At 30.3% G+C, this 144,179-nt stretch overlaps 3 protein-coding genes and 1 long non-coding RNA gene across 6 annotated transcripts; 3 read left to right on the plus strand and 1 right to left on the minus strand.

Moving 5' to 3' along the window:
* Nucleotides 1-1,014: 1,014 nt before the first annotated feature.
* Nucleotides 1,015-12,074, plus strand: LOC136976538 (protein kinase 4-like). Its single transcript, XM_067271847.1, has 2 exons — nt 1,015-1,103; nt 9,895-12,074. Exon 2 carries the CDS (start codon nt 9,902-9,904, stop codon nt 11,918-11,920), a length of 2,019 nt encoding a protein of 672 aa, XP_067127948.1. The 5' UTR covers nt 1,015-1,103; nt 9,895-9,901; the 3' UTR covers nt 11,921-12,074.
* A 10,520-nt stretch (nt 12,075-22,594) lies between these two features.
* Nucleotides 22,595-28,990, plus strand: LOC136976579 (uncharacterized). Of its 2 annotated transcripts, none has more exons than XM_067271910.1 (3): nt 22,595-22,628; nt 26,014-26,693; nt 28,726-28,990. In XM_067271910.1, the coding sequence occupies exons 2-3, from the start codon at nt 26,015-26,017 to the stop codon at nt 28,956-28,958; spliced, it is 912 nt and encodes a 303-aa protein (XP_067128011.1). In that variant the 5' UTR covers nt 22,595-22,628; nt 26,014; the 3' UTR covers nt 28,959-28,990. The 2 variants fall into 2 exon arrangements, with proteins under 2 accessions (XP_067128011.1, XP_067128012.1); XM_067271911.1 differs by lacking the exon at nt 22,595-22,628 and adding an exon at nt 24,652-24,686.
* A 4,642-nt stretch (nt 28,991-33,632) lies between these two features.
* Nucleotides 33,633-83,841, minus strand: udt (protein undicht). The gene is made up of 15 exons (XM_067271876.1): nt 83,783-83,841; nt 83,068-83,223; nt 76,495-76,681; nt 70,476-70,537; nt 62,659-62,751; nt 61,752-61,964; nt 61,419-61,522; nt 52,077-52,182; nt 46,254-46,470; nt 45,002-45,066; nt 44,848-44,937; nt 44,533-44,772; nt 44,359-44,465; nt 34,056-34,197; nt 33,633-33,982 (listed from the first exon to the last, which is right to left on the minus strand). Exons 2-15 carry the CDS (start codon nt 83,150-83,152, stop codon nt 33,816-33,818), a joined length of 1,878 nt encoding a protein of 625 aa, XP_067127977.1. The 5' UTR covers nt 83,153-83,223; nt 83,783-83,841; the 3' UTR covers nt 33,633-33,815.
* Nucleotides 83,842-130,614: 46,773 nt separating this feature from the next.
* On the plus strand, nt 130,615-134,075 carry LOC136976580 (uncharacterized). 2 transcript variants are annotated; one of them, XR_010880955.1, is made up of 5 exons: nt 130,615-130,822; nt 130,958-131,049; nt 133,009-133,139; nt 133,221-133,390; nt 133,632-134,075. It is a non-coding gene; the product is annotated as an uncharacterized lncRNA (long non-coding RNA). The 2 variants fall into 2 exon arrangements; XR_010880954.1 differs by having other exon boundaries at nt 130,615-131,049.
* The last annotated feature ends 10,104 nt before the right edge of the window (nt 134,076-144,179 follow it).

The following is a 144,179-nucleotide window of genomic DNA, read 5'->3' on the forward strand; positions in this document are numbered from 1 at the left end:
TATTTTAAGAAGTTTTTTTAATATGTGATTTTTAATACTTTTATAAAAATAAAGTAATTTCGTTATCTGATTGCTTTTTTTATTTACAATTATCAAAAATTTGTTGTATCTTCTCTGTCGGAAAATTAATTTCATAAAGCGGTAAACTGTCACCTTAATCGCTCGGGGGTAGATAATTCAATGTGTCTGATAGCATTACCTGGCATGCAATTGGACCACAATTGTGAGGTTGTCAAATGTCGCGTAACAGCAGGATATCCGAGCAATGCCGAATCGTATGTCGGAACGTTAAGCACAGCGACAACTCTCCAGTTACAAACAATTATAGATGACGAGTCCGAGATAGGGTCGGTGACGCCGAGTATCCTTTTTCCAAAGAGGGGTGCGCATAATAGAAATGGCAGATTGAGAAGTTCTTCATGTCATTTTTATAACTTTTTCGAGTCCCAGATCGACCATTCCGATTGGTCGATCCTACTCATCTCCGCTTTCTAATTGATCTCCACTCGTTACCAAATGTAACGAGATCGGAACCCAGATTGCGGGATGAGTCAACACCGTCTGTCAATTCGATCCCAATCGAAGATGACTGATCTTAGGACTTACATCATTCTATTGTTAAAATATGAGAAGCACTCTCTTTTCTTATTATTCCATCAAACATGTCCTTATATGGACATCAAATTTATGCTTTTTTTTATTTGACCAGTTGAAAAAAAACAAATTCTATTCTTTTTATACGAGAAAACAAAAAAAATTTGTTTTGTGTGTGGTTCCGATCTACTTCCGGAGCCCCACACAACTATTCATTTACATAGCTATATGCCGAGTTTGTAGTACTCGGCAAATTCAAATAAATTTTTCAATCAATATTAATATTTAAATTTTTTCTCGAAAAAATTATAAATTATTATTGTGATCGCTATTATTGTTAAGATTTTCAAATAAAAAATTATATATATCTAATATAAATTCTATTTCCGTTATAAAGATGGCGTTGTTCTTTTTAAAGATGGCGGAAGATGCTATTTAGTTCGTTAGATTTCAAATGACTTAGGAAAAGCGAATATTTCGATTTATATCAAGTGAAATAAAAAACAAAGGTGTAATTTTAATTTATTACTTTTTTGTATATAGTATAAGACGATTTTATTTTTCTAATTTTCAATTAGTTTTATATTTTGCATTGGGAAAATATGAGAAATGTATCCATCTATAATTACCCATAATTATGTTTCTGATATGTTCATATCCCAAACTTTTATTAGTTTCTATTGTAGATAAATCACAACAAGGTGGTGTCAAAATGAACCAAGCTTACTGGAATTATTTCTATCCGATAAAATAACAACCTTTTTTTACGTTCCAGCACTATTTTAATTACGTAAAAACGTTTTCAACTGCTTTAAGCAGCCATCTTCAGTTAACCAATAAAAAGAACATAGAATTATAAAATTATGGAAAAAAGGCACGTAGAGTTCTAAATTTACGAAAAATTAAACGAAATTCTATTGCGCTCGCGCAAATTGTCGATAACGCGCTTGCATGTTAATCCAAACGTAGTGACGTATCAACGTAGGCATCGTAAAATATTACATTAAATAATTTACATTAAATATAACGATAAAAAATGGCGTTTTTTAATGATGTTCCGTCTCTTTAACAAATTCTCCGTTAGTTTAGGTTATCAAAGAAAGACTTCCAAGCTGATGCCAATGTGTCCGCATCTCTATGGTTGATGCAGTTTGTGGTTAAATGACAATACTGGTAGCATTTGCAAAAGAGCAAGGGATAACGGTATTTTGGGATAAAGCCTCGATCGTGAGGGCCGCAAGATCAAGACAAGCTGTTAAACACATTGAGAAAATGGAAATACACAGAGCTCATTTAACCACAAACTGCATCAACCATACAGTTGTTACCAAAACCAAGTTATTTCGTTTTACAAATATATTCCTGATTCCTATTCTAGATCTGTTACTGTGAGGAATGATGAGATAATCAGAAGAGTAAGGTAAAGAATACAAATTTTTAGACAAAATTATTATTGATCTAGCACAGTGGTTCTTAACCTGGGGTGCGTGCACCCTCAGGTGCAAGAGACCATTTCCAGGGGTGCGAGAGAAATTCAAAAATTTTTTTAAAATCTAGGTAATGCGCGTATGGAAATGGAATTTTAAAAACTAGACTTTGAACAGTTCTGGTGTAAATGGTTAGAAGCTTATCCACAATTGGCAAAAGCTGCACTAGAAACACTTTTACCATTTGCCACCACCTACCATTGTGAAATGGGATTTTCAGCATTTTTGCACATCAAAACAAAAGCCAGAAATTGCTTAAATGCATCTGATGACTTATGCATGGTTCTTTCAAAAAAAGAGACTCATTTTAATAGAATTATTATGAATAAACAACAACAATCTAGCCATTGAAATTTAAATATTGCTTTTTATGTTATATAGTAATATATATTGTAAATAAACATGGCATTTGTTTATGTAATAAATGTTTTTTCTTAAATAAAAAATATACACATTTTTTAAGGGTGTGCAAGAGCTTATTTTCATATTCAAGGGGGTGCCGACCCTTTAAAAGGTTAAGAACCACTGATCTAGCACAATGGTTCCCAACTTCTGTTCCATGAAATTCAAATTTTATTAGCAGAATTCTAGGGTTCTGATAAAATTGGGGATTCAATAATACAATCATTATTTCAGTTCTAACTAATGGCTTAAATAAACTTTTCATACATAAATAAAATTTCAAAAATTATTAATACAGTGGGTGATCAGTTAACGAACATAATCTGCTCCAAGACTTTGTTCACTATCGAATTGTTTGTTAACCAATTACCAATTTACCATAGGTTTTTATGGGAATTTGATTAATTCATTCTGCATACCCCAAAAAATAAAAAATATATACTTTCTTACTACGTTTATTTATACGTAATAATAAAACTACATATTTACACAGTTTTGCACTTTTATTAATCGTGTTTCTTCCGTTTGTGGGGGTTAAAGAATCTGTCCAGTGTCAATTGGTTTTCTCTTCAGGATTTTTTAGAATTAATTAATAGCATTGTAATTGTAGAGATCCCTGAGCCTATTAATCTCAACCTGGTTCGGATGCCATTCTAAGACTGTTGTTCTGATATCCTCCCACTTCTTTAAAACATGTATAATAGCAGATATCGGCATTAATCCTTTTTTTCGGAAGAAAACATATCTTGCCGAGTTTCTTGGTGTTGTTCATTCAAGAATTCTAGGTGTTCTTCTGTTGTCAGATCAGTTTCAGGTTTCATTGAGCTCTTCAATGTTTATTTCTCAGATGTGAGTTTTGTTACTCCTTTAGCTGCTCGAATCATCTTGATTATAATGTATCTTTCTTAGATAAGATTGAACTGCAGTCTACTGTAAACCTGTTCAAGCCATACTGCCCAGCAACATCAGACACCTTCTGCCCACTCTCTACCTTTGCTATTATACTCTCAACTTTTGAAAATACAGATGCAAAACTTAATGAGTGCCCGCCCGACAGTCTCACGAATACTATAAAAGAATTGTTTCTGTCAGAAAAATAAAAGGCTGGGATTACAAGGTAGAGTTTCAAAGTTTGGAAGAATACTATCCGATCACTATTTACCGGGTTGAGTGTCAACGTCTCCCGCGCTCGAAAAGTTTTGAATTGGTGCCTGAAGACGAGGGAAGACCAATCAGTATTCATTATTTTACGTTGCTGCTGCTTGTGTTTGTTCTGTGAGGTGTTCTTTATCTGAATGTGTGTTCATTGTCCGGACATAAAAATCTTTTGCGAAAGTGTTCGTTATCCAATTTGTTCATTAATGGATCACTCACTGTATTCATAGAGAAAGTGAACCTATGCATAGTCTACCCAGCTTGCATTTGTGGAAAATAAAATCTGTTGAATCTAGTGGTTAGAGAATCAAATTGTGTGATTTTTTTTTTTCTATTAAAGTCAAAAGGATTCTACAACTAAAATAAGTTGAAAACTGCTGAAGACTTGTTTTTTGTAGTGTATTTTGTGACAGAATAGTCCAGTTTTCAATGGATTTTTCTCTTTAAAGCTTTTTCACAAATTCTCAAATCAGGATATATCAGATTTTTTGAAAAATTCAGGTAGTATTGAAGGTTAGTCTTAATAATTTTATCCATTAAAAATTTTTTAAAGTAATAAAACTCCTCCACAAAAGTAAGTATATTTATTAGAATTGTGGCTTCTTGGTACCTTCTTGGTAGTTAAAAATGAATGTAATTCTTGGGACTAAAAAACAAATCAGAACTTTTGGTTAATGAGAAAATAACAAAAAAGAAATCTTTTGTAAAATTCCTCTTTATTCAATATTTTTGCAACCTAAATCATTATGTATCCATTGTCATCATCATCTGGATCATCATCAAGAGATTAGTATGAGTATCACAATTATTTCAAATAATATCTGAATAAAACTTATAAATAGGAGATATGTATTTTAGAAGTGACTTTAAATCTTTGGTTTTGGCAGTTTTTAAAGGTGTTTGGTATTTTGTCTCCAATTGGGAAAGTGCATTAGATGAAAAAGGAGAATTTGGTTTCTTTTTTTTTTAACATTTCCTTTTTTGAAATATTCATTGAGGTTTAATCAACATTCTATTTGGAAAATCTTCTATTAGATTGAAAATATCTGATTTAATGAAATTTTACCAAATCATGATCTGTTACATTCTTTTTAGTAAAAATGATTTTGTTAAATATTAAAAAAATATCATGTTGTGTCATTACTACTACTTTACACAAGTTAAATCTTTTTTACTTTCTCACTGCATCAAACCACTGGTCAGAAAAGTAAACTTCCCTTAAATATTTTTTGTATTTTTCAATAATAGCAGTCACAATCAGGAGATAGGCATGTGTAACCAGCTATAAGAAATCTATGGTTCTGTGGTTTTAAATTTTTGTTCACTTACTAGTTAAAGATATAGCAACATTATTAACCAGTTTGTTTTGCCCTGCCCAGCCCACTACAGTTATCTGTAGTGGGCTGGGCAGGGCTGTAAATATAGTAATATATTCAGATCCTGTGGTAAGCAAAGTATTAAGATGTTTTATTATCACGCTTGCAATTTATTTGCTGCCACATTTAGCTGTAGTTCCAATCTTATCCAAATATACATAGTTCTCTTATCAGTAACACAGTCATAAATTCCTAGGTTGTAAATCCATAATTTTCTAACATAAGTTGGTTAGAATCAAAGTTAGGGTAAGCATTGCTTACCCTAATTAAGGAGGTGTATGTCCCAGTTACTGACCTTGGGGCTCTAAAATGAATGTGTAGAACTTTTTGTAATCAACATTGAATCTGAGGCACCAGATATGAGTTTAATTATTATGTCTTTGTGTCTTCTGTCGTAATTTAAAATTTATCTTGTATACTGGTACTTTTTAATCAATTAACAGGACTTATTATACTGGAATTATGGATGCAGATATTTAGTCTTACAGATCAGAAATAATATTCATAAATACAGCCAGTAAGATTAAAGAAAATATTAAATTTGAATTAGAAAAAGAAAAACAGAATAGCATAAATTATTTAGATATAACCATTGAAAGAAAAAATAATAGATTAATTTATAAGAAACCCATACAAATACCCAAAATAATTAATTATAAATCTGTTATCCCGGTTAGTATGAAATATAATATATTTAAAATGTATATGAATAAAATAAGACAAAGAACAAGTGAAATAGAAACACAAAAAGAAGAAGAAAGAATTAAAATGTTTATTTTAAATGATTATCCAAAATGTTTATTAAATAAATGGATTGAAAAACTAGATAATGACAATCAATCAAAATCAATGGATAAACAGAAAAAAATTTGTTAAATTAAGGTATGTTTCAAAATTATTTGAAAGAATTTAAAAAGTTGTAAGTAGTAGAATTAATTTAATACCTGAAAAATAAATTCAACAAAAAAATATTTGTTATAGAAAAGAAGAAAAATATGGTATAACAAAGGAAAAAGGTGTAGTGTATTCATTTAATTGTAATTGTAACCAAAAGAAAACATATATTGGAGAAACAAAAGAAAATCAAAAATAAGAATAAGTGAACATATCCAAGCAATTAAAGGAAAATATGCAAATTCAGCAGTGGCTGAACATTGTAATACAGGAGGTTGTGAAATTGATTTAAATACAGAGAAAATAAGGAAAAAAGAAGAAAATAATTATAAAAGACAATTATATGAACACACAAATATAATTAAACAAACTGATAATGAAGTTCTAGTGATGTTTCTCAAACTCTGTCTCATTGAGTTGGGTTCCGTGTGTATCACGATCCGATAGTTGATTCAGGTTCGACGAAAAGTACACGTCCACACTCAATTCAGAGAATATTTACAGTTTATTTACAAAACAAAATACGTAGAATGTACAAGTTTGACAACATAACATATACAGGACAACAAAGTGTGGTGTCTCACGTATCAGCTTGGCCTTCAGAAACTATTAGACTCTGGGGAGGCCTCAGTCAGCTTGTGGAGTTGGCTCAACTGCACAGCCAGTCCAGTTGCCGCACTAACCCGTCCCTGAGATGTTTACCAGAGGAGAACACTCTCTCTACGCTCAGCAAGCTTCCCAAGTGCCTGAGACTACTGTATACCAGTCTCTTGCCTTTTTCCGTTTTTCTCTCACTCATCTTACTATTTAAGAGTTTTTGGACGACAACAATCACGATTCTTCCTTTCATCTGTAGCTTTCCAAAACGTCGGCTGTTCTCCTGACGAAAGAAGCTCATCATAACGTCTGTCTTTACATTTTTTTTCTAGCAAGCTAAAATGTGGCAAGCACATTGCCCCACCTGACGCAAGTCCAATAAACAAAGACAGTGCTCCTTTTGTTTCCCCACCTGTTTACAAATACAACACCAGGTGGGACCAATTCACAAGGTCATGTCACTTTTGTCCCTACTCTGTTAAAAGCAATCCTTTACACTGATAGAATAAATAACAACACTGGAAGGGTGATCCACCAATCATGGAGAAGCATTATAGAAGGGGGAGGGAGGGAGAGGTATAAAAGGAGAGATCAGAATGAATGGGAATATAGATTAAGTGAAAAAGAATAATCAAAAATGTAAGTTGTTGTAAAAGTACCACTATACAAGATAAATTTTAAATCACCAGGTATGAGATTTTGCTCAGGTGCCAAAACTGTTCAATATGGCCCTGTAAGCAATATCTGCTGAAGATCAAGCGAAATTATGAATTTATTTTTGTTTTTTTTAACTGATTGTATTTTTTTGAATTGGTTTGTATAGCCTCCACTTTGTTTTTAATGTACAGTGGTACCTCATACTTTGAACTTAATTCTTTCCAGAAAGTTGTTTGAAGTCAGAATCAATTTTTCCCAAAGGAATAATGGAAAATGAATTAAAAACAAAAATAAAACAAAATCAAAGGGGACAAATAATTATATTTGCTATTTTATTTTTGTTTTTTATTTATATTTTTCTATTGTTATTTTACTTTATTTTTATTGTTTTATTTGTATTATTTATTCTGTATAATTTTACATGTTCTATTGCAATGAATTCAGAACTTTGAAAGGTTGCAGACTCCTATTTCCAGCTGTTAACTTTTAGTCATTAATTAATTAATAAACTACATTACAAACAGGAATCTCAGGCATCTTATATTATTTTTTGTATGTTTTCAACTACATCATTAATTTGTTATTTTAACAGAACTTTTATAAATTATAAAATTCAATAAAAAGAACCATCTTTTTTATAACAAACTACTTCAAACAACGTTTACTCTGCAGTAAAATTAATTCTTTACTCTAACGTTTTCGGTTAGCTTTACTAACCCTCTTCAGGATTGACAAAAAAACCGTTATTTCGAAAAATACGTTCGAAAAACTTTCCAGCTGCGCAATCTCAGATCATTCTTTCACAGCTGCATACCGGCCGCTCTCCAAGCGGAAGGGATTCGATACGATTCTTTAAAATTAATGCTTTGCCCTTTTTCATTGTACTTGCCAAATACACCACGCTTCTGTATATTTAAGTTGCCTTATATTTGCCACTTTCTGTACAATTTTCGCATCGTCCCAGTTGATAGACACCTTGTCCGGATCCGCTATCGCATAGTTGGCTAATGCCGTAACTGGTTGCCTGCATCTTACATTTCTTTTATGTTCCTCTATCCTTACCGCCAGCAATCTCTTCATGGCCCCTATATAATACAGCTCTGTATCCTGCCTTTTATCCTGCACTGGTATTCTGTAAACCCCTGGAATTTTCATTCTGTCTATGGGCGCTTTGTCGTTCCGTAGCAACTGAAATACAGTAGGGTTCCTCCTGTATGCTATTTTTTATTCTTCTCTATATGTTGCTTAATTGAGTTCTATACTCCATTATGGTAAATTCTCCCTTTTCTTTACGCTCATTATTACCTTTCTCTATGTGGAGGAAGAAGGAAAAATAGCTACTAAGATGTATTGTAAACCATCGTACATTCCAGAGATGTTACCATGGCCTTCCCATGACCCGATGAACTACAAATTGGCAGCCTTCAGAGCACTGCTTAGAAGAGCATACATGCATTGTAGCAGGATGCAAGACACAAGAAGGGAGGTAGAGTACATCAAGAAAATAGCAGAAAGTATAGGAATAAAGAGTAGCAAAATAAAACGGTTGGTGCAAGAAATAGAGAAATGTATTAATGAGCGTAAAGAAAATGGAAAATTTACCATAACAGCATACAGGAGGAACCCTACTGTATTTCAGTTGCTACGGAACGACAAAGCGCCCATAGACAGAATGAAAATTCCAGGGGTTTACAGAATACCAGTGCAGGATAAAAGGCAGGATACAGAGCTGTATTATATAGGGGCCATGAAGAGATTGCTGGCGGTAAGGATAGAGGAACATAAAAGAAATGTAAGATGCAGGCAACCAGTTACGGCATTAGCCAACTATGCGATAGCGGATCTGGACAAGGTGTCTATCAACTGGGACGATGCGAAAATTGTACAGAAAGTGGCAAATATAAGGCAACTTAAATATACAGAAGCGTGGTGTATTTGGCAAGTACAATGAAAAAGGGCAAAGCATTAATTTTAAAGAATCGTATCGAATCCCTTCCGCTTGGAGAGCGGCCGGTATGCAGCTGTGAAAGAATGATCTGAGATTGCGCAGCTGGAAAGTTTTTCGAACGTATTTTTCGAAATAATGGTTTTTTTGTCAATCCTGAAGAGGGTTAGTAAAGCTAACCAAAAACGTTAGAGTAAAGAATTAATTTTACTGCAGAGTAAAGATTGTTTGAAGTAGTTTGTTTGTAGTAATGCAGTGTACATAGTAATCAATATTTTTTATTTTTAAAAAGTTGTTAAAATGTAATATTTTAATATATAATATATAAATTTATCAAAATTTATTTAAATATTTTAAAATATTTGCTTAGTAATAAGTGTTTTTAGAAAATGGGATGTGGACATCTGACAAGTATCTGATGGACCACAGTTTTGGAATTATTTGGTTTCTGTAATCACTGTTCCATTGTATTAGTTTCAGATTCAAAAATTCTAACTGTTCTTTTGAAAGAGTTCCATTTATTCTATTCGAAACGTTAAATGTTAATTTTGAAGAAATGTTTTCAGCTACTTTTCATGTCATCTTCAGGTTAAATTCTAAATTCTGCAATTTTATTCCATTTTGGTTAATGTTTTTTGATTTACTGTATAGTGCCATGATAAAGACATAGTATTTCATAACTAACTTATTGAACTATGAAAGTCCTTTTATGTTATTTCTATTAAATTTTTAATATATACACACATAATGTTCATGAAATTAATTTTATATATTTATTTGTTTGCAGAGAAAAAATGTTTTCTTGTAAGAAATGTAACAAAATCTTCTCAGATGTGGAAGACTACATTAATCATAAGGACCATGATGAAGAGGAACATACAGAAAATTCAAATATTAATGTTTCAGCAAGTAATCCCTTCAGTTTTTCTTGCCCTCCTTGCAATAAGAAATTTACTGGAAATGCTTCATATCAAGATCATATGAAAAGCATAAAACACAAGAAAAAATTAACTGAAATTGAACAGATCAAAAAAATGCAAAATGGCAATGGAATAAATGATACATGTGTTTCTGAGAAAGAAGATTCAGTAACGAATAATGATGGAAGTTTTGTAGGAATTCATTCAAACACATCTACTGATTTTCCTTTTAAATGTGATCTCTGTGATTCCTGCTGTAGTGGATATGAGACATTTCAACAACATTTAAAAGGGAAAAAACATATGAAGAAATTAAGAGAGTTAGAAATAATGAGTAAGATAGATTCAAATGAAAAAATAAAAGAATCAAAACCTTTTGAAATTTTTCAACAAAATCAGAATAATACATCTAACTTTAATAACAGCATTATGGATACATCATTAACAAGAAATATATGGGATGCATGTAATGATGGTGATAATATGGATGTAACTAGTTCTACTTGCGAAAGTAATAATTCTTCATGGTGCAATATTTGTGAACAGAATCCGTTATTGTCAAATATGTCTTTAGAAACTATGGAACAGAATCTTTCTACGCAGAAGGCAAAGATACCAAATGAATTTGTTATTAGAGATGAAAAAATGCAAATTGACAAAAGTAATAGCACTAATGAAGTTGATGCAAATTTTACAGAAAATGGAATAGGTGATTTAAATAAATCTTCACAATTTTTTACTTGTGAAATATGCAAAGTAGACATAAGTGGAATAATACCTTTCCATCAACATATAAATGGATCTAAACATAAAAAAGAAGTAAAGAAGGCCGAGTTACTAAAATTCCATTCCATGTCTAACATTGAAGAAACCAATTCGTACCAACAGGACAAAATTATACAGGAATCAAAAGGCATTTCTTTAAATACTGAAGTTTGTTCTATGATAACACCACCAGTTTCTAATTCTTATCCAACTCTGTCACTGTCAAATTCATGTGCAGAAAAATCTTTGTTTTGTGAAATTTGCAATGTAGTTTGTAGTGGAATTATTCCTTTTCAAACACACATTGATAGTGTCAAACATAAAAAAAAAAAATTAATGCTACAAAAGTTTAATCCTCAAGCTACTCAATCTCAAGATTCAAAAGCACAAGATTTGAGTAATATTTCATCCAGTATAGAAAATAATATGAGTCCTTTGAATCAGACCAAAACCATCGAGCAAGCATGTAGCAAAAATAATCAGCAAAATGAACCCAAAAATTTGCCATATAATCCGAATTGTTTTCAAAATAGTGTACCTGTAGCTACATCCTCCTGCCAAGAACACAACAAAAATAAACATTTTAATGAAAGAGATTTTGAGGTACTTGACGAAGATAAAAATATAAAAGTTGAAAATGTAAATCATTTATCAGAAATAAAAGATCCAGAAGAAATTTCAAATAATTCAGAGTGCAACAAATATTCTAATACTAGAAATGTACTTTTCTCTGAAAATATTGGTCAAGATCAGTTAACCACTTCATTACAGTTTTTTGCATGTGACAAATGTCATATGCATTTTACTGGCGAAGTTCCCTATCAGCAACATCTGGAAGGTCTGAAACATAGTAAGAAACTACAACAATTACACTACCTTGAAAAAAGAAATGGTCAAAATCCATCTGCTTGTAGTAGTAATCTTGAAAATGTCAAAATTCCATTGCCATCTACTAGATTGCCACAAAACAATATTGAACAGAATTTAGATCAACTGTGTGATAAATTAATAAATTCTAAACGCATTGATATTACATCTCCAATAAGTGATGATGCTGAAAATATACTAGAAAATGACCTTATTAGTTCTACGGGATCTTCAATAGTTGTGATTGATAGTCAAAACTGAACTTTATTTCCGTAATTTATCAGAAGTTTAATCATCCGAAAAGGCACTGAAAACATTTCAGCAGTTTCAAACATATTTAAAATGTAATTATTAGCAGATGTTTAAAAATTCATAGTTATTTGTTGCAATAATAAATATTTAATAAACGATTAAATATTTTTGATTATTCTTGAATGATGTCTAGTTTTAAATTACACAATTAACATTCATAACTGGAATAATAACTATTGGAGTTGAACGATTGATGATTTTTTTAGTATTCCTAGCTTCAATCAATTATTTTAAGATCGCACACGCAATAAAACCTCGATTTAACGGACTAATTCGGGCGAGGGGTGTCCGTTAAAGCCGGAAGTCGGTCACGCGAACGAGTTAAAAAATTGACAAATTAGTTTTTAATATAGTTGAGTAGTAATTTGATATAAATCAAATTTGAAAGTATTAAACGTGGAGACATTTTTTAGATAATATATAATCGTTTAAGCTAAATATAAAAATTTGCATAAAATGTTTGGTGTACATTTTGCGTTCTATAATTGATTAACTACTTTTATTACAGTTAATAACTAATTAAATGATTTTAATAATAATAAAAATAACGTACAAATTTTAAGGCGAATTGTTTTCGTAATAATAATTAAATTTTAATGTTACTATGATAACAAAAACAGTAATATAAAACGACGCGATGACTAAAATAGAAATGGTTTTTATTATATTAATTTTTAATTGATGAAAATATTCTTCTCTTTTTGGATTTCGGTTATAAATGACTTCATAATATCGACGAAGTGAAAATTATTTTTCGTTTCGAATATCCGTTTCATTTATATACACCGGTATCTAAACATTTCTGCAGGTCAACAATAACGCTTGGTTAATAACAGACAAATAATTGGTAAGTCATTTCTGTTACTTTGACTATATAAAAGAAATTTAATTTTTATTTATTATTGTCTCGACGTAATTTTTAATAAGATTTAATATGGCAAATAGATAAGCACGACATCCGTATATCGCGGCCGTTTGATACAGGACCAATACTTAATACCGCACTACTGTAAATGGATTCGTGATATACAGTACACACAACTTGCCAAAATAGTTGACTGCTCGATAACATTTACGTTCTAAATTTTATTGATTTGACCGGAAGATGAACAGTAATTATACATCAGCGATACTCAATCATCGAGCCACATGTTTGCAACATTACGCGGGTCGCGACTTTACAAGTTAGTAGGGGAAAGTAGGGTAATGGGGCCCACCTGTTTTTTGGCTAAACGGTTTAGAATTTTCAATTCCAACAGATGCTTGCAGAGCCAACTTCGAATTCTGAATATGGTGGCTGTTCTGTGCACATGATTGTGTGAGGAAAAAACATTTTGTGCATCTTTCTTCTGATTGGAACACTATCATTTGTTCGACTGTATTTACCCTCGTATATAACTTATTGTTTCAATAATACATATTAATGCTAATTATTCCCTCAACTATTAAAGTACGTATGAAGAAAAGATTTCACTTTATCCCTTTGTGTCTAGTCAAGGTTAGAAACATAAAATGGCATGAAGGAATAATGGGGCTCAACGAAAATCAAATGATAATTAAGACAATGACATAGATGCAAGCAATGCTAATAATACCTGCATCATCTGTGGAGAATTTGGTAGAAAGAATTGTGGTACAGATTCTCCAGATGATTACGTTTGTGATTATTGTGTTGAGTGATTTAATTTAAACATATGAAAAAACTTAACTTAATATTTCATATATAAAAAATTTTTTTTCTAGATTTTGAACAAACATTTCTAACGTTTCGGTCTTTTTTTCAATGTTTTTATATGATGGTTCCAGTGGTGATATTCAGCGGGTTCGCACAGGTTCGGCCGAACCCGTTGTTAAAATTTTCAGTTTTCCGAACCTTGTTAAACACACGGAACATTTCTCAATGGTTTTGTTTTTTTTTTTTTTTTAAATATATTAAAATATACGTATTATACTCTGTAATACTACTAAACTAGAGCCTTATACCCCGTTCGCACCGAGCATTTCAATCTAGATTGTAAGCAAGGTCGGGGACTATGCCTTGGTGCGATCTCTCTCGACCGAAACGAGTTTTAATCGCGATCGATTCAAGAGAGTTCTTGAAACTAGATCCAGTCATAAGAGAGATCCCACAATCTCACGCGCGCGAGATAATACAAGATGGCTGTGGAACACGTGTCGGGCTATGGACAGCGAAATAAAAAGGATATTGTATTTCGAGAGATGATGGCATCTATGTATTATCAGCAGTGCCATTCGGGGGTGAAAAATTTCTCTGCCTAAAAAAAAGGTCGACAGCACTAATATACACTATTGTTACCTGGTCTTCGCCCAGGGCTCGTTACGTTCCAAATACGCCACTGATTATTAGATATATCGGAAGAAAAGTTTATTGTATTTATTTCTAGCCAAAACTTCCATTTCGTTTGTCGGTGATTGTCAGGGAAAATTTTTCTGCTGCTAGCGAACCCTTTGTTAACTATTTCGAATATTATCACTACTCGATGGTTCCCATTATCCCACATGGTTGGGTAATGGGCTCAATGTAATTTTTTTTTTCTTATAATTAAAATAATATGGAGAGGAGTACTCAAGTTTTGACACACGTATTTTATTTCTTAGAGTACATTGTTAGCACCATTAAAATAACTTATCACAATATTGCAAAGTTTTCTTTAAAATATGCAAAATACCTTTTTTTTTTTTTTTTTTTTTAACTCTTTCCGCCCTGTGGGCACTAAGAGGGCCTCTTATAGCAAGCCCATTATGGGTTCGGCCAGGCCCACAATGGGGCGGCCGGGTGGTGAGGGACGGGGACCGACATATCCGGACGGACCACCCCCCGAAAAATTCCTGGGGATTTTTCGACCCGTCCGGATTCGATCCCGGGTCCCCCAGGGCGGCAGGCTGCTAACCTTGACCGCTCGGCCATCCGACCGCAAATGCAAAATACCTTAGGTTGACCCATTACTTTCCCCTACGCTACACATTATAATATAATACTTTTAAAAATATAAAAATTTTGGGGATCTTTTTTTTTACCGATCGCCATACTTTTCCTCCATTATATATAAAACAGCCGGGAAAGCAAAAATCTTAATTGTTGCGAGATTCTTTATATACAGAATATCTTAAAATATTTAATTTAAAGTAAAAAAAAAAAACCATTGATTTAAACATTTTAAAATTAGAAAGATATATGTGATGTTAGGTAATTTAGAAGTAGGCTAAATCCTAGAAGAAAATAGGAGCTTAAATAGTAAAACTGTTTTTAATAGTGTCCTTTATATAATTATAAATCTCAAATAAACACTTATCGTGAATTTAGACAATCTAAAGCAGACATGTCAAAGATACAGCCCGCGAGACAAATAATACTTAATGAACAAAATTGTTGAATTCAATCATTATTATTATTACAGTATTGTTTTTATTTTTATTTATTCATATTACTTAGTTATCTATTTTTATTTTTTGTTTACATTATGTTTTCTCTATTTCATGTTTTGAATTTCAAATTAAAGTCTGTCTTGGCAAGATCATTTATTACATAATTCGCATTATTTTGCATATGAAATGAGTGTTTTCAAAATATTATTAAATTAAAATTTATCGTTGTACTTTGAGTTTTGCAATCCATATTTTCGGATCAGTTTACAGACTTGTAAATTGGCCGAAAATGTTTGGTCTGTGATTAGTGTACTTTTCCAGCAATAACTTTAACTATTTTAACTATTAGAAAATAGCAAAAAGCTTAATTTGGAGGGTAGGGGTGGGTTTTATAAAAAAAAAAAAAAAAAAAAAAAAATGTAAATGCTAATAACGAGTAAAATCGTCATTAAAGTTCGACCCTACTGGATATGCACACGACCCCCATTGTCTCCCCACCCTCTCGACCTTTCTTCTTCTTCTTCTTAGCGTTGTCCCACAGATGCTAGAGTCCGCTGTTCGATCAAGTGCATCGTCTGGGTTTAGGTGCAGAGCCTTTAGGTCTGCGTTGATAGCAATCTTGCCATCGTTGCTTCGGTCTTTCGCGTGGCCGTCGGCCGTTCACCTCTAGGTAGTATGCAACGTTGGCAACTGTATCCCGGGCTGATCGTCAGGCTTTGCCAAACCAGCGCAGGCGTCACTCTCATTTTTGCCTCAATGGGCGCGATGCCAAATTGTTGGCATATTGTGTCATTAGTGATATGGTCGAGGAGGGAAACACCAAGCGTCCTGCGAGCTATGCGCATCTCCATGGAATGGAGACGCCGTTCGGTTGCTCTCGTTGATGGCCAACATTCGGAACCAGAGAGAGCGACGGGCCACAGTCCGGTAGATTTTCGATTTTAGGTACTGTACATACACACACAAACATGTGGCCGTTCAATAATTACGTGTACAGCCACTTTTTACACTGTCGTACAGGACAGAGAGAAATGGAGGTGTTACTTTTCGTTAAACTGTACACGTAAATAAGGCGGCTCGGCGACCACTATACACAATTTTCTAAAGGTGTTTTATTTTTCAGTTTTGGCTCATGGAATATCAAAGATTTTTTTTCTTATAATCGTTCTAATTATCTTTAAATGCCATGATTTTAACGATATTTGAAGAGAATTCTGTGTTATATATACTAGTTATTCGTTAGAAATTTATTGAATACTGTTTGTTTAGAAATACTAAAGATGTTTATTCTGATACTGAAAATATTTGCTTTAACGTATTTATTTTTAGATTATAGTTTAAAAAATGGAAGAAGAAAAAGAAAATAAATTTATTTGTGATATTTGTAACAAAATATTCAATGGAAAAATGATCTATTCGCAACATCTCCAAAGCAATAAACATTTGAAGAACGAGATGAAGAACAATGGTAATTCATCCGTAGAAGAAGAAGAAATCTACCAGTGTGATATATGTGTCAAAGTTTTCTCTGGTCCCATTCCTTTTCGCCAACATTTGTTTAGTTCTGCTCATATTAAAGAAGAATTAAAAAGAAATAAAAGGAAAGAAGATTATGAATTAAGATGCAATCGCGCAGTGGATCAGCCAGAGGAATGTTCTGCTGGAAAAGCAACGAGTGAGACAAGCAGCGAAGGAAACACGGAAGGTTGTGATTTATGCGGAATTTTTAAATTTACCAATTTACAATCTTTAATTCAGCACTTAAATACCGAAGACCACATTAAGAAGAAATACATGAAACTGAATTAAATTAAATAGCCTATACAAAGTATTGCTATGAATGGTTATATGTAGCTATCACTATACTATTTTATGCACATTTTAAAAAATTTTTGTGTATTATAAAAGTAATTTCAAATATTGAAGATAACATTTTTTGTAATTTTTTAATATAAAAAATTAAAATATTTCATCAGATAAACGTTTCATTAAAACAAGTTACACAAGTTTCCCAGCAAAAACATCAAAATTGCGTGTGGCGCCATCTGTTACAATATTTTATTTTTAAAAACTTTTATTATTATTATTAATTATTATAAAATGATAAAAAGCTTAATTTTGTGGGTATATCTGAGTTTTTATTTTAAAAAATTGTAAATTCCAATAACGAGTAAAATCTTCATTCAGCTCGACTCTACTGGAAGAATGTGATACACAATCTCCGCTCTTTCCCCACTCCTTCGACCTTTAAGCACCAAAATTAAATATCATCAATGTCCCCGATGGACAAAACTCCCTGCAAAATTTCAGAAATTCTCGACAAAAGGCACACGAATTATTAAGCTTCAAAGCATGGAGCCATAATACTGGAACGGCAGTTTCTGAAAGGAAGTGAAGCCAGTATAACGCGAGCAGGAAGAAAGTCGCCATCTCGAGCCTGGAAGAAACAGTAAGCTCGTTGCCTAAAGTTGAAATTCAACGAAGCATTTCTGCTTTTTTATTTATTTTTTAATTAAGGTGTTTGATTAACTCGAAAGCTTCGCGTATGTATTACTCATCTCTGTGTGCATTAGAAAAGCTGTTTACTGTATATGTACATTTACACCTTTACTTTTATTTGTTAACGAACTTTGTTTGTAAATTCAACTATATAATAAGATTAAAAATTGCAGCCCGGCATTATAACCATGCGGCCATAAGTAATTTCTATTTTCTCAAAATCGAAATAACGATCGAATCGGCCGTAACATCTTGTTACTCACGCTTTAATATTGGTAAAATAATAAATTAGGGATAGAGACGTTTCAAATTTTTAAGTAATTTAGATAATGTCAATTCTTTCTTTTCGAATTACACTACTGCATAATACGTCACTGGGACAGCCGAATTCTACCCGATTGGTTGATCTGTTACGCGCGAATTATGTGTCTAATGGAAAAATAATTTTAAAAATATGACAGATGATCGTCTTTACTATAACAAAAAGTCACAAATCAATATTATAATAAAATCTCTGTTAAATACAGTAATTTTAACTTTCCAACGATCTTTAAGGTTTGATATATAATTAAAGAAATCAGTTTCTACAAATTATACAGTTGTGTCCATTGCCATAACACAAAACATTTGTGAAAATAGAGAAAACGCGCCGACGAATAATTTCGAATTATTCTGTTTAATTAAAGTTCAAACTATAACGGTGCAAATTTCATATGGGATATGATGCGTATATAAACTATAGCGGAGTAATATCAATGTAAAGTATTTATTAATTTAGATTCTGCTTTAACAATTCCATTAGATTTGGGCTTAACGAAGAGTGAAAATGAGTGGAAAGACCCCGTTCGTCGTATCTGTGAAGATCGATCAATTGTTATGGAAATAGAGATTCGTCGGAAAATCATTGACACTAATCGTGATATTCGGCTTAACAATGTTCAAAAATACGTAAAATTAGAAACATCGTGGTCTATACTTGCCGATAAAATCGACGCAAACGAAACAAAACTGAGAAAAACACCTGAAATAATCGCACGAACTGAAAATCCAACCGCTCGCAATAACACTAACCGACCACTCGCAACAATAAAACTCTGACAATTTGTTATTACAGTTTTATTGTTGCGTTGCCACGAAATTTAATATTAAAAGTTTGGCTGAATTGTGTGATTTGCGCGGACCTTTCCTTGCATATACTCGTACACTAATGTTAACGTCAATATGTACGCAAAAACTTAATATTCTCGTATAAAGATAAATAAAACTTTCGATTTTATCATGACCCTTACAAACGGAAAAAGAATAAACTTCAAGTATAGAAACCCCAATTTTATTTACCTCTGTAACTTAGTTCAGCTGCTGAAGGGCGCTATTAAGCAATTTTCGCTTTGGTGGCAACACTAGTATACCTCAGCTACTCATTATTGTTGTTTGGCTCTTAGTACAGTAAAACTAAAAATGTATAACTTATACAAAGCTACAATAAAATGGGAGACGTTTACGTAGAAAATAGAAATGAAAGGCCAAATGAACGCACCAGAAAAGCCTGACGTTAACAAAAATAGCTGTCATTGTTCTGTTCATTAAACGGTGTAGGCGAACTCACTGAGTCACGTATGGGTTTTACCTGCTAAAAATTACGATTTTGGCTGAAATACTTCTTTGAAAATTTTGAGGTCTCAGTCGTCTGCAAACTTTTTCGACAGTCGACCCCTTCAAGAATTTCTCAACCTTCCATGGACACCCTCTACTTTACTGTTAAGCTACGTGATTATAATAGGACAAGCAAACAACACGCTTATTGGGCTGCAATTAGAAAATTCCGTCTGTCTTTTCCTTATCTCGAGAACGGAGTTAAATAGATAAAGACGAGACCAGATATGGAAACTTTAGGGGCAGCAGGAGACCACGATTATGTACTAACTATATAGGAACTTCTGATGCAAACCGGAAGTCACGTTATTTCAATTGAAAAATTTTCTTCGTAAAGCAGTTAGATAGATGACCGGCACGACTCTATTGTTAAAGGTAAAGTATGACGTACAGGGGCAAGCCACAACTGATTTGAATGGGCTCTCTACCTCAAATTAAGTAGTGGCTTGCCCCTGCACATCATACTTTTCCTCTAACAATAGTCATGCCGATCATCTATTAACTTTTTGGCCTATCAGTGACCAAGCGGATCCGTTCCCTGAACACTGGAAGTTCGTTCGTGGGTTCGCATCTCGCTCGGACGGGCTGGCCACGTGGAGTTTTCAGGGTTTTCTCCACGTCCGTAACGCCTGAATAGAGGCTAGTTTCCCTTAAAAGATCTCCCGGAAGGCATTATTTTCCCGCGCGCGTGGCCATTCCATTTATAAGGCCGGTTAATCGGACGCCTAGCGTTCATAACCTCGCTCTCACGGAGTATAAAGCCTATATGTGCTGAATGCTCCATATCAACCAATCAACGAAAGAAGAGAGAAGTGTTTATGAGAATCCAAACTTTAACAAAAAAAAAAAAAAAAAAATTAATTGACGATGACGCCATATGTGTTTCACAATTGTCCTCAGCTACCTGAGAAAATCTCTACTTACACTTCCTTGACGACGAAAGCGACGCATTGCCGTGATCTGCTGACCTCTTACCGGGCGATAACGCACTGATAACGAAATTAACGGCCTGAATAGTCAGTCGTCGCCAGTACCTCTAGGATTAAAGTCATCAAATTTTTGTGTGTCAGTGCCCATTGTACTCTATCGGATTTTCACGTTACTCTCAGCTGCGCCTAGAAGAACTTTCCCAGATCGAGCCAGAACCTTCTTGATCCAGACCTATCCCGAACGATCCAAATCCGGACAACCTCCAGACCGTCGATATCCGAATCCTCACAAAAACGTCCAAATCCCGAAACGATCCAATCCAAGGAACGTCAGGTATTTATGGCCTATCTAACCTTATTTTATGTATTGTAACATAATGAGTCTTTCGTCCTTTAAAAATAAACGTTGTCTCTGCGTAAGTCACTTAAGGTGCAATGTTTCTCACTCCATCCCGAATCCGTTCGCGTGACCTACTTTCAAATCAAACCGCCGTCTCGGCTTCCGGGTCAATCTAGACCCGATGGTGTCATTCCTGACGAGGCACTAAAGAGGTGCCGACCCTCCGGTCACATGTTATACTCCCAATATCTAGTATATCTAGATGACAGTCGAATGTTTGAGCGGTTAAGACTTCAGTCTGCCGCTGAGATCTTACCTGATGTGTCAAGTCCCGTCCCATACAGTCCGGCAGCCCACATTGTGGATCTTAAGAAACCAAAGATGGATAAAATTAAAAAGCCCTCTCTTAGTGCCTTCGATAAACGTGTCAGACGTGGAATGAAACTATATTTTGTAGTCGGATAATGAAGACATTGAGGACATGGCTATTCTGTTTTAACTTTTGGCCTCTATATAAATAGCCTCTACTCTAATGATATGCAATGTTTATCTTTCTTATCATTCATTCATTCTTGTTTTGTTTCCACTTATTAGATAATGTTAATAGTCTGAAAACTGATTTTATAGCACTTCCATATTCCCTGATATCATTATCATTCTGTTTATCGCGGAACAACTTATTGTCGTCCTATCAATAACGCATTCTGGAAAGATTCAAAAAATTATACAGCAATCAACAGTTTATTAAATTGATGTCGTCACAGGAATTAAGCAATTTCATGGAAAGTAAGCTTATACTTCCTTTTTTTTTTTAATTTTTAAGTATTTCCGCCTAGTGGGCACTAAGAGTCATTTTCCTTATACCTATCGTGAGTTCGTCCAGGTCTACAATGAGGCCTACGGGGGTGAGGGACTGGGCCCAACATATCCGTGACAAACGGGCCCATGAAAAATTCCTAGGATCGCTCGCCCAGAATCGATCTTCGATTTCTTAATCGCCTCCACCATCCGATCGTCATCTTTCCTATGAATTAATCATAGGAAGCGTATCGATCGGAATTATTCATATTTCTATGTGAAATACGATTGTGTGTTTCCGAATAGGCGTTTGCTTGTAATTGAATAAGTGACAGCTTTAATTTTTGAGAGAATATTTTCCATTTTATCTGTGTCGTAGATTTTACGAATTATTTTCGTCGAAGAATAAATTATCACTTCGAAATAATTAATTCCTCGAGAAAAATACACCTTTCTTAATTAATCAAAAGATTAAAATCTATCATATTATCATTCCATTACTATAATTCGGCACTAACGGAATAAAGATAACAATGATGCTACAGAAGAGAACCGAGACAAAAAGACAAAGCACGATTAATTAATCCAGAAAATCCAAATGTACGGACTCGTATAGGACTTATATTCTGTTTAGTTATTTGAAAACAGTGAATTTACAATCTTTGAGATAAACTTATTATTATAATAGCTCGATAAAGATGACATTAGTCTGAAGTGAATAGTTTAAATAAATCCAGATAATTATTTTGCGTACGTATAGAATCAAAATCAGTTTTTATCTATCAGAACAGAGATTCTCTACATCAATTTTGCATTTTAACGTAGGAATATGCCAAAATAGAATTGCACACACTCATTATAAAGCGTGAAAACATTAAGAATTGCCAAGTTGTGACGCAATCGCTATCTAAACCGAAATCGAAACCACACAGTGTAGTGTATATCGATTGGTGTTGTTTTTCAGTTGTGTATGAAGTCTCGAATCGGACAATTCGTGTAAATTTTGTGCTTATATATTTTGATGAATGACGGCATTTTAGCTTCGTATAATGTAAGTTGAATAAGTTAATTAAACACTTTAAGTAATATAATCACGTTTTCTACAAAATAACATTTTATTACTACGAGATGCTGAGATAAAATCCATTTTTAAAAAGATTAAAAAATTATAAATTTAAAAGCTTAGTTTTAATAAGTTAAAAATTTTATTTTTCGTTTTATTTAACAATAAATAAATACCACAAAAACTTTTCAGCAGCAAGAAAATGAATGGTTATGTTTAATTTAATAAACAGTTTTTCGTGTTTATTTTGAGGTATTTTATATGGCAGTTTAGTATGATTTTAATTCTATTATGTATCTCATTGTAATTTATATTTTATAATTTATTTTCTGTATATTTTTCTCTCATTATCTTTATTATATATTACATATATAAATTACAAACTAAGAGCTAAGAAAATTACACTTTCTATACATTATATACAGGGTGTACCATAAATTTGTAGTTTAAAAATTCATAAAAGTTGAAAGAATTTGTATATTTGAATGCGGTTTGCGTGAAAGTTATTCTCACGAAAAGGGGATTTTTTTGGGTAGAGAAAAAGAAAATAGTTCAAATTTATGTCGATAGAGGACGCTGAACGCAAGAAAAATTACTGGAATTGTGCAAATCTGAGTCTTATAAAATGCAGGGCGTACGATTAACAGCTCGTTTCTGAATTTTCCTGTTACTGGTGCTGACATACGGTTTTCATTATGATATTGACGTCGGTGGATAAAGCACTATTGGTGAAGTTGTTTTATCTCTGCCACGAATCGCCTGCCGAAACTTTACAAAGGTTTGGGACACATAAGAGAATGAAGAAAGGTTTGGTCCAATCACTCCTGCCGGATTGGTTTCCCTAGTATGACGTTTCGAAGAAACAGGAAGTTTGTGTAATTGCCCACGTAGTGGCACATTTATCAGAGGTCCTTACCTCCGATGTGGTAATATTGGCTTCCCGTTGTGGCTCACGACCTCCCCCCTTCATCTCCTTACTTCTCTTCCCACCTTCATCCCCTTGGCCTCTGCCACCAATCACTTTCCCTTCCGTCTAAGACCTTGTCACTTCATTTCATCCCCTTAGAGGAAATACCTTTGAGTAATGCCTCCTAAGCACTTTCCATAACTATAACTACCTCTGATGTGGCTTTGCAAATGGAAACCAATCTGACAGGAGGGACCTGAACCTTTCTTCGTTCTCTTCTGTGTCCCAAACCTTCGTAAAGTTTTGGCCGGCGATTCGTGGCAGAGATAAAACAACTTCACCAATAGTGCTTTATCCACCGTCAACATCATAACGAAAAACGTATGTCGGCACCAGTAACAGGAAAATTCAGAAATGAGCTGTTAATCGTACACCATTTTATAAGACTCAGATTTGCATAATGCCAGTGATTTTCTTGCGTTTGGTACCTCTATCGACAAAAATTTGAACCATTTTCTTTTTCCCTACCCAAAAAAATCCCCCTTTGTGAGAATAACTTTTACACAAACCACATTCAAATATACCAATTCTTTCAACTTTTATGAATTTTTAAACTATTTACAAATTTATAAGGCACCCTGTGTTATAGGGCCACAGTTAAGGGAAATTAGTTGCCATGATCTCCTTGTTATTTCAACTTTTCTAATTTCTAAATTTTCTTGCATAGAGATATTTTCTTCCTCTCTAGCAATACATATAACACCTTTACGAATAACCCTTTTCCGTAAGAAAACGTCTTCGGTTTGATCTGACGGTGTTCCACGCTTGCATCGAAATTACATTTTAATGCTAACGGCAAAAAGTGGTCCAGTGACAGCTGGACCAAATGGATCTATTCCTATGGCCTTGCATTGATTCGTCCTCGTGGATAGTTAAATTTTATAAAAGTTTATAAATTATTTGCATCTTAACTTCATTAATATTATCACTGTATTTAGCATTTTAGTTATCATTCTCTACTTTTAATACCATTGTATGGAATACAACCCACAAAAATGCAAGTTGTCACAGAGATCGAAAACAGACAAACAGGAGGATGGATAAGGTTATATTACACCATTTGATGTATTTCTCATATGGTTCGTCTCTCAACAAAGTGGGGTTACTGTATTAAGAAATATAGCATATAAATGTGAAACAGCATATATACTGTAGTAAAATATATAACTTTAAATGTAACTTAGGCTTATTACAGAAAACTAATTAAATTTTATTTCAAATTATAAATATTAAAAATTTGATGACTTCTAATAAGCTTTTATAATTCACTTTTTAAAATTAGATTATCAGATTAGAAATATATAGCATATATAACATATATGTGAGATCTGCAGATTAAGGGATTAATTATTATAAAATATTGTAACAAAATATTTTATTTTTTTGATAATTATTCACACAAAAGTATGTTCATTTAGTTGTTTCTGATAAAGAGAGGAAACAAACTTCCTTTCTAGGCTGACTAAAACTTAACTCACTATCCTATGACGACGAGTCAATTACCCAGTCGTCCCTATAAAAAGGGGTAGATTTCCTGCCTTTTCGCGCAGTTCTTTGGGGATAGAATTCACCATACTAACTAGGCAGTCTTCCACAGTATCAAAGGCACCATATAGAAGACATAAACCATAATATATACCGAGTGCATAGAAGATTGATTCTCCCATTCCGCATTCTCCAGAATGCATAACATGTTGATACTTAAGATGATCAAACCTCAAGTGAAGGTAGTATAATATTTAGAATGATTGTAGGCTCTCTCTCTCATGTAGTGTAGTTAGATATACAGAATATAGTTAAGTTTAGATCCTTTGATATGATATTCTTGCATTTTATAATACTTGTGGACTATTGTATATATTTTATCATTATAGTATAATAAATATTTATATATATATTATATTTGGGTTCCACTCATTCTTTATCTTTAAGGCATTTATTGTTAAATAGCTCTCCTAAAAATCATCTTTAAAATAAGCATGATAGGGTGCGAAATCCAACTCTATCTGGTGTCAGGATCCTGACAAACAGAAATGATGATTTCAAGATTATCATTCTCCCCATTTTTTATAATAAAAACTCGTAGAAGCCGTCCTTTGACTAAGGGACGGATTTTGCCAGTCCGAGCCAATTAAGTGATAGAGAGTATATTCAAGACCCTCTATCCCCGGTAATCTCACATATATTTTATCTTTAACATAACAATCAGTTCTATATGATTTACTTTGATTAGCTGAATTATATATCTTTTTAGTAATAAAATATCTCTATACAGTGCACCAATAAGCACCAATGTCATTTGCTTTTGATATTGGTGTTTATCTTCCAGACCACAGATTTAATTTCCATTCATAAAATTAATCTTATTTCATATATATTAAGTTAATTTATTATTTTTTTTTTCAGAATGACAAAATATTTATACAATTGCTGTGATAAAAATTTTAGTGGAATACTTCCGTACAGAGATCATTTAAAAACCAAGCACGGAACATCCGAAAGAATAATTGGAAAATATGAATGCAAATGTTGTAGAAAATCTTACGATAATCCACTGTTATTTATAGAACATTGTTTAACTAAAGGTCATGAAGAGAAGGTAAAAGATGAAGAAATTGAAAGAAAATATGAATTTATTCAAAAATTAAGATGTTTGAATTCTACGTCTGGTTCGTCTGTTACTCTAGCTAGTGTAAATTACTTAAAATGTCCAGAATGTAACGTAAACATTAAACTTTGGCATGTTGCTGATGAACATTTTAGAAGTAAAAGACACATTAAGACTGTTATAGAAAAAGAAATGTATAAAATATTAAATACGGGGAAAAAATTATTTGTTCTTCCTCAAAGACTTCCTACATGTCAAAAACCAATTAATCCTGAAAAACTTTCTCAAGCACAAAAAAAAGTAAACATGGAAGTTCAAAAATTTAAGGCACCAACAAAATTGTTAAAAAGTGCTGTATCTGATAAAAATGCTATTCAAAGAAACTGCAGTGAAAAAAGTATGAAGTCAAGTACAAATTCTGTTCAAAAAGGATGCAAATCATTACCTGAGCAAAAGCAAATTTGTAAAGGTGAATGCAGTAAGTAACTTTTATTTTTAATTATAATTACCGTATTTTACGGACTATAAGACGCACTTTTTTCTTCGAAAAATTGCCTCCAAAATTCAGGTGCGTCTTATAGTCCATAGCATCTTATAGGTATTTTTTTTTAAAAATTGCTTAAAAATTAAGGTGCGTCTTATAGTCTGTAAAATACGGTAATTAAATATTAAATGATTGACTTTTGAAGACAAAAAATAATAAGAAATTCATTCACAAAACCTTTAAAATCAGCAACAATTTTTAATCTTTACAGTCTTCATTTTGAACCATTTCTAATGGTCATCAGACTTTTTTTTTTTTTTTTTTTTTAAGATTCAAAGTTCAAAGCATAATAGAATACTTAATGGAATATAGAATTTCTATATGCAGTTTAAATTATAGAACTTTACATGTAGCATTTAAAGTTTAATTATTGAAGTGAATAACATGCATTTTGAAGGACTATTAATACAGTTAACCAAATTAAATAAAATACAGAAAAATGCTAGCTAATTTCAAGGTATAAAGCCACCACAGTACAATTTATGGTGTTCATAATCTATTCTCTTATAATATTGGAAATTTTATACTATGTATATACACACACACACACATTCTTCATACAACATAACATTCCTACAATATGGTTTTGCTCTAACAAATTTTGAGAATTGAGGAAATTCCCCATATTGCTGTAAGAACTGCAGTGATGTTGTGTTGTCATTCTAACATGATTCAAGAATTGGAGACATTAGGGAATTACAAATTCAATAACAATCTATGAGATCAGTATTGACATATACATGTCTGAAATGAAACTAATTACCAACGCACTCTGTGAAGAATAGCACTCGTTTGACCACTGCCTTTCTGTCCATGAATTTTCACGTCCACAAATAAAAAAAACAGTGTCTGACCCCCGTATTCACCAACACGAGTTAGAGTTAGAGTTAAAAGTTAACCAATGAGCGTTCACATACTAAAAGTAAAGCAAACGGTGATTGGTTAACTCAAGATTTAACCCTAACTCTAACTCTAACTCGTGTTGGTGAATACAGGGATGAGTGTTTTCGATTTGTGACGCTCATCTGACATTAGCCTTAACGGCTTTGCAGTCTAATGCAGTGGTCGCCAGCCGGTGGACTGTGGAGAAATTCAGACATTGATTCAACTCAAGGTTATACAAAGTATTAAAAAAGAAATATAAAATACTTAATTGCTTTTTCTCATTCATTGGGGATTTTTATTTGAATGTAAAACCAAATACAGAATGACTTATCAATAAATAATGTTGAGAGAGAGTGTAGAGAAGAAAAGAGCCAAGGATCCATAAACTTTTTCAAATAAGCAACAACAAACTTCACACTAATTTGTTACAGTTAAACAAGTGAACTTCATATTAATAAAGTAAAATGCAACTTTTATGATCATTATTTTATATTGTATTGTTTAAAAAAATTTACAATAGTGATCTGTGGGATTCAAAATTGTGAGTTTAGCAGTCTGTGATGTCAGAAAGGTTGGCAACTGCTGGTCTAGCACGTCGGACAATGAGATAGAGATAAGGAGTCCAAACCAAGTGTCAAACAAATGAGTGAAGGCACGATGAATTAGGGCACAGAAACCAGCCATCTTGAAGATAAAAGGATCGTGGGAAGGGGCAGGGACAGTCAGGTGGGGTAGGTTTCCTAAAGACTTTAATTGAGATGTGTCTGTTGGATAAGGAAATCCAGAGGGCCAGGAAGCAAACTTCTCACTCACTTTCCTGTTCTAGGCAGAGACAGGCCATAGATTAGGTGTTGATTTTATGCAAGAAATCTAAAATATACGATTTTTCTTGTCACATAATAAGAATGTCATTGACATAACATGCACAAAGGAAAATACGGCAATGATTTAATTTTCAAGAATAAGAAAGTAACTGCTTTCATAATTAAAACCAATATTTTTGCAATATACTTCATCAAAACTAGAAAAATAGTGAAAAATAATAAAAAAAAAGCTTATTATAATTTTATTTTTCTTACAGGTAGCCAGCCATCTTGTAAACCTTCAGTATCATCTCTAACAAAAGTAAAATCCACAAATAAACTGAAAACAGAAGAAAACATTCAACCAGCCTCTAAAAGGAGTGAAAGAACTGAAAAACCTAAAGTAATAATGAAAGAAGTAAAAACTATTACTACTGTAATAACAACTGAAAAATCATTACTAAAAAATAAGTTGTCTGAGAAGGTAAAATCATCAACCATAAAAATATGAGATCATTTTTTAATGGATCATTTATTGTTGTTAATTTTATTTGAGGGGGGAAAAATTGTTTTCTTAATTTATTTACATCTTCAAAATACACAATTAATTAAAAATTTTTTAAGTACAAATTTTATTTTATATTTATTTTTAGTATAAATCATACTCTGTTAACCAAATCTAATGCATTCCTGAAAATAATTTATATACTGTGAATTTAGATATCCCAAAATGTTTCCTATTATTTCTTATGAGAAAAATTCTAACTTGTTCCTGATCCATACAAATAAATCTCAACTAATTTCCCGAATGACAGTAAAGCACTACAGAAAAAGTTTGTTTACGTATCAATCGATGTTTACGGCTGGATATTAAACATAACAAACTTCACTTACCTTAGTAATAAGCAGGTAACGAGATCATTAAAGGATACGTTTGTAAGCATTCATACAACAAGTTTATTTAGAAGCTCTTTAATATGTAGTAAACAGCAATGTTGTAATAATAAAGAGTATTTTAAATTAAAATTTTTACTGTATAAAATTAGAGCATTAAAAATAAAGTGAAACTATTGTAATGAACTTTTAAGAATAAGCTTGTAAGATTATATTGAAATTTGTGACAAAAATCACAACTGCATTAGTACAGACGACTGAAACAAATGTAGCGATGATTTGAATAAGTTCACTATCTACTTCCCACTTTTACTACAAACTTTGAATTTTATACAATTACAATCTGAAGAAATTCATAAAATAATAATTATAATAAATTCATATCCAGGATAATTCAATTTGGACATTGCAATGGGTGTTAAATAATAATAATTTGTTTGGAGAATTTGGGTAATATGATACAAATCTATTTCAATTAAAAGGCAGAAAGTATTTTTACAAGAGTTTCTTCTATATTTTTAAAATTGTATTTATTTATTATTCAATTTTTATTTTATTATACAGTAGGGAGTCGTTAATCGGAACCCCGGTAATTGGAATCGCCGGTAATCGGAACGATTTTCAGTTGGACTGTGTCGCGCTGAATCGAACGTTTTTGATACTAGATTTATTTCTAAAGTATAATTTTCATGTTTTTATATTCTTCAATATATTTATTTTGTTTGTACAAAATGAAGAAATGATTTTTAACGATACGATAGCCTCGATTATTATTATAAAAATTTTCGTTAGGCTTAAAATCGACGAAAATTCAACACGAAGCGACACGCAACGGAGAAAAATTTGAACATCAGACAGGTTAATGTATTTTTTCGTACATAATCGGTAATCGGAACAAATCACTAATCTGAACAACCCCAGTCCCCAATTGATTCCGATTAATGACTCTCTACTGTATATTGTAATTAAAATTTCATCACAAAATTTGTTATATTTTATCATAAAAACTAAAATAAAAAAACTAAATTTTGACAAGCACAAAATTTAGCATTAAATAAATTTAAAAAAAAAAAAAAAAAACATTAAATTTGAAATTAAGTATTTTTGCTCAATTGTGTCAAGAACAATTTTCAGTCTATTGTCTGATTTGTTCATGTTTGGGTTGTGAAAAATTTAGAATATAATTTGGAATTTCTACATTGTCATTTTGTAAATTGAAGGAGGAATTTTATGAAGTTCTATTTCAAATGGGTCCAATAAGGATAGCAAGACTATATAATTTCTTTACCAAATATTGTACCCTGCAAGATCAGTGTAGAAACCAACAATAGGGTCTGTTTGGCAGCTGACCACCTACAAGAATGTTTTGTTTTAGTTTATGTACACTTTTAATAAAAAAAAAACAAATAGTTTTTACTCAAGTTTTATGCTTTTCTGTTATTGAACTAGAGAATCATCTCAATAACAAGGAATTATTGGTCTTATTCCTAAAAGTATTTTTATGTTATATACACAATCTAGTTAATTAAAATGAAAAAGAAAACTATTGATGGGTTACAATTTGTTTTTACTCGTTTAATATAGTTTGTGTAAAATTCATTCAATATTTTAATGAATTTTACACAAAATATATTAAACCTTTTCAACACCAATCAATCGCACCTTTAATATTAATTACAACATCGTAATTATTAATTTTAATGAACAAACTTGAAAAAAAGAAAAAACACGTAAGACTTCTGTTGACAAAGAAATTTAGGGTTAATAAACTAGTGAGGAATTGAATCCAAACATCATTTTCTGGAGTCATTTTTAATTTTTTTTTTATTTTGGAGTGTGTGTTTTGTTGAAAGGGTGAAAAACCCACACACTCCATTCAAAATTAATATACATTTAAAAAAACTGATAGCTGGGTTCTTATTTTGTTGCTTACATCAGCAAGTCTGTCAAAATGGCATTTACGATCTGGTGAATTAAAAGAAAGTGGTCGATTAAATCATTATGTGCAGGGTAATTCTACATATTGTTGGTAAAATGTTGTTAGATAATTAACAATTTTTCCTTATAACATTAGTAAATAAGTGTGATTTTGATTGTAAGTTAGAAATTAAGAAAAATTTTTCTGTCAGATAAAAGTTTGTTAAATTCTTTTGCTGTTTAAAATAAAGTTTGGTTTTAAATAAAACAAACTTTTTGCATTTATTGTTGTATCACTTAATGCATTAGTGTTAATTAAACTAACAGAATTTTGCTAACTATAAACTAAATATTGTCATTTTTATAAACACTAAATATTCATTGTTAACAAGTTCATTTTTTGAACTTATGTAACTAATAATATATAAGGGGTGATCAATGAATAACCATCCAATGACAATACAATGTAATGACTGCATTTTAGTTTATAAATAATTATTCTGGCTGTTGAAGCTTTTATAAGAGCCTTGTGATTCCATGTTTAAAAAAATGTTGCAGAATATCCACAAAGCCAAGTGTGGATGATATCTTGTACCTTTTGTTTGGATTGAAATATCTAATATCTACCTTTTAGTGAGCCGAAAAAAGTGCTAAAAACTAGATAGATACATGGCTTGGATCTTGGACTAGGCTTAGTGTGTGTTATCCATACACTTTTGAGACATGCATCAATGAATTTCCATAGGTCCAGTTCCTATGTGATTAAAAATTACATAAGGGACTAGATGCTCTATTTCAGATGCTTGTATTCTTCTATAAAACATGAGCACTAATGATTGACTACACTACTGTTTATCTTATCTGTAACTCTCAACTCTTGCCAGGTTGTGTCACTATGCAAATTACCTTTGAAGCGTAGTGATTAGCTAGTATGACTATATATTTAAAATTTTCAAATTTACTATAAATTTTAAAAGTACATTAATAATAAAAATCAGTCAGGGTATCTACATGTTTTCTATGAGATTATTTATCATGGTACAATGATTTTAATTTCTAATCATGTAAGAGTCAATTATATGAAAAAGTACCATAGAATTGAAACTGCATTGTTGTGTACAAGCTTATTTATCATTGCATAAGCTTTACATCATTGTTCAAGTAAAACAGTACTTGAATTTCAACAATTGTTTAGTGACACTTCTAGAAATAAAAATGAATGATTCAATAAAAAAAAGTAAAGCCAACAAGAAAAATACAAATTTTTTAAAGAAATATTTTATTCTGTAAATTAGAAAATGCAAAGATTTTATTTCTTCACAGACTTATTTAATAATATTTAAAGTAATATTTTATTGAAGAAATAATAATTTCTTTAATATAATTAAATATATAAATATAAACAGAACTTATATTTAATACTAGAAAAACAAAATCACATCCAAATGTAAATGCTAAACTTTCATTTAAAAATATGAAAATATTTCAAAAAATATTCACATTTTCTTAGCAATTCTATAAATTATAAATAAAAAATGTTATGAAACACATACTATGATTATATAATTTACTTAATATTTAAATACTTTTCTAGAAGTAATAAAAAAATACGTTTTGTTTTTATTTTAAATGTGCAAATTCTATCATATATGAAATCATAAATTCTTCTCATACTTTCAATTCTTGCTTAAAAAAATATAGATTCTTTCTTTAAACATCTAAACTTTTTATGCTATATTTACAAGAATCAGATCTAACAATTCATGATGTGTGTATAAATGATTCTACATCTAAGAATCTTAATAAAATTGGCCCACATTTAAAATGTTAAAGAATCTATTATATAAAAGTAGTAATGGCTGATAAAGTTGCAGGAATGATTGATATTATTTATTAATTGGCATAAATAATTGTAAAATCATTTGAGAAACAATGTCACATAATGTTAACTATAAAACTTTTGTTAATAATAATATTGCAAAGGACAATGATCTTTAACAATCATTAATACTTTATGCAACCAGCTATGTCAATAGAGAAAGTGTTGTGTTATATATAAATTATTTTGTGCTGTTTTAAACACTCAATTTCTAATGAGACTTTCCAAATAATCCAAATTTACTTGTGTAGATTCCAAAATGCAGTCTGTACGTAAAAATAAATGGGAACAAATATAAATAAAAATAGTTGTTTTATGAGTTAAATGAATAAAATATAATTAGAAAAAACTAAATGCATTGTTATATCAGAATGTGTTAAAATTATAATTTGATAAATTATTCTATCATTATATTAATAAAAATAACTTAAGTATTAGTTACTGAGCATAGTATTTTTTTTAAACTGTACTGTAACATAAGAAATATTAAAAAAAAAAAAATAGTATATTTGTATAAAAAATTACCATTCCCGAATTTTAAAAAATATAAAAACCCCGATTAAAATTTCAGATTCTTTTCATCCTCCAATGAAATTTGTTGTTCACTGAACATTTGCAAAAGTTGCATTAAAAATATAAGGAATATTTCTGTATACAATGATATCTAAAATTATTTTTTCATACAAGCTGCCTTCTTGTAATCACAAATAATATTATTACATTTAACATTAGAACTATTATGTCTTTAGTAACCATTGTTCCAGAACTAAATAATCTTGTAACTTGTTCTGCAACTGGCGTGTAAGGATCTGAACCATCATCAAAATACATTGGACAGTCATCGTCTGAAAAATGCATTATCTATGAGGAAATTATTTTTAAAAATAAATAAATAAATTATTATTCTCTGAGACGTACGTTCTCTTTCATATTCAATCATAGCAAGAGCTGTCTGGGCACCCTCTGTATAATTATAACTTGTGACATCTTGATTAATGTGGCAAAATGCACCTACCGCATAAGATATCAAGATGCGATTTAAATCTGCTCTTTGATAAACCTTCAAAATAAAAAAATACATTATCAATTATACAAAAATTCTGTCATAAATTTTTTGTCATTGCTTATAAATTATTGATAACACTGTTGGTACTAACATCCTTAATATTTTATAAATATAGTAGAAACTTGATTATCCAAAATGAAAAAGAAAAAGGTGTAGCATTGTAGCTATTACAGAGTATAATACAGACACTAAACTCTCCACTTAACTGGAAATTACTTCAACTGTGGTGCCATGAAACTAGGTCAAGTGTGTAAGTTGTTAAATTTTGAACAAATTAATTTACTTTCAAAAAGAGTAATTACATTACAATATTTATACAAGAAATCCTCATTAATTCGAAATCCTGTTAGTTTGTAACTGTACTTTTGTCTTGGATGGAGATATAAATTTACATAAGAAATTTAAGTTAAGGAATTTGATTAGTTTAAAATATGGCTACTTCAAAATTCAAAGTAAAAATTCTGTCCAAACTGTGATATGATTGTTCATTTAGTTCAAAGTGCCTCCATGCTATAAGATACTGTACAGTTGTAAATACTATATAGATGCAAGGCTCTACTATACAGTTGTTCTTGATGTATAAAATACATCAAGAATGATTATAATATGGCTTTGCTTTTACAATAATGCATTTTTGGGTGTCATCTTACCCATGGACTATCCTTTTTTCTCTTATCTCATAAAATATGGCTGGTTTACAGGATTTCGAGATTGAGCTATGAGTAGCGGAATAAGATATTTGTAGGACTCTATGCTACTACATCTGAGTATCTTACTACTTTTTGGGCCATTTTAAAAATAATTTGGGTTATATTTTGAGGAATTCTTGTTTTACTTTTTATAAGACCTATCTGGCAACATATGAGGTATTCACCAGATGTGCTATTTATCTTCACATTTTTATTATTATTATGTTGGGTTTAGTGGGTTATACTCAGTTGACACTGGTGGCTGTGTACTATGCAGGGCCAGAGTCAAGGCATAGCAACCAAAACAAAACTAAAATTAAATAAGTGTGTCAGTGTCTGTATTCAGGAATTACCTTACGATGTGGCATGTATTCAATATAGTGGCCTTCTGTAGTGTGATGTATGTATTTTCCTCCACAGATGCCTTTTTTTCCTGGGCGAGTTCTGTGCACTGACTAATTTTTTCAGCACGTGTGTTTTGTATATTGTGAGTGTTTGGAATGGATATGTCTATAATGCATGTGATTTTATTGTGTTTGTCAATGAGTGTGATGTCTGGTCTGTTGTGGCAAATTATTTTATCTATGATTATGGCTCTGTTGTAGTACATTTTGTGCATGTTTTCTAATACTGTCTGTGGAATCTATTTGTAGTATGGTTCATGAATGTCTAATAATTTGTGTTTGTTTGCAACTTTTTGGTGTATTATATTTGCTACTTGATTATGTGTAAATAATCTGTCTATGCCAAGAGCTTGCAACCAGAAGTGATGTGTTGTATAGTTTCTGGCATGATGTGACATTTTCTGCATGTGTCATTTGTGAGTGTTGTACCTCTGAGTATGTGTTTTCTGTAGTTTTTAGTATTTATGACCTGATCCTGTATGGCAATCATGAATCCTTACGTCTCCCCAAAGAGGCATCTCCAAGCTAACCAGCTGTTTGACGCAGTTTTGTCAACAAAATCCTGGGCCGAGGGTCATAAGGATGCCTTCCATGGAGTGCCTTTCGAGCCAACGATTGCTTAATGGTCTCTATGCTTTTTATATGTTGTGTCCGTATGATGTTGAGTGTAAGTTTAATGGTGTGTTATTTGAGTCTGCTAGAGTTACTGCTTTATGTAACTGTGACGTTTCTGGAGGTTTTTGTAGAAAAACTTTTGCAGTGACTGTATTTGTTTGTAGTGAAGGCTAACTATGTCAATCAGGCCACGTCCGCCATCTTTACATGGAAGGGTTAATTAACCTACTTTGGTATTCTTTAATTAATTTTTGCTTTATTTGTGTATGTTCCATTAGTTTGGCCTGTTGGAATCCTACATACTTGTAGAACTCACCCTCTTTCATGGATTCAATAATGTCCCCATTTCCAAGTGCAAAATCTTCTTTCTTCAGGACTCCTTTTTCTATGTGAAGTATTTTGCATTTGTCTAGGCCAAATTCTATTTGTATGTCCTTGGTGTATGAATGTGTGATTTGTAGGAGTTGATAAAGTTGTTTTTGTGTAGTTACATAAAGTTTTGTGTCATCCATGTACATGAGATTTAACAGTGTAAACTGTTGAATTGATAAAAGTCTCTTTAAACCAAACAATTGTTTTAAACAGTAGACTTTCTTACAGCTTATACAGGCTTTAAACACTTTTATTGTTTCACTACATATGCGTTTCGGTCTAGTGTTTTTCCTCTTGGTCCCTCCTCAGTGCCCTAGTTCTCCTGATGATTCTTTTACACCTGTACGGTACTTTTGCGTATCTGTTCTCCCGCATATTTGTTGTTGTTACACATTTTTCACAGCGTGTTACCTCGGTGCTGTATTAGTGAAAAATTCTTTCCTCTGAAAGACTTCCATTCTTTATACACTCTTTGTAATTAAAAATTACACACTGCTCTTCAAAAAGATCACTATTAAAAACATCATTGACTGATAATACAATATTTCCCGATATTCTATTCGCGTCATTGTCTAATACACATTGCTAACTTGCTGCACCCTCTATCAGTTCATACCACCTTTGGTCTATTTGCATACCATTTGATATATTAATTAATGTTTTATTATCTTTACTATTATGTTTTATTATTTCAACATGTTCTTTAAATTTCCATTTGTATATATTTTTTTCCTGATGTAAAATTTTATTATTATTCTTATCAATTTGGCAATTGCTGTTTTGTATATGGGTAAACCAGGGAGAACTATTATATTTTAGCCGTATGGCCGCTTCATGTTCTTTTATACGAGTTTCTAAAGCTCAGCCCGTTTCACCTATGTATATCTTCAGGTTTTGGCAGCTACAATTAATTTTATATATAGTCCCTATTTGTTTCCCTTTGTTTACTTTAATTTGGTTTGTTCCTACTCTAGTATTATTTAAGGTTTTATTGATCAAGGATGGGGCCAAAACAACATTGTCTTTTTTGAGGGTTTTAATGCAATAATTGTATATGTTATTTATGTAAGGGAAACTTTTATAAATGTTATCTTTTTTATTTTTTATGTTAAATTTGTTTCTTTCATATTGTGTATGCCACTTTTTTAAAACATGTTGTGGGTAGCTATTAAGAATAAATTTTCGATCTAGATTGCTTAACTCAATATTTTGTTCATTATTTTTGGAGGTTCTTGTATATATTTTCTTTAATTCCATTGTGTATATGTTCTTTTTTACACTTTCAGGGGCACTTGAGTGATAATTCATTGTCTTTTCAACATTGGAAGGTTTTTTATATGTTGTAAATGAAAATTTCTCTTTTTCTTTAATTATAGTTATATCAAGGAAATTAATTTTATTGTGTTTTTCTAATTCAGTGTCAAATTTTATGTACTGATTTATATTATTTATTATATTTAAAATTATTTTTTCACTTCTTATCTGGTTGTTAAAGATCAATAAATAATCATCCACGTATCTCATGACTGTTTTTACACCGGGTATGTTTTGTATCTTATTATCTATGTCTTTCATTACTAATTCAGCTAGTTTTGGCCCCATCCTTGACCCCATGCTAATACCATCTATTTGTCTGTAAAAATCGTTGTATACTTCAAAATAATTATTTTTATAAGCAAATCTTATGAGGTTTATTTATTCTGAACTGATGTTATTTTGTACTAAACTATGTTCTATTAATTCCCATTTTATGTTCAGATACATATTTTTTACATCTAAACTTATTAGAGTATCAGTTTTTTCTATTTTAGTTTTTTGAATTATATTAATAACTTCATCAGCGTTTTTAATACTATTTTTAGAACTTTCAATATGTTTTAATTGTTGTTTTATGTAACTCTCTAAATTGTACAAGAATGAATACTTAAAATCTACTATAGGTCTATATTGTTCCATTTCTTTATCTAATTACAAAACGTGTATAAAGAATGGAAGTCTTACAGAGGAAAGAATTTTTTACTAATACAGCACCGAGGTAACACACTATGAAAAATGTGTAACAACAACAAATATGCGGGAGAACAGATATGCAAAAGTACCGTACAGGTGTAAAAGAACATCAGGAGAACTAGGGCACTGAGGAGGGACCAGGAGGAAAAACATTGAACTGAAATGCATATGTAGTAAAACAATAAAAGTGTTTAAAGCATGTATAAGCTGTAAGAAAGTCTACCATTCAAAGCAATTGTTCAGTTTAAAGAGACTTTTATCAATTCAACATATTCTGCAGCTGTCATCACAAAATTCAAAGTGTAAACTGTGTTGTTTTTTCAACTGTGTTGTCTAATATTTTAGCTATAGTGTGTGTTGTTTAACATGTTGGATAATGGGTTCAAGGCTAGGCAGAACTCAAGGAATCTCCTTGAAAAATTCCTTGCCTAATACATATTTGGTTTGTTTATATGGAAGTGTTATGAATCCTGAGATGTAGTGTTGTTCTCCAGTGTTGCATAGTGTTTTGGATGAATGCAATGAATGATGGATGATGGATATTTTGTACGCATGTAGAATATGTAGTAGCCAACTGTGTGGAACACTGTCGAATGCTTTTCGTAGTCTGTATATGCCATGTGTATATATAGTTTCTGTTTCATGTTTCTGTGTTGTTTGCTGTAGAATGACTGAATCAATGAGTAACTCTTCTTTGCATCCCCTGTGATTTCTACAGCAACCTTTTTGTTGTTCTGTAAGAATGTTGTGCTCTTCAACATGTTTGTATAGTTTGTTTGCAATGCAGGATATCAATAATTTGTAGAGTGTTGGAAGACATGTAATTGGTCTGTATTGTGTGGGGTCTGTGGTATTGTTTTTATGTTTCATGTAGGTGATGCCCTGAGTAAGAAATTTTGGCATGGCTTGTGGATTGATGATGATGATGATGTGTGTTAGGTGTTTAGGTGCTAGTTTCTGGTGCAATGATGTAAACTTTTTGTACCAGAAATTGTGAATGCTGTCTACACCAGGTGTCTTCCAGTTCTGTTAACAGTGCATTGGATGTCATGTATGTTTATTTCAGCACAGGGCATAGTTGGTATGTTGTGCAAGTTTCTGTTCTCCTCTTCAATCCAGCCTCCATGAAAATAGTGTTCTGTATATGTATCTGTATTCTGTTTGCTTAATAAATTGCATCACTTATGTGGCATTTGGCATATTATACAAATGTGTGTAAATCTCAGATAATCTGAAGTCGCAATTATTTCATCCCTTGAATTTCAAACTAACAAAGATTTCTTGTAGTTCTTTTAACTTTAAATGCACAGTCTCTGAGGCATCCAAAATACTAAAACAATGATTCTGGATTATCCAAACTTTATGGTTCCACCAAGTTTCAATAATTGAGTCTTCATTACATATGCACTATGCAATATAATGACAACTAGCATATTTTTATCTGTAGATGTATATTTGATTCTATAAAATGTGATTTTTCAAAATATTTGACATTTTACATATTATATTAAATTTACTGATAGTAATGTTCAAAATAACCACTCAGTCGGTTTGACGAAACACAAGTTTATATTTACAATATAAATGTACAAAATACTACAAATTAGAGTCACAATTAAATATGCACAAACACTAATCCAACGCCAACCGACTATTCCTGTACACGTTCGTCGAAAGAAACTCCTTACGACCTCCACAAACAGACTTGTAATTAACAGCACCTCCGAGTCAGGAACAAGTTCGTACTAAAACACTGGGGTTTACTTTCCCCAGATTTCCGTTGCGTCCAACGAGAGAGACAGTTAGCACTTTGATAACGACGATCTCAATCCGATCCGATCCTCCCGATACGAATCCAGCCGATCCCGATACAAACTACTGTTCCCGCCGAAACTACTGCTTAAATAGTGTCTGGCGTTTGAATCGCCCGCCAATCAAATTTGAATGTTTCCCCAACGGCCGGCCAACGGTCATCTTCCGCCGACCAATCGTTCGTCTGTCGTCGACTTGAAACTCAACGGTTCTTCTAACGATCGTTTCTAGCGGCCGATTCTAACGGCTTTTCCGTTATGAAAATTCTTTATAATAAAACAGGGCGGAAATCGCTCGCCTAGCGATTCCAAACCCTACACCACCGCGGCCAAAGATCAAACTAAGCTTAGCTCAAGCCTGTTTGATCCAACAACAACACACAGCAATTTTACAAATGTCCTCTAGTGCGGACTGACCCTTAACTTCCGGTACAACCGGGAATGTTCACTCGCACCTACGCACAGAGATGCTTGCGGGACCCGATACGACACGATCAGTTCGATGTCCACGTGCATTTTTACTACGATCTTATGCGTATCTTGATGCGATTCCCTAGTCCGATCCATGACAAATATCCTTTAAAACTACTAGTCCGGGCGTCCCACGCCGAAGGCGAGGAACGTATGGTAAAATCCCCAATTTGTTCGTGTTCCCGGCCGCGATCGTACACCTGACGCATAGGCAGAGCCATCACTACTTTTCCGACGCTTGTGCCCGAGCCAAATCCTATTCTGGCCGTACTAGTCTGTATTCGGCAGACTTCTACTCGGTCACCTCGGCCCGACTGCTTTCGGCCGTTCTCTACCCTTCTCCGGCGGCCACCCTCGCATTCTCCTTTTTCCAGCGTGTCGATTTTGTTGACCCGGTACGCTTTCCTGACCAAGATTGTACCACCGACACCCAGTTCGTCAGCCCCTGCGAGCGTCATAATGTGAACCGACGCACTGCTCAGGTACTCGTGCCAACTCTGCCAATACCTTCAGATACCCGCCGCCGTTTCCCAACGGTATGAACCACGGTGAATGCCGCTCGTCATCTTATGGCTGCCTGATTGTTCTCCCTGCAGGGTCTCGTAAGCTAGCCCCAACACCCTTTCCTTCCTTTTTGGGAATTTTTCAGCCTGTTTAATGGGTTTGCTGCTACCACTATCCTGACCTGTGCTGTCTTTGGGGCCCAGCGCGTCTTCCCCGCCCCCGGTGGCTTCTAACGGTCGGGGGAGCGACCTATCTTGGACTTGGGTGTCCCGTGGGCCCGCCCCGTTTTCCTCACTGTCGCTAATTCCGCTGTCCGCTGTTTCCGAAAGACATTCCGGTTTTCCCCCCCTTCCCTGCGTATCTTTGTTCTGGTCAGCCACCTTTCGGTGATCCTCTTCCACTACAGGTACGCCCGGGGTCTGATTTACTGTGCACGCTACCACACTCACCACCTGTCCCAGTTCCTGCGATCCTGTGGGACCTTTCTTCCCCAGTTCTATCGGGATCGTTACTTTATCAACCCGGTGACCGAAGGCTCCGACGAGTTGGCTTTTCTCCTTCGTTCCCGTCACCACTTTAGGAACCCATGACTCCCTTAACCCCGACGCTTCCGTTTCCAAAACGTCCTTAGCTGGGGGGCCACTTCCGCCGCCTACTATCTCAGTTCCCTTCGGCGACCTCCCGACTTCAAGTTGGATATTATGAACTGCCTCCTCTCGTCTTGCCGCGACTCCACTAGGCTCTCTAATGTCCTCGTCTACCTGGACCGTTGCTACTCTGACCCCAGAGGTTCCCGTCCTCGATCCGGCTACAGGCCTGGGCCTTTCTTCTCCCCGCATAGCCTCAACCCGATCCTTCGCTTCCCCACTCCCCGGTGAGCAAGAGAGTTTGGATGCTCTCACCACCACCACGCGGTCCGCTGCCTTGGGTCGCATGCATTCGGCCTCACCGTCTACCAGCCTATCAGGACACCCTCTTTTCTGCTGGTCAGTTCCCCTTGGCCTATCCCATTCCACCCACGGCTTGTTTCCCAACGAGCTTGTTCTATCCCCGAAGTCGCAGTTCCCCTCAACTTTAAGTCCTTCAGATCGTGTTTGCCGTTCCTGCCGCCTCGTATCGTCTAATTTTCCGGTGATCCCCAGCCGTAACTTACGCCGTTCTAACTCTATCTCTGCCCTCCTCGTCTCGGACTTGATTTCCGCAATTCTTGCCTCTGACTTGATTTCCATTCTTCTGGTCGCTTCTTTGATTTTCGCGATTCTCTCCTTGCTCGCCGCCTCGATTTTCGCAATCTCGGCCCGTAACCTATGTGCTTCGAGTTCACGACTCGACCTGCTTGTCCTACGCACCGTTCCCTGCTCGTCATCCTCCCAGTCCCTAGCCTCTAGCTGCCGCGATTTTGTGCGTCTAGGCATCTCTGTGCGCTAGCAAGAAACAAATAATTTACCTGGGTCTAATTGCTGGTGATGCTCTGTACGTACGTCTGCTTCTCTGTCGTAGCTCTGTTCTTCCGATTCTTTGGAGTTTAATCCTGGATAATCCGATGTAATCCAATGTATCCTGTCGAGACTGCGCCAGTAATGTTCAAAATAACCACTCAGTCGGTTTGACAAAACACAAGTTTATATTTACAATATAAATGTACAAAATACTACAAATTAGAGTCACAATTAAATATGCACAAACACTAATCCAACGCCAACCGACTATTCCCGTACACGTTCGTCGAAAGAAACTCCTTACGACCTCCACAAACAGACTTGTAATTAACAGCACCTCCGAGTCAGGAACAAGTTCGTACTAAAACACTGGGGTTTACTTTCCCCAGATTTCCGTTGCGTCCAACGAGAGAGACAGTTAGCACTTCGATAACGACGATCTCAATCCGATCCGATCCGATCTTCCCGATCCCGATACGAACTACTGTTCCCGCCGAAACTACTGCTTAAATAGTGTCCAGCGTTTGAATCGCCCGCCAATCAAATTTGAATGTTTCCCCAACGGCCGGCCAACGGTCATCTTCCGCCGACCAATCGTCCGTCTGTCGTCGACTTGAAACTCAACGGTTCTTCTAACGGTCGTTTCTAACGGCTTTTCCATTATGAAAGTTCGTTATAATAAAACAGGGCAGAAATCGCTCGCCTAGCGATTCCAAACCCTACACTGATTTTAATGCACCTCTTCTATCATAAACAATGCCCAAATCAGCAATATTTGTAAGCCATTAAAATTCATGAACAATCATACAACCCATATGAGAATTTTCATAGTTCATTAATACCACAATCTTAGAAATACAGTTGACACCCCAAGGGAAAGTGGAAATGTGTCGAGTTATCCGATGTGACAACTAAAGCGAAGTCAAAAAAAAACCACAAAACTACAATTAGGAAAATACAGTAGTGCGTTATACAGTAGTATAGGCTTACAATACATTGCGTCCTCCATTTACAATTACTCTGTAGATGAAAAACTGAAAAATTCTGTTTGTGTTCAAAACAAACAAAATGTTGTTTGTTTTGAGCACTTAACTGTCTCGACTTTCTTTTTCAACGATCATGAACGCCTTGAAATCATCATCTTCTCAATTGTCGGCAAATAACGTCTAAGGATTCTTAATGCCTCTAGCGTGAGAAAATGCAAAATTGGATTCTGGTGTGACGTTGATGTAGATTGTATATTTTCTTTTTGTTTATCTGTTATTATTTTATACATAAAAATACATAAAATGTTAAGGCATTTTTATTAATATGTATATATATGTTAATAAATCAATTATTAATAAATAAATCGACTCCCCCTCCTGAAAAAAAATGAGTTCGCACCACATGTGTGGAGTGAATTCATTTTTCAGGAGGGGGTGACAACTTATCAGAGTGTAGGACAGCAAAAGTCTGTCGACTTATCCAGTAGTGATGAGTTAAACGGTGTCAAGTAAACTGGAGTTTTTTAACATTAATGCCTATGTAAGTTGGCCAGGACCACAGAAAACTAATTACTTAACCGATGGTGTCGAGTTATCTGGGTGTCAACTTATGCAGACTCGACTGCTTTAAAAAATGTTTTGTATGTATCTTAAATACATTCAAAATAAATTTTGTTTTTGTGAATTATTTTCACTTACTATAGATATTAAAATTTCTTAATTTTAATATCTATAGTAAATCTTAATTTATATTCATGTAATCAAAAGGCAAAATTTATCTTGTACAAAACTGATAAATTAATTAAAAGAGTATTTCATATATCAATAATATTTTTGAAAAAACTTATATTTACCCAACATCTATATCTACTGTATGCATCTTCTTCATCATAAGTTATTAAATATGATTTTAAATTTTCTTTCCAAAAACCAATGCATTTCATTTTGTAGTCAGGTTCACCTGAATAATACAACTATCATAAATGTCATAAATATATGCAAACTAATAAAACATGAAAAATACTCACTGTAAATGTCTAAAGGTCGACCATAATAATCCACAGAAATACAGTAGTCTGCATCTATCATAATGATTTTTTGATCTTTGTCACAAACAGAAAAATCTGAAATATTTTCTCTACAGTAAACATTTGGTCGTGGTATGTCTGTAACTCCACCTCGTATTCTTGTTTCAAACAAGATATCTCCTTTCTGTTCAAATTTAAATTTTCCAGCAATTGGACATTTTAATGAAACAGGATCTTTTGCTGAGAAAAGTAAATTATTTGTCAGTATTTGAGCTTTTTGACAAAATATTTTGAATGATGAAAAAATTTTCTTACCAATAAATAAATCATACTTCCAGTTTGCTTTATTTGGAAATATTGTCCAGGAACAAACAGTTGAAAATTCACTCCCTATCATTGCTTTAGCTATGCAACAGTAGAGATTTTTAAATAAAATAAAATAAAATTATAATAAAACTTTTACACTCACCCCTTCTGTAGCGTATAATGTTGTGATGACGAGGAACAAAATCAAAGCAGATAAAATCTTGTTGACTGAAAGTAAAGAAAAACTTTATATTTCTTCCATCTTTTATTCATTTTTAATCTATATATATAAAAAACGAATGTCTCTCTGTCTGTCTGTGTGTCTGTTTGTCCTTCATGCATTACCACACCATTTATCCGATTGCCATGAAACTTTGGGAAGTTGTTTAATACACTCCTGCGAAGGTTTTTGGCATATGTGAAGACCACCATTTCCTCCTTTCAAAATTGTATTTATATATGGATTAAGGGTTTTATGTCCAACAGATGGCACTAACTTCCGACGACCTAAGTTTGCTTTTCTGTGAGGCATTATGCTTTTCTGTGAGAATGGACTGAAGCAGATCATTTTCTATCTATCTATATAAATAAAATATAACGTTCGTTTGTTCCTACCGATTCCTTTGAAATTTTGACACAATGTTGCATTCGAATATGCATGTGTTTTTATATAATATACATGTCGAAATCCCCCCCACTGCTGGGCGGAGATGGACAGGATTAAGGCTTACCGTGAAGAACTCGGCTTCTATTATACTATTTTACACGCGGTTTTTTGCGTTTTTGATTGCGTTTTGATAGGTTACGTCAACAGAATATACACTAAAAAGGAATTTTTCGATATTTTTTTGCGGGGGAAATGGACAGGATTAAGGCTTACCATGAAGAACTCGGCTTCTATTATACTATTTTACATGCGGTTTTTTGCGTTTTAATAGGTTACATAAAGAGAATATACACTAAAAAGGGATTTTTCGATATTTCCGTGCGGGGGAGAGGGACAGGATTAAGGCTTAGTGTGAAGAACTCGGTTTCTATTTATACTATTTTACATGTGATTTTTTGCGTTTTTAATTGCGTTTTAATAGGGTACGTCAACAGAATATACACTAAAAAGGGATTTTTCGATATTTTTTTGTGGGGGAGAGGGATGGGATTAAGGCTTACTGTGAAGGCTTACTGTTTTTATTATACTATTTTAAACATGTTTTTGATTGTGTTTTAATAGGGTATGTCAAGAGAATGTACTGTGCACTAAGAAGGGATTTTTTGAAATTCCCCCAAGGGAGAAGTGTTACATATTTATAATAGATACATTTTGAGCCACAACAACGCGTGGCTGGGTCAGCTAGTTCCAAATAAATTTACATTTATAAATATTCTTTTTATAAACTGCTTTTAAAAATTAACGTTACCATCCATTTATTCCAAGTCTTGTCAATAAATAACGACTATCCCTTCTTTCGTGGCAGATGTAAACTTGTTCTTTTTCTCTTCCCTGGTCAGGTTTCCAACGTTCCACAATATGGGTTTCATTAATAGTCACTTCTGCATCAAAATTTGCTGTGTTAATCCAAACACCTTTATAATTGTCAGGGAATTTACATTTTGGTGGAATGGATTCAGACTTCACTGAAATTAAATTAAAGATTTGTATCTCCTTATTTGTATATTACTATCTGCAAACTATACCAAATTTAACTGAGAAAATAAATAGTTATAGCATTATACTTCTTCTGATAGAATGTATAATGCTCTAATTAATAATAGAAACTAAGAATAATAGAGAAGGATAATGAAGTTTAAAACATAGAATGTGTACACGATTGGTGACTGACCAGGTGCACCAATAACATCAGATAAAGTTCCGAAAGTTCGATTAGAAGTAACCGTTGATCAGGTTTGTCAGAAAGACACCTTGTGATGATTTAGATGGTTGATGGCTGGTAGCTATCTTCCGATGCCGAACAAACAGAGCCCTGGGTCCCATCTCAATTCAAGCTTTGATGCATTAACTGATGTCCAAGCTGAATTCAATGAATATTTTCTGCTGCTAACAAACTATCCAGATAGCGTAACATCCCTGGGCGAACCTCTTGACAACCCCGTCTATCCGTTCGTTTTTACATTCCGAGAGTCAACTCCCCTTTTCCCACCTCAACCTTTACCCTTTACACTCATCAACGGCGGGTCAGATGACCAACCAGTGTTTATCCATCCAAATTCCAACAGTCGCTTCCTCAACCCTCTTCTTGTAATGGCAACCGTTGCCAGTCCAAAAAAAAAAAAGGCGGGAATCATGTCTCTACTCTATTCTACTCTGACAAGGATTTTGGTATATAACAGCAAAAACAAAAATGTTATATGGATTCTAAAATACTATTAAAAATTATATTAAAATATAGTAAATCAGTCCAAAATGGAACTCGAATAAAATGGAAACCTGCTTAATGGAGAAAACTTTGGAACAGAATGATTTTCTAAGTCAGAAACCTGTCTAACATGAAATGGAAGATGATTAAGAAAAACATACTTTATCCTCGATAAAGCAGAAAATTTAGATTCCATTTGTAGACAAAATAATGTTCAGGTATAACAGTCACCGCTCCTTTTCAGAGAAATGGCACAGTCTTTGTTAGAATTAATTGGGCAGAATTAATACTTTTAAAATTATATACATAAATAAAGAGATGGAAATGTACATTAAATACAGCTGTGGGGCTTGTCTTCTCGTTCATAACAGAACTTTCAAGCTTGAGAAATATTAATAGAATCCTTGGAATTGATGCAGTTAATATGTAATCCAGCTTTGTATATTTCAAGAGTTTCTAGATATTGGACGTGTTCTATGCAGTGTGAGAGTCTGATCATTTTGACATTGTGAAGGTCGGCTCTTATGCCGGGGTCAAGCCATAAGTGGATAGGATGGTGTTGTCTTTGTTATGGTCGATGTCATATTTGTGTTCACATAGACACCTGTCAAGAGAGTGTTTCGTGGAACCAATATACACAAGCTCTCTTTGAAATCTGTCGTCTGATAGATTGCAGCAGGATATCAACTAAGGTCCATTACAAGACATGCTATACTCCATTATTCATCCCAGCCATTTCAGCAGACCTCTTCTCACACAAAATAACTGCCTTCCGGGCCCTAATCAAAAGAGCATTCATGCACCACTCCAAATCTGAAGACACCTTGTCTGAATTACGGCACATCCAGAACATAGCCATCCGACACGGGTATGGTCAAAGATTAATTTATAACATTGCGTGTGCCTATTCTCCACAAGTAAATCCTAGTGACAACACTAATACACGCACTCACAACTCAAATAACACTCGGTCTCTAGCAGTTGTTGAATATAACCACCACCTCGACTCTATTACAGAGAAATTGCAACATATACAAACAAAAAGATTGCATACAAGAGACCTAGTACTATATACGACCTCCTGCACAATTGCAAGGACAAAATGGACAAAAGATTTGCTCCGAGTGTATACTTTGTGCCACTATGGGACAACAGGTTTGAAAGAGAGCTTGTGTATATTGGTTCCATGAAAAGCTCTCTCAACAAGCGTCTACGCAGACACAAATATGACATCGACCATAACAAAGACACCACCACCCTATCCACTTATGCCTCGACCCCGGCATAAGAGCCAACCTTCACAATGCTGAAATGATCAGACTCTCACACTGCATAGAACACATCCAATATCTAGAAACTCTTGAAATATACAAAGCTGGATTACATATTAACTGTATCAATTCCAAGGATACTATTAATATATCTCAAGCTTGGAAGTTCTGTTACGAAGGAGAAGACAACCCCCACATACTTTTAAAAATAGAGATCTTTCAAGAATCAAAATAAGTTTCCAAGAATAGAGTTTTTGAAAGAAAGCAATGAATACTATTTGTGAAAACATTGAGAATAAGGTAATATAGTGCTGACAATTTGCCTTGTACAGAAGTAACTAACTAAATAGTACAAAGTATTTGAAAAAGAGTTATTACCATTACTGACAAATTACAGGAATTGAAGTTAATGATTAATTAGAATATTAAAATGCCTCAAAAAGCCAAATCACAAAATAACATGGTCTCTACATTACTGTAATGTAATTAGAATTTCTGATGAAAGAATAAGACGTTTTGTGTATTTTTAACTCTCCATCCTGTGGACACTAAGGAAGCCTTATCACAAGTTTCATCAAGCTTACAGGAGTGACTATAAAGAAGGATGAACCCTGAAGGAAGGCAGATCCAGGAAGTATCATCCATGGAAAATACTTGGGAAGTTTGCCTCTCAGATTCAATCCAGGTTCCTCAGAACAGTAAGCTGATGCCTGAACTACCTTGACCATCCAAAGTTCCAAAGAATGAGACAATAATTTTTTGTTCTCAAAGTGGCTTGTTTACTATGCAGGGTTCTACTCAAATTTTTGTTTTAAATTCCATGACTTTTCCCGATCAACTTTGCACAAATTCCCTGAATCTTGTGATTCTTATAATATGGCATATTAACAAAATAAAACAGCATTTGACTTACTATCCACATATGCTATTCCTTCTCCAAATTTTAATTAGTTATTTTTTCTAATTAACAGTTATATATTTTTTATAATTGCCAAATTATTAAAACTAAAAATAAAATGTTTTATTAAATTAAAGTAATTTATTCTGTTAATAATCCACAACCATAAACTTACACGGCTTTGGAAAAAAAAAAAGCAAATATTTATTATTCATTGACAAATCCTGTATAATCCATGTACAATGGAACCTTGCTTAAAGAGCACCTCTTGTAACAAGTAATTCGTATAACAAGCAAACAAATTGTAAAAAAAAATGAATCACTTAACAAGCAACATTTCACATAACAAGTAACGAAGAGAGTCCCAGATTGTGAGCATACTACATCATTCTGTGTTTAGCGCTTGTTTCGCTAGCATTTTTGTGTTACTTGTAATCACACATTTTTCCAAACTTCTGTTCAGAGATATTACATACTAGCAGATGAGCCTGGCATTGCTCAGGCAAAAAGTAATGAGAGCAAAGATTAAGATTATTAGATTATACCCGATCTTACTTGTTTTCACTAGGTGCAAAAATTAGGTCTCCCCTCTTCCAAGACTAATTAGAGATTTTTAGATTGGTCTAAAAAATATGTTCCTGCAAAAATACAAAAAACCACATCTAAAATAGTACAGTAAAGCAGAGTTCTTCAGGGTAATCCTTAACCCTCTCCCTCTCCCCCACGAAGATTTCTAAAATTCCCTTCTTAGTGTGCACTCTCATGATGTACCCTAACTGTGTACCAAATTGCAACATTCAACTAACTGTTTGAGCTCTGCACTTATTATTATTATTATCAAGCCATCTCGATTATATATATATATATATATATGTATATATGTATATGTATATAAACATCAACAACCATAGCCTGTTATACAATAAACATGCCAAACGATATGCCAAATTCTTGGGCTATGTAAAGGCTATAATTAAATATTAGAAATTACTGTATTTTGAATATTTTTGTTTTCTACAAATCAAATTGACATTCCAGGTTGGTTCATTCATCATCATCATTTCTGCACTAGAAGAAATGATGATGATGATTCACACTCCTTAACAATGTATATTGTATAATTTTCTTTGAATAAACATTTTACATAAAATATTTGAGTATTTTTTCCAGCATAAAACACATTATCATATTTTACATTAATTTATATGGGAAAAATTGTTTTGCTTAACAAGTGTTCCACATTACAAATAAGATTCAGGAACTAATTATGCTCGTTAAGTGAGGTTCCACTGTACAAAAGTATATATTTATTAAACTTGCCTCTTAATAAATTTCCTGAACTTTATAAAATAATAAATTGGAAAAAAATCAGAAATTGTTTTGTTACACAGAATTATTAAAATAAAAAATGATAAATAATTTTAATTTAAATGGTATTATTTATCATTTTTTGAACTTTGTAAATTTTTGGAAAAATTTTGTGTATGCTTGGGAGAAATTTTGGATCCTGAAAATGGACCCCTTAAGTTGTATTGCACCATATTACTCCTTATTGCCTGCAGATGGCTACACTTAATGACAAGCATAATGACAGCAAAAATTCAACAAGGCAGCAAAGGAGGTAAATTCCCTGAGTTTTTCACAATTTTTGATATATTTCTTAACTTTCCATGACTTTTTCTGAACACTAATGAAAATCCCTGATTTTTTCTGACTTTCCTGGTGCATAGGAACCCTGACCATCATATGAATTCAGAAGGATCACACGTGAGAACTCTTTGCATTCAAATACTCAGCAGGAACAAGAACTTTTTAGAATGAAATATTTCTCAATTCTGCATTTGAATAGGTCCATCTTCAGATGGAATTAGTTTGAATTAATTTGGATGAAATCTAGTAATAAAATGTTTCTTATATACATATAAAAGTGACTTTACTATAAAAATGAATGTAACTGTATAACATTTATCTGGTATTATTTGAAGATTTAAAATTACCGAACCTGTTCAAAACAGAAACAAATATACAGTACAATGCAATTCCTGTTTACACAGATTTCAGTGTATTAAAAAAAAAACACTTCATAAAAGAAATTCATAAAGGTCTTCTCACTCAAGAAAAGGTTTCATATCAAAACCTGAAAGTTTTTTAAATCAGACTATTTTGATACAGGAGGAAGTTTCTTTATCAGTTCAGCTAAAATTTTAGTTCAAATAAAAAATATGGATATGAAAATTAACTTTATCATCATTTAAATCATATAGGATTATATAAAAAAATATGTTATCAAGATATTACATTAACCATAAGAGATAAAAGTTATTTTCTAAATCTGTATGGACATTTTTGTCTTTTTATCATCACATCTCTTTCATTTTAAATATTTTTAAGAAAATAAACTTAATCTGATATTTTATTCTTATTACAACAAATAATTTCAGTTCCATAAACAAAAATATGATTTGTTTTTCAAAATTAAATACACAGCTCTGACCAGCCCCACTTATTATGATCATCTGAATTGCCTGTTTGCCCAGTGTCCCATTCCACACTGTATAATGGTAAGTCAATATCTTATGATTTTATAATGAGGAATAAAAAAAATAATAAGTTATTAGTAAAACAAATTTGTATTGTATAACTTATATTTAAAAGTACTTATTTATAAACAATTCCATACTAAGATTATTCACTTACCTGGTTCTAAATGTAGCCTTTCAGGACCATCTTGAGGACCATTTAATACATTACATTCAGCAGTAATAGAGACAGATATGAAGAAGTCATCATCTCTGTTGCCAATCTGATTCAAAAAAAATAATTTTATAATTTTTCATTACATTAAAAATTATTCCATTTTAATATATAACTAATAAGTTTAAATAAAAAAATAATCCAATAAAATCATTTCAAGTTTTTAACACTTCTACATTACAAGTTATGTAGTCTATTACATATTTAAATAGATTTTCGTTATTACATTTCTTTCGTTACCAAAATTTATTTCAAATTCAATTTTTTTTTTTTTTGAAAAGATGTACAAATGTATGAACTTTTTTAACCAATTTCAAATTAAAAAATGTTTCAAATGCAAAAAAGTATAAAATCTCTGTTGCATGTAAAAATGTTTAATATTTTGAACGATTATCATAATTTTATATAAAACATTATATAATTATTCTCACAGAAAAAGTTCTCTTCTATATTATTTGAGTTATTTTATAGAACAATATCAGTTTATAAGAAGCAACAATTAAATGTTACTACAGGTTGACATTCAAAAATCCAGCCATCAATAATCCAATTCCTTCAGATTTCCGGCATGGATTTCAGAGCGCATTTTTGCATTGGCGCACCACTGTTTTCTGAAGGCACCTAACTAAAATTCTGTAGAACTGTTTTATTTAGTTGATGAATATTAAAATTTCATTTGCTTTTCATTTGGTGTTTAATTTTCTTTCTTTAAAGGATTATATTCGTCGTCATTTTCTATTATAATGCCTTTCACAGCCTATACACAGCATATATAACCATAAAAATCCAGCGCTCCTCAGGTCCAGAGGTTGCTGGATTTTTGAATGTCAACCTGTATTAGTTGACATTCAAACATTGTCAATCCTGAAAGACTGCATCACCATCTGGAAACAAAGTTTGGATCATGGGATGGAGTTGGTTACTCAGAATATGTAGCTACTTCTAGGCTGTTAGTTTACTTTTGAGGACAACTATAGGACCCAATGAGTTGATTGATATTACTACTGTCAAGCATGGTGGTCAAGAGCCTCCACTATGCTTAACACGTTAACTGCCACCTGTAATATGATATTCTGCATTTTATCAGGCTAACTGTAATATGATATTTTTCGTTTTTTCAGGCCACAACGAGAAAATTTGATATTTAATATTTTATTATGATATAAATAGAAGGGTATTATATAACAGTCAGTAGGGTGAAGATAAAAATATGTATCAACAATGACTGGCCATCGTATGGCCTGAAACCAGAGACTATAAGACCACGAAATATTTAATATTAATTACTTTATATGTAAGAAAAAAGAATAATTAAACTAGTTTTCGATATTTTTTCCATTTTTTAACTATTCACTATTAAAAAAACACTATTAGATATAAAATAGCTTTTTATTTAAAAAAAACTACGACAGCCGGCCATCAGACCACTTTGTGAGGCATATGATGGCCGGCGGTCGGACCAACTTTACAGACGTCCGCAAGAAGCCACCATTAGGATGTAAAACATCATCTTACCAAGCCAGGATAATTTAACCTTGAGTGAAACTACATTGGTTATAGCAATGTTGGGCGACGGCTGGCAGTTGGATGGCTCTGTGAGGCCCTAACTAGTATGACAGCTGGCATGTCAGATGGCAGTTAAAGTGTTAACAGTAGGTTTAAGGCAGTCAACAGTGTAAGCTTCACCCAGTGATCTACAGACAAACATGACCAGAAGTGGGAAACAGAGAAAATTGACTCATCTCACCACATCACACGTTTCCATGTCTCTGATGTCCATATTTTGTACTCTGTGCACCTGTTTGATAGTTTGTGATATCAACAAAGGTTTGGTTATCGAGGCCCTCAATTGATATCTTTATACAGTGTACTGCTAGCTGAATCTCTCCTTTACATATAAAACTAATTCTAAAACCTGAAAGCTTTAATTTAACTTTGACAAATGTTTTTGATCTAATAATAGTGTGAGAAGCAGAGTTCGATAGAGATGATCTATCAAACTGTAATCAGCAACAAGTCAGTAAAACTTGCCCACTTTGTCAATGGATGGTTAGTTTTTTTTTTTTTTTTTCGAGAATTGCAAAATCTTCATTATTATCAGGACCTGACACCAGGCAAGAAATGCAAATCGCATCTTGCCTCGTGAGAATAAAATTTCATTAAAATAGATCCGAGGTGGAGGACTTTGGGTCTTATGATAAAGCGTTCAACGTATAAATTATTTCAAAATGAGACCATTTAAATAATAAAACAAAATAAAATTTAATAAGAACAAAATGAATACAAAACCTAAAATCTAATCAGTTAATTCTAGTTCTAAAATTTTTAGGTTTCAAGAGAGAGTTTACAGTATAATAAATATAATACCTCATTATACAATTTGTTCTTTAATTCGTAGAGTGGTACGTTAGGTAGAAGGTGGGAAAACAAAAGGAGACCAAGCACAAAGTTAAAGGTCATGATGAACTGAAATAAAACTGATATAGTTGCCTGGAGTCTGGCACGTAAAACCCTTAAATACTCAAATTTCTCTCCAGTGAGGAGTTAAGTTTTTGTCATGTGATCATGAGTCGGGTTGGGTTAGAGTTTAGTCATTAGATATGACATTTAATTTTTAAAGGAAGTAAAACGGTTGGGAAAGGAAACTGTATTTCCTTATCCTCTCTTAATTTCTCTCAAAAAGTGGAAAAGTATAAAATTTTAACATCAAAATATTACATTGATTTAAAATTAAAAATGAAATGAATCTTATTTTCAGATTCTCACAATAGTTAATAGTTTTGTGTTGATACTGGTATCTTTGCACTTAGATCAGAATTGGCTACAATTTGCACTGCTATAGTTTTATGTTTCGTCATTATAATTCTACAAAGTATTCTTCTGTCCCTCAAATCCAGCTTTGACTTTTGACTACAGCTGTTTCTGTCAGCAGATGTTTTGTCTGTCTTTACATCCAATATGTGTTCAAAGACAGTGGATCTCATTATACCCATCAACTTGGATCACAGAACCTCCTACTAGGAACACACCAACAATTGATCTCCTTTAATCCTCCAAAAACAGGCAAATAGAGTTTTCAACAGCAAAAGTAATGAAGTTTTTCAACAGTGATACAGGCTACACAAATGAGGAAAAAAAGGTGGTACCTGGGATGGCTCATTTCAGGAAGAGTTCAATTTGACTGTGTGAAACTGAATTATTTTGTCCAACCTCTGTATAAACAAAGCTCTTATAAACATATGTACTACTGTTATTTTGTAAATGAATAATGTATTCATGGTGTAGCATCAGTAGCATGGACTAGGAGGACTAGGCTAGTTCTCTAAATTCCTTAAAGTACTATCTAATTATTATTTTTAATGCATTTGTATTTGAAACCTTTCACTTGTAAAATATGTATTTTTCCCATCTGGCTTCTCCTTTACATTGAGTTCAACTCTTCCACAAATCAACCTGAACACCCTCTCAGGGCTCTTTTAGTTGACTCATTGACAAGACTAGCTTGCAGACATGTGAAAACTGTCATACTGTTGTGTTTTGTGCACATCTAAGAAGTTCTGTAATAAGAAATTTTATCTCATGCTTATTGAAAACAAAATTGCATTAGTGATTTTTGTATTTCTCTTATCATAAAACACTTAAAAGTTTGCATTATCTTTCGATGTGGATCCCTTACAGAGAAACATAATGCTGTTGAATGCTGTGAATGATGCAGCTGATCTAAGTGAATCGTCACAGCAGAGTGAAGACAATCAACAATTTCTGTGCTATTCTATTTTATTTAAAAACTTTTTATATTTTTAATTATTATAAATGGAAAAAAGCTTAATTTTAAGGGTAGAGATGGGTTTTATAAAAAATTTGTAAATGCTAATAACAAATAAAATCACCATTAATCCAGCCTACTGGAGATATGACACAACCCTCCTCTATCTCCCCACCCCATTGACCCTTTAACCATCAAAATTTAATACCATCAATCCTCCTAATACACAAACCACCCTGCAAAATTTCTGAAATTTTTGATGGAAGAGACATGAGTTATTAAGCTTCAAAGAGGGTGAACAAAATCATGCCCCCCACACTAACATACATCCATAAAAACTCCCAAATATTTTGCATTTCTCAACATTTCAAGGTCCCAAATCCAAAAATTTAAAAATCCTTTAAAAGTAGTTATTTTTATACTGATCATCATACTTTTCCTCTATTATACATAACACAGCTGGAAAAGTAAAATTAGCATGCCAATAATGTGCAAATAAAATGAATTTTTCCAGGTGTTTAAATAATAATTGTTATAATGTATGAAGAAAATAGGGTTTTCTCACAGCTCTCTTTTGAAAATTGTCACTGCATGCCACTGTTTAGCATATAATATTTGCAAATGTCTATGGTAATAAATCTATCATGTATTGATGTCTGAAGAACATATGTTTTAATAAAATAAATATTTAGTATTTAGGTAGAATTTTTGAATAATCTTTTTATGTTGTGTAATAACATTAACTTTGTTCATATTATCAGATGACTCATTTGTAAATATCAGACTTTGTACATTTACCAAATACTAGATTTTTTATTTATACACTATTTCTGACAAACATTAATAAAAGAAATTTAATAAATGCAAATTTCTTCTACTTTAAACGAATTCCATATTTCATTTAAATCATATTTGTGATGTAACTGTAGTAGAAATTAAATTTAATTTCTGTTATATGTAAATTAATACTTAAATTTAATTAGAAGTAAATAAAATAATTTAAAAATTCTTTCAAATTTGAATCATCAAAAATTATATCAAATTTATAAAAAAAATAACCAAAATTTTATCATTTACTCATTTTATAGTACTTAAAAATAGTATTAAAATATTATTTTATAGTATTTAAATACTATATGTAGTAGTTTTCATGTATTTAAAAAAAAATATTCAAAACATTTCTAAATATGTACAATTTTTAATGAGCTTTCCTCAAATTTTAAGACAATTGCAAATATTTTGAGGGAAAAAAATTCAAAATTTTGTGATTATTGTAAAAATATTTTTGCTGATCTCAAGTTTAACAATTCTTCCATTAAAAAATGTTTTTTTAGAAGATAAACACAATTTGTTTACATCCATTTGGTTAGAAATACAACAGTTATGCAAATGCTTTTAATAAGCTATTTATAACAGCAAAATTGGATCATTATTTTTGTGTCCAATCCAATAAATTATTTATATTTAAGTTTATTTCTATACTTAATTAGTAAGGATTATATTTAATATAATAGTAGCAAATCAATCATGATTAGTTACTTTAATAATTAAAATAATTTTTCTGAAAGTTCAGATGAATTTCTCAAAAGCTTGCAGAAAAAATTGTATTAATTCATCAGATGAATCTTATCAATTAATATAATGCTTTTTGAAAGATTTTAGGAAATTAATTAAAAACAAAAATACTTATGTAAATATAAGGTTGAGTACAAAAGAATCATATAATGATATGAATAAATAGTAAATTTAGAAATATTAATTATATCTTTAAATAATATTTTAAAAATAAATTGTATATTAATATAATAAATTACGACAACTTAAATATAATAATGTTCAGATGACTTAATAATTTCAAATGCTGTAAATGATAGAGATAGATAATTAATAATCTGCCAAATAGAACAGGCTTGCTAAGACTGTGTGAATGTTCAACTACAAAGTGAAAGAAACATTTCAAAAAGGTTTGAAAATTGTATCCTAAATTAATACAGGAATTACTTTGTCACTATCTCTCTAAACTTAAGAACAGATAACGGCAGGTTAAAAATTATTTTTTTAAACAAATATTTTGCCATTTATAGTAAGATGAAATTGATATTTCATGTCAACTTAATGTACCTTACTACATATCTTTTTAAATTCCTATAAAGAGTTTCACAAGAATTTATTTTTTATTCACACAAAACTTTACAATACTTCAAATATGACTATAGTAGAGATCTGTGAAGGAGAGTTTGTCATCTAAAATAGTGATTCCATGAAAAAAAAAAGTGAGAGAGTATTATATTATTTTTTCAAAATGTTCCATCTTTTAGTAGGTTCACTTTAAAAAAATAAATTGAAACCAGGGGTGCTTGTACAGTACATCTTGGGGCACATGTCCTTCTTGTTTAGTTGCCCTTTTTTTTTAATGAAATGAAATTTTAAGGTTTCATTTCATTTTTAAATTAGTTACTCATTTTTATCACAAAATTAAAATAAAATATTTATTAACAAAAAAATTTGTTCTAGTGGTATCGTTCAGTTGAGTATGAAAGTACCAGTGTATTTGATTAATTCAATTTTGATATATGCGGTAGCATTGAGGAATTAACTAACTGCATTAATCAAGAGTACAAAAAAGTATAATATATATACGAAGGGTATTTTTTAAATAAGGTTTTTCGATAAGAAGAAAAATACTGTAAATATCGTTAAAATATATTTTTTTCCATATTCTACATACTTTTATCTACTTTTCTACATAATTTCCATTTTTGTTCAAACATTTGTCATACCACTCAAAAATTTTTTAAATTCCGACTTCAAAGAAATCTGCCACCTGCTGCCAGAAGACATTAGGCCACGCTACTTGTCTTGTATGGCACGGCGGAGTTTTCACACAATAAGCATCAGATTTGATTGTTGTGCCTCTTGGTATAAAATCCACTAAACAAAGTCCCTTTCCTGTCCCAAAAGACAGTTACCATGATCTTTCGTGCTGAAATCGAATAACGGATCATATCTTACAGTTGGCGGGTGACTCAATTTTCTTAAGCATTATAAACTTTTACAGCTCAGCACACAGACAGACGATACAGCTGAAAATGGCATCTAAACATGCGCAAAGCATGCTGAAAGCAGATGCTCATGCACACTGCTGCAATTGAGCATCATTCTCATTCATAAACGGACCTTATTTAAAAAATAGCCCTCATATATGTATTATATACATAGTATATAATATATATACTATGTAATATACTATAATATGTTATATTACATACTATATATATTGTATACTTTATGTAATGTACAGTACAGTACTTACAATGCTCTTCTTTATAGCTTGTGCCCTCCATTTCTTAGAATCTGCAGGTGCTGCTGATTGATACACATTGATGATTTGTAATATTTTATGTACAAAGTTAATACCATTACTAAGCAAATGGAAAAGCATAATTCTAATCTATCTGTCTGTCTGTCTCATTTGATATGATTCTGCACAAATTAATTATGAATTATCAAAATTAATATAATGAAAATGGGAATATTTTGATAATTTTTAATATCTAGTGTACAATGCACTTAATATGATTGTTATTTAAAAAGAAAGATAAGTTTCTATTGAAATTTTCATTTATTTCTTAAACTATATCATTTGAGATCATCACTGGAATATATACTGAAACTAAACTTTAATTTTGTTTCTTTTGCTAATTTTTAGTTATTTTTGTGTTCTATATTTGTTTTTTTACATGTCATTTTTGTTTAATTTAGTTTAAAATTTCTATTTTCCCTGTAGATGAACAAGAAATACTACTAAAAATACATGAGACTGATTGTTGGCATTAGACTTGAAAAATAATATTTATTTAAACATGCAGTTATTGGTAAGAAAACTAACATTTACAAAGCATCTTTATGAGAATTTTATAGAATAACTTGAAAATAAATAATTTTATATTACAGAAATCAAGCCTAAATTAACATATAATATAACAACAACACTCCCTTATATTGATAATTGATAATTAAATATATATATATATATATATATATATAATATATATGTTACCGCTAAAGCTAGAAAGCCGTTCATGTGTACATTACCTAGCTAATCTCCAGATTAACTAGGTTGATCCGATAACAAGCAGAATTAAAAGTTTTCCGCATTTTACCTAGGTAATCTGGACATTAACAGCTTCCGTATTATTAAAATTCAAAAGTTTGTTTCTCTCATTTCCTTTCCCTACTACTTCCTGAAGAAGACAGAGCAAAAACTGATGCACACTCAATTTTAGCTGTAGTTCTTAGTAAAACAGAGGATAGCTTTTATAAACGTGGCACTAAAATGGGTATTTTAAAACAATTGTATGCAAAATCTAAATTCAGTGTTTGTAAAGAGAGATTTTTAACGAAAGATGTCTCTGTTGTCAAAATATCTTTACATCAAACAGCAATAAAACAATACCCTGGTACCGGGCAGGATTTCAGAAAATGTGACAGCAAATCTAAATGTACCACAAATAGGTATGCTTCTTGCAAAAACCAATTGCTATGTAACTCAAAGTGTCACCAATCTTTAGATTGCACTAATAAGTAAGCACAATTTTATCATATGTTTTGCAAATTCATTTCTCTAATTGTAATAATATTTTAAACTGTTTGATTTTTTGTATTACAGGTTTTTAATTGATTGATAATTGATTTTATCAAATAATTTGTTAATTGTTTGATTGTATTAACTTGATTCTTTAGATATCGAAAATTAAATAAATAATATTATGTTAATTTAAGTATACAGAAACGTTGCTGTTGTTCCAGCAAAGATCTTATTTTCACTTTACCGAGTGCCTAGTAGGTAATTTGAGAAATGAAACAATTTTCGAAACTTTAACGGATCACCCTAGTTAATCTGGAGATTAGCTAGGTAATGTACACATTAACGGCTTTTGAGCTTTAGCAGTAACATATATATTTCATTAATTGTATAAACAATTTATTTATATCATAGTGCAACATTAAATTATTAATGTAATTATGTCATAAAAGAATAAATACATCATCTTACTGTTTAAATGATGATTTACTAAGAAGCCAACATGTATAAGTTTAAATAAGAAGTTCAACATCACCTTAACACTGGGGGTGAAATCAACACGATATCTGGCCACTATATCTAGAACCTGTTACCAATGTATTTCTTGAAAAGATAGTCTATCACAAACGTTTTCAAACTTTTGAATAGTTCTTCCTCGGATAAAATTTGATAAAATGCTTCAAAACAGAACATAAATATTCAAAACCAAATCAAATGCGTTTTATGAAACGTGTAAGTTTGTTTGAATTTCAGAAATAAAGATATTTAGAGACTTAAATGTTAGGGATTTATAATTTTTGTAATTGAATAAAATTTATTAACTATTTTGTTTATATATTGCTCATTTCAATAAACTACAAATTTGTTTAGAATTACATTAATTGACTAATTTATCAAGTAAAATTATAATATAACACACAAACATTTCACTTACAAAACATCTATAAGCTTCATCCAAACGAGATTCTCTTTGATTAAAAACAGCAAAATAATGATCTTTTCCAACATACCAATCTCCTAAGCACATATATTGGACCTCTAAAACAATAAACATTATGAAATTTAAAGAATTTTTGAAATAGTAAGCTGAAATGCAATGTAATTTTTACATTTAAAGTTAGTTAATGTTAAATCAAATGATTTATAAATTCTTTAATTTAGCTATATTTCAGCTAAAAAGAATTCAAATCATTTGTAATTATTAAAATAATAAATATATCTAATCTTAATATATAATTTAATTGAACAAATTATATTTAAAAGATACCTGCATCAATAGTTGATTCCATTCCAGGACATTTACGATAATTAATAAAAAACTGCTGATTTTCAATAAAAAATTGAGTTCCAGGTTTCTGACATGCAGTAATATTTGCATTTGGATTTCTACAATCTCCAGTAAATAAATATTTGTTTTGATATGAAAATTTCCAAACTCCTTCTAAACTAGATCGACAATTTTTAGGTGTTGGTTGCTTGGCTAATTATAAAGTAAACAATTTACTCATAATAATAATAATAATAATAATAACAATAATAATAATAATCAAGTAGCAAATATAATACATCAAGAGCTTTCAAAGAAACACAAATTAGTAGAAATCCACGAACCATACTACAAATACATTCCACAGACAGTATTGGAAAACAACACGCACAAAATGTACTACGACAGAGCCATAATCACAGATAAAACAATTTACCACAACAGACCAGACATCACACTCATTGACAAACACAATAAAATCACATACATTATAGACATATCCATTCCAAACACTCACAATATACAAAACGCATGCACTGAAAAAATTAGCAAGTACACAGAACTCGCCCAGGAAATAAGGCATCTGTGGAGGATAGATAGGGTGCTTATTGTACCTGTTGTTCTCTCCTCTACAGATGTCATACCACACACACTACACAAAAGCCTGGGCACATTACAATTGAATAGAAACACATACATCACACTACAGAAGGTCACTATTTTGAATACATGTCATATTGTGAGAAATTCCTGAATACAGACACACACACTGATACACTTCTTTAATTTCTGTTTTGGTTACTATTCCTTGACTTTGGTCCGGCATAGTACACAGCCACCGGTGTTAACCGAGTATATCTCACTTAACCCAACATAATAATAATACTTTAAGTAAAAAATAACTCACCAAATAATGTAAAATATTTTTCTTTATTTGATAAAAATCTGCAAATACTTTCAACAGAAGGTTCTTCTCCATTCTTCAATGTAACACATCCAGCTGTAATAAGAATTTTGTTTTTTTGTAATAAAAATTATACTTTAGATATTCTACAAAAAAATATAAATAATATTTACAACTCTACATAAAACATTTTAAAATATTTATAATTTGTTATTTTATAAATACTGAGTGAGATCTAAAGATACTGTATATGTTTAAGAAGATTACTGTCCTATTATAAATTACAATATTACTTTCAGTCAGAGGCATAGCTACCATGGAGCAGTTGGAGCAAAGTGTTCCAGGCACACAAATCATGAGGGTTAGAAAGGGCAAGTTAGAAAGGGCAAAATAAAATCTGTAAAAAAATGTTTGGATTTAATAATTAATCAATTAACTATTAGATTTGAATCCGTTCAACAATTTTGTATACTTTTTAAGTGCTTATCACTTCCATATTTTGTTGCGTCATCTGATAAAAATATTCTGGAAGGATTAGAATTTTTACAATTGACATATCTCTTTGACATTTCGCTTAGTTTTGGACCTCAACTGCTTTGATTTCAAATGTATTTTTATACTCAGGTAAAAGAAATTACTTCTAAACACAAAGTTGCTGAACTACCTTCAATTCATGCCGTAGCCTCAAACAGGTTCTCCAACATTATTGCAGCATGCCTCATTTTTTTAATTTTACCAGCGACAACAGCAACAGCAGAACAAAGTTTTTCAAAACTAAACTTAGTCAAAACTCATTTAAGAAGCAGCGTGTCACAACACCGTCTTAGCTCTGGCTATTATATCAATTGAAAAAACAATAGCTTGTCAACTTGATCTGGAGAAAGTGATTGACTGATTTGCAAACGAAAAAGCTTGTTTTCTCGCTTTTTCGTTTGCAATTGGCCATTTGATTTCTTACAATCAAATGGCCAAATAAATGGCACTGTCACTACAGATCCTCAATCAATACAAATAGAAGAGAAAAAATTCCTAAAGTGTGACTGGTGATGAAATATGGTGTTATAATTTTTCGTCAATCATATCAATCAACAGCAGAAACACTCTGGATCACCTTGAGCTCAGAAACCTAAGACTACTGTGAATGCTGGTAAAATGATGCTTTTCTTATTTTTTTGACTGCCACAATATTTTGGTTTACAAAAGATGTGTCAATGTGGCAAGATAAAATTTAATGCTGAAGAAGTAACAATTAGCTATAAAATCAAAATGGCTATGGCTATATCTCCTAACAAGAAGGGTTTGATTATTGCACAATATCTGACCATACACAGTAGCTGTCACTGTTGAAACATTGCAGCAGTTTCAGTGGGAAATTGTTTCCATAACAATTTTCCACCTACAGCCCAGATCTCTCTCCATTCAATTTTCATGTTTTTTTGGACACTTGAAAAAATTCCTTCATTCAAAAAAGAAAATTTGCATTGGAGGAAAGGTGATACAGACAGTCATGAATTAGTTCAATCAGCAACCACAATCTTTCCTCCATAGCAATATTCATCGCATCAAGAGAGAGGACAAAAGTCTAAATGTTTATGGAAGATGTTTTTGGATAAACAGTTGTTAAAACAATTTAGCTTATCGTCATTTTCATTTGGACAACTTAAATTTTTTCTGGTATTCATAAAAGTTCTTTAATAAAAAAAATCAAGCAAACAATTGCTGATGATATACAGTGGGTGATTGGTTAACGAACATAATCCATTCCAAGACCATGTTCACTATCTGATTATCAATTTACCATAGATTTTTGTGAGAATTTGATTAATTCATTCTTAAAACCCCAAAAAATAAATTAAAAATTATATACCTGTTCTTACTATATTTAATTTACATGTAATAACAAACTAAAAACAATCTTTCCACTTTTTCATGAATGACATATCTTTTCTGCTTGAGTCTTTTTGATTATATCTTTCTTAACTAAGATTATATCTACTGTAGACCTGTTGAAGTCATCTGCCTACAACATCAGACATCTTCTGCCCACTCTCTACCTTGGCTATTATTGCTTGCTTAATTTCTACAGTGAACACAGTTCTTGACACTCCACTCTTTTTAGGCCCCATAATATCATCAGTTTCTTAAATAAAAAGTTCAGAAAAGCACTTACACAAATTCAGAGAACAGAAATTAACTAGTGCAAAAAAAATTATGTATACAATTGTGAAAGTCATGTTTCATGTATCATGTACAGATGCCATAAAACATAGTTTTACAAATCTTAAATGCAGCATCGGTTCTTCTTGTGTTTGTTCTGTCAGGTGTTCATTATCTGAACAAGTGTTTGTTGTTCAAACATAAAAATCTTTTGCAAAAGTGTTCGTTGTACAATTTGTTCACAGTCCAAACCGTTCATTAACCAATCACCCACTGTATTGTATTATTGCCAATTGTAGATTTCAATTCTTTTTATTTTATCAATATTTTTATTTAGACCTTTTAAAATTATTGAAATAATTATTTTAGATGAGTTTGTATTAAAATTTTTTAAATAAAATTTTGCTCCATTTTATATATCTTAAATTTACAATTTTCTTTATATTGATGATAATTATCTGTATGATCATGAAATGTATCATTAAGCTTTAGCACAAAACATTTTAAAAATCTATTAACTAATGCAATACATTTTTTTAAAGTGAAACTTTTGATTCCGTGCAATCAAGTGCTTTGTTCTACTTGTTCAGTAATGATACAGCATGTTTATTTTGCACTATATCCTTGTTGCAGAAATAAAGTGAATATAATATATATTTTTTTAAATTATATTCATTTTAAGAATATTTAATTTTATTATTTTCTTAAATCTTTTTGCCAATAGATGACACTATGTGTATGTAGACAGAAATTAATTGCTATTTTGGGATGATATTTATGAAATTATCTAAGTTAGAAGTACGTTAATGTAACTGCCAAGTTTTGCAGCAATTGGTCTAAAAGCCTAAGTATGCATAGTAAACAAACATACATACATCCTCATTTATATTTAACTAGCAGATGATCCCAGAGTTCTCGGACAAAATGTAACAACAGCAAACATTAAAATTATTGGATTATTTCATACTTCTAACCCTTATATTATAGTATTTGATTTATATAATTACCAAATTTATCTTATGTAAGGGTGTATTCACACCAAGTGACCAATTGAACACAGTTTAGAAATTCTTTAAATTGTGTACAGTAGAGGAATAAAGAATTTTTAAAATGTGTTCAAATGAAAACCATATAAAGAGTGGTTATTTCAACCTACCATTGTCAAATACAATACCTCAAAAATTTAAAATATCATATAATGTTAACTCTAAGAAACTGTACCATTCACAGCTAAATATGAAACAGGTAATCTGTCGATTAAACAAATTTCACAAAAAAAAAACAGACCAAATATTTAAACTCTACACCCTCAAAAACTGTTTTGTGCTCCCCAGTAATATTGTATTATGTAATTTTCCTATTCAAATGCCACCATGCTGCTGGTTCCAATAGAAAGAAGAGACTATTGCAGAAGAAGGTCGAAGTACAGTAAGATCTCTTAACACAGCGGATGCATTCACAGATGACAAAGCACTAAACGAAACAGCATTAAACGAGGCCTGCAAATAGAGAAAGGGGAACACACAACCAAAAATAAACTGATTTTACTTTAATTTTAAGTTACTTTTTATATTAACATATATTATTATGCAAAATAATAATATATGTTAAATAACACATACACATATGCACACAGAAATGTAAAGTTCGTTTTTTGTGATGAAGGTCCTGGCTCTTCTGAAATTCTTGTTTTTTGCAATAAAGTTGTGTAGTTTCATTTGTTGCTTTTCTTTCTTTCCTTAAGCAAATGTTGGTAGCAGGAGATAGCATCTAAAAGGCCTCATCTTGCTTTTGCACTCCTTTTAAAATCTGGATCATTTGCTACAATTTGATCAATGATTTTGATTATTGTTACCAAACATTTACTAAGGAAATCTGTAGAGAAATTCTCCAAGTTCTTCATTTTCAGAATCACTATTTTCCAGTTCTACACAAATTCCATGTTCTGCCAGTTCTTGAAGGTCGTTGGTAAGGCTCTTGCCAATAACTGCAGTAACTCCTCAATATCCTGCTCGTCTACATCTCCTAGTCCTGCCGTATCGATTAGGTTGACAATTTGATCAATCTAACGATACAATGATAGGCTCTTTGTGCTGAGAATTCTTGGATACCTTCAGCCATAACTTCTTCCATACTTCAATCATGCATTTATCAGTTAATTCTTGCCAAGCAAAGTCAATATTGCCTATGGCATCCATGATGTTATATTTTTACCAAAATTACACAAAAACAGATTTAGGGAAAGTACAGCACTACAACAAATTGCCACCTTTTGATGATTGGTTCGTGTTTGTAAATAATTGTATTATATATAAATCAATGAAATGCCACAATAATTTGAATCAGCATAAATTTTGAATTTTTTTAGGCTTCGAGCAGACCACGTTATATCAAATCAGTGTTAAGCAGGTTCTTACTGTAATTCAACCAAAAGTAGTCATTGACTGCCTCCCAGAAGACAGAATGGTCAATAACTATTAATTAATGCTGGTCTACTATTAACAATTGAAAAGCGATCCGTGTTGGATGGGTTGAGATGATCCTGCGCGTGATCTATGTTACTAACGTTAATGTTCAAAAGACTTCATATGTTTGTTTAAATAAAAAAAAAATCTTGTAAAAATGCAATAATAATTACCACTAAATCCAGAACCTGTTACCAGTGTAAATCATGTGAAAAATCCTTTCTACACACATGCTTTCGAACTTTCTAAGATAGTTCTTCCTCGGGCAAAAATCTGATGGGATGCTTCAAAAAATAGAATGTGGAGATTTAAAACAAAACTGAATGCTCGCATAATGAAACTTGTTCATTTTGGTTTTGTTTTAAATCTCCACATTCTATTTTTTGAAGCATCCCATCAGATTTTTGCCTGAGGAAGAACTATCTTAGAAAGTTCGAAAGCATGTGTGAAGAAAGGTTTTTTCACATGATTTACACTGGTAACAGGTTCGGATTTAGTGTTGATTTCACCTCCGGTGTTAAGGTGACATTGAGTTTCTTAGATAATAATTACCTTTATGTGATAATAAAGTGTTTATATTTTTGCAACAAACTGTACAAACTACTTGGGAAGTATGTTCTTGTAAATATCGTGTTTATAGAAAAATTATCGGGCTGCAATTTGAAAAAATTGTAGACCTATAAATTCTGACTGATGTTCCTTGTCTATCTGTCCTTCCTTAATCTCGAAAAAGGTGTTAGATAGACGGGACCAGATATGTTTAGGAGCACTATATATGAACTTCTGACGGAAAAACTGGAAGTCACGTTATATCAATTCAAAACGTTTCCCTGAAAGGCATTAGATAGATAACCAGCACAACTCTATTCCTAACAGGAAAACTATGAAGTACAGGAGCAGGACACCACTAAAGGAATTGAGAACATTGTGACAAAAAGTTGCAGCCTGGTATTGTGACGATGTCACAACAAATAATTGCTTGTTAGAATTAGTTTGGTTTATTTGGTTAGAGCAATGCGACACATGAGCGATTTGTTGAGGGGGACTTATCCCAGGAAGACTTATGGAAAGCACTCTATTTAGGTGTTCCTAACGTGAAGAAAACCCAGAAAACTCCAGCCCATTTCCCATGCCCAAACCCCCGACTAACTATCAGACTTTGGTGCAATTTTTCGTGAATACTCAGGATATTTTCTCTTCATAATTGAAGTTTGACTATTTACAAAAATTATAATATTTTTGAGTCTATCTTAATCCTTTTACATCACCACAGAAGTAACAGTTAACATGGTTTTTTTTGTTTGAAGACAATACTTCTTAAAAACAAAGGTAAAAAAACATGTAAAAAATCCACAATGTTAAATATGATCAAGTGTCAACATTTTACTGTAGGATCTGACACTTTTTACATTAAAAAAACATGAATTCTTCTTACTATGTTCTCCTTATCCATTCTTAAACTGCTTCTAGCCTTCTAGTGGTAGATACGAGTTTTCCTACCTCATTTGCATATGGTTACAATTTATGGCTTCAATTATGAAGAGAAAATATCCTGAGTATTCATGAAAAATTGAGAAGAATTCATATTTTTTAATGTAAAAAGTGTCAGAACCTACAGTAAAAGGCTGACACTTAATCATTTTTAACATTGTGGATTTTTTACCCATTTTTTACCTTTGTTTTTAAGAAGTATTGTTTTAAAATAAAAAAGAATCATGTTAACTGTTACTTCTGTGGTGATGTAAAAGGATGAAGATAGACTCAAAAATATTATAATTTTTGTAAATAGTCTAAACTTCAATTATGCAGAGTTTGGTGGTTTTATGAACTTGGCTACTGGAGGGCACTTATCAGAATTCAGAAAGTACTGTTTAAAAATGAAAAAACTCTAGTTGTTAGATGTGGAAATTAAATTCTTATAGACTTTTCACAGGATAATACTTTCATTTCCATGCAGTTGACATTATCAGGAAATGGCATCAAATAAGATGAATTCTTACTTATGGAAGTTTTCTTTGTTAATAACTGTATTTTATAATATTTTATTGCAATTTACACATAGCATAAGAAATTTAAGAAAATGTATTGCTAATTTACATTTGATTCAAACATTCCATTTGCTCATTAGTGGTATATAAATGTAACTGCAGCAATTGGTTGAATGACCTAGGCATGTATAGTGAAGCATTTTGAAGCAAGCATAAGGGTCGATTTACACACAACAGTGACATGCCATCACAGTGCAGTAAGCATCGATAAATATCACACATAGCCAATCAGAATTTCATGTATGACACTTGTATGATTGACAGAATACAGATCATGTGTTGTAGATGAAACTCTGATTGGCTATGTCTGATATTTATTGATGTTTATGCACCAAACAGTCACTGTGCCAGCATGTCACTGTTGTGTGTAAATCGGCCCTAATAGAGCAGTTTTCAAATGTTACATTATTGAAAAGTGCATATACTTTTCTATAATGAAGCATAACTTTTTTTAATATTTTAATTTAAATTGGAGAGATTTATTTTTGTTTGCAATATAAAGTTACTTTGTACATTCAAAATATGATGACAAATCAAAACAATAAAAAGTTGTTTATACTAGAAAATATGATCTGTCCAATTGGTTCCTGAACTGTCAAACAAGAATTCTCTAAATCTACTAATATTTATTAATTCATATGCTAAAAAAAAAATGAAGGACAATGAAATAATGCATTCAACTTTATAAAGGCAGCATTTAAATTATAAACCTCTGGCATCAAATTAAAAGCAAGTGAAAATAATGTTGAATACAAATAAGTATATATTAAGTTACTAGTTTATCATATAGTAAATTTTAACTGAAAATATTTATGATTAAAAATACATATTATTTATTATGTAACAAAGAAAAGATTAACGTATTTTTTTTTTTTCTTGCGAAGACACAATGCAGTGACAGTAGATTTAAAACACTGGGCAAATTTTCATCCTTTATTATAAACATCCAACTGAATAAAGGATGAAAATTTGCCCAGTGTTTTAAATCTACTGTCACTGCATTGTGTCTTCGCAAGAAAGAAAACATAAAACACGGTTTCCTCAAGATAAAAATATTTATTATTGATATTTAATTAGTTAATATTATAATCAATTTAAATATTTTACATTTATTCCTATTGTTATAAAGTAATTTATTTAATGTACTTACTTTCAACTTTATCCAAAACATTTATAGTTCTAACTAGAAGACGAACACAATGATAACATGATCTATAATGTATTAAAAAAGCAGTTTTAATTTATAACGATTTTTAATTCAATTATAAAAATTTTTAATTTAATTTAATTTATATAAATTAACAAAGCAATAAATATTCGGTTATTTTTAATTCAGTTTGACCACTGAATTTCCAGCATTTTTGTTTTGGGAATCTTGCAGGATTAATGATTTAGCAAGACTGTGATCTGCAATAACAATAACAATATATCATGGACTTTTAATTATATACTATGTCCCTAAAGCACTATGAACTGCAAGAAACTTAAATTAACTATATATATGAAGTGTATACTAGTGTTTATGTTTGGTACCAGTGACACATTCTTTTTTGGAGTCATAATTGGAGTTAAATGAAAGTAAAATGAGTTAAAATTTGCACAGAATATAGAGGACCAACAGCTGCAATACAGACAATCCAAATAAGCACATGCTATTCTCAATGTTATCTGTCAAGAACAAGATATAAATCCCTGATTTATATCTTAAAAACCCATCCATGTAGCCAAATTAAAGTGCTAAAACCACATATTTACATAGCAACTAATGATTCTAAATAAAATAAGATTAAAATATTGATTAGGTTGTTCCCCAATATAAAATGAGATGCAAAGATGCACGTTATCAGACATTTCTTAATTGGCTATGTAATAAGGCTAATAAATTACAAAGATATTACATAATTTGAACTAAAGATAGACAGTTAAATCACCATCTTGTATTAAATTCAATTATTAAAAAAAAAACTAAATTTAAAATATTCTGGAAGAATCGACTGATCCAGAGATGATGATTTTGAATCATTTTGAATTCATTTAAGGCAATTTTACAAAATAAGAGATACAGACTACTAAAATTGAGTCTTTCATATAACTCAATTTTAGTAGTCTGCAGACCATTATAACTGAGAAAAATTGGTTAATTATGTTACAATGAGCATTCAAATTTCTTTTATTATAACAAGAACTATGTAAAATATGAGGTAATGAAACAAGAGGAACATTGTTTACAGAACAATAAAGTTCTGTAAACAATGATGAATAGGTTATGTGGCTTTCATAGTTATCAAGGATTAAAACTATAAATTTATCTTCTAATATATCCAACATAAAATAACAATTCAGATAGGCTACTTGCATAAAAACAAAAGCTCTTGTATAACTAATTTCATATAGATCTGGATATGTTTCTCCTCACATTTCTAGGAAAATAAAAGTATCTGTAACAATGAAGCATATACATCATGACAAACTCCTTTAAATAATAACATCTAATTAAAAATTGAATATTTCAAAGAATTAACAGTAAATATTTAACTACAAAATTGTTCATATTTTGAAATTTTATTCCTTTCATAAATTTTCACTTACTTAAAAGAAGAATCAAATCATTCAGAAGAAATTTGATTTGAAAAAAAAGGAGAAAATGCATATAATTATAAACAGCTATGTAATTCCTTGGTCTGATATGAACTAATATAAAATTACATGAAAGAAAACCCAAGTCATTTACAATATTCACAGAATTAAATTACAAATTTTCCATATGAAATAACAATTTAGATATAAAATTTAATTAAAACAGAACTACAAGTATTTTTTCTGTATATATTTCACAAAAATTATATACTTAATATTAATTACATCTTACAAACATGAAATTTAAAATAAATGATAGCAGCACTGTTACTTAATTAAATCTAACAAGGGGAGGGCACGACCTGGGAAATTCACTTCGGGATGAGACTTTGTATATAGATAGTACTCCTTTAGGATGTTCAATCCTCAAAACAAGAAAGCGCAATGGCCAGCCAATTTTAAGAAAAAGGCCTTTCAAAATTCGAGCTCAGCTTATGTACTAATAAGTTTCACTAGGTCAGCAGTTGCTGAGCAGCTCAGTTGGCATCGTTCTTGGCTACTGCCAAGTCGTTCAGGGTTCAAATCTCGGTCTCGATTAGTGTTTTTTTTTTTTTTTTCCTTTCTAAAAATTTTTTAAAATAAGTATTTTAAATATATATAAATATTAAAATTTTATTATAATAGACATTTTTTTAAATGAAATTATTTAACACATATTACATGTCATTTTAATAATACAAAATAATTAATAATAATAGTTATAAATAATTAGTTTTTTTTTTTTTTCCTCAACTCTTTCCGCCCTGTAGGCACTAAGAGGGCCTCTTTTTGCAAGCCATTATGGGTTCGGCCAGGCGACCGGGTGGTGAGGGACAGGGCCCGACATATCCGGACGGACCACCCCCGAAAAATTCCTGGGGATTTTTCGACCCGTCGGGGTTCGAACCCGGATCCCCTAGAGCGGTAGGCTACCACCTTAACCGCTCGGCCATCCGGCCTAAATAATTAGTTATGGAACAACAGTTTTCATTTATTATTCTATTGTATCAAATTTTTCGAAGGTTACTAACTACTATTATCAATTCTCACCACTTAAAAATAAAAAGTATAAAACATGTCTTTTATATTCATCCTTTACTTCCATTTTAACAAAAATAAACAACTAAAATGTTTCCAATTCCAACAGTATTATATAAATGAAATCCAATTTAACACTTCAGTGTGAAAAGTATCACATTAGACTGACATTTTCAACAGCAAAACAAAATTTTTCTCAAGGTCATAAAAATGTGCATGGACTTATGGACTGACCTGATATTTAGAGTGTCAGTTTACTTTTGGATTTCGAAGAGATCATAGTGTTCCGTAATATATCACACCATAATACAAATAGTTTCAATATTTTACAGTAAAATGTCTGTGAATGAAGATACTATCAATTTACCAACAGTAGATGATGATGATTATTAATACACTTATTATTTTGTATTATTATAATTAAAATGACATGTAATACGTGTTAAACATTTTTTTAGACGAAATTGTTTATTATAATAAAATTTTAATATTTATATATATTCAAAATACTTATTTTAAAAAATTTTTAGAAAGAAAAAAAAAACACTAATCGAGACCGAGATTTGAACCCTGAACGACTTGGCAGTAGCCAAGAACGATGTCAACTGAGCTGCTCAGCAGCTGCTGACCTAGCGAAACTTATTAGTACATAAGCTGAGCTCGAATTTTGAAAGGCCTTTTTCTTAAAATTGGCTGGCCATTGCGCTTTCTTGTTTTGAGGATTGAACATCCTAAAGGAGTACTACCTATATACCAAGTCTCATCCCAAAGTGAATTTCCCAGGTCGTGCCCTCCCCTTGTAAGAATAAATTATAAAATTAATAGTGGATATGTACCACACTTTAAATACACATATTAAATACAAGTGAACATAAGATATAAGAAGTTTTGTTGTATTTTACCAACCAGAAAACAGTTTAAAAATATATATATATAAAATTAAATAGTTGAAATTTATTTTAAATTTCAGCTGTTTAATTTTATAATCCATTTTTAAATTATACTTTAACCAAATTCCAACTTTTACAACCTCGTCGATACTAGCGCCACGTGCGGAGTAGATTTCACTTTTTTCCCCTATTGTCTCAAATTTTATTTGATGTGCTGATGCTAGATTAAAATAGTCCAAAAATATTTCAGTTTCCTGAACTTTGCAGTTACTTTCAAAATATATATCAAACAATAATATTAAATGTATGAAGGCTGTTTTTTTCAAGCGCCAATGGTCCATAAAACAAAGACAAGTGTAAATAACAAACTGAATTTATTACTAAAAGTTAGGTACAAACATGGTTACTTTTCAACGTAATCACTGTGAAGATTGAGAAATTTGTCATATCTGCGGACAAGCTTTTCCATCCCTTTGTCATAGAATGTTGCTGCCAGTGAATTGAGATGGCCTTAACAACAATGTTTTGAAGATCGTCATTAGTCTCAAACCTCTGCCCTGCTAGCCATGTTTTCAGTTCAGGAAAGAGGTGAAAGTCTTCACACATTAAAAAGTTTTAAGCTGGGTGGAAGTCTGAAAGGTGGAAGTTTACACCAACTTCAAACACCCAGCATATAGCCCTGATTTAGCATCAAGCAACTTCCACCTCTTTCCTGAACAGAAAAAGTGGCTATGAGGGCAGAGGTTCAAGATTAATGACAATCTTCAAAACAATGTTAGGGCTCATCTCAAGTCATTGGCGGCAGCATTCTATGACAAGGGGATGGAAAAACTCGTCCACAGATATGACAAATGCCTCAATCTTCACAGTGATTATGTCGAAAAGTAACCAAGTTTGAACCTAACTTTTGGTAATAAATTCATTTTGTTATTTACACTTGTCTTTTTTTTATACACCAGTGGAGCTTGAAAAAAAAAACCAGCCTAAGTATATTTTTAATGTAATATTTTGCTGACATTTCTGACTGTGTATTATTTTAATACACAGTCAGAAATCTTTATACAAATTATAAATTAAACACGAACAAATTTCAATATACATCTTAATATCCTTTGTATAAGAAGATAGACTAAACAACGTAGTTACCGTTTCTGCCTAGGACGCCACCTACGAGTTATATCGTAGTTTGTTTCCTTGCCATATTTGTGCAGCTACGATGTAATTCGTAGTATATCAGTGTAAATATGAATAGATAGCTTCAGGGGCAAAAACAAAAAATCAAGTTTGGCTTACATGAACAGAACATTTATTAATAAATGAACAGAAAATATAATCATAAAAAGTTTATTCAAAATCGAAAGCAAAACGATATTTTTATTGTTTGTGATAATTTTTAAAACAATCTTCTACGCAAAGGGCTGGCTTCTCAAGACAGATTGGACAGAAATAACGCGTTTCTCGGCGTTTTTTAGCTTTGGTACAAATTCGACATGGCTTTGTCAGATGTTGTTTTTTCTGAGTAGATGGGATACTCTGTAAATAGTGAAGCTTCTGCAATTTAATTTTTTTTGAAACTGGTTGAATCTCTTCTCCAATCAACGCTTTGACGAATGCTTCTCTAAACTTTATAAGTTTTATTTTAGAAGAAGTTGCTTTTTGAAAGAGTTTGTGCGCATTATGTATATATATTTCTATAATATGTAATGCAACCTTTTTGGGCCATCTAATAGTCTTTCTTAGAGCTGTGTAGTACGATAGCATTTGATCTGATCGTCAATGCCAGACATTCCATGATTATAATCTCGAATTATATTCGGTTTCATCGAACATTTTCCATTGCGATTGAACACCTCTACCATTTCAACAACGTGCATGTTTGAAATGGTAAGGACTTCTCGTTTGTCTTTCCATTTACATACAGTAACAGGACCATTTCGCTGCCAAATAAACTCCCCCATTTTCACCAAAAATTTTGTCAGATTCTGAATCACTTAGATTAGTGTAGTAATCAAGTTGTTTTTTAGTCAGTGGTCTTTTCTTATCCATTTTGGGATATTTATAATTTGATTATAAAAATAAATAAAAAATAACACTCTCAAAAAAGACGTAAATGTGATGTGCTCGCCTCTATATCCGATTTATTACTAATGAATTTAGACGCACATCTCCGATTGGCTGTAGCGAAGTGACAGGACGAATCGTGTCTGTGCACGAATTAACTCGTAGTTTGGCTTTAGCGAAGAGCTTTCTGTTACATAAGCCAACTACGAGATAATTCGTAATACCTTTATTTTAAGAAAAACACATTCTATATGCTATTTGATTTATTACTATGTGACTCTGACTGTAGTATTTTTTAATAATATCGAATATACTATTATAATCAAGTTAGTCTTTTACAACAGAATCTAAAAGTCATTCAATATACATCTTAATATCCTTTGTATAAGAAGATAGACTAAACAACATAAATCAAAACTATTTTAAAAGAAAAATAATAGGAAACATTAATTCAGTTATAATAAAATAAATTTCACTAAAATTTAATTACATTTAAATAATTAACTACAGTTAATATCAAATATATAATATACATATTTAGCAATACTCTTAAATCATTCTTACCTGTCTTTAAAAACAATTGTATAGTTGCCACTGTTTGTATTTAAAACTTCAATACAATTACCACGATTTGTCATGCTGTTGCTATCTATTATAGTTTCAACGTTATCACCATTTTCTCGAGAAAACCATTCACCATGTAATGTTTGCACAATACTACATGGTTGTTGGCCAAATATTTTACTATGACCTAAAAAAAAATAAATATTTGGATAAAATAAACATCTGAATAGCATTGATATCTAAATTTTGAAATAATTAAAAATATTAGGATTGATCAAATGAATGAATGAATGACATCATTCCTCCCATTGTGCCATACTACATGACATGGCATAAACAGGTTTCATTTACCTGTTTTCTTTTTGACATAGAGTAGTGAACACATGGCCAGAGTTATTCAGAATCCATCCATGGTTGAAACATGGTGCCACCCACTTTAAGGCAACCAGTATACGAGCAAGCATGCAATGGAAACATCCTGGCTCACCAACAAACAAAAAAATTCAAGTCACAGGCCTTCATCTGTACGGTTATATTACAATATTTTTTGACATTGCAAAACCTTTGTTGGACTTTAAAGACTCATGTGAGCATCAATGCCAACTGCTACAATGCGACATTGGATAAGCTGCATAAGACCATAAAGAATAAGTGACCAGGCATGCTATTACATGATGTGATTTTGTTGCATCAGCATAACAATGCTTGACTGCATATTGTGATCACTGAAATGCTTTAGTAAAAAAACCTTGGGAGGTTCTGCATCACCCTTCCTGTGTCTTCAATCTGTTATCATGCAACTTTCATTTGTTCAAACCTTTTAAAAAAACAGTCTTAAGGGACAATGCTTTAACTCTGATGCAGAAGTCGAGGAAGCAGTGAGATACTTGTCTGAATTTCTACAGTGACCTTTTTTAATGAACAAAAGTGCATTCCAGTTTTTCCATATATTGTTTTGTTTAATTATGCCATACCAACAGATACTGTATATTGTTTTGTTTGTCTTAATGAATTTACTCAAGCAGGTTTCATTTGATCAATCTTTGTAAAAGAAACAAAACTACTTTAGCAGAGGAAAAAATACTTGAATGTTTCTTATATTAAAAATCTTTATCCTTTGACTTTTAAACTGAGGAAGGAATTACTTTAGAAGTGTGTGTGTGTGTATACTTAAATGATTCAGTATTTAAAGTAATTCATATTACCATAATTTATAATGCAATGATAAATCATTTTGAATATACAGATGGTGCAAAAGTATAACTGATTTATTTGTACTTGAAATTGGTCAGGTCATCTGTTTTGTGGCATTGGAGGCAAGCAGTGTATCAGCCCCCAATTCCACAGCAACTAGATAAAACGAAACTATGCATCTCTGAAGCAATGGAATTGATACTGAGGATATGATGAGATATGTTTGGACAAAACTGAACTCCCATCTTTTGACATCTACCATATCACCAATAGTGCCCACAATGAACACTTGTAATGTGTATTGGAAACTGATAAATTTGTCTGTCTTTTATGACATTACTGTTGCTATACATTATTTCAGGTACAAATAAATCAACTTTACTTTTGTACCATCCTTTTGAAATAACTCTGTATGTATCAAAATATGTATACAGCAGAATTCATTTATTGTAATCATGGGTATTGTTATCAGTTGTTTATTGTTATCAGAATTAGCATGTCCTGTAAAATTGAAGTTAAAATACACTTAATACAATTATAATAAAGTTTTATTTTAAACTTTGATTATTGTAAATCATTATCATCATTTTTAAGCTCTATTTTTATGATATCAGCCTCAACATGTGAATGATAATACATAATTGTTATCACTTATCATCATCAATCTTAACATCTTAACAGTGTTCTTAACATTAAATTCTAATAATTTTAATCATTACTTGTACATGTACAGAATAGTTTAAATTGTTGTCATTTCTTATTTCCATTATATATTAGCTCTTATTAAAAACAATACTGAAAAATTCAGAAGATAAAAATTAATACTGAATGAACTAATGTATATAAAAACAAAATTGAAACATTAATTTTGGTTTTTATTTACTTTAAGTTAAAATAAAATATATACAAAAGAGATGATAAGTAAAAACTATATATACAGTAATCTTTGATTTAACAGATTAATTGGGGAAGGGGGTGTCTACTATTGCTATAAGTTTGTTAAATTGAATGCATTTATAAAAACACAAGTGATTAATGACAAACTTATACTTTGTACAGGATGTATTAAAATACTGCTAAAATATACCATATTTACTTGCTTATAAGATAATCTCGCATATAGCATGAGGTGTGTCTTTTAAGATTAAAATAAAGAAAATTAGATTTATTAATACAATTCTAGTTTTATTTCGTTTAATCAGAAATAAAATATCAAATGCACATAAATGCACACATTGACCTGCAGAAATTACTGGCATTTTAAACTTTAGAAAAAAATTTTGTAATATCGACAACAGAATTTCTTCGTGTAAGGCTGGACTGGACAATTGGAAACCTTTTATGCCAATTTTTAACAGTTGAATCCACTCTCTGTCGATTACTTTAAGAGTTTCTCCAAATTCTGATTTCCAAATAATCATCTGTTTTCACATGGGAATGGATTAAAACTTATATCGGGCTTTCGTATGATTTTGGAATTCAATTCAAAAGCTTTGCTTTTCCTACTGCTATTCATCTTTACTTCTGACAATACACAAGGAGGATTCAAACAACCCTGATAAAATACTTTTGTTTTTAAACACCAAAGGGTGAGCATCCAATAAAAAATGTGAATATACAGTTTACAAAAATTATTGCAAAAACGCAAAGAATCCTTCACACGCACATATAGGACGACCTAGGTTTTTGAAGTAGTGAAAAATGAATAAAAACCTGGTCTTGTATGCAAGTAAATATGGTATAAGTAAAAAACATGATTATAAAGTACAGTATACTGAGTAATTTATATTCATTGACTCATTGACCCAAACTTTTAATATGCTTTATTGGCAAATAAGAAAAGATTCTACAGTTTATTTCCTTTTAGGTAGAAATTTTTTGTCCATTGAAGTGGAATCTTTTAAACAGAGGGCCTACGGTATATATTTTCTTCAGAATGTCTAATTATTGAATGTCCAATATATCAATGAAATATTACAATTTTAATTATTATTATTATTACATTATACAACAAAAAATATATTTAAAATTGTAAGACATACTGCATATTAAGCAAATTTCACTTCTGTGTTAAGCCATAACTTAAATAATTTATTAATCACAGAAGAGGATGAGAAATTTTTCTAATCTATTTAATCTAGATAAGTCAAAACATTTTTTTTAATTAAGACTTTTAAAATGTTTTTAATGTGAAATACAACAATAAAGCTAATTTCTAAAACTGTTATCAAGTTTTGACTTTACATTGTTATAAGATTATAACATTAAAATATACAAAAGCATTTATTGGCTTCAGAAAGTTCAATAAACAAGAAATAGATTTCACCAAATGAAGAATATGGGAATGCCATATTCCTCATTTCATTCTTCATCTCAGACTTCTAAATTGAGGACTATTTAGCCTCAATTTGGAAATCAGAGAATTTACTTTTGTAGATTACTTAACAAGACAATCAACTTTTGAGGTATAGACTATGTTAAAACAGACTAAAGAATGCCAAATCTCCTGAAATTTTTTACTTCTGGAATGAATAACTTCCAGAATCGCTTTGAGAATTTGCAAGCTTATATTAAAGTGACCACATTTTCAAAAAATAATAATAGTACATTATTTTCAGTGTGATCAACAAAAATATAACTAATTGATTTATTTAACTGACCGTTCTTTTATTTGACACAAATTTCTTTATTTAAATGGATATTTTCTTCATAAGTTTATCATCTTGACTTAATACATTTGAAAATTCTTCGCAGGTATAATTAAGGTTTATTTTAATGGTCATTACATCGGATGTTTTAACAATCAATCTAGTTTTCTTACAACTCTAAAAACTTTATTATTGGAAAAATCTCTTTCAACAGTTGAAGTTTTCCCTGCTAAACACAGTATGGCTTCAACAAATATCTTGAAGTATTTTAATAAAGAACAAATTTCTTTGAAATATTTATTTCCACTGATTGCATACATGTTTTCGTTCACTTAATTACTATTCTGAACAATAAATGTTGACTAACCTAGTTTCAAAGAATTCATCATCTACAATTACATTATGAATCATTTTCACTTAATGATCAGCTAGTTTCTAAAATTACATTTGTGTCTTCCAGAAACAAGAGAAAATTTATTATTTTATTCCTTTGACTTATTCCAAAACTGTGTCTTCTTTAATTTACTATTCTACACTCCACAACTGGGTGCATAGACAGACACTAGTAGAAAAATTTTAACAGTAAATATATGTATTTTTAAAATGTATGTGCACCTCTATACTATATATCAAAGATAAAGGTAAGTTGTTAATTATAGAAAAATTTGTAATATGAAAAATACATGTTCAAATTTTATTCTGTAGCTGACAGATGAGAGGCTATAATAAGATATTCCTAAGATATTCCTGAATAAAGTGATGTTAACGATGCCCAGTGCCTACCTATGCAATTGTAAAGTATAGAATAATTTTATTCCTTGTCAATTATTATTAGTTTTTGTAACAAATCACAATAAGTAAGTACAATACTAAAAATGCAGAATATATAAATTTAAATTTGACAGACTGACCTGCAGAATGCAGTCAGTATGTCTGGACAACTTACTGGTATTTAGTATGATTTTATGCATTTATATGGATGACCATATCTGTAATTAGATGAAATTTGACAGTAAAAACAAATTACAAAATCAAAATGTTTTAAAAAGCCAAAAACTGTTTTAATATGAATAAGATAATCATTTTCAAAATGTTTACAATTCCAGGAGCTATTTTGTACATTTGGAATTTGACTTGTAATAAACTTTAGCTGGTGTAAAAACTATCCAATAATTTTAACATCAGTACTATTAAAATAAATAACCTAGTAAATGAATTAAAATATTACTATTATGTGACCAATAGGATGAAATACTTTGGATAGACAGATTTGAACTTCCAAAAAGGAAATAAGTAACAAAAAGTAATACATTTCATTTCATATCCTTCATTTTTACAATCTAGTTATTAACATACATCAATTTATTAAAATTACTTAAAGTAATAATAAATGTGAAAAAAATGTTGTATGTTCAAAAAGAAAGAAAAATGATTTAAAATGTATAATCATCGTAATTTAACAAAATATTAAGATAATGATGATTTGGTTCTTGTAACAATTAGGACATGCATTTGAAAATGATTTACAATAATAGTTTTTTGTACCTTATTTATTAAACATGGTCCAACACACCACAAGTAATTTCTCTACACACTCCCCACCAACATCAATGCATCCTGGCCGTCTCTCTAGTAACTTTGTAATGGTGTTGTGAATACCATCCTTTGGAGTACTATGGTACCACTCAGGCACAACTGCCTGCAGTTCCTTGTTATTTATGAACTTTCGACTTCACAGTGAGTCCTTCGTGTTAGCAAATAAAGCATAATCAGATGAGCAAGGTCTGGTGAATATGGTGGGTGCAGTACAACAGTAAACCCCAGTGATACCAACTTTACAGTCATAGTGTTGCTGGTGTGGGACCATGCATTGTCATGTTGGAAAAAACTCCACATGACCACTTTCCCTCTCACTGTTGCTGAATCCAGTGTCTAAACCATGTAAGGGTCTTTGCAGAAGCCTGTCCATTAGCAATATGCCTGAAGTGTCCCAAAGAGCAGTGATCATTTGCTTTATTTAACTCAATAATAAATATCATCATCCTTAATAAACAACAAAATTGAAACTCTCTTCAATTTTTAACAATGCCCTCATTAAAAATTTGGTTAATGTTACCTTAGGTAGCCAAGATGGCGGCTCGTCTCTAATTCCAGCAAGGAAACAGTGGGACGCATGTTCTAACCTAACCTAACCTATTCTAATAAATTACCACAATTATTAGCAACCAAATTATTAGAATAGGTTAGATTAGGTTAGAATGTGCATCCCCACTGTTTCCTTGCTTGTTTTTCTGGAATCTGAGACGAGCCACCATCTCGATATCTAGGTTAACATTAACCATTTGTTCACTTATATACAGAATATTATTGAAAGAATATACTATATATAACGTTCAATAAGTATATTTATTTATTTCCACGTATATGTGATTATTCGTGTTTAACTGGCATATATAAGCAACTGTATGTGTATATATGGGTGTGTAATGTATCTATGTAATGTTTAGATATGTATTTATAACAATATGAACAAGCCTACTTGGTAAACAAATGTACTGTACATGTTAAAACTATTTAGCCATTAAAGCATATTTCGTTTAATGTAACTGAAATAACTTTGTAATATTTTGAATCATGATAAAGCCTAACTTCATTTTGACATTTGTAAAATGTTTCTCTGAAATGTACGAATTAATAGATTTAAAATATTAAAAATAAATACATTACTTACTTAGTCTACCAAATCCAATGATAATAAATATAATAAGATGAATGGACGGATAACACATACTCAACGTTTTTACAAACAGTACCATTTTCAACCGTTTACCTGGGCGGTTACCTCTCACCTGTATGGCAGCGACACGCTTACCTGTATCGACGCCACCTATATTTAGAATTAAATAAACATTTTTCATATAATAGAATAATATGTTTTAACGATAGTTAATTAACTTTAAAATAATTATATACTATCATACAGAAATTAAATTAAGTTATAAAATATTATAATTATCAGATGTTAAAATTGATATGTCAATATCAATATGGCTTTTAGTACAACTGTGTTGACGGCCGGATGGCCGAGCGGTAAAGGTGGCAGCCTACCGATCTGAGGGACCCGGGATAGAATCCGAACGGGTCGAATAATCCCCAGGAAATTTTCGGGGGGTGGTCCGTTCGGATATGTCGGGCCCCGTCCCTCACCACCTGGTCGCCCCATTGTGGGCCTGGCCGAACCCATAATGGGCCTACTAAAAGAGGCCCTCTTAGTGCCCACAGGGCGGAAAGAGTTAAAAAAAAAAGTACAACTGTGTTTCTTATCGCGATAAAGAATTTAAAGATGTTCATAATTAAAGATTAAATATTAATTGCTACTAATTGAGCTTAACTTAGAATTTAAGAAAAATTGATAGACGGTGCCTATAAATGAAGCGAGCGTTTACAATTTCTATGTATCCTCCGCTTTATGACATAAATTCTAGTTTTTGTTGGCCATCTTGAACCGGTATTAAAGTCCAAACTGTTGTTGTCGGGAATAGAATCTCAGTTTATAACACTGAGCCTATAGAAAATCAGAATTCATTTTAAGACGTCTCGAAATTTTATTGTATTTCTGAAAATTAATAAGCTCATACACCTCAAATATTCATCTTTGTAAAAAGCAATATAATTTTTTTTTCATATTTAATCAAAATTCAGTATATTTGTGTTATTTATTATTAGATACGAGGACACAAAAATGATAATTGAATATTTTAAATTTTTTACTGTAACGTAAGTTACGATATATTAAAATCGCGTCTAATTGCAACGAACTGGCTGTTGTTAATATGATGGAAAGTCGCTAGGCTTCCATAATAAGATACCTATTTTTTTAAAAAAAAAATAACAATAAATATTTTACTTTCAGACGGCTAGAATGTCCTTCTACTGAAGAACCATGTGAGGTCCCAGAAACGAGTTGACATTAAATATTTATATTAGAAAACTGTTAAAACGAAACTAGGAAAAAAACCTCCATTGTTAAAAACCGATCAAAGATTGGATTAGTTGCGCTAGTCATATGAAACCGCGACGGGAAAAAAATGCTATTGATGTAAAACAGAACGCAATAATTGTACATGATTAATAATTGTAAACGAGCGTCCTCCAGTAGAGATGGACCTTTGACAAGGCGCTCGTATAATTAGAACATAGAAATTTTGAAAAAGGGGAAGGTTGATGACAAAAAGGAACATTCCGTCGGGTCGTTAAAATTATAAAACGTCACAGACTAGACAACGAGGGAAAAATATGAGCGCAAGTTCCAAAGTTCCATCAGCATTTTCCGTCCAGAGCTAACGGATGATGTCAAGTAGATTCTTCGAAGCGGATCTTTCTCGTAACCCGAACAGGTCTCGTTTTTCGCTTTGGAACAGACGTGGGATCAATCGGGGAGCGGGAAAGAGGGACATAGAACCAATCAGGTAAACAAAAGGAAGAACGTAGATTGATATAATCCCCAATCTTCAAGGACAAATTGACTTTTCCGAAAACTGTGTAACTGTGCACCTGAACTCGGTTAGGGAAGTTCCGAATCACGAAGACGATGTGTGTCAACGCGCAAAAGAACATTTTTCCGGTCTTTTCTGAGGGCCGTGCCGCTACACCAACCGTCTCCCCACCTGCCTTAAGAACTGATTAACTCCACTTCCCCTTGGCCACCTTCGATCGACGAACCACGAAACAACATCGACGCTCAGGATTTAAAAACATTTTTGTTTCATAGTGCAAGTTATTTTATGTTTAAATAAACCGGTTTTTGTGAGACACTTGTCATCTGTGACTCTTCCGCTACACCCACACGCGAACGACCCTAGACCATGCTGTCACTTGATTAACGATTTCCCCTAGAAGTCGGAGAACATACACTGGTATCCGAGAAGTAGGATTTTAAGTCCCCAATCTCCACCAGGTCAACGAACTTACAACCGGTTGAGAAAGACTTACATTCTAGCCTTATATATATAACTTATTAGTCTTTGTAAAAGATGAAGAATAGTCTGAGTAGCTACCTGTGCATTAATACTACATCTCAACGAAATTATTACAAAGATTGCTTTAAGCCCTTGATATAATTAAATAAAATATCTACCTCACATTAGTAGATATTTAATTTAACTAGATCTCAGCGATATGTATCATATGATTCGATAAGTCATTGAAATATCGATAAACACAGGTCTATATTTCCGATTATCTACATTAATTTTAAAAATTTTAAATTAATGAATTTTTGAACAAATTTTGAATAAAACTTTGTTATTAGCGTATAGACCAGTGGCGTGCCGTCATTGGAAGCGATGGAATTGGCGCTTCCATCGCTTCCAATGACCTTCCCTTGTATTTTATAAAATAAAAATTTTCATATTTTAACGTACTTTGCATTAATTAAAATTAAAATTAATATTTTATTATAACTGCATTATGTATCTTTTATAAATTTCTATACTACATGTGAAAAAAACGATAAGATTGCTATTGTATATTCGATTGATTCGGTGGCGAAACCGGGTCAGTTTCTAATCAGCCAGATTATATAGGCATTGTCACATGCGGTTTACAGAGCACCAACCTCACCCGGTTTAGCTGGTAGAAGCGACACACGCGTAAAGAGTCCGACTTTATATCCCGGAGCGGTTGTGGGCTGTTAGCCGCCTGCTAGATATTCGGCCACCCTCGCCTGATTATGTGAATCATGAGCAGACTAGATCAACGGCAGGCAACCCGCGGGCCAGCTACGGCTCGCGAATAGTTTCTATCCGGCCCGCGAGATCTTTAATAGATTATTAAATTGGAAAAATAACTAATTAATACTTATTTTTGCAATTCTTTGTAATTTTCGAAAAGGATAAGAGAAATAAATGTAGTAATTAACTTTTTATTTATTTATTTCATATTTGCAGACTAAAAAAATTACGAGTCACAAGAAAGCGTCAATTAACTACTACGGCCCGCGGAAAAAAAACGTAAAATTTATTCTGGCCCATGTTATAAAAAAGGTTGCCCACTGTAGACTAGATTTATATTTAACCCAACCGATAGGAATTTACTGGCATGTTTTTATGATAGTTCTGTATAGTTGACAGGAGTTTTAAAAAAATCCATTAAAATATTTGATACATTTATTCCGCGTTTATTCCGCTCTCCCATCTTATATTACTTACGGATTTCAATGTTAAACCGGTGATATTACGATTTAGTATGTCCCATCTGTAAGGGGATGCAGAAAAAACGTGTACAATTCTAGTACAGTGATAAAAAATTAACTGTTACTTTGGCTGCATCATTTACAACCAAATGTAATGAATGAGATGTACAATGGTACAAAAAAAGCTCTAGAATTTATTTTCCTTAAATTTACGATTTATGTATCGGTTGTCATAAAAATTTCTTTCCACTTCTTTCCCAAGACTACAGATATTCGAGTACAAAGTAACCGGTTTCGACTTATTTCTATTTAAGAAGTAGTTAAATAATTAAGCGATTAGGGAATTAGAAACATAAATAAAACCCCGATGAAAAAGCCGAAGTTTTACTTAAACAGAAGCTTAACCGAACCAATCTCTTGCCGAGTACAGTGGGGTCTGATCTCTTCGTAATATTAGATGTAATAAAGACAGAAATTTCTCCAGTTCAATGAGAGTGACCGAAAAGTTGTAAATTTTGGAAATTTCCGTGAACACTCGATCCTAAAACGAATTAGTTAGAAAACGAACGACGGACAATCTGTTAAGTTTAACATATTTAGATTTTTACAGCTATGGTGAGAAACGTTTAAAATCTACAACAACCCCGTCGCGTCCTTTGATATATACTAGTGACGCGACAAAAGAGGCATTTGACATTGACCGGTATCGGCACCCTCGGGATTTGGCACGGACACACCTACCTGGACCGTCTCTGATTCCATTCATTAGCCACTCGTAGGGAGCTACAGTATTTCACTAAGTGGATTGTTTTAAGATTTAAAAAGTAAAGAATATTTTGTTATTTTTATGTACGTTTCTTCACAAAGTTATATTTAATTATAAGTTTCATTAAAAGTATATTCGTACAATTGAAGAATTTTTTGTACTAGGCATGTATATTCGTCACACATTTTGTTTTACCAAGTAAGTTTTTCTGATAATTTTAATTTTAGCCCTTATATCGTGGCTAGTGATTCAAAAATTTATTTTAAAAAAGTTTTGGCTCGAGACCATATAATGAAAAAGAAAACATTATTAAAAGAGAAAGACCGAATGCCTAAATTAAATATAAATACGTCGACAAAAAATTTCGACATTTTGACGATAAAATTTATGACGAATGACGATTCTTTCGTAAAATTGAAGCAATTTGGAAATCAAAGCGGAATAGAATTTAACATTGGTAGACAATATAAAATAAATATTGAAAATTATAACGAGATAATTACGATTAATAGATATATCTAAATTAATAGATGTTATATGTTTTTTCTCAAAGCGAGAATTGGCATTTAGAGGGCGTAGGGAATTTATTGAATCTAATAACGGAGGTAATTATATTGAACTTTCTTATTTATTAAGTACGTCGGATAATCTATTAAAAATACATTTAAAGAAGTATACGGTTTTTACTGGCTTATCGAACAAACGAATACGAAAGGGCCCTGACGCGCAATTAATTGATTGCCCCTGAAAGTCGGCTTCTTACAGAAACACAGCTTCCCTATCATCAAATGTCACGGCACGCCACTGGTATAGACTTATTAATTTTAAGTAGTAATCAGACCGTTAAAATTGAATAGAACGTAAGGTAGTACCGAATATAGTTTAGGCATATACTCACGCTATTAAGTAAGTTATCCGATTATAAATATAAGATTGAGAGGATAACACAACACTAGGGCGATCTGTCAAAGAAGAGTGCCTAACAAGATGCCCCTATTTAGGGGTTAGGCACTCGAAGAATACTCAAAAGTATGGCCAGCACATTTTTTTTTTTTTTTTTTTTTAACTCTTTCCGCCCTGTGGGCACTAAGAGGGCCTCTTTTAGTAGGCCCATTATGGGTTCGGCCAGGCCCACAATGGGGCGACCGGGTGGTGAGGGACGGGGCCCGAGATATCCGAACGGACCACCCCCGAAAAATTCCTGGGGATTATTCGACCCGTTCGGATTCGATCCCGGGTCCCCCAGAGCGGTAGGCTGCCACCTTTACCGCTCGGCCATCCGGCCGTCGGCCAGCACATTGGTGAGGCCCGAATCCAAAACCAACTACATGTATGATTTTGCTTACAATTTATGTTCATTTTTAAATATTTTTGGGAGTTTTCGTTAAGGATAAGAAAAGGTAGTCAAAAAAATAATTTATAATTAAGCCTGTATATATACTATTAATATGGGGATTCCCGAGAATTCTGAAAAGGGGTCGATGAGAATTACATACTTTTAATTATGGAAATGTATAGAAATGTTAAACCATGTGTTAAGATAGGATAAATTTAAAGTGTTACAAAAATGAGATTTAGGATGGCTTTGGAGATTATCAAGGTTAATTAAGCCCATATCTTTTTTTATTAATTAATATGAGGTGAATTATTGTAGTTTGTAATGAGAAAAGAGCTATGATGTATGTTAATTAGCAATGTTATTTTATTTATTAATTTAGTGAGATAGAGAGAGATTAAAGTTGAGCCAAAAAAGTTAAGAACAGGTTAGAGAGGGAGATTAAAAATCAGTAGATTTAGTTCTTGGATTTCAAATCAAATATAGGCTGTTAGAGGAAAAAAAAAAATTCCAACTATTTAGACCAGCGGTTCCCAACCTTTTTTTGACCAGGGACCACTTTGATTTCATTGTTGTTAGCAGGAACCACAAGGTTTAAGAAAAATAAACTGTCAATCTAAAAATAAACTTTAATCAAAACTTTTACATAAGTAATCGTTAAACTCAAGAGTAACATGCTTTAACAGTACTATTATAATAGAAAACATAACGTTTTTAGTAAAAATTAAATTCAGTTTGTATCAACGTGGGAATAATAATTTAAAATGAATAAAAGTTTTAAATCTTTCGCGGACCATATTTTAGCTCTTACGGACCACTGGTAGTCCGCGGACCACTGGTTGGGAACCGCTGATTTAGACCAATGGTGCGCAAACCGTGGATCGCGATTCCTCTGGGAGTCGGGAGAAAATTTTTCGGGTCGCCAAATTCAAAGAAATTTATTTGACAACAAAAAATATAAGGCTTTTCTTCAACACTTATCAGGTACCAGTAAAACAGTGAAATAAAATTATATTAGAGAGGTTGCGGCCGAAGTTCAAACGTTAAACTTGTACGGCAAGCAGAAGTATACGTTTGACGTTTGAACTCCAAGTAAAATACGTTGCGGCGCACGTTCAGAACAATAGCGCGGTTGAGGCAGACGTTTTTAACGCGAAAACGTATAAGTCGGACGTTCAGCGCTGCCTTCCTGTAAGTCTAGAAGTTTGACAATGGCGTTTGGAACGTCAGTGGAATCATGCTCGACATTCCCAAGACCATTGCCAAACTTCTAGGCTTACAGGAAAGCGGTGCCGAACGTCCGACGTACACGTTTTTGCGTTGAAAATGTCAGCCGCAACTCGCTAGTATTCCATGAGTCAGTACATCGCGCACTGACTCATGGGATATTGTTGAAAAATGGCGGAAACGTTTAACAACGACGAATGTTACCAGCGAAGGTAAATAAACAAATTAAACTATTTTAAAGTATTTATAGGATGCTTAATAAAACTAAATAATTATTTTTAATTAGCGTCGTGTCTCCTACCGTACGATAGGACGACCTCATACTTTTGTTGAGGGAAGTAGTGGCTTATGTAAATCCGAAAGCAGCTCGGGAAATTATTTTAAGAAAATTTACAAACGTATTACGCTGTTGATGGTAGAAGATGCCATGGAAGAACAAACCTACTCCTACAGAATTATGATAAGCTATTAAGACAAATATATGTAAATTCTATAGACACTTCACACACTTGCAAAAAACTTGAATAATTAAATAATTTCTGGATTAAAATTGTCTGTTTCTTTACAATGTTATTCATAAATCCTTAAATAATCATTATTTTAATAAAATACGTCACAATTTTAACCCCAAACACAAAAACATGAAGTTTAAACCGATCTTCTACTCGCCGTGCTAGACGTAGCGAACGCCATTATCAACTTTCTAGAATTGCCAGATGGCGGCGCTCGAACGTCCAACGTTCACGTTTTGGGCTGAAAACGACGGCCGCAACCGCTCTAATATTTATAAAAATAGAACTATATTTTTTTACGAAAACAATAAAACAACAAAACAATATTTGTATTAGTACCTAATACCTATACTTTGGCAACCGTCTGGCGAACAGACATAGTGATATTGATAGCGTTGTGGCAACAGAAGCACATGTTGACACACGAATATCAAAAAGAATTTCACTTTAACTACGTTGACGATTAAAAAAGTCTACTGTCTATCCAGGAGTCGCGACAAAATTTTGCACAAAATGGTGGTCGGAAATGAAAATAGTTTACGCACCACTGATTTAGACAACATATTCGACCTATTTACATAATAACTTAGAGATAATTAAAGGATGGTGAGTTAGAGGTTGACAAATAAAATAGGTAAAAGTAGGATGGCAAGAGTTCAGACCGTATTATTAGATGTTGACAGTGATAGTGATTAGTGATGACATGGACATAAAAGAAAGACATGTTACTGATGTTTTAGGCCTATATAAACAAAGGACAGAAGTATTAGGCCATTAATAAATCATTCATATTCTACTTTTGATAGTGTAGCAGAATATTATATAAATTACCAAAATATGTAAAGCCAATGTGAGTGTCATAAGAAACGTAATTTCTCACGTCAAAAATACAAAACTATTTCATTCCAAACACTATTTCTTACTAAACTAAATTAAATAAAATTGTATAGCACACTATGTAGTGTTAAAGTTAATAAATTATCCAAAAAATAGTTTGTTTTTATCTGGATTAAATTTCTATGGCTATTTAAATGTATCAGAGGATAAGCTATGGTTTTCCTAATTCTATATTGCCATACATATGTAAGAAATTATAAATTTATTTACTTATTATACCATTACCTATGTATTGAACAGCTATGTTATACACAGAAAATTATGTACAAAACTTTCATTCGCAATATGTAGCAATATAGCAGTTTTAAACAGATCTCTATTTAAAACCTGCATAAATTAAATCGAAAACATGATTATTTTCGATTTATTCACATCCTCATCTGTAATTTCAAATTATCATCTTATTAACTATTTTTATAAACTAAATACAGGTAACCCCCGTATAACACGACACTTCTATAGCACGGATTCACTCTAACACGGTTCGAGAATTGGGAACATCCCCCGTATAAGACGGGTTCACTCTATAGTACAACATGAAATGTAATAAAACCTGTTACCAGTTGATGATGCTCATGCTGAGATCATCATATAGGATAAATAATTCTCCGGTAAAATATTTATTTAAATAATAAATATTTTACCCATGAAAAAATCTACTATATAAAGCTCAAAAATCGGATTCTATCAATGTGTGCCGAAAATGGTCACTAGGGGCGCCCCTGGCTACTACTTAAATTAATTTAATAGTAAAATAACAATATAAATTATTTTATATTTATTTTATATTTTTACAGTGTAATATTCAGTACATTATTATTTTTATTTGTAATTTTGTATGCCCCGATGCCTGCCTGCATTCGGTCTTTCGACTTGTGAACAATAAATCCGATTTAAAGAAGGATTTAACAGATCGTTTTTTAATTTTTGGAACCTAACCCCCCCCTTTTTGCACTAGTTTTTTGTTTCGTATAACACGGCAATTTTTTGGAACGTAACTCCCGTGTTATACGGAGGTTACCTGTATTACTTTATATATTATATATATATATTGATATAAAATTTAATAAATGTAATTACGAATAAGATTTTTTTTGACAGAACAGTATAAAGAAGTTACAAAAATGCTTGAAAAAGGTAAAACTACCTACTAACCAAATAGATAAACCAACTTCTTGCCGTAGTGCGACTCTAACGCCAGCTATCGGTAACCTGACACATTAATTCTACTTCAGAGCATATTCAAGGAATAGTATATCCATCGATCCTGCTATTATGAATAGAACAAGTCTATGGCTCCTCATAATAGTTTTTATTACATTCCATTTACGTGTGACACTGGCCAGAAAAAAGAGACTCAAGTTTCCTTTGTTAGTTTTTTTTATATCCCCAGCTCCAAGACATTAATGTTGCTAATATATAACAATATTCATCAAACGTGAATGCCATGTTAAAGATTTTAAAATTTAATTAATGAAAATATTTTGTGCATTCTGTCCGCAAGTGAAAATTGATATAAAAACTTCATTTATTGCACGATGACATGCTTTATCGAACGATCTAATATTGTGAAGGAAACTTTTCAATATTTTATGAAAATATTGAAGTATGAAAAAAATTCACACAAAAGTGAAAATATATATATATATATATTTCTGTATACTGTAGATATTTTCCTGGAATAAAACAAAAATAAAATTAATTTTAGCAGTTGTATAAAACGAAATGTGAGAAAGAAAATGCATTTTGAAGAAGAATTCGCACTCCGTAAGGAATTTTTTAAAATATTTTAAATTCAACTTCACGAAAAATCACGAATGATGCAGAAGCAGCTACATTTTGAGATTTATTGATTGTAGAGGAATACTTTCAGATCAGAGGTTCTTAACCTTTTACCTAGGCCAGGGAATTCCTTTAAGAGTCAGATGAAAGATAAAGATCCCGTCTTAGAAAAACGTCTGTAAATAAATTTGAAGAAAATAATACATTAGAATTGTTACCTCAATAAATTTTACTGAAAATTCATTAAGTTTCATCTAAAATTTTTCCATTGATAGTAGCAATAGTAAATAATTTTAACGACTTATTAAATCTATATTTTAAAAGAAAGTTTAGTTTTTACTATAGAAGAAAACCTACTAATTTATAATTGACATTAAAAAAATTCTTTTCAAATTTAATTTGTTTTTATTTTATAGTATTATTTATTAGACGATTATTTTCATTTAAAGCACATCATGCACTTCCAGGAGGCCCAAAGGAGTAGAGATTAAGAACTTTTCCTTTGGATCAGATTTTTTATTTTTAATAAAGATTAATCACAGCATTCTGGATGTAACCTTATTTTGTAATAAAACAATAAGTCACAAAAATCAAAATGTATTAGAATATAAAAAAACATTCACTTAATATTTTCAAAATCACTTCAAGCTTCAACACACTTTTTCCAATTTTAGAATGATTTAGAGAAATCAGCTACTTTCAATAATGAAAAAATGTCCATCCTGTATTATTCACCTTGTGTATCAATTCACCTTGTATGAGTTTTATTGAATCAAATTATTTAAAAGTTTTTCTCCTCTGGGTAAATAAAAAAGTCATAAGGGAAGAAGAATAGTAACTCCAACTTGGAATAACAAACAATATTTTAAATTTATAAAGATATAATTTATCTATTCAACAATTATTTAGACGTAGTACCAGTGCTTCTAATGAATATATGGAAAATGTACCAAATATATAAATAAATATTGGACTACATTGTAAACTAGACAAAGCATACGAAATACTTATTGTAAATTTTAATTCATGATGAAATATAAAAATGAATAAATAAATATAAAATATAACAACATGAAACATTTAACAGTGATCGAAATAATGAAACATTAAAAAACTTAATTTATAAATAAAATTCAAAACCGTCAACAGAAAAAATTCCGATTAGGCTATATCATATTCTAAAGTATCAAATATCTAGAATACTCCATTCATATTTGTGATTTAAATTAAGTCAATTTAAAATGTGAGCAAAATTATATTTATTATCGATTTTAAAATCGTTATACAACGTAATGTTTTATACATAAAAACATAAAATTCATTTTTGCTGACGATTTTAAAATGTATTTAATCTGTTTATAATATTATTCTGTTATATGGATATAATATAAAATTATTATTTAAAAATTTATAAATAAAATAAATCTTTTTGAATCATTTAAATAAACAGCTTATGAAGGATAATATTCAATATTTCGATTAATTTTATTTTCCTGTGTTTTTATTTTGATAATCGGATTATTTTATTACAATAAAAATAATAAATTAGTTCAATAATTAAAGTTTTTCATTGATTTTTTTTTATTCGTTTTCAACTTTTTATTTTTAGAGAAAATTGAATTTGATAATAAATACTCAGTTATAGATTCATAATATAGTTAAATCTAGTACAAAATATTAATAATTTGATTCAGATTCAATATTGCTAGAATAAACTGCATCTGTCAAGTTTATTTATATTAATAAATACTTCTTTAATTCATGAGCTATGATCAATGATGGTTCATCACTGATAGATCATAGCCCAAAGGCCAGAAGTGTGCCTTGGGCCTCAATATCATATGGACCTAAAAAACCTAAGTTTTTGTATTTATTTGTAATGTTTTGTTAATTAAATGGAACATACAATATTCAGAAGCGGATTATCAGTTCGGAACACTTCGAATTCGCGACTTGTCGATTCAATGGCAATATGAACATTCCTCAAACTAAAACGGCTCAGTTGGTCTTCGGTCCTGTTATAATTGTTCAAGTGCGTTCTTAGTTACAGTTTTAAATATAGCATTGAGTGTTCGCAATGCGTATCTAATTTAGACAGTTAATAATAAACGCCTTCAGTGCACTAAGAGGGCCTTTTAATCCTACTACTCATCATAGATTCGGCCAGACCCACAATAGGAGTGGCTGGATGATGAGAGATGGCAAAGTCCAACCCAAAAAAATTTATGGGGTTTTTCGACCGCCCAAATTTGATCTCGGATCTGCTAGAGCGATCAGTAACCATCTCGACGTACTGTATTGTACTCAAGGGCGTCGCCAGCCAATGGGCCGGGGGGGCAAGATGCAATAAATTGATAGAGGATATGAATTGTATGTAGGTAAAATAAAAACGATTCATAAATTTTAAGAAGCTTAAGAAGATTATTTTAATTAAAACATAATCTTCTTGGGTTTTTCGCGCGGGAATTATAAATCGGGCAATAAATGACTTAGCATTTAAATAATTTTTTTCGCATGTCTAGGGAGGGGCAACTGCCCCTCTGCCCCCCTCTGGCGACGCCCTTGATTGTACTGTACTGTACATACCCATCTATGTTTGGTTTTGGTTCAACGCGCAGAAGAAAAAATACTAGTTACCATTATATACTTAATATAGTATTAAGTATCGTACAATTACGGCTTTACATTATTTAAACTTATATTTTAAAATAGTTTACAAATCCATATTTAGGACCGTAATAACCTAAATACGTCACTAATGAAAAAAAATAATTAATTTTTTATGATTTGAGTTATAATCAATTCTTTTATGTTTAAAAACATATTTAGAACTTTCGTAAATACATATTTTTATTTAAAAAATAATTTATACATCATATACATTTATCTATACATTTTATTTTATACAGTAATTTTGAATAGATATTGAAAATAATTTATTTTTGCTCTTTTGCCTAAATCATTGTTGTTATTTTAATGAAATGGGTTAGCAAAAAGTGAATCATGATGATTTTTCATTTTTTTCAAGTAATGTTTAATTTCTAAAATAGATTTAAATATTAAAAATTTATATAAAGATAAACCATTTTCAACAGACTTAAGTATCGTTATAATTTTTAAAAATTGATCTCATCCATAAAAATATAAGCACATAATACAGTGATACCTCGGTTTTCGTCGATAATCCGTCCGAAAACAATCAGCGAAATCCGAAACCGACGAAAACCGAGGCAATTATTTCCATACGAATCAATGTAAATCCAATTAATTCATTCTAGACCAGTGTTTCCCAACGTGGGGCCCACGCCCCACAGAAGGGCAATTTGATTGTTAAGGGGGGCAATTTGAAAATGGACTCATCTAGAGTTTAAGTTAACTGTATAGCTGCCTGTATGCCATAGTTATTGTAAATATTGATTTAAGTTAGTTTTAATTTTATTTGTTCTTTGTTTCCCTTTCCTTCTAGAACTTCCCGTTATAACCCTTTTCCCTTGGAGTGGGATTAACAATTCTGGGAACCACTGAAAACAAATAGATGAACAAAGCCCTGAGGCCAGTGAAAGAGGAGAAAGGACATTTTTTGCCCAGACCTCAAAGTGGGCAGACGTGAGTTGTGGTGTTCCAGGTCACGTTTGGTGATGACTGGAAAGTGCAAAAGACTGATGAAAGGATTGGGTTTTATTGTGGTTACAATAAAACAGTGTGGCAATTAAGTGCAAGAAAAACTTCAACGAACACGACAACGAGATACCTTTCAAAAGAGTTCAACGTATATGTTGGGGGGCATAAGAACTTTAGACAGGCTTAGGTGGGGCAGAGCACAAAAAAGGTTGGGAAACACTGACTGTTCTAGACAGTCCAAAATACATATTAAAAACACATTTTATAGAAAATTAATATAACGTTAAATACAAAAAGCAATAAGAAATTAACATAAAAGACTAATTAGCATAAAGATAAAAGCATTAAGATTAAAGATAATTAGCATTAAGATGAAAGCAATGGAATTGTTCGGCTAGACACGCTAGGTAATGTCTTGTCTTGTAGAAGCTAGTTGGATACGAGCTTCTAGCCTATATCGCCCCGTGAATAAAGTGTGACGTAATTGTCATGTAATAGTAGTTGTATGCGTTTATGATGGTCATATCGAGGGGAATAATGCCTTCCGAGAAATTCGTTTAAGGGTAACTGGCCCCTATTCAGGCGTTACAAACTTGAAGAAAACCCGGAAAACTTCACGTGGCCAGCTCGCCCTGGCTAAGCGCGAACCCACAACCAGTGTTCAGGGAACGGAACCGTTGGCCAAAGTGGGCCGTCGGGGGGTAATGTTCACACAATGAGAAATAACGCCACACTGCGCCGGAAAACGCGTGGATCACCCTTTGTTTTCGAAAAATTAGCAGCGAGGTCACTTAAGCACGCCGACGAAATCCGAGGCAATCGACGAAAACCGAAACCGACGATAACGAAGTCAACGAAAACCGAAGTATTACTGTATTACGGTATTACTGTCAATCCATAAAAACTAAAATATATTATAAATTTCAAAAATTATCTACGAATAATTTTTGTGTTGATTAAGTAAAGAAAGTTTTTTCTAAAAATTAAATCATTATAAAAGTCGATTGAAAGACATTTTATGTTGGCTGAATATTTATAAACTGAGTCAAAAAATTCGAAAAAAATAAATTATTAGATTTTAAAATGCAGTATTCAAGTAGTTTACAAGTAGAAAACAAAATACAAATCCAGCAACGAGTTGCCTGCAAAACAGTTAAAATTGTGTGTGACACCAACTGTTATAATATTTTTTAAACAAAAACTTTTTATATTATTAATTATTATAAAATGGAAAAAATATTAATTTTGAGGATAAAAATGAGTTTTGTTTTTTTTTTTTTTTAAATGTAAATGCTGATAACGAGTAAAACCTTTATTAAGTCCGACCCCACTGAAAATATGACACATTATCTCCCTACCTCCATGAATTTTAACCGTCAAAATTTAATTGCATTAATGTCCTAAAATACAAATCGTCCTGCAAAATTTCAGACATTTTCGTCAAAAAGCATAGGAGTTATTAAGCTTCAAAGTTGGTGAACAAAATTATGCCTCCACACCAGGGGCGGATCTAGGTTTTTCGGGACCTACGGCTTATTGAAGTCCAATGGGACCTTATTTTTTGTTAATACAAATAATACTATAAATCAGGGCTGTCCAACTGGCGGCCCGTGAGGCCGTATACGGCCCGCCAAATTATTTTTACGGCCCGCGAGTACATTTTACTATGAATAAATTTATGTTACTAAATTATTATTATTAATATTAAAATTATTTTACTATGTGAAAATTACGGCCACAATGTTCTCATTAATATATTACGAATATTTTAAAGTTTCTTTTTAGTATAAATAAAATATTTGCTTAATTAACATAAACTGACTTTTCATTTATCAATCTTCTTGGCCCCCGAAATGCTTGGTGAAGAAAATATGGCCCGCGGGCTATGATAAGTTGGACAGCGCTGCTATAAATTATCATTATTATTATATTATTAATATTAAATACTTTTTACTATACGATAAGTGCTTATTGTTAATGAAAAAGTATTGAAAATTTATGATAATAAATCAATTTTTGTGGGCCCTTGACACTTGAGGGCCCAGCCCTATTAGTCTCTATGTGGATCCGCACACATAAAGCATCTTATTAAATCCTAAATCATCATAAATCCTATAAATTTACAGGCTCAAACAACAGTCAGATCAGATTCTTAGATCCTTATCAACGTATTTGCAATTCATATGATGAACTGATAATATATTAATAATATAATAAATAATGAATTTATAGCTTCACCTACTAATTATTTAGTATATTAAATGTTTCAATAGTATAAATTCCTGTTTTCATAATATAATTAGTTGCTAGAAAACAGTAGTTGAGCGAGCCGTTCTACCTTCCGTAAGTTCAATTTCATGAATTAACATTATATTCTTGGAAATAACAATTTTGACTATATAATATGACAAAAAATAGCCAACAAAAGTATAAGTAAATACAGAATTTCGTACAGGTAAAATAGAAAACTTATACCAGTCGTAAAGTGGGGTCTACTGTATTCCATTCCATTTTTCAACTTTATAATGTATTTAAAGGCACGCTTCTTATTAATTAATCGATTTTACAAAATACAATACTTTAAACATTAATAACATAACAGAAATGTAGGATAAAGGAAATAATTCGTCACTAGCAAACTAAAATTTTACTTTGCTTTGAAAGAGCACACCCTACTGAGGTTATTGGCATTGGGATTATTTAAAATCTTAGTTACGCTTGTACAGGCGAAATACATTATTTAAAGAGAGATAATAATCATAAATTCAACGTAATTATCTCACGCTGCCAATAATTTTGTTACTTTTCAGCTGTGTCGGAGAATAAAGATCGACTTTTTAAAACTTCTACCTATAATCATTTGTTTTTTTAATTTTCGTCCTTAATATTGTTATATTTTTAATATATATTTAATTTATTGTTTGTCTATATCTTAATGCATATAATATATATATATATACATATTTATTTAATATTCAATATGTTAATTCATATTGATACCTAATCGCTTCAGAGCAATTCACTTCAAATATGAATCAAATTCTATGTGAAATCTCGATTCTTTGTCTCGCTTGCTTTTTTGTTCTTTCCTTTTTTTTTTTTTTTTTGGATAAACTTTCTAAACCACAAAAACGAGACAAAAACAAATAAAATATATAAATTTTTGATATGAACAAAGTGTGTTTGTTTTGCCAAACAAAACAAACACACTTTGACAAGAAACTATTATTGTGATGCTGTATCCTGATCAAATCCTTATCAACTTATAAAAAGAATAAAGATCGTCTAATCAGGATTCTATGCAGAATTGATCCTTTCTTTCATTAATTGGGTTAGGCCCTTTTTCTAAAGATCCTAATCAAGTTCTATTCAACATTGTTCAGGACAAAAATAATTCTGGAGAAGACTTTCAAGAACCTATTCTAATCCTCTGATAAGAGAAGAATCATGCAGATTTTTAGAAATGGATTGTTTTACGGTTCCTGCATTGAAAAAGAATAATTCTATATTTAACATACTTATCAATAATTTATCTTACATTATAACAAAAATTTGAAGAGATGAAAAAAAAACTTGAGAATTTGCTTCTTCACAAAAATTTGTTATACATAAAAATTTATACATTTATTATTATTTATTAATAAAATACAATAGGCCCTCGACTTAACGGACACCACTGGAGAAGTGTCCACTATTGCTAAAAATCCTTTTAAATCAATTGTATTTTAAAACATATACAAGTATTAATAAAGAACTTTTAGTCCATTACGGTCTTCTGTATTTCTACATTATTTACATTAAAAACGTTTATTAAATAAAAATTAAACGAATGCATATTCCTTACTAAAATATCTATTTTCCATAAAAAGTAAATAATAAAGTCGATATTGACCTATTAATAACACAAATGTACCCTACATTATCGAATATTTAATTTATTTCACAATATTATAAATATTTTATAAACTTAATATAGTATTTTATAATATTCTATATTCCATTGAAAGAATACGCCCTAGAAATTATAAGAATTTGAATTCAAAATAATGATTTCTTTCCATATTTAAATTTATTAGAGTATTGATACCCTATTACAAGGAGCCAGAAAAGCCATTTTGGTTTGTCTTCACATTTGCAGAGGCCTCAAAAGCACGGGTTACAACTTATTCATTTTATTGCAATGTTTATGTGTAAGTAAAACCTTTATTTTATACTTTAGAAAAAATATAACACAGTTTTATCAATGTAGAGGCCTCGGAAAGGTGAAGTTTATCAGTGTCAGGGCCTCTCTTAACCTGTAAGAAGCCCTGCTACAATTTTAAGTCCATAGAACTAAATTTTTAATATAGAAACACTGCTTTTTTTAGCTTTTCTTTAAAATTATGATAATATTAAGAAATGAAATCTAAATTTCATTATAGATTTTTATCGACAAACAGAATATAAAAATTTCCAATAAACCAATTTCAATTCGACAAATTGCCGAAGATATATTTTGCATAAAATAACAAAACTTTCCAATTTTTTTTAATATTTTCTTTATTATACATTGACTTTCTTTCCCTCATCCAAAAAAAAAAAATATATATATATAATATATATATCAATATTTACCTTCGATACATTAATATAAATTGTATTCCATTCAAAAAATGTTCAATAATCGATTTAAATGATTTTTACATGATTTCTCATACATAAAAATTAGATTTTATCTATCCGATACATCAGATATATCCTTATACCTGATGAAATTTATTGAAATTTAAACTCTTCATAAATTTTTAATGTGGCTTCATAAAAAGCAAAAAAAAAAAAAAAAAAATGTTATAAAATCGAAATAAATTTTCATTTTTTAAAATTTATAATTATTTGATTTATTTATTCTATTATTTTGTATTATAATATATATATATTTATTTATAGAGAAATTTTCCTATTATGCTCACCAGATGGAAACACATCACTTATCATTCCACCCTTTAATAAAAGCTTGTTAATGTTATAACATATTATTTAAGCTAAATAGTAATTATTTAAATTATTTAATTATTATTTCTATTAAGAATATTACTAAATTTCATAAATTAAATCGATTAAGATAAAGTTGAGGAACGTGCTGCTTTCAGGCCATAAGCAGTTTCTTTTGGCTTCTAGTACAGCTTGATAAAATATAAAATGCTTATATTACTGCCGTGAATTTTGAGTTAAGAAAGTCTTTTCTGTTCTTTTCAATAAAAAAACATCAATAATAATATAATAAGTGTATATTTTTTGAGTAGAAACTTATAAAACATGCAGTACAACACGCAGCTTCTTGACGTCTTTCTGAAATTGGTTTTCCACTTAGAAAGACTTCCTCTCCTCTTACTTTAAGTGTATATGTTTATAGCATTTTACACAAAAGTCTTAAAATAGAATTGATAACTGAAAAAAAAGTCATTAGTCTACGTTGAAAAAACATTAAAAACGGAAGCTAGAGTTTGATTTTCTCTTATCAAAAGTAAAAAACCTATTAAAGATATCAAGAGAATAATAACATTTGGTAGCGAAGCAACCGAGATGTAGCAAAAGCTTATTGAAGAAGAGAGATCTATATCTCACAATTGAAACATATAGATCTAAACCACATCTTCATTGATAAAGAGGAAAATATAGATTTTATCCCGTCTCGTAAAAAATAATAAAAAAAAATTGTTATAAAAGTCTAAAAAGAAAAAAAAACGGGCGTAAAACCAGAATCGAATCACAGCATCCACTTGGCTTATATAAATCTTATCTTTGTCTTTCGATTTTTTACTATACAAGTTGGTTGCCGACATTACTTTACAACGTGAGTTTTAACTTAGACACTTCGGGCGATGAGAGCGGTGCTTTATCTTATTTCTCTTTTTGTAGAGTGAATTTTCCAAAAATTTTCCACCCTTCCGGTTAACTGAATGTCTATTCCTCTCTGTAGAAAAGGTAAAAATACGTGATGTTGTATCCTGATTGGTACCATCATTGTAAAAACCAAAGTTTATGTTACTGGAAAAGAAGAAAGAACTCATTACTGTCAACACATCCGGTTGAAACTAGATTTTTCAAGATTTCTAAAAGTTGAAGTTTTATACTGAAGTTTTACTGAACGATTTCAATTTTGAGAAAAAGAAAAGAAAAATATTACGACCTTTCCCATAGTGGAGTACTCTTTTAAAGAATGAAACTTTTACTAATTCATTTTTATTTGGTTTTAAAATAATTGGTTTTAAAAGCCGTAAAACTTCAACTTTCATCAGATTGGAAGAACAACTTACTATATATATATATATATATATATTCCGATTTTTTTTTAAAAAAAAACGATTGTTAGAGTAAGCAGAATGTCTTCTAGAGCATCTCTAATTTAACATTAATGTTATTTTTAAATAAAAAAATAATTAAAAACAATTTAAAAATTAATTATCTAAGCTTAAATTTATGTTATTTTATCTTAATTTTCTATAGTTTTTAAGATATATTTTAACTGCAATTTTGAATGGATAAAAACTTAAAATAATTAATAAAAATATTCTAGAAATAATTCTTTTTTTTTTGAATTTTTATTAAACTCCATTATACGATATTAGATCAAATTGTTTTTCTCACTCGTTAACGCATAATACAAACTCTTAACCGGTGCACCATTTTACGCATTTTATTAATCGAACATTAAAGTTATATATATAAGACAAAAATAAAAACCTAGTCAGAGAACTTGATTAGAATTTTTTTTATAAAAAAATAAACAAGAAAATGCGACGTTATAATATAAGACGGGTGTGCGGAGAATGAATAAAAAATAAAGTTAGGAGGTGAACTGTTCATAAGAGAGGACGGTTGACACAAGCCTTATAAAAATTGATGACTATAGTCTGAAAGTTAGGAAAAAGAGATGGAGGCAATTGGTTAGTGAAGAGAGTGCACAGTAATGGAATGGAGCTATGATGATGCATTAAGACGGAAACGAATAATTTCATCGGTAGATACTAAAATTAAATTCAATTTTTTTATTGTCAATATTTACATTTCTTTCCTGTTTGTTGACACTCGTAAGCAATATAGAAATTGATAAAATTATTTTATTTATTTTTTTCCGGAGTTTTTTCTAACATAAATTCTATAATAAAATGTTAGAATAGTCGAGAATTATGTCGTATTTAAAGATTTAATATTATAATAAAGTGTGGAAAATAATTATTAACAATTTTTAAAAGTAATAAATTCGTGCCTTTCGTGTGAAATGTGTAACGATAATGCACGATTTTATGCTGTTTCTTTTACAATTTGCGTGAGTTTAACAATTGTATGTTCAGTGATCTATAAAATAATGAAAATATATTTTATTTTGAGTTTAGAATATATATAAAATATTTAATTTTTATGGGGGAAAAGTTTAAAAAATCATACTTAAAACAGTGTCGAAGTAAATGTGGTTCTTCTTATATAGCTTAACTAAAATGGTCGATTTTTTTCAGGAAAATAAATAAAATAATTTTTTTTTTGTTCTTAGGTTTGCCAAATATTTCCGGACATAAATCTTTCGGAATTTATAACCCCGCATTGGTTGACTTAAGATGCCAATGGAGATTGGTCCGTATGAATGCTTATTGTGTTTTCTGCCTCAAACTATGCCATGTAAATGGGTTTCTTGCGCTCGAGATAGAGAACCGCTAGACAAATAACAAGACATTAATCATGTTCTATGGAAATGCCACACGTCACAAGGCTGTTTTATTTAACAACGATAGATGTACAATGCACTACTGAGGGGGGATATTAACTTTTTGTGAGATATTTAACGACTTCGGGGTTACTATAATGCACTGCGACTTTTTGAATCCCTAGAGTTTCGAATCGTATAAAAATATATACCAACACTAACTTAAAAATGTTTATTTTATAATTTTAAAACATAAATTATGAAGTTTTCATACAATGGAATTGATTAATAGCACTACTTTCCTGTTTCAAAGTCATAAGAAGGATAATAAACAAGTTGTATTAAACACAAAGAAACTAAAAATATATACATGAAAATTATAAAAAAAATTGATTGAATTATTATTATTATTATTTAAATAATTATTAAGAGTAAAATGCTATTAAACTTTGTCTCTGCACTTAAATGATGCAGAGAATTCTTACTATTTCATTAAAAATCTCAGCTAAAAGTATGCAAATAGGTGTTTTTAACAATGAAAAACTAAAATTTGTACAAAATTAATCTAAATTAGTTACGTAAGTTACACCCAAACGTTACAAAAGGGAATACATTAACGGAGAAATTAATTCATTCGCATTATTCTGCATCGTCGATTACTTGTTTCCTTTTGTTTTTAGCATATTTTAATGTTACAAATGTTAAACAAGTTAATAAAACGATGCAAAAATTGTTTTAGGGGGAAAAAATCCCCCTCAACTTTCAGCATTCCTTCACATCACGTAAATTTTCTTACCCCCATATTAACCGTGTCGCCATCTGGTTTGTTTTTGGAGAACCTAAAGCGTTGAAGCGTAATCTTCATTACACTTTTTCTCAACTTTATATATAAATATATTTTTTTAATTTTTTCGCTGCAAGTAATAAAGAAAATACGAAAAGATAGTTTCACTTCCAGCAAATTTCTAATAAAAGAAAACACTTGATGACAATTTACAAAGTGCTGGCGGTAGAATGCTTGCCGCTGCTTTTAATTCGAGATAAACTTTCTAATCTTTTTTTTTTTTTAAAAAAAAAGCAATGTAATTATTTATTTAAAAAAACCTAGAAGAGATATACTTTGAGTAAACTTTATCCCATTTAACGACAACAAACAAAAACTTTTGATAATTGTCATTAAATTTAAGAAATTTTGCATTGTTTTGAACTGTGCCTTCCAACAATTTCTGTGTCAGATAATGAAATCTAACCGTTTGTAGTTATGTAAATTAACAACTGTTTTATAGCCTGTTAATGCAATGATGAGAGGGTACATTTACCTTTAGAATATGTTTACCACTCTGAAATTAAATTTAACAAACGGCGAATGTTTACACAATTATTCTTCTTGTTAAATGTAATTCGTATGGAATGTTTCAATAATGGTAGAAATAGGAAAATCACCCTATTCGAGGGAAATATATAAAATTTCAACCGTTGCTCCGAGTCGTGACGAGTTCTGGTGATTTTAATTTTCAGTAGCACGTGTGTATAATGAAAATAATGTAAGAATATATTTATATTATGCTCCCGTCCAACTGACATAATGTAATTTTAAGAAATTATATTCATTTTTATGAAATTCTTAATAGATCGAGCATATTATAACATCTCTAACACAAACTTAATTGATTATTTTTGAAGATTAGCAATATTTCTTTATGGAATATTGTTCTATAGAAAGGAATCAATTCAATTATTAATTAATCTTTGAATGCTTAGAAAGTGTAATTATTTGAATACAAAATAATTAAAGTAAACTGATTCTAAATTTTGGGTTTCTGGTAATTACAATTATATTGATTATTCGTAATCTGCATGCTTAAATGTTAATCTCAATTATCTGAAATGATTAAACTAACATTTAGGGAAAAAAAGCAGAAAATCATTTATTTTCTTCTTGAATTTCTATATATTTCTAGAGTTAAAATTCTCGTGTTACTTAATAATTTTTAAAATCTATGAAATATTATTGAATAAATATAGTTACATAGTTATTTTAAACAGTATTAGCCTGGAAATAAAGCTTTCTAGCTTAGATCCTGCTTTGCTTCCTTTTCACGTGTATTAATTAATTAATTAATTAATTTTTATATATTAAGTTGATGTTAGAAACTTACACTTCGTATGGCAATGTGGAGATATGTCGCGGTTCCACCAGAAAGACCCAGAATCAAGTGTCTCTCGGGACGAATTCTGCTGTTCTTACGTAAAGAAAAACGTTATTATTACTGTGTATTCAATGCAAATGAGAAACTAATGAATCATAACATTAACATATAAACTTGCGTTGAAAATTATATATTTTGGTATAAAAATAATTAAATTATTTAACAAAAAAAAAAAGAAAATATTCTGCATATTCATATATATTTTATAATTTTTTAATTTTTTATCATCCAGAAGCTCATTTTTTATTTATCTATTTTGCAAAACAAAGAGTATAAAGTATTCAATAACTTTCATAAATTTAAAATTACAGTCGAACCTTCAAACAGCGGCCATTTTTTTCATTTTTTCATAAACGAAATTCAAACAAAAAAACCTCCGAAAACCTCCGTTATGTTCCTATCAGTGGTCGTTGTTGAGAGGTTTGGCAGTAAAATAATTCTTATTTTTATTAAATGAAGAAATATTAAAGTAAATTGTTTATTATTCTTACTCTTTGACGAATAATGTTATATTTATTATTCACAGAAGTAAATTTGAACTTACTTGTCATTAAATTAAAGTTTTTATTACTTAAAAAACAAATGTATCAATACTTAATTATTAAGTTTAAAAGTTATAAAAGATTTTACATTTTAGTAATAATTGATAAATTGAGTTAGTAATAATGATTTAAAATACAGTAATGTAAAATCTCGTGTTTGAATCTACATCAATTAATATTTCCATTAACTCATTATTGATTCCAAGAATATAACGTTTACATTATATTTTTTTTAATTAAAAGCCACATTTTACAGTATACGGTACTTAATTAAAATTACGATCGGCATGTTTTCAAAGTAATAATTTTAATTAATATTATTTATTATTTGGACTAAATTGATGTATTTTCGTGATCGTCATTTAAATATTTCTGATCCGAAGTAACAAAAACAGTGTAAATGTTGTTTACGGTTACGCTATAACTATAATTAGATAATTGATTTGCGTGTTTAATAATAGCTTTCTTAATTAAAAAAAGGGCATTAAATAAAGATTTTTAATGTCATATATTAAATTTACTTGTATATATTCGAAATAATTATTTTAACACTTCGTAAGAATTTATTCTAGAAAGCGATCCCCATTTATTGTGTCGTGGAGAGGTATTATGGGCCCTGAGGCTTCTTCAATAGTGGATCCAGAAATCTTTAGAGGAATCCACAAAAAGATTTCTGGATGGGTGCAGAAAAGAAACAATATTCCTTATAAAATTTACTGCCTGAGGTACCCGGCTTTACACGGGTAAAACCCTCAGAAGGGGGTGCAGCTGTTCCCTGCAAACTTCCCTAAATCCATCCCTGGGCCCCCTCCATATCTTTCTGACATGACAAAAGAAAAAAAAAAAACGAAATGTGACGTTTATCACATTTCTTTTTCTTTCTTTCTTCGTGCACTTGAAATTATTTAATTTTATTTTCTAAACTTCGTAATTAGAATTTTATACAGTCTGGCTCGGATCCAATACAGGTCCTTCATTCTCGACGGCCATGCTTCTATCAATATAACAGGGTTTCCCCTAATGCTTTATAAGAGAATCTAGTTATTAAAATAATTTACAATTAGTTCATAATTAATTTATGTATAAAATTAGCAATAAAATCTAGCTTTTTTACAAAAAAAAGAGTTTTTACTTAACATAAGCTTTTGTATTAATCACATTTATTCTTCTACTTATTCATTATAAAATTTACATTTTTCATAGCTAAATATTCAAATAACTATTCTTCTGAATGTCATATTTTATATTCTAAAAAGATTTTGCCACAATGACATCATTTTGAATAAAATCTATTGGAAATTCTTTGTAGCCCTGCTCTATTCAAAATGTTTTGAAAAATGGCGACTTTCAACCCGTATATTTATAGTAGTTCTTTAAATATACGTTTATCATTGTTGAAGTTTTATGAATTAGGAATAAATCTTATCGAAGATATCATTCTCAGTAGGCATGTGTCATATTTCATTATAATTTTAACATCTTAATAACCATAGACGTATTATTATCAAGATATCAAGTTCGTTCTTTTACTGCGAAATTAAAGAAAATATAAGATTTAATAGGCCTATATTTGGGTTGTAGACAGTGGAAATCACCATGACTACTTCAATCAAATATATAATGTTTGAGTAAGCAGACAGACCATAGCCAATCTCTGAATTTAATCACTATCATTGTCTACTTCCTTTAATTCGTGTAGAGTGCGTTCAATAATTTCTTCATCAGTTAACATTTCATGATATTTTTCATCTAGATGAATTGCGTGTTCGTATGACAAAGAATGAGTTATTCAAATCGTCGAATAATGTTTATTCTTTCTCTTCTATTCTATGATATCTTTTGTTTTGGAAATGCAATAGTTTTGACTTTATACATTAGTTTGATAACGATTTCTTCAGCATTATGTTTGCTTCAATTCTCATGTTAAGTAAGTAAATCGATGAGAAATTCTGAAGCACTTATTGGTAGAGAATGTTGAATTTTACTCTTCAATCAATAATTTCCGTGTTAGAATCATTTAATTAGATTTAAATATTTTTCTATAGGATAATAAACGTAAGTTGAATCTATTTTGGATTCTTATGGATCTATATTTTAATGGTAATTAAAGAGAGATTTACAAATAAGTTAAGCGTGCTACAACTTAGATCCTCACGTTTTAAAATTTATTATTTAGTGGAGAAAGGGCCCCTTACGTGTTATACTTAAGGCCCTAAACTACATTACTACTTCAGTTTATGTAAGTTTATTTACATCAGATTTTATATGGGCTAAATTTATATTTGTTATAACTATAGCTACAAAATATAAAAGGATCGTCCTCCTCCAAATAATAAATTTCAAAATGTGGGGCCTTCGTAAGATGAGGCCCTAAGCGGTAATTTGCTCAGCTTACGCGTAAATCCAACCATGTTTAGAGTGTAAAGGTTAGAGAGTAATATATTCAATATAGTTAAATTATTTTATATAAAATTAACAAAGGAAAAAAAAATCAGATTTTTACATATTAATTATAGAAGAGTGATTTACTTAATCATATTCAATCAAATTATTAATTTAGGTTAGTAAAAGATTTATTCGCAGGTTTGAAGCATTAAACTATTTTGAAATTCTTTAATTAATTATTAAGATATTTTGAAGTTCATTCATTAATATAAATTTTTAACAAATTAATCAAAATTTAACGATAGTTAATAAAATTTAAAGCGAAGTTTAATAATGTATTTAAGATATTTTCGTATATTTTACGCTGTATTTCCTACAGACAAAAATTCAAAATGATAATAAAAACAGACTCTATAAAGCTACATGAAAAACTGATGGATCCTTTTCAACTTCTCTGTATGAATTTTGAAAAATGTTAGTATTTGTGGGTCCCTAGCGACGTAGGATGTCCGATACGCCCCTTCTCATGATCCATTTATCAACATCACTTGACAGAAAGCATAAGAAAAAAGGAAAAGCATAAGGAAAGTATGTAAATAATCGTTTCTCTTGCAAAGCTCAATAATTCTTGGATAGAAACGTTTAAAAATATATAAAGTTTAAAGGAAAAAAAAACAACACAAACCACTTTTGTTTACGAAAATTTATAATAATTATTCAAGAAAATTTAATAATAATTCTTTTTTTTCTGCGGTATTAAAAAAATGCAAACAAATTATTCTGCCAAAATGTACTTTGCATTATCATTTTAAATTCTTCCATCATTAAACTGATATCGGTTCTGTAGATTTTATTATTCACCTGACCACAAATTTCGATATTTTTCGACCATCTATTCATCACGATGAAGTTAATTAGATATAGGTAAAGGATCACACCTGTCTTTCTTATCTTCTCTGTCATTATTATAATAGTGTCCAAAATGAAGTATGGAGTGGTAACGTATCATTAATCAGCAGCTACTTGTTAAGTCATCTTATTTTTCTTCATTCTTGTAAAGATGGGATGCGTAGGTAATCAACACTTTGATAATGCTACACCCTAAAGAATAAGGGGAATTAAGGCAAGTCTTCGTCTAGAAATGACTCTTATATCTTAATGACTTTACCTTATCCGAAAAATATTGATTAATTAAGAAATTTTTTATTTATAACTAAAATTATAAACTAATTATACATTTTAAGATGACCAAAATTCAAAGCAACAATTAATTGTTGTAAACAATCTTAATAAGGGAGTGATTTTTGTTAAAACTAACCAAATTAGATTATTAATATGTAAAAAAAAATATTTATAATTATGCTTTTAGGTTGAAATTTCATGCTTTATTTTGATGCATTCATATTCAAATTTGCTATAGCTCCTTCTAATCAGATGGATCATTAATACTGTAAAAAAGACAAAGTATTTAAAAAGTACAAAAACAATAATAAAAGAATTGCAATTCTAGAATTCTTCTGGACATTTTTCGAAATTTTATATGGATTTCGCCATTCATCGTAATCAAATTTGATGTGAGAATGTACAGTACGTACGTTTGCTTCGAAATAACTGAAAATTTCGAGTGACCTTTGCAAACCATTCGAGATCTTCATCGAACGAACAGACACACGAACGAATAAAATATTTACATATGATTTTTTCAACGTTAAAAATTTTAACGTTTGGTTTCTCAATAATCATCATTAAAACACTAAAATCCGATGGAGTAATTTAATTTGAATTGAATTAAAGTACTATTTATCTTAGCTTATTAGATAAATTACTCGGAGTTATCAATCTTATTGATCGATACGAGTTTATTTTAAGTTTGTCACAATAACACTAATTCTAAAATATACAATTTATAAAATTCCGTGATAATAAGCAACATCCTTAACAGACAAATAAAAACTACTTTAAACTTAATTAAAAATCTTCGAAAATCATTTATCAGACGTAAATTAAATTATAAAATGATGTTATTTATTAAATATATTAACATTTTTTTGATAGAAAAATATTATCTAAAATCGTCATCGGTACTAACAGAGTCTAAAGCATTTGTTAAGCAGGCATAATCTATCATTTCAAGTCATGGCATGGTTTGCATGTTCATGATCTTCACTGTACACAAGATCACGCAAGTCTGATATTTGGTTATAGAATTGCGTGTTAGTACAACTGAAGGTAAGTAAATTAAATTTTAGATATTCACTCGTATGATATTAACTATTATTATTCCTTGTACCATGTTTACAATTACTCTTCGTCAATTCGAGGGACATGTTAAGGACACTATAAACAAGGCGTATATTAATTATAAACGTTGCCGATAATCGTCTCTAGTAGTGAACGTTGTACTGTTTTGTGTCTAGTAGAGAACACTGTGTTGATGAATTTGGCCAGAAGCATCATTTTGCCTAAAGTGTATTGTCAATGTATACGATAAAGGATTGTAGTCAGTTAATTGTTAATGTAAATCGTTCTAAGCATGTAAGAAATTATGCCAATTATTATTATTTTTATTAACCTTTCCCCAATTCCAACTTTCAGCTTTTTAACCAATTAATTTTTTTCAACTTTATTTAAATTACAAAAGAAACATTTCCATACGTTTGTTTTGAAGCTCTAGCTGTTAATTCTCTACGTAACATAAAATTTATAAATAAATTAAAAGTAAATTCATATAATGCTTTTATTATGTAATTTTACTATTAAATTTACAAATTATTTTTTATGTCTTTTAAGCTCATAATAGTCATAAACTAACAAATTTATGCTGTTCCTATGTTAATATATTATAAAATCAATTATGTGAATGAATATAATATATATAAATTAATAAGTTTTAAATAGTTTTAGTAAAATGGGAAGAATTCTTTATTTAGTTTAGTAAATAATATACAAATACAAACATACATTTAATAAAAAAACCACATTCAATTTACTTTAACTGTAGTAAAAATAAACATATATTAATGCTGATAAAAGTTTAAATTTTGGGGATATTTTTTAGATTTTTGTTTAAAAATTCTTAGAGTTTATTCATTCTAAAATAAATCGGAACGTTTGCTTGGCTACAGAATAGTTTATAATATTAAAATAATATTTTAATTATATTTTCAACTCAAAGTTTATTTAATTCCATTCGAAATTAGGTTTATATTGCAAAAAGAAATCAATACTTTGTTGTTTACTTTGAAGTAAACAACGTTGTTTTCGATATCTGGACGGTCGAGACGGTTAAAGGCGTCAGCCTACTGCTCTGGGGACCCGAAATCGAATCCGAGTCAGCAACCCTCCCTCTCTCTAGGAATTTTTCATGAGCGATCTGTTCTGGTAGGCCTTCGTTATGGGTTTGGTCGAACCCACGATGGATAATAGACAAAAAGGCTCTCTAAATGCCCGTAGAAAGAGCTAAAATTAAAAAAGGCATTGTTTTTAGAATTATATAATTTGGCATTTTGAAGTGATAAGTCATTATTGACTTCGAAACTAAGTTTATAAGTTTGAGTTAAAAAGAATAGTAGGATTAACATGTATTGTACCAAAGTACAAGATTTGAGAGAGATAAGAGTCTGGCAAGTCAAATTGTGAATTCCTTTCAAAATCCATAAAAATATATAAATAAAATCGATTAAAAAACATCAAAAAACTTATTTTTCATCACTTATCAAAAGAAACTTTCATACATATTACTTTTTTTACTAAATTTTGTGGCCCTCTTCATCTGGACACCACGCCAATGTCATTAGCGAAGCCTGGACGAGTAGTAGACAAATGGAAATAATTCGATTCTATCCCATAAAAAGTTTATAAAAATATACAAATATAATTAATGATTTTAAATTGAATTTAAAATTAAATTCGTCACCGAAATAGCGACCATAACATAAAGAATTTAGGCGAACCGATAGATTAAATTATAAATAATGACTAGGAAAATATTGATAAAAATTATTGTATCATCATCAATAAATTTACTGTAATAATATATTTTAAAAAAAATAACAATTTCCTTTTCTTTATTCTATTCGATAAAATTCATTTGCATAGATATTTTATTACTTAATTTCGATAAGATGAAGCAATACAAATTCATTTAGAAACGAATATAATGTAATACAAATTCTAATAATTTAATAAAATTTATTACGTTCCAATTATAAGGCTAACTTTTATAGTTAATTTTGAAATTATTATTAATTTATTACGCAAATTCGTACAATTATTCTCTACTTTTATTATGTTACATTCAACTTACATAGCAATAATTTAATTATATTTTACTTAGTTGACATTTTAAAAGTATACATATATATTAATTTACATCATTGTCTACTTTACTGAATAGAGAAGAAGAAATATTATCATTAAATAAATAAACAAATAATATAACTAAACACTAGAAAATGAAAATGAATTAAATTTATAGCGATTTAATGGAATTTCTTTTATTTATAAATTTTATCATAATTTTTTTTTTTTATAAAATATTTAAATAAAAAGCCTTTATTGCATTATGTAAAATAATATTAAACATTTTAAATTATTAATTTATATACTTTGAAGTGAATAAAATTAATTTTTATAACAAATATAAATTTATTAATAATACATTATAGAAATAAGCCTTTCGTGAAGCTCTAACCCCTCGCTCTTCTATCCCTTCTAACGTGACGGATCTTGCTTTATTATGCTTCTTTTTTCCTTCCTTTATGCATTTTAAATTACGTAAATTGATTTTCTAAATTTTATAATTAAAAATTCCATTATATATAAATTTCTGCACGGGTTTCCGCACAGGTCCAGGCCCTAAGGCTACAGGCTTCTTCGTGTAAGCTCTGCGAATATAAACTCCCACGGAATTTTTCCTAAATTAATTTTAATTTATGAAAATAATAAAATTTGCGATTTATTGTAAAATTTATGGTTCATATAAATACAAAATTTATTTATTTTTTTTTAATTTACATTTATTTCAACATTAAAAAAAATGGAATGACAGTAAATTTTTTATTACTTTGTAAATAATAATCCAGATATTGTTTTATGAAAATTTTATTTATATTTTGTATCTTATAATTATAAAAAAAATAAAAAAAAGGGAAAAAAGCTTCCTTTAAAAAAAAATTATTTGAACTTGGATATTTTATTTGTCAAAGTGTCATCAGTAATAATGTCAAAAAAATGTAATAAAGTCGTAATTTAATAAGCGAAAGTTATAGATATATTTCCCCGTTATATATACGCTTTAACGTGTAATAAACCGAAAGATTTTTTTGTAATAAAATCGAAATTAAAATAGAAAAATGCAGGTCAAAATTCGATGAAGCCGGCAACTGTAAACGTTGCCAATTTGCTTCCATTTTAAAGAAACTACACATTTCATGCGGTATGACATACGCTTTGATAAATTGTTATAAACCAAAATTTCATTCAAATTTATTCAACGTTGTAGAATTTATGCCAATATAAACAACTGTACGCAGTCACTTTTGAAAGAAAATTCTACAAGACTTTTTATCCTTGTCAAATAGACGTTAGAATGAAGATCTGAAGCACTTATTTTTAATGGAATAAGAGATGTTCAGTTAAACATCATTAATTTAAATGAAAACATTTAAAATCAGTGCAAAGTTGAAATAGGAGTAAGAAAAACAATTAATTGCTACGAATTCTATTTATTTTCTTACTTATTATTATTAATTCTTGAATTAGAACGGGGTCTTTTAACTTTAAACCTTTACACTTTCCGTTGAAAGTGAATTTAATGTTCACATCTCGTCTTTCCCTAAATTAGAATTTTATCTGGTGAGAAAGCAATTGAAAAACATTTTCTAGGTATGCAGCTCACACCTCTTGTATCCCTTTTGCATTTTATCTAGTAAGTCACTCGGCACAAGTTAAGAACCACTTAATTATAGAATGCAATAATAATAATATTTTAGATTTATTTAGTTTTAAGTAATTAAGGTTTTAATTAGTTTGGTGGGATAAGGAAAGGCGACATAATAGATTTGGCAAGAGATGCTATCTTCAGGAAGGATTTTCTATAGGAAACTGTCGTTTATTTAGGTTTTAGACACGTGAAGAAAAGCCAAAAATCTCCACCCGTTAGTCAGGTGCGAACCCACGACCAACGTTCTGTAGCTTTATCTACTCGACACTGACTGGCTTAATTATTTTTAATTAAATTTTATAAAATTGTTTACAGACAAAAAGTGTATAACGCGAAGAGTTTTAATTAATTTTACTTCCTTTTAGTAAATTAAAAAATAAATAAATCGCTATATAAGGGAAAAAAAAATTATTTTAAAAAATTTACATTTCTAGATATAAAAATTTCACGTGTTCCTTTTTTATTATTTTAATTGTGTATTATGCTTTACCATATTTCAAATATGTAATTCAAATGAGAGAGAGTACGAAATGATTTTAATATGTAAGTAATATACGTGTACATAATACTAATGGAATAATTTGTCTACTAAGCATTGTGTATTATACATAAATAAGTTAATAGACTGGCATGCTTTGCTTTTAAAACACTTTTGTTAATTTATTGCGCAAATTTCTTTTCAATTAGTTCCCCCGAATTAATAAAAATAAATTGCCGCGTTTTTAATTAATAAAACTTCTTATTTACATTAATAATATATTTATTTCATGCTAATTATTGTATAATTTTTTTAACAAAAGAAAGTAGTTTGCATAGGAACGTGGAACAAACTGATGAATGAAGAAACATTAAATTTTATTTTTTAAGTGATAAAAACTGAAAATTTGCGAAATAAATAATAAATATATTATTAAAAAATGGTTTAAAATTGTTTAAAATTAAATCAACGTAGGAGACAAACCAAAAATGTAATTAGAAAATGATGTGCAGTAAATGAATTTGCACATAGATTGAAGAAGATCTTTACTGTGAGAATGGCATAATTTTCGTTTTTAATTTACTTTTTTTATAATAAAAATTGCATTTATAACAACCTTCGTATGCTTCTATTATATTAAATTCCTTATAACTGTTTTTTAATATTAAGCATGCATAAAGTTAAACTGTAAATGTATGGTTATATCTCAAATTGTTGCATACAATCTTAACTTTCCTTGAAAAACACTAATAGTATTGTAACAACAACGATCAAAACTAATAAAATATGCATTAAAGTTAAAGTTTAATGTTGGAATAATTTTATTTACGAGTAATTAATATATTTAATTAACTCGTAATTGTAGAAGGAATGAAAATATATCAAGCTATTAATTATGAAAAGACAAATGTAGAAAATACGTTTAACGATGCATCTTTCTACCATTATTTTAAAATAAAGTATTAATAATTTATAAAATTACAAATATTTATTACTTAATTAGAAAAAAATGAGCTAGTTTATTAAATAAATCAGAGCCAAAAATTAATTTATAGTTGTATTCTTCTAAGGAAAACAAAAACAATCGTTTTTCCAGCTATTTACGTGCCAAAAAACCAGAGAAAAAAGTAGTATGATTGGTGTGGCGTCTAAGAATTCTCTTGTTTTGTTACAAAAGTTCAAAATATATTGTGTAGTTGAATATAAATGTTTTTATTTAAGTCTAGTATTTGTAGATTTTGGCATGGTTTCCGAGGTAACACCGGATTATTGGCATGTAACTGCCTTTCATCTGTCACTTTTACTTTTACCGATAAAGTTTGGATAGGTCGACAAAGTTCACTATCTATTTTTTTAAAAAAATAATTACTTTTAAGGCAATAATATATTTAACTTTATCACAATTATTTAAAAAAAATAAAATAAAATAATTAAATGCGAGACAAAATTTTACTGTATTGTTAAATTCTTATTTCGATTAACCTTATTTTGATTTGTTTAAGCCTACATATAAAAGGATTTTAAGAGATAAATCTTGATCATTTTCAATGTAATTGCTTGTTATTCGGTCATTTTTACGACATTTTAAATATTTTTTTATATATTAAAATAGATTAAAATCTACGGCCTTAGAATTCAAACCTGAGAGAGAAGCTCTGATCAGTCACAGATGTGGGGCCTTATCTCTCTTCGAAAGTCATAAACCACTTTAATTATTTACCACTTATTAAAATTAATTTTAATTTATATAATTTAAATAACTTTTTTTAACGTTAGAAACTAAATTTTAGGTCCCTTCTGTTTCAGGGAGTTAAACCAAAATGGGCTCTTCTGGCGCCTATTTGGACCTTTAAATTTAAATGGTAATTTAAATACATCTTAAAAGTTTACATTTTTTATAAAAATTTAAATTTTATTAAACTTTTCGAAAATATACATTTATTTTTAGAATAATTTATTTCAGTAATCTTCCAACATATGAAAATTTTTTTAGATTTTTAATATTAAATATACATATAATTTTAAATTTATATTAAGTTTTCACTATTTTTATTATATATAAAATTTATTATATTAAAGCCGGATCGTATTTTAAAATTACTTTATTTTATTTTATAATTTACGGGTATAAAAGAAAGAGTTATGAGAAGAATGTGTTTGTAGCTTTGTTGTATCCTCATATTATTCCACGATAAGAAGTGGTTGTCTTAGCTTTTATGAGGCCTTAGAAAGAACTCACGAGGCCCTTTTATATAAATATAAAGCCGTGCTATACTTGATATTTTACAAAGCGTAAAATCCCTAGTAAATTCTGAGTATTTATTTTTTATATTCTTGACACTTTTAGATATGTGGGCGCTAAGAGGGCCTTCGTTTTTACCATGTCCAACGTTGGTTCGGAAGGCCCTAATGGTGACGACCGAGTGGTGAGGGAGAGGACCAAATTCTGAGTATCTGGAGCTTCAGCCAGCATATTTAAGTGTATGCCTGAGGCCTCTCAGAGCGCGAATGACTAAGTTGCATGTGCATTATTATTATATTTTAAATTAATTTAATTTTAGAATTGTTATTACTTAAAATTTTAGCTTCTTACATTGACAGATTGATCCTAAAACGCTGTATAAATACAGTCGAACCTCCAAAGAACGGCCACCTCCTAAAAACCGCCATTTTTAGGTTGCCGTCAGTGGCCATTGTTAAGAGGTTTGACTGTATAAAATATTCTGAAAAACTGTGGAAAAATTCAATTGATAAAATGAAGAAAAAAGAAAAGGAAAAGATTTAAAAAAAATTCATTTAGAATAACACAGGTTAAATTTTTTATTTTTACTTTGTTTAAATTTCTATTTAAATCTTAAATTATTCGTGTAATCAATTGAAGAAAATTGGAAAATAATCAAAATAATTTCCGACTTATTAAATCAAGATGATAGTTTCTAAACGACATTTTTAATTAGAAAAGAATGGCAATTATAAAAGGATGGAAACGAATAACAAAGAATGATAATTATTTCGGAGAAGAAACAAAATCGTTGATAATTTAATCATAATTATTGTATAAAATTTCGGTTATTTTAATAAATTAGATAATAATAAAGGAAAGGAATTCACTTCGGTATTTTCTTTAACATTCCACATAATACTTTGGTTTATTTACGATCCTTTTATTTCTCAAGATACATTCTAAAACATTGTATTTTTGTGCTTCATAAGCTATTTTGTCAAGAAAATGGATAAATATGATAGAAATTAAGTAAATCTGAATACATTTCTTCTATATCATAATTCAAAAAACACCTTTTTAAAATCGGAATTAAATGGAGGAAAGAAGTCACACATTTTACGAAAGGATTACATCATATTAAAAATATTTTTTAAAATGTTAAATCCTACGTAATTTCTTTAAAATATTTTTTAAAGGTTTAAGTTTAATCTAGTAGAAATTATTAGTAAAAACTCTTTTTAATGTCGAGCCTTATTCGTGATCCCTCTTGAACTCAATAAAATAGTTTTATAGAAGATAATTGTCTCTTTTCTCCCTTTATATCCTTATTTAATGAAGTTATACAGTTTTTTAATTGTTAAAATCTTCTTAAACTTTGTAAGAATTTAATAATTTTTGTAATAGAATGAATTCAAGACTAGTGGAAAGCATTTAGGGCGAGTGAAAGAAGGGGGAAAAGAAGTTAATTCGATAAAAACTTTTTAAATTTTTAAATATATAAATATTATCTAGAGTGGGAGGAAAATTCTATTTCTCGGTTTGGCCATCTTATTTTCGTCCCCGTAGCCCAATAGTTTATTTTCATCAATCGGAATACCACCAGTTCTGTCAGAGAACACGTCGGAGGACAAACACCAATCGAAGAAGAGAAGACGTTCATAGGAAACAATTTTAAAAGCAATTTCCCGATTCCTATGACTGAAGTCCGAGATAGGTAAGCTTTTATTGTGATGGAAGACGGGGTAAGCATTGTTGGTTTCTTTCCACATCGTGACTCACTTTAGCTTTAAACTCCACAGAGGACTGAGGTAAGGGAATAATTCGTAGTTAGGTGTACCAATCTGACAACACTCAGCCCCCAGGGAAGTAGAAAACAAGATGGACCGTCGACACGTGAGTTTGAAGCAAATCGTACTCGAGTGTAGTCGAGTGTGGCGGAGAATGTTCTTTTTTTTCCTAAAAATACAGCAGGATAAAGAGGAAAACATTCGGTTTCCTAATTCCATAATAATTCCACTATCCGATTTCGTGTTTAAAATCGAGTAAAAGCTTAAATGCCCTACTAAAAGCTTGAGAGAGTCGAGAATATGATAATTTATTTATTACTTTTAATCGATTAAACTTATCAATTTAGAATAAAATGGTTATAGTATACACGATAAATATTTTGATTTAAATTATTTTAAATGTAAAGAACTTGATGCTAATATTTATGGTTTTCGGATACTAGCAATAGGATCCTCTAAGTACTATCCTGGATAAAGGAAGACCTTGCAAAAGTACTAGTATTTTTGCAAAACCATAATATCTCTGTACTTTTATTAAGAATTTATATGCCTAATAGAAATCGTACAGTTGTAGATACGCAAATAATGCAACAGGACCGTTTAAAATCGCGATTTTAAGTAATAAAATAACTTGATTTAATCTCAATTATAGATACTCTACCATTTAAATTATGCAGATTACGTGATCAGTGGCAGATTTATTATTAGGTCTACCAGGCCCGCGCATAGGGGCACAAAAATTCAAAATAATACCGGTAACAATATCAATAAAATAATGAAACAATTCATAAAGGAATTAGTGCAAATTAAAAGCTTAAATAAAGACAAAATAAGATATATCAGTTAAATAATATTAATATATGAATATATTGTGTATGAACAGAGTAGTAGAGTACTAAGGAATGGTTTTCAATAGTAGTGACCTTTGTCCTTTCGATATTTAAAAATCTGCAAAATTAAAGTTATGAAGTAAAATCATTCGGTGCGAAACTGGAACTGTGCCCGAATACTGTGGGTCTACGGGGATTATTTTTATAAATGCCCCATTATAGTGATACAGGTAAATTATGAATATATTTAATGAAATATGGTTTTCTTACCTGACTATGCGATTTAAAATCGGATAATGCAGTGAGATAATCTGATGCCATTGATGTAGTATCCGGATTAAAATGGGAAAAAACTAGACAAGTTTAACTGCAAATTGGATAAAGATAAGATCAACCAGTGTCTGGTTTAAAACAAAGATCAAGGCAATCTTATCTAAATTTACCTTTCAACAACAATGGAAACAACAATTATTTTTACCAACCTCAACAGCCAAGTTCCTTAGAAGCTTTGAACGGGATTGTTTACAGTGCTGTTTCTTTTATAAATCAAATAACATTTAAATAGTTAAATATTTTTATTATGAGTAATCAAGAGGGGGGTGCCAAGACCTCGGTGTTCATAAGAGTCTCATAAAGCTCCCAACATAATGGCCCACGCTTTTCGTGCTTAACAATCTTATATTTATGATTGATTAATGTTTAACTTATAGATTACGCTTAATTGTTTTTTAAAAAAAAGTTTGTAAATCGAGAGAAAAAAGAAGTTTATTAAGAAAGTTTTACGTTAAGATCACACTCGATAATGCCAAGAAAAGGGAAGATTTTCGTGTATTTATGATTAAAGTAATTATTCAGCAATTTGGCTCCTTAATGAGGCCCCGTGATGCAGAAGTTTGATCTTAGCGTTACCTTCAATTAAAATGTACATAATTAAAATATTAATTCAATCAGACTGTACAGACCGCTTCTGTTTTTAAAACTGTAAAAGGCGTCACGAAATCGTCACCACCTCGTTATCCGGTATATTTTCGTGACACACGTGCGTGATACCAATGTCACTATTTATCCGTAACAAGCACGCTATGGCGTGGCATGAGTGGAGAAAATAAATTCTTTGCTAGTGATCTCTTTGTCTCAGAAATATGCTGATATGTCATTCGAGCGTATACATTATTAATAAAGTAAATAAAATATTATGAAAATTGTATAAAGTTTTATAAAACTTTTACGTGATTAAACGTTAATTAAGATAGGAATTATTTTTTCAAAAAATAAAATAAAATAAAATAAAATAAGTATTTAGGATTAATTTCGAGTTTTATACAAATTAATCATGTAACGTGATTTAGAAATACAAGTTTAGCCATCCCGCATTTAGAGTTTGTAATTATTTTTACGGTATAATTTAAGAATATGTAAATTGTGTATTTATTTATGAAAAGTAGACACTTTAATCTTCTTAAATTACTTTTTATGTTCTACAGAATATTAGCGTTAATATTATAATTTTATTTGGAATTATGCTTATTGCATACGAGTGTTTATATGATGAGACGGCTAATGTTACAAAATATTGACTATCGTCTCACTAACACAATTTTTAAGCATAAAAATACATTTATTTGATGCTGAGAAGCATCTAATTATGCTCTAAAGAGAGAATAATTAGAAATTGAGATTTTACAAGTATCAAAATTCATATATTGAGCATCTCTCCTACGTTAAATCTACAGTATATATCTTACGCTCCCATAAATAATTGAAAACAATAAACAGATTCGTATCCCACTAAACTTATTCAGGGTATAAATTTAATAATCTTCAGAATAAATTATTATTAGTTTTATTATCTATAATAACAACATCAAAGTAGTAATATAATAATAATTAATTTAAAAAATAACAACAACATTATTTGATTACCTTAATTGAAAATGTAAGAATTGAACTTTCTTAATTACTTTCAAACTTAGCAATTACATTTTCCAATCGGTAATTTTTATTCTAAAGTAAAATTTAATTTTAAAAGAAGAGAAAATTCGATATTTTGTAAAGATAAGAGTAGTATGTGAACGTGAACTTTTATTAACTTATCTTTCTTTTCTTATTTTTTTCCCCCTCTTGCTCCTCTTTGCTAATTTGCTCTCTTGTTTACTTATTACCGTCGTAATTACCTAAAGTGTAAATGGTTAAAGTATCTCGATGAAATTTAGCGTAAAACTACTACAAAATCGTAGTATACTAAGAGATGTTGGATATAAATTACTTTAACAAACCATCATTACGTTATCTCTATGTTAAACAGCATCTTATCCTTCATAATTTGCTTTTATGTACTTTTCATGCTTCCTATTTTACAACTACTCTTATTATTATTACTATTATCATCATTTTTACCTTTCGGGTAGAGTGGAGGGAGATTATCTTAAAAATAATAATACCAGAACTGTGCAATTGCATTTCCTTCCAACGTGAAAACAAGCTAATTAACTTTTGAATATTGCCTAAGAAGTATATAATTAACTTATAAATCTATAGTTTAGCTTTATATATTTCTCGTTTGTCGTGTTTTTTTATGAGCCATGTTAACTTTATGTTGCTCTTCACATACAAGAGACCGTTAGCTTCAATAGGGTGTGAAGATTAACTTCCTACATAAAGTTTTATTTTAGTTGAAAATCACTTTAAATTTATTTTTTATGTGCTTTCAAAATCGGTTCATAACATTTTTAAGTATAAAAAAATGCATAAAATTATTTATTTTATTATTTAAAAAGTATATATAAATACTGTATGTGCTTGTGTGTATACGGTTAATCAATGTTTGAGTCACCATTTTATGCATGTATGTGTGTGTGTATATATATATATTAAAATTAATTTTTATAGTTGTTTAAAACCTCAGAAAGTATACACAGAAATCTTTCAAATAATAAATATATTTTTAACAAATTAAAGCTTTTAGAATTCAAATTAAGATGTAAATTTAATAGAATAATTCATTTCTCAACAAATAAAACGTCCACACAATTATTAAAATTAATAAAATTGAAACACTTTAAAGAGGAAAAACTAGGAAAGAATATTTAAAAAAAAATACTTTAAATGTGCATTTTATAGGAAGAAAGCTTCTATATTTTACTAGAATTTAAATAATAAATATCGAAAAATCTGAGTATAATTTATACGAATATATATAAAATATGAGATATTCTAGAATTCTACACTCGATATTTGAATATTCTCTAAAGCATAAGATCTGTAAGCTCTCATTAGAGAAGGAGTACAGTAATAAAAAGAAAAAGGAAGTATCGGAATAGGAATATAGCAGCATCGAAAAATCATTTCAAGCAAAACTTTTTAACTGTAAGAAGGAAAGTTATCAAAGTGAAGCAAGTCACGTTAGTCATTGGCAATACATAGGTTGGAATTTTGGTTTCTTAGCGATATAAAAATAAGGAAAAAAAAAAAAAACTTTTTTTTCTTTCTTCCTTTCTATTTATCCGACTTTACCAACAATTTTGGAAAACTCACAAACGAGATTATTGATAGAAAGAACGGAAAGCCATTTGTATTTGTTCAAAGTATACGAGTCCACCTTACTAAAAAAAAAAAAAAAAATGGTAGAAAATAAATCAGATGTCAACAGTTGAAGACGAAAAAAATATATATATTATCTGTAGAAAATATATTTTTAAAAAAGTAAAAATTTATTATAGGAATTTAAAGTTAAAATTGTTTTATCGATATTAAATTATAATGAATAGAATTTTTTTTAAAATTATTTTTTATTAATCTTCAGTTAAAACACAGTTTGAACGAGCAATTAATGCCGGGTTGCAAGTTTTAATCATATTTTAAATTTATTTAATTTAAAATATATGCTCTCCACCTCAAATTAGTAGTGTCTTGTTCCTGTAAACCATACTTTCCTGCTAGCGACAGAGTCTTGCCGATCATTTTCTAACTCCTTTCAGGGGAAGTTTTTGAATTGAAATAACGTAAATAACTTCCGGTTTTCAGGCCTCCTGTTTCTAAAGTTTCCATACCTGCTCTCGTCTTTCATATATCTTAACTCGGTTCTAGAGATTAAGGAATGACGGATATACAGACGGACGGACGGACGACAATGGGTATTTATCGGTCTACAATTTTTCAATTTGTAGCCCGAATATTTCTTAAATTTTTCTTTTGTTTCTTAAGCGAGTTACAATATTCTTTACATTATTAAAGCAATAAATGCTTTATAGTATATACAGGGTAAATACACAATTGTATTTTTAACTGAACTGTACAGTACCTATATAAAATATTATCGTTAAATTTTGTATTTAAATTTAAAAGAAAAGAGTAAAAGTTGTATAACTTTATTATTTTATTATGTTATATTATATAAAAATAATTTTAAAAATTTGCACAAATTTATCTGTAAGGTATGGAATCGCCAAGACGCGCGATTCCCACCTGTTTGTTATAACGAACTTTCATAACGGAAAAGTCGTTAGGATCGGCCGGTAGAAACGACCGTTAGGAACTTCCGTGGGAAGAACCGTTAAGTTTCAAATCGTCGACCATCGGACGATTGGCCGGCGGGAAGTGACCGTTGGCGGCCGTTGCGGGAACATTCAAATTTGATTGGAGCAGGGTTCGAACGCCGTCGACTATTTAAGCTCGGATCGAGCTCGTATCGGGAGTTCGGATCGGCTGGCATCGTATCGGAGGTGATCGGATCGGATCGGATCAAGGGAGATCGTCGTTATCGAGGTGCTAACTAACTCTCTCGTTGGAAGTTACGTGTTTGTGTATGAACTTGTTCCTGACTCGGAGGTTTTGTTAATTACAAGTCTGTTTGTTCGTAAGGAGTTCTTTCGACGAATTTGTACGGGAATAGTCGGTTGTCGTTGGATTATTGTTGTGCATAATTAATTGTAACTCTAATTTGGATTATTTTGTACATTTACTGTAAATATAAAATTTGTGTTTTTCGTCAAACCGACTGAGTGGTTATTTTGAACATTAATTTGTCTTTATGTAATTTCAATATAAAGAAATCGAATTTGAGAGGAATTGTTTTAAAATAATCTCATTTATTTTCTATCACATTCAGTAGCGAAATAAACATATCAAATATTTTTCTTAAGATATAATTATCTAGACGAAAAATTTCATTGAAATCTTTATTCATTAAATGCATTGGTAATTTGAAATTCTTGATATCATGAAAAGGAAGAAATTATCTAGTCTTTGTTACACTTTAACACATTAAAATTGGAATACTCATCTTCCTCTTCTTTGTTTCGGAAAAGATACCTAAATTAGTTTTTTTCTAGCTTCATTCCTGTCCTTTTGATATTTATATTTCACTTGGTTGATGAGTCTTGAACCAATCGCAAGGAAATTTCCATATCCGAGCCGCATCCTTTTGTTCCTGTGTGTGAAGTGATGCTGTTACCATGGCAACCTCTGTATTCGTGCCGAAAAATTACTCAAAGTAATGATATTGGAAGATTCTTTTATTTTATATAATTCGCTAAAATAGTAATTAAAATGGTTTTAAATTACGAATTTTCCTTTTCGTTACTTAATTCCAGAAAAATTATTTTAGTTTTGTCAGTAGATAAATGAAATTTGTGTGAATATTCAAGATATTTTTTAAAGATATTCCGAATACTTTGGGATCTGAAACAAGTTTAATGTTACTAGAGTCATTTCGATTTCTGTCAAAAATGTCAAGCAAGTAATATCAAGGAATAAAATGATAGAAAAAGAAAGAAAAAGGTTCACAAATATATTTAAGGAAGAGATGCGATGATATAAGCCCGTGACATTGAAGAAGGATGAAAGCAATATATCCCACTAGCAGTAAAATTAACATAGAGATCGGTAAGAAGTCAGCACTTTTCTGTCAAAACGTTTATCTGTTTTTCGAATTTTAATCAGAAAATATTCTTATCATCATTTTAATTTACGATACTTGTAGTTGGGTAGCCGTTATGAGAACAAAATGTTTAGAAACGGCTGATGAAAATTCCAATAAGACGTGGCTGGAAAATTATGATAGAAGCCTTGTTCCATAATTTCTATATAAATTAAGAAGGCTTAAAATATTTTGAATCGAATTTTAATTAAAAATACGAGCCATCTTCTATTATGACTTCCAGCTCATTTCCATACATCAGTAAATGGAGGAAAATTTGACATATTTAATTCGACTAAACTCCAATTTCAGGTAAGCATTTAAGTGGCAAACAAGGTAATAAATTCTTCTACAAAATGGGAAACAGAAACAGAATTTACTGACAATAAAGGCTATAGACCTCATGAATATGTATTTAAATTATTCCCGCGAATTTCATTATAAAGAAGAGAGATTGATCGCCTCATTTCTACTAACATTAAACCATTTACAAACAACTAAAATCATTTTATTTCGACAATAAATGGATTTTAACTGCTTCATCAGTTGAGAAAACAGGAACAAGTGGACAACGTCATACGCTTCCACTTCATTATTATCTCGATGATGTGGTACCACCTCCTAAACAACAGTAAACTTTCATATAAATGCTATTAGCTGGTATATCGTTTAGTTAATTGCAGACATTCAAACTAAGTTGACTAATGAGGAGGTCAGCTACTTGTTTTATGTTTCTGACGGAGTCGTAACAGCTGCCGAGAGGAAGAGAAGCGGAAATAAAAGTTTAGAAGCTTCTCCAACTCTCACAAGATTACAGAGAGATGCTGTGATTTACATCGTTAACTAAATTTTAAACAGTTTTTAATATGTTTACAAAGTCTATTTATTTAAACTTAACATATATCAACGTTAATTGTGTTTAATTTCGTTTTAAATGTGATTTTTCATACATTTCTAAACCATAAGCATATATCTCCGGTTACATTTTTCTTAATGAAAAAATAAAGGAAATTTAATGATCTTGCCACTTTTTTCCCCGTCTAATAAAATTCTCTTGCAAGCGATTACTATATCATAGAACCTGTTATTTATCTTTTTCATTATTGAGTTAATTCTTTGATCACTTTTTTTTATGTCCACTTTCTTTTTCCCAGATTCTTTTTTAATGTTCTTTTAATGTAACTTTATTGTGTTTACGTTACTTCTTTGGCAATTATTTTCGTATTACTTTCGAACGACTTCCTCAAAATTTGATTAATTTTACTTTAATAATTCTATTTTTATTGCTGTAAATTAATACAATTAAAGCTTTTCTTTGTAAAATTAACTAAATTTATTCAAATTTTCAAAAGATTTTTTAAAATTATATTATTTTCTATAAATTATATGCGTATATATAGAAAATTCGAGCTGGCCCAAATATAGTTAAACATTGTAAAAATTAAAACGCTGCCTTACTTTCTTACTCAAATACTTTATTATTCACAAACTTTGAGAAAATTCTTCAACGTAAGATCCTTCTTGTCCGATTCATAAATTACAAGACTTTGACACAGTGTCACAAATTGCTGACTTTCTCGAGAAAATTGCTGAATTGCCGGCCAAAAAAAAAAGGTTACCTGACTTTGGACCACCCTGTATATCGTTTTTACTACTGAAAAGTGCATAAAATTCTTAAATAAGTAAATTTTAATGTATTTTTAATAGTAAAAACGTAGTATATATGATAGACCTTTTCTGGTCAGGTAACCTTTTCTGGCCAACAATTCAGCAATTTTATATAATTTATTTTACATTTCCTTTTACAATAAGACATAGAATTTATTTATAAATTATATACAAAATATACAATTATATTCGTTTAAAAATTAAGATTTTTTTAACATTTTAATACATTATAATTAATCATTGATACAGTAAAAGACTTAATAATAATAATAATAAATTTTTTAAACTATAATGAACTGGATTTCATTTAGTTCATTATTAAAATCTTACTTATTTAAAACTTTAATACAATTTTAAGTAGTTAAAATGGTTTATTTTCCTTATGTTCGTTCTTTGTTTGAAATGATCATTATTTTCTGAATAAGGATACCAAAAAATAGAAATTTAGTACTTTTACTTATAAAGATATCTTGGATATTTTTAACTAGGGCCACGTTATTTTAATATTAAAAAAAATGATTTTTTTAATTGTCATCTTACTCATTTGCCTTATTACAATAGATAATTACGCTGTTTCTCAATTGTTGGCTATTATTCATAATAATATTCATTTTTCTTCTTCTTCTTCTTCTTCTTCTTCTTTGAATTTAATGAGGACATTCAATTAAAACTTTCTACAATTCGTTTAGTTATAATGCTCGAAAATATACATTAATTTTATGCGAATATCGTCCAAGGACAATCGACGTGTACGGGCCGAACCAAAAGCCGAACCAATTAATACAGTTAAACCTCTGAACAACGGCCACCCTCTCGGTGGCCGTTGTTCAGAGGTTTAACTGTATTAATTGGCCATTGCTCAGAAGTTATTTTGTATGCATTTTTGTTTAAAAAAGTTCTTGAAAAACTGGCCGCTGTATAAAGATAGCGGTTATCGGAGTTTAAACTAAAAAATACCGCATTTATTTCTACTTATTTTATCTCAATTTAATATTTTAAATATATAAACTTTAAAAAATAATGTATTTTAAAAAATAGTGTATATATATATATATATATTTTATAAAAATATATAGAATTTTCCTTTTCAAAATAAAAATAAATAAAAAATCTTTGGATAATGCCTAACGATTTTATAGAAAATGTATCTTAAAGCTTGTTTTAAAATTTTATTTTGAAAACAAAATAAAAAATTTAACTGATTTTTAACATTTTTAGAGTATTTGAAAAAAAAATTATTTTTATTATTTTTTGAAAAATCGTTGACCCGATAAAATCCCGAATCTGGCGCCATACAACAGCCATTATTTTGTTGGAATTCTTCCACAGTATTACTATGACTCATTGAATTTTATCTATTATTTTTTATTCGTTTTTTTTAAAGAAAGGTTTCTATATTTATTCACTTTAAATATATTAAAAATTTTATTTTTTGAAAGAATTTAAAATAATAATAATAATATTTTATTTTAACGACAGATGGCACAATGTTAGTTTAAGCGCCACCTCAGAATAAGAAACATTTTCAAATTCAAATTTTTGTTATTTAAATAAATAAACAATATTTAAAATTTTATATTTATTTCTAATTATTATTTATTTTTTTAATTAATTTTCTTATCTTAAACATAAAATAATTTAACCATTTGACATTTGAAAGTAAAGGAAGAATTTAAAGAAAAAGTAAACATAATTTTTTTATTTCGCGCTTAATTTTAAATAAATTTTATTAAATAAGTTTATATTCAATCTTATATCTTTTTTAAATTAAATTAATTATAATCATCTATACAAAAAACCCCTATTTAAATGTACAAATTATAAAATTTCAATGGAGAATGCTTTAAAAAAAACAAGTTGATTTAATTATAGTATACTGTCAATTTAATTAGAATTAACTTAAATTATTATTATTATTATTAATGATAATTAAAATCGATTTAAATATAAATTTTAATTAATTTTAAGCTAAAAATGTGTATTTATTTATTTATTTATTTATTTTTTGCACGATTTTCTTAAGATAATTTAGTTATTGTCAGTAATTTTACAGTCAAATATATAATATAATATAATTAAACCTTTAAAAATCGAGATAAAGTTAATTTTTATGCGGTTTAATTGATTTATAACGACATTTTAATGCGATAAATCAATTTAATATCATCAACAGGTGATTAATTTTAGTAGAATAAATTAATAATAAAGAATTTGAGAAAATGGAAAAGAAAATTTGTTGGCATTTTATATAAAAATTGAAGTTCTAACGAGTAATTTTAGAAAGCGAAATGATGTGGATCGGAGTCGACATTAGCAGCTTTTCGTTCTTAATTCAGGAAGTACTCAAGTAGATATAAAAATGTCTTCAGTGACAGGATGTGCAGCTAAAATCCTGTAAGATTCAAACCAAACAGTGTGACAGGAAACTATGATGTATGAGTAAAAGAACGTAGAGTGTTTCAAGTTTGCGCCAGAGATCAAGAGAGGTGAACCATCAGAATTTCTTTGGTTCCAAACAGGATGTGCTGAATGCCATCTTTTTGATTGATCGCTCCATTACTATAAGAGTTAGTGAGCATGCAGTGTGATACTTGAATTACAAATACTTTTCTTTAACTTAGAAAAACTGGTAGGCAAACATTGACTCTGGTAAAAGTGGTTTCTTAAGTGACTTCATTAAGTGATGCTTCTTATAAGAGACTTTCGATGAATGGTGAGTAATTGCGAGAACTTCAAGATTAATACTGTTTACATTCGGTTATGTTAGAAGAAGAGGTGTCATCAACTTGTCAGACGAATTGCGGTAGTTCGGATAAAAGTAGTAGTGCTGTCACCTTCTCTGAAGGATACCTTTTTCTTTTTTTTTTTTTTTCTTTCTTTCCTTCTTCTCCTCCTCCTCACCGAAACGTCATCTCTTTATACATTATTTAGAGACGAAAGTGTCAAATTCGTAATTTTATGTGTGACTTTCCTTAAGTTCACTTTATTAAATTTTATATATTTTTCTTGCAAATGGCTAGTTTGATCATTTATATACATTAAAATGCCTTTGTTTTTTACATGTATATCATACATTTCTATAAAGATATCCGTATTTTACAACACATTTTTGATTATAAAGGAAAATAATATTTTTATTTTTTATATTATTTCTAAATGTTGCTTCGAATTTAAGACGCATCCCAATTTAAAAAAAAAAGGAAAAAAAGGAAAAATTTAGGAAATAAATTAAATTAAACTACAAATTTAAAGCGCATTTCCAATTTAGAAAGAAGACTTTTAGTGGAAAATTGGCCTGTAATCAATAGTAAACCTCGAATTTAAATCTTCTAACTTCGTTTTAAGTTCGTAAACATGCGAAGAAAATGCGACTTAAATTCGAAATAGATACTATATTTACTTAGAATTTATTATTATTTATTACGGATTTATAAAATAACATTATAAAAGGTACGAAGCAAAGAAAAATTTTCATTTTACTCATTAATTCAAGATTATTATTTTTTTTTCCATCTCTCGCTATCATTTGTTTGAAACGAACTTCAAGAGACTTAAAACTTCTTCATTACTGAAGAGTTTCCTACAGAACTACAGACGAAAAAAACTGATAATATTTAACCATCAATTGAAATATTTATAAGTTTCTTAATTGGGAAAGAAGCTTTTAAGAATATGAAAAGCCATTACTTAAAAGATACCGCAATAATAAACCTAAGTTGGGAGGAGCTTTAGTATCCATCTTTCATCGTGTTCCACAAGTTTAATCAAAATCACTAATCACTTTTAATAGTTGAATGACCCCCGCATAAAATATATAAGGTTTTCAATATAGGACTATATATTTTCTTTACGCCATTCCTTAATTTCTTCTATTGGTGGCAAAGAGTTTAAGGGCGATATAACATGTGTTTCGTTATTGGGAGTGGGGAAGGTGCAATATTTCTTAACCATCGAGTTATTATTGTATGTGACATTTTCAAAACTGGAAAGAATCGTCATTTAGAAGATTAATGTCCTTCTTCTAAAACTTTCTATCATTTCTTTCGCTTCGACGATTTTAATATCTACCAGGAATTAAAATATTCACGAAATATGTTCAAGTCATCAATTTTGTGACTTTAAAAAAGCCGAAGGATTTAATTAAATATAAAAAGAACTTCTTTTTTTCTTTCTCTATTTTGTTGATATGTCAGTAAAAGGAATTTTTTAAAGTATTTTTTTTTTCTTTTACGATATTCCGAACGAATTGATTTTCGTTATAGCGAATTTTCTTCCTGTTAATTAATTATAATTAATTTAAACCTTTTTAATACGTTTAAATGTGTATAAAAACCCATTTTTTAAGGGGAGAAGCTTTAAATTTTATATTGTTTCTAATAATCTTGTTGTATTATTTATAACTCTTCTCTTTATTAACGTATACACTTTCGATTTATTTATTTAAAAATGCGTATATAATTAATTAAAATAATATAAAATATGACAAAATATCTTATTTTTATAATTATAAATGTATTTTAAACGAAAATAAAGCTAAAATTAATTAATATTTCGATGTCTCGTTGTGTATTTTGAGGAGTGAAAAACGTTAAGAAATTGTACAGAAATTATGGAATATGATAATATATTAAATTGGAAAATATTATATTCAATCGAAATGATTCTATTACAGATTTATTAAATCTCAAGAGCAACGTAAAATATATTGAATTGAAGCTTATGAGAAGAAAGCTAAATGGAAAGTGAAATGTGATTGGAAGATTTACAGCTTTCTTGTCACTTTAACTTTACGATCTCCATTAAGTACTTCAGTTTGTTTAAACTTATCCAAAAATTGAAGTTTGTACAAATTTTCAAGAATAATTTTATTCAATTAAACTTCAGGAAAGCCAAGAAGAAGAAGAAGAAGAAGGAAAAAATATATAATTAAGTTTCGTGTTTGAACATTCATCACTCGTTTCCCCCCTTTTTTAAATGCTGTTTCCTTTTATGAGGATTAACGGTGCTTTTAATTAATTTAAAATTTGAACATTTATAAAGTAACCATTACATAAGTAAGTTAATATTTACTTTATATACATAATTACAGTAAGCTAACTTATATATCATATTCTCAATGTTTAAAATTCGAAATGAATTTTGTTATTTAGGGGGGAAATGTGGTAATTTTTAAGGTTTTTTTTTTTAGGGAAAATGATATTTTTGTAAGATTGTAACACGTCAAAGAAGATCAGAATGCCGTAAACTTGAAATAGAAATTCGAACTTTTAGAAAGTTCTTCAACTTTCTTCGCAGATTTTAATGGTTACGTGAGAATAAAATGAAGAAATTTGAAAAGTAAAGGTTTGTCACTTCAGAGAATTACCTAAAAAACAAACAGAGTTTATGTCCCGTAAAGAGAAGTGATTGTTTAAAAAAGATTTCTCTATCCTAGATGTAGTAGAATTAAGTCCACAATCCATGATTCATGAATGGAGAGGCATCGAGGTCCTTCATCATTAGAAGGGTGTGGTGATGCCACGTGACGCGATTAGCGAAGACACCTCGGCGTTAAGTGTAGCTAGTAGTGATATATGGTGGCAACATCGTTCGCTTCTCCTTGTGGTCCATATGATCAAAAATTTAGCGAAATGACACCTGGGCATTACGCCTCATCTTTTCTCTTCGTATCCAAGTTAACGTTGTACTTCATCACAGATGTTCAACGTCGGAGTATGGCTAATGTTTTGGATTATAGAAAGTTATTATTAGTATGTTAATAAGTTAGAGTAATAAATATTACATGCAAATGATAAATTCGATTTTTTAAAAGAATTTAAAATCTACTTCAAGAGGAAATTTACCTCATATTTTTTGTAATATGAACGTTTTCTTGTGCGTTACAACATGAAAGTTCCATTGCAAAATATAACTTCTTAACCTATTTATTTGCTATAGAAGAGCAAACTTAAAGTATTTTTATTTAAATTTTTAATATTAAACTTTCTCATAATACAATCATTTTTATTATTTATTATTAACCCCATTTTTTATGAATAAAATTCATAAAGAACTATCCAATCTCTTCTAACATTTTTATTTATCAAAATATTTATTTTAAACATTAATTTTAAAAATCTACTTTATAAATACATAAAATTAATTATTTACTTTTAAAATCTCACAATATAAACGTAAAGATGTAAGATATTAAATATTTAAATTAATTTTTGTTTGTTTATATTGATCGATGTAAGATGAAAATCGAATATTTTTATTATTTTATATAGGAAAAAAGTTTTATAATTCCCAAAAGAAATTGCAGAAACGAAAATAAAAAAATAATAATAATATATATTAGTAAAATAAAATAAAATATCCTCGAGGTATTTGGATGCAATTCAAATCTTCAAGTATTTCTATACACAAATCAATACATAGATCCTTTAATTATACCCAGAGGTGGAAGGACAATGTCACGCATCTTTAAGGGAAAAAAAGGGTCTGTAATATAAAAATTTAGATTCTTTTTATAAATATTTTAATGTAAAAATGTTAAACTTTGCATAACTTTCCTTAAACTTTTATATAAGAAGTCACAAAAATGAAAAAATTCCATGTAACAAGAAGATTAAAATTCCATATCAAATATTTGTTAACGTAAAGAAAAAAAACAACACAGACACACACAATTGATTCAGTCTGATTAAATTAAATTATTTAAATTTCAATTCGATTAAATTAATTAAATATATCGACGATATTTTAGACAATAAAATAAATAATTTTAATTTAAAATTGAATAAATTGGTGAAGATTAAATTGAGAGTGTTTCTTAGACAGGAAAGTTTGATATACTTTAATTATAATTTCACAATTATTCGATAAAAATAAGTTTTAATAATTATAAAAAATATTATTATTATTATAGAAAAGTTTTCGTTATTTTTTAAATTGAACTTCAAAATGATGTAAATTATCATTATCCTTTGGGATTAAAAAAAATTATGATACATCGAGAGCAGCATCTCATTCTTAATTTTCAATAAGTGCCTGCATCCGTTAACGGATTTCCTTCTTTCCGTGATTAATTTTTTAAATGAGAAAATGCTATATTTAGAATAAATTAGTCTATATTAATAAAAAGATAAATTTATACTTCTTTACATCAATTTAATTAACTTAGTCGCAGCATCAGCACCGCATCATTACTCATCCATCAAGAAAAAAAAAAAAGATGCTGTTCACCTTGTTTCGTTAATCAAATGTATCGTCATTTGTTTAAAATTACAGGTTTTTATTAATTACTATACGAGTTTTACAGTTTCACGCACATATTTTTTTCTTTTTTTCTTTTTTTTTTAATAATATCTTATTCAGATATATCATTTTTATATGAAACTAAGCGCTGATGATTGACTGATGAATTTCTCTTCTCTTCCGAGTTAATTTATAGATTTTTCATAAAGAATTTTAACAATTTTTCTTTAATTTAACGTAATTCAGAAACTCATTAATACAAATTATCATAAAGTTTAATTATACGAATAAATTCCGATATCGTAAAAGCGAAGCACGAATCTAATGATATCTTATTTTGCTTTCGCGCGTTGCAACGCGACCGTGTCGCATCGCTATCGCGTACGATAAAATGTAAATTATGCCGTCATTTATTAATATCCCTTATTATAATTCGATTTAATGAAGTATGATAGTATAAATGAAGCGTAAGTAGCGTGTTATCAGATTAATTCAATGATCTATCCTCATCTTCAGCATTAATGGTGCTTCTCTTCGTAACGCGCGAGGAGTGAATTTTAAACATTATGTTATCTACTTTTTATATAATAATTTAATGAAGTATGATGTAATAAAATAAATGATAACACATTTTATTGTTAAATTATCAAGTAAATTTATCAAATTATATTCAACTTAACCCGACAATAATTGTTCTCCAAGAAGAAAATCGCTTTTAAACGTGGAGTTTGAGACTCTTGTTAACGTTTCCAACAGCAATAGAACGAGTTAAACAATGCAAAAAGTGATTTTTCCAATAAATTTTTTATTCTTTAAAATATGTATTCATTAATTACTGGGTATATTTTTGACTTCAAGCACATTTCGTGAATGGAATAAGTTCAACTCATTCGTGTTGCAAGTAAAGTTTGTTGTGGAAATAAGCTGCCGAATACACTCACCAGGAGCGAAACGTGACCAGAAGAATCATTAAAGCAAAGAAAAAAAGTGTAATTTTTATAAGTATCATATCAAACCATTCCTTAAAGCAGTAACTACCACACCATCTGGAACAAAAATGATCTGTAGAGTGAAAATTATTCGATTAAATGTCATTCACGGTTCCAGCAGATGCTTTACCCGTTGTTTTTTGAAGATGTGGATCATACAGTTGCAATTGTTTAGCACAGCTGTTCTGGAATCGAAAAACTACACATCGCTCTACAACTAAACTGGAAAAAAAATAAATAAAAATAGGAAAAAAAAAGAAAACTTCAAAATAACAAATAAATCAACTTAATTAAGATAACAGGTTTTAATTTTAAGAAGTGAGAATTGTTAGAAAGGGAGTAGTTTTCATATCCAAGAAAATTCTCGCCCGAGAGAAGAATTAACCTCGTTAAGTCATTCTTCAACAACAAGTTAAGAAGACGAGTAACAAACAGTTCGCTTTGCTCTCGTCCCATTAAACAATTAACATTTACATTAGTTCGTAATTAAAGTACAGAAACAAGATGATTAATACCAGCTTCCCTCGACCAGCTTTAGCTTCTCTTTACTGCTTTGATCTGCTTTAACAACTCTTAGGTAATCTGGCTTTAACTTTCATCCTGTTGTGAAACTCAACTTTTGTTTTTACACTTCTTAATCTCACATTTTATACTTTGCTAAACTCTCTCTTTTAAATTGATTTAGTAGACTTTCGTCGTCTCTTAGGAAAAATACTAATGATTATTTACTTCAATATAATTAATCTTTGTCTACTTTTACATTTATCAAATTTATTTTAAATATTTTTACTCTATGTAATGAGGTTGAAGTTATTATCCGTAGTTAATGAGTTGCTTATTTAGTCATAACGAAATTTTTATTATTAATTTTGTGAATGATATTAATTTGTCCAATTAAAGATGCAAAACATTTTCTTCCTGATAACAGTTAAGTGGCTGAATATTAATATATAAATAATATATTCAAAGCATGCTCGATAGTGTAAGACAACACAAAATATTCATCCAAAAATTTGAGGATTTACAAGACTGAAAAATTTGTTTAAATAAGATTATATTTTTCCGTTTATAAGCCGCTTCCTTTTTAATAAACTTTCTTAACTTTATTAGATTTAAACCTTATTTTAACTTATAAAAAATGTAAAAAATTCTTCCACTTTTTAAAAACATTTAAAATTTAGATATAAATATTTAAAATAATTGGTTTGTTTTCGTACGAGATCCGAACTGAGGATCCTTTTTAATTTAAAACATATTCAGAAAATAAGATTTTTATTTAATTTTTATCTTATTTACTGATAAATTTCCGTAATTTTATTAGATTTAAACCTTATTGTAATCATAAAAATACTTAAAAAAACGTATTTAAAAATTCGACTTTTCGTACTAAGATCCGCATTTAAAATTAATTTTCTCGATAAATTTAGAATGAAGTTAGAATTTTTAAAACTAATTATTTTTAAGGCATATTACAATTAATTAAAAAATAACAATAACTTTAAAGAACAAAACTGTAATGAAGTAAGATATGATATAATGGTTTGTTTAATGCAGTCAAGTAGTAGTCACTCTTAGACGCTTCGTAAATATTTAAGTAAGAAAACTTTAAACAACATTAATAATTTGTAATGCTAAGTATATAGATATGGGTATAATAAGTAACTCTTGAACGGAGTTAATTCAATTTCACCTCTTCTAATCTTCTAAATAATATAAGAATTTTTTTTAGGAAGAGCATCGCATCAAATCTAATCACCTTAATTCTACGAAACACTCCGTAGAACATCATTTTTTCGATTATTAAATTAACCTTTATAGTTTCTAAATTATCTTAAAAACAATTAAAGAATTATCAATGTTTTTTGTAAGTAATATCGTTTACAAAGCGAAAATAAGGAGGAGAATAATAATAATAAATTTGTTTAGTCGCTTTCCTAACATATATCACCACACAGCTGCTATGGGCATTATATCCTAACTACATCCGTTCATTTCTACTCATTCACCAAAGCGACCGAGTAATAATGAAAGTCCGAAGAATTTAATAGGTATGCGGTCTATAATACACCTCACTATTGTTTTCAGTGACATTCGTTGCTGACATGTGCACAACGCTATTCGATTAGTGGAAAACTACCATCCGACATCTGTCGTCTATTGGACCAACGATTAACGGATCTAGTTAATGGAAAATGATTTCTCACGCCAGCAATAGAGGGAGACATTGTGCCTCATTACCTCCTCTACATCCCTTCACTCGCTGCTAATGGAGTCTGTCATTCAGTGCTGAGACACTGCGTTCAATGGTGTCTATTTGTCAAGCTTCTTTATGATCTTGTGCCATCGATACTCTGCTAACCGAACACCTATTCGGGTTAAGACAATGAAGTGATGTCTTTCCACCCCCTCTCACCCTCTTCTTTATTTTCTATGGAGTGGGTTTGGTTCGGATAATGACTGTTTTGCTACCTAAGATTTTATGAAGTCCACTAGTTTAGATAGGGTTGTTAAATTGACTTATTGAGTTTTACAAAGTTTCTTAAGAAAGTTACTTTTTTAAAACTTATTTTAAATACATCCTTTAAAAATTAATGATATTTTACTTTCTGAGATCAACGTAATTGCAATTATGAAGTGTATCATTTACATTAAAGTTACATTTACTTCCAGTCAACACTTCATGTCTCCAATTATCATTTCGTTTAGTGAAACGATATAATTATTTTTTTAAATTTATTTTACAATTCGATTTCTCTAATTAACTTCTAAAATAAAAAAATAAATTAATACAATTGTTTTAATAATTAAAGCAATTAAATACAAAAAATACTTTGTTTTTCCTGTGCTATTCCTTGTAAATTTCTTTTTTTTGTCAGGCTTGAATCAACGAACTATGACATTTAGAACATTTTTTTAAACGTAAAGTATCCTGAGGGGCGGGCTGTAATAAAAAGTAAAGACAGATCACAAATTAAACTTTCCTCTAAGGACTTGTGCGCCATCTTTTCCGAGTCTCTTAATTAGGAAGAAGTGAAATACTTTTTAAAAATATTCATACCAAATATATGAAGTGACAAATGTAAAAATCCCTCAACATTTATCAAAGTAATTTTAGTTGGTTTCCTTTGTTTTTTTATAAGCTAGATATTCTTTATTATTATTTTTTTTTATTTGACGACTTTCTGAATCATTGTCACGAAGTTAATGAGAGATTAATCTTTCATTAGTCGCTGGAGACAGTCTGGTAATGATACGTTTAACACGTCTTCAAGGTAACGTGCCACGTTACTAATATAAACCAAGCTTTCAGAGAGAAGAAATTTCTTTCGTTCTCTTCAACGATTAGAAAAAAAAATTTTTTAAATATTTCTATTTTCGTTTTTAAAGTGGATTTATTTCTAGGGATTTACAATTAAATGCGCCAAGTTGGAGTCGCTTATATTCATATATTTTTACTTCACAACCTGGCTTAAATGGGAATTTAAACAGAGCGTAGAACCGGATGGATTTTCGCAATCTTCAAAGATAATAATTGAAAAAGTATGATTTTTATATACATATAAATCTGGAATTAATTAAAATAGCATAAATAGAATATTCTACATTTGTAAAGAATTTATCATAAAAATTCCACAGTAGTTTCTAAATTTTTTAGAGGATTAAATCTATAATTGTATAGAGTTTAGTCGAATTAAATTCAAAAATAGAAAAAAAAATTTAATAAATTATATTTATTAAAATATATAGAATTTGTATAACCTAGACGTGTATAAATTATAAAAATTTAAATAAGAAAAGGGAAATTACGGCTTAAAAATCTTCAAAAATTATTTCGAAACGAATCAATTCGATATAAAAAGTATATCATTTAAATCATTATTTTTTAGAATTATAATGTATATAAGTACTTTAATGAATAATTTATTATTATTAATAATAAAGATATTAATAAAAAACAAGGAAGTTTATCTTTGTGGAAGATATTTGGTGCAGCACACGAAGTGCATTATAATTGGAATGTGTGTGTTCGCGTCGCAATGCTATTAACAGGTAAACTAACAAATCGACAGGGAGTAATGGGCAAGATCGGAACCCGAGGCTCTATCTATTGACCGATGTTTAGCCACGAAGATATACGACTATTGATGGCGGTATTGTCATAGGGAGAACAGGAAAAAAAGGTCCACAAGCTTCGTTTCTATGACAACGTCTATATGGATCACGTGATTCTTCTATTACGGATGACTGGAGATCTCGGGAGGGAAATATGTTTTTGTCAATATGTCGCTGGTTAAGTCATCTTTAGAAAGACAAGAAGCTTTCTGCCGTTTGACTAGTGGACATACAGTGACAAATGGGTGACATTTATTTGAAAAGTTTACGGACGAGTAAAAAACAATGGAAATCATGTGTTTTCTTTTGGATATAACAACAAAAATTCTTCTTCTTTTTTTTATTTTAGATTCTATAACTTTCTTTTTATTAGGTAATAGTTTAAAACAAAAGAATACATATGTTAAAATATCTATTCGTGCCTTTTTATATTATAAATTATAAAATATTCGTGTATTTAAACATATTAAATTTTAATAACTCGTCTTCTCTAAAACTTTGTTAATTCGTAAAGTCGAGAAAAGTAGCCAATAAATCAAGATAACAACGAACAAATAGCGTAAACGATAACCTGCCATTTGTGTATATATATTCATATATTTAGTTGTAGAAGGCGTTCGACTTGCCTATATGATAGCGTAAATGTATTATGGACTCATAATGTCACCTCGGGGACATACTTATATTAAATTACATAGAGACAGAGAGAGAGGGAAGTGATATTTGTTTCACTTTGCGAATGTATACATTCGATACATAAATTTGTAGAATGTTGAATTCGCTCGGAATATGCCTTCCAAATTTTCTTGTTTTGATTAATTCATTTAAAAATTGTTTTAAAAACTGTTAAATTTTAAAATTTTCCAGTTAAATCGTCGAGATAGAAATGTTAAAAATGTAGAAAATTTACATTTAAAATAAAAAAAACTAATGAGAAAATAAGGATAAAAATGTAGATTTTTAACTTAAATTAAGATAATTAGCCTTAATTAAAAATGATAAATTTTAAAAAATCGATTTAAAATTTTTATTTTAATAATAAAAATAAGTATAAAAGTATCCGAGAAGATTAAGAAATTTGGTAGACGTGATTAAACTGTTCATTTTTTTTTATTTATATCAATACCAAAGATAGTGAGTTATTAAAAAATATATAGAGAGTTTGATAAGAATCAAATAATTAATTAATTTAAAATTTTTTATGGATATAAAAATTGTAAATTAAGTAGTAAAATTAAAAGTTTGATCATTTAAAGATGGAGATCAGCGAAGTCGAACTCGCTGATGCGAAGTAGAAAGATAAGAAGAAAATAATCTCAACGTCGACTGTTCACTCAGGAGATGATGATAAGTGGAAATGTCAGGGTGTACCGATAAGTCACAGTCAGACAGGGACCTATCGTTGCCATCCATCAAACTGGAAGGTCGCTGCAAAGATTCCGATCGAGAAACTTGGACGGAGGAAAAAAAAAAAAAAGCAAAGTCGATCCCTATCTTTTTTTTACTGTCGTCTCCTCTAACCGAAAAGTAACGAAAAATTCGAAAGCCTTACGTAAACTTGAAATAGACTAGTTAAAGGTTCTTTACACCAAAGATACTATCACTATGGAAACATCATCCCGGATCGGATCTGTTGGGTAAAGACACGTTGTCACGTGTCTGCCACTGACACCTCCGGAGAGTTAGGAGACATAAATTGACCCCCTTTTCTCGTCACAGCTGCTTCTGATGACAATGTACTCGTAAATGCAGCTAATGGAATTTTGTTAGTCAGCTGTCCGCCATAGAGTCTGTCTAGCCCCTTCTCACCAGTTAGCCCTCTATTTAAATATGACTTTTAATGAGTCGGGTATTTAAAATAAGTAGCTTTAAGAAAGTTTGATGATATCTAAAGTTTTGATAGTTGATGACTTTATGAGTAGCTTCTATAATGATCCGTTTGACGCTAATTTCTTTCTATATTCTTATAAATCGACCCTATTTAGAAAGATAATTATAGACCCTAAATATCTTCTCTTCGTTTGAACTTCATTGATTATCAAGAATAATTAAGGAACATTTCGATATTCTTCGTGAAAAATTACGCTTCTAAGCTTTGTATATAATCTTTCAATTAAGCCTTTAATATTAACTTTGTTTAATGTCATTATGCAGAAATCGAGGCAGAAATGCCCAATTTAGGAGTAAGCATTTAAATATTTTCAGGTAGGCTTCGAATGTATGATTTTGCATATATTTTACTCTTGTTGTAGCCTATAAAAATATTCATAACGCCTATAAAATTCTATTTTTATCATTAATTTGTACTATTTAATCGGCATCTTATACGATTAACAAATCCTAGAACCGTAAACGCCGAAGAAACATTAAAATATAAACAATTTTGGATATTATAATATGCAAAATATTGTATAGTTTAATAATAATACACAAAATAAATGTATTTTGAAACGGAAACAAGCATCAATGGCATATAAATTAATATTTCATTCCCCGTTAACTTAATGAAAGTGAATATATAACAAATTATAATATTTATTAAAATATAAAGAATTTGCCAGTCAAAACTGGAATTAATTAACACAAAAGACTTCAGTATAGACTCAAATTAATGGGCAGAGAAAGTGGAACAAAACGATCGACGAAGGATAAAGAAGATAATTTTTGGAAACCATTAAACAACGTTCTCTCAATTGAATTGAAGGCAACATATTTATAGCCTTCTAGGAAAGTATCGGATTCCGATAGTCTTTTTAATACGTAACTGATAGAGTGCAGCATCTCTTTTAACAATCCCCGCACTAGAAGGAAGATGGGAGTTGACAGGTGAAAATTGGGAACCGATACAGTAAAGAGTACACACTTCATTTTCTCTATCGGATATTTTATTGTATACTTGCATTGATTTGTAGGAGTTTTATCTTTCTGTCACCAAAGTACTTATCTCGGTAACAGGTAAAATACTTAAAGCGAGATTGTTTACATATCGATACCCGTTTGTATTCGAGAAATTGAGTTTTACCGTTTTGTATCGAACCTACATCTGCAATTTTTCTAAACTTCACTATATTTTCTTTCTTCTTTTTTCTATCCTATTCTTATAAGGATACGAATGCAAAATTGAAGATATTTCTGCGTGTATTTTTGGATATTTGATGGAAAATTTTTATGTTGATTGCTTTGTTTATATATTTCTTTGCAATTCTCTATTCCATTACTATGCTACATTCTATTGCTATACTCCTTATATTCTTTTTATTTCTTTTATGGATTTAAATACATTGCTTTTTTATTTTTAATTAAAAATGACTTATATAAAAATAGTTATCAAATAAATTTATTTTTATATAAGATTATCGTTACGTAAGCAGATATTATTCAATTTTTATATTTTTAAACATTAACATGTTGATTGTTTCATTTTTACGGATTAATATTTAAGATTTTAATTAAATTAATTAGTGTTATGCTTGATTTATAAGTTTTAAATATTGCAAAACAA

Source organism: Centruroides vittatus, unplaced genomic scaffold (assembly GCF_030686945.1).
Source record: "Centruroides vittatus isolate TY-2023 unplaced genomic scaffold, ASM3068694v2 contig_401, whole genome shotgun sequence".
NCBI classification, from domain to species: domain Eukaryota; kingdom Metazoa; phylum Arthropoda; class Arachnida; order Scorpiones; family Buthidae; genus Centruroides; species Centruroides vittatus.

Excerpts from the sequence above, each read along its gene's own strand:
- LOC136976579 (XM_067271910.1), top strand. The coding sequence starts at position 26,015 with ATGACAAAATATTTATACAATTGCTGTGATAAAAATTTTAGTGGAATA. Across the intron at positions 26,694-28,725 it reads AATTTGTAAAGGTGAATGCA|GTAGCCAGCCATCTTGTAAA; the intron begins GTAAGTAACTTT and ends TTTTTCTTACAG.
- LOC136976538 (XM_067271847.1), top strand. The coding sequence starts at position 9,902 with ATGTTTTCTTGTAAGAAATGTAACAAAATCTTCTCAGATGTGGAAGAC.
- udt (XM_067271876.1), bottom strand. The coding sequence starts at position 83,152 with ATGGTACTGTTTGTAAAAACGTTGAGTATGTGTTATCCGTCCATTCAT. Across the intron at positions 70,538-76,494 it reads ACAATTGTTTTTAAAGACAG|ATCATGTTATCATTGTGTTC; the intron begins GTAAGAATGATT and ends AATACATTATAG. Across the intron at positions 61,523-61,751 it reads GGAATCAACTATTGATGCAG|AGGTCCAATATATGTGCTTA; the intron begins GTATCTTTTAAA and ends TTATTGTTTTAG.